This window comes from Petromyzon marinus, chromosome 58 (assembly GCF_048934315.1).
Source record: "Petromyzon marinus isolate PM22_M1 ecotype Great Lakes invasive population chromosome 58, UKy_Petmar_22M1.pri1.0, whole genome shotgun sequence".
Classification (NCBI taxonomy): domain Eukaryota; kingdom Metazoa; phylum Chordata; class Hyperoartia; order Petromyzontiformes; family Petromyzontidae; genus Petromyzon; species Petromyzon marinus.
Window position 1 is genome coordinate 89,748 of NC_133724.1, and position 144,179 is coordinate 233,926.

The following is a 144,179-nucleotide window of genomic DNA, read 5'->3' on the forward strand; positions in this document are numbered from 1 at the left end:
CTGCTTTCACTACAGCAGTGCATACTGACTGTGGTGGTACCTGCTATGATTACAGCAGAGCATACTGTGGTGGTAGCTGCTCTCACTACAGCAGTGCATACTGTGGTGTAACCTGCTATGATTACAGCAGTGCATAGCGACAGTGGTGGTACCTGCTATGTTTACAGCAGTGCATACTGACTGTGGTGGAACGTGCTATCACAACATTAGTCCATGCTGACTCTATAGTAGTATATATCGACTTTATAGCACAAACCACGAACCTGACAGAGTGGTATGGTGAAGCCTCGTCCCGTGCAGAGCCGCCTGCCTTGCCTAGATTGCCCAGCCGGCAGGCTGGGGGCTGGGCCACTACCCCCCCCCCCCACCATCCCCCCGGCGGCGCAACAAAAATACTAAGCGCTATATTGATATGTACGGATTCTAGAGTAGTAACTGTACGTATCGGGGTGGGGGTGGGGGGGGAGAGGACATCACGCAGTGAAGAATGTACCTCAGTTGAAATTGTCTGTGTTTATATATCTGGATGGCTTCATGGACAAATCTTTGATGGTAGCCCGAAGGTTTGCAGAGTACCTTGGTCTCGGAAAAAACAATATCGTGTGAGCCCACTGCGTTATAACAATGATCAGCCACGGCAGAGGTATTGGTTCTGCCGTGTTATTTTTGACTCTATGAATTACATCACCTTGTTAAATGTCTTTACATTAACAGATTAAAGTCTCACTAACATAGCCACTGCTGCTCCCGTTTGCCACGATGTAACGGTAGCTCTCGCTGTTTAATAGGCTGTACGTCTCACTGGGCACGGCCACCATTACGGTGGTTCTCTTGCGTTGATACGTTGGCCTTTTACTGTGCAGCAGCCAATGCTGCAGCTTGTGTTGCCCATGAGGTGGGACTATGCCCGGTCCCCTGATACAGACATGCTATCTTCCCATTAAACTCGCTTACATTGACATGCCAATCTCTCCCTTTAACGCAGCTGTTGTGCGTGCGTGCAGCGACGGGACTCCTTTCCATCTCTGACCCCGCCTAATTACCCTTGAGTGACACCCACCTCAAACCTATATATAACCTCTTGTTGCAGAAGCCCTTTCTTGTTCAGCAGTTCTACTGCTGTATCTTTCCACCTGATGACGATTGCTTGTGTTGCTATTGAAACGTCGTGATTTATTATACATTTTTCTACCTACGTGACTTTACCGAAAGAACCAAAGAGTATGGATCATGTGTGCATTAACCACAATACTTGTGGTCAGAATGAAAAAAAAACATACTCTGATAGTATATGCATTGTCTTTGCAACTGAAAAAGAGGAAAACCTATTGTAATATTTTGGTACTGACAAAGGAGGTCCCACGATGACCCACCAGTTCAGTTTAGTTCCAGCTGCCTAAGTGGATACATATCTGAATTTTTCTGAGATGGCATCAAAAGGCTGCAAGCATCTGGCAGACGTATTTTGCTATGTCTGTGGCCAATTTATCAAGACAGGAGCGAAACAGTACTCTGTGGAAGCATTTGTTAGGATGTGTGAGGCCTACAAGGCATATTTTGGCATGCCTGTCGGAGATAAAGACAAACCCTGGGCACCTCATTTCACCTGCGAGCAATGCAGAAAAAACTCTGGAAGGTAGGATGGACAATTGTTGCTCGGAATTTGATGTTATAAAATTTGTAAAAAAAAAAGAAAAATTGTAAAAGTTTTTTTTTTACAATTTTAAATGTTATTGAAAATATATATATATCATACATGAAAAATATTGTGAGAATCTCCTACACATTAATGATGGGTGAAATAATCTATTTTTGTAGGATGGTACAGAGGGGAAAAGAGAGCCATGAAGTTCGCTATCCCAAGAATTTGGCGGCAACCCACTGACCACTCAAGCAACTGCTACTTCCGCATGGTGGACCCTTCCAAACGTCGGACTGGCAAGAATGCACCTGCTATCACAACCTACCTTCAACCATCGCCCTGATGCCACACTCCCATGAGCTCCCCATACCCACTCCTCCGGAGAAAGAGCAGCCGTCTTTAGAAGTCAAAGAGCGAGGAAGACATTGTAGATCCAGATGACAATTTCAAATGTGGAGCTGAGGAGAGAAACCCATATTACCCCAACCAAAAAGACCTCAACGACTTTATCAGAGATATTGGTCTCACAAAGTCCAATGCCGAGCTTTTGACATCTAGGCTCAAGCAGTGGAACTTGTTGGATGAAAGTGTGCAAGTCGCAGATCACAGGAAGCATTACCAACCTTTTTGCAGCTTCTTCACCCGTCAAGATGGGCTCTGCTTCTGCCACAATGTGACCCTTCTATTCGAGGCAATCGGAATCGCCTGTAACCAGAATGACTGGCGCCTCTTCATTGGCAGCTCATCCAGGAGACTCAAAGCCGTGCTGCTCCATAATGGTAACAAGTACCCGTCTCTTCCCCTGGCTCACTCGGTGCACCTCAAAGAGGATTGGAACAGCATTAAGACCTTTCTGGACACCTTGAAGTATGATGAGTATGGCTGGGAGGTCATCGGAGACTTCAAAATGGTGGCATTCCTGATGGGTTTCCAAGGCGGTTTTCCCAAGTTTCCCTGCTATTTTTGCCTTTGGGACAGCAGGGACACCAAGGCGCACAGCAACAGGTGGGACTGGCCATAGCGGACCGAGTTCTCTGTGGGGAGGAACAATGTCAAGTGGGAGCCACTGGTGGACCCCCGGAAGGTGCTGATGTCACCACTGCACATCAAATTGGGCCTTATGAAACAATTTGAGAGCTGTAGATAAGAAGTCGGCAGCCTTCAAGTACCTTCAAGACTTCTTCCCTATGCTGTCTGAGGCAAAGGTCAAATCCGGTGTCTTCATCGGACCACAGATTAAGATCATGGAGTGCAATGAATTCCCCAACAAGCTCACTCGTAAGGAGAAAGCGGCTTGGAACAGCTTTGTCGCAGTGGTTCGTGGCTTCCTGGACAATCACAAGGTCGAAAACTATGTGGAGCTGGTTGAGACTGGTGAAGAACTACGACACAATGGGCTGTAGGATGTCCTTCAAAGTCCATATCCTTGATGCTCATCTTGATAAATTCAAGAACATGGGAGCGTACTCGGAGGAGCAAAGAGAGCACTTTTACCAGGATATACTGGCCTTTGAATGCCGCTACCAAGGACAGTATAACGAGAACATGATGGGAGACTACATTTGGGGGCTGATTCGTGAAAGTGATTTACAGTATACAGTAAAACCTTGGATTGCGAGCATAATTCGTTCCGGAAACGTGTTTGTAATCCAAAGCACTCGTATTTCAAAGCACACGTATATCAGTTGTGATCACATGGCGCTCGGCAGATAAAGCGTATACGTACTACTCGTATAGCAAGACCTCGCTCGTTTATCAATTTCATATTTATTTAAAAAATTTCCTCGTCTCGCAAAACACTCGCAGACTAAGTTACTTGCAATCCAAGGTTTTACTGTAATTGTAAATCTCGAAAAGATACTCACTTCTAAATCTTTTGCAGTATTTTTGTATTATTTTAGTATAAATACATGTTACTTTTGAGTCATATGTTGTTTTTTTCTGACTTTATGTGGAAAATAGGTAAATTTCAAAATATCACTGTCCTGTTCACAGAAGCAAAGTTTGTGGGGAATAGCCATTTCTACACTTTTTAGGCATAAGCAGTTACGAAATAACACTTACTACCCAGGAACAAAATTGTGTTACATAGTGTTATCTCACAATTGTGCTGTCGGTGCTGTTTTGTGAGAAACGTTTAATCAAGGTGGTTTTAAAATTGGGTTACAACCCGACTGGGTTTGACACGGACAGCCAGGGAGTTGGCATCCGTGTCTGGGGGGCAGGAATTGATGAGTTGTACCAAGATCTGATACAGGTGTAATGAGAGAGCGCCATCTATTAGTTGCTAAAGGGTAACTCGGTACAGGCACCATTATGTAACACCATCCGATCCTAAGAGGGAACAGTATCTGGGCCTAAGGTGATGGGTGGAGTCGGGAGAGATCCTTCGGGAACCATCGAGAAGATTCCATGAGAGGGCATGGCCAGAGGCGGAGCCTAGCTGCGCCCGGGGGAATACAAGCAGGGACCGGAAGACTCGAGGTTGGTGTGGGGAGCCTTGGGTCTGAACTACGTCGCTGCTCCTCGTCTTTGTGGTGCCACCACGGCGAAGTAGCTCCGTCGGGGACCGTGCCGAACGCCGCGACCCCACCCCCGGGGGGTGACAAAACGCCGACGCGGTGCACTGCGCCGCACCCCCCTCCCCACCCGCACGAACGCACACACACCCCACGTAGAGCCGGAAGGGGAGATCACCTGGCCGATAGGTTTTTTTCCAGAAGCCCCTAATGGGATTAAGTTTCATGGTTTCCTACGGCCGGGAATTTGGGCGATCTCCCCCCGTAGCTGACACGAACCGCGGCGCCGTGACCTGATATTAAAATCACGTAGTCGCGGCGGAGGCCGTAAAGCCACCACGGACGAAATTACACACGCGGCACGGGGCGTGTGAACCACGAGATGCCTGTTGTTATAGATGGAATTAGGAACTGAATGCCCCTGATTATAGGTGAGCTCACGGATCCAAATAACAACAGGATAGGAGCATTCAGGCGTTTGAATGAGCAGGGCGACGCGGGGCGGAAGCATAGATAAGGTCACAGGATGGAATGCCTTTGTTAGGGTCAGGGATCTAGATAACAAAGGGGTAAGAATATCCAACATCTGAATGAACAGGGCCATCTGGGGTGTGAGAACCACAGTGCGCCTTTATTATGAATGGGATCAGGGACTCGATGACAATGAGATAAAAATAACGCGACCTCCGATTGGGCCGAGCAGCATAGGTGCGAAAGCATCCGAGTGCCTTTTGTTATAGGTAAGCTAATAGACTCGAATATGAAAAGGCACAGGTGATGATGTGTCGGGTCCGTGCAATATGTTTGGTGATAGGTAGGATAAAATGGAGGTGAGGGGGACAGTAGGGAGGTCTTCTTCTGCAAAATCATCGCGGTCCAGGGAGCAGGAGGGTCAGCCGTTCGAGACGTCCATGCGACGAGCCCAGCGCAGCTAGACTCAACCCTCTCCGGAGACGACTCACAGTATCGCCTTTCTACAGCGTTCAGCGCAGCAGAGTGGAAGCAATCGTAAGTAGAGGAGAGGTAAGTTTGGGCTATTGAATCGAGGGTAGAAATCAGAGTGATAGGCCGAGGAAATAGAGTCTAGGATCCCAAGGGGAATAGGCTGACATCCACGGACCCATACAATTACGCGTAGCTTAACGGGTCGCTCACGGTAAATAAAATATCGGGTAGGGGAATAAACTCTGTCGTGTGGTCCTTTGGAGGGTGAAGAGGAGGGTGGAGAGTGTTTTTGTTCGCGCGCATACGCGGCTGTTTGCGTACCTGCGCAATCGCCTACAGTAGCGCTTAGCGCTCACGTGCCTTTGTGACAGGGTGGAGGTCGCGCACCCGCGCGATTGTCTAATAGCGAATTAAGCGCCTGGCGTGCGCGAAAACGCAGCTGTGTAAACAGCCCGTTAAATCGGAGCAAAGTAATCGTGGCGTGTTTGTTTTTGCTTAAGCGTGTGGAGCGTGGCTGGGAGGGAATCCCACGGGGGCGCGCCATGCCTGTTTATTCCCGTGCAGGACGGGGTTTTACTTTGCGAGTGCGCTCACTGTGGCACGCCGCCGTTGAACAGTGTAGCGCATCGCAAGCACAAAGCGTACGAGCCGCTAATTAAGCTACGCAAACGCGGTCGACATCCCAGGCAGAGGTACAGGGGGGCGAGACATTAGGGGTCGGTAGTCTGGACCTGACAGAGCAGCCGGGGGGTAGCGGTATGAATGGAACGGGGGAGTCGGTGGGCAACGGCCCCGACAATTCAGTGATGGCGGGGGACGGTAGCCCCCACATCTTCTCTTCGCCGCCCGACCACGTGGCAGATCCCTAGCGGAGCTCGCCTTTCCCCTCCGGCATGCCGCCAGTCAGCGGCGAGGCCGAGAGAGCAGGGCGGACTCTGCCAGTGTATCGGAGATACGCATTGTCTAAGGGCATTGTCATCCGGGAGAATATTCAGAGAGGCAAGGAGCGGGGCCTGTGCTGTACTGCAGTTGGGAAATAAATAAAGCACCCTCTACACGAATCGTCTTGGAAGGCGTTCATTACATTGGCGTCATTAGTCATTCTTCAAATGAAGAAAACATTACAAGTTACAGACGATGTCTAAACATCTCAAGAAGCGGAACCCACCTGTAGCGTCTTCCGACGACGATGCGGGGACCCAGGACCTGCCGACCCCGGGATCCGTGGTCCCGGTTACAGGATCCACGGCGGGTGAGGTTGCTGCGCCGGAGGCGGTCGGCGCGGAAACAACATCTCTGCCCCAGCGGGCCGAAGACGGCTGGAAGAGGGTGGAGGAGCAGCTAGAATCCTTGTGGGTGGTGCTCCTTCAGTTGGTTTCGCTAGTCACGATGTCTACGGTGGTGGAGCGTTCACCTGATGCATTGCCGGGAGGTAGCGACAAAGTTTCAAGGCCGGAATTGCAGCGAGTTCTCCCGCAGCTGCGACGACCTCCATTCCACGTGCTGAGGAGGGCGCGTGGCCGGACGCCGCCATTTCAGACGGCGTGGCAAGGGCGTAGTCGGAGCCCGCCATTTAGGATGAGCCGCATGGTGCGCAAAGTGCGGGGGCCGCCGCCGAAGTCGGACGAAGCGGAGCCGATCGCACCCGATGACTCCCACAAGTTAAAGAATTCGTTGCAGCGACTGGAGCGCCTTCACTTGGAGATTTGAGGCAGCGTTCCGTTCGGTACACTGGACGGAGGATGAAGTACTGGTCGCTCTGCCGACTGTTCTTAACGACGACGCTCTGGCTATTTTCAGGTCCATCCCTCCGGAGAAGAAGTCCACGCTGCAGGGTGCGTATGCCGATATGGCAGGGGTATACAAGCCACCTTCCGACACGCGACGAAAGTTTATGCAATGTAGGCGAGGGAGTTCTGAAACACCTCTCGCATACCATAGTGCGCTGATGGCATTGGCTGCGGCCGCTTACCCTGATGTGAATCCAGAGGTCCTCGACTCACCTGTCATGGAACGCATGCTAGGCCGCCCGATGTCTTCACGCTCACGAAAGCCTGCAGCGATGGTCACAGATGGCGGCGTGAACGGGAGACCCCAGTCGGGACGGGGACCCGAAGGGAAGTCGTCATGATTCTCGTGGATGCCACAGTCGAGATCCCGCCAGGATCCCAAATGCTTGTGCCGTTGCGTTATCGTAGGGACATTGGAAGTGTCGATTCGACGGCTGGGGTCCTTCTGACCCCGTCAAACACAGCGACCCGGGGTCTCGCGCTCGTCGGCGCACAGACGATCCTTCGCTCCGAGCAGGCCCCGTTCTTGCAGGTGCTCAACGGGGGCCCAGATGCCGTTGTAGTTCCCACCATATCGGTGTTGGCTTATGCCACCACCGCGTTTTCGGACCGCAACAAGGTTGAACCGCGACATGTTGTGGGGGCGGCTCATCCTTGTGATATTGCGGATGACCGGTGGGCCGTCGCTTTGTGCGGGGAGAATTTGTTCTTGTCTTCCGAGCAACGGAACAAATTGCATTCACTTCTGTGCGAGTTTTTGATGTCTTCAGTAAGAGTGAATTTGATCTTGGTCGTACATCCCTGTTGTCTCACCGCATTGACACGGGTGAGGCCGGCCCTATTCGTCAAAACTCGTACCGGTTGAGCCCTGTTGAAAAGGAACATGTGCAATGGGCGGTCAACAACCTGCTGACCGCCGATATTATTTCCCCGTCGAATAGCCCTTGGGGAGCACCCGTCATGCTTGTCAAAAAGAAAGACGGTGGTCTCAGATTTTGTGTTAACTTCCGTAAGTTAAACAAAGTTTCGGTGGCCGACGCATATCCGCTCCTGCGCATGGACGACTCCATGGATGCTTTGTCCCGGGCGCGGTATTTTTCCACTCTCGATCTGTCTTTGGGGTTTTGGCAACTACCCCTTGACGACCCGTCCAAACCAAAAACCACGTTCCGCACACCCCAGGGACTCTTTCAGTTCAATTGCCTTCCGATGGGCTTGAATTCGGCACCGGCCAGCTTTCAGCGTTTGATGGAGCTCGTCTTGACCGGCCTGCAGTGGGACACTTGTCTCATTTAGACGATGTCATCGTATTTAGCCGCACTTTTGACGAACATCTCCGGCGTCTGCGTACTGTCTTCGATAGAATACGCTCTGCTAATTTGAAGTTTAAAGCGGCTAAATGTCACTTACTACAGAATTCGGTAACTTGGGTCACATTGTCAGCGCCGAGGGCATCGCCACGGATCCGGAGAAAATGGCCTGTGTTCGCAATTGGCCGACCGCCGCATGTGTGGGTGATGTGCGCAGTTTCGTCGGATTTGCGTCATATTACCGAAGGTTCGTGCCGCATTTTGCAATGGTCGCTAAACCCTTGCATGCGTTGACTGCTAAAAACCAGAGATTCAAATGGGGTAAGGAGGAAGAGGCTGCATTTAGCCCTCCGCGAACAGCTGTCTGACGCGCCCACGCTCGAGTATCCCGATTTCTCCCTGCCATTCATCCTTGACACCGACGCTAGTGACACGGGCATCGGCGCCGTCTTATCTCAAGTTAAAAACGGGGTTGAGGTGGTCGTGTACGGCAGCCATGTCCTTTCTCCTGTGAAACCTCGTTATTGTGTCACCCAAAGGGAACTTTTGGCCATTGTTTATTTCATTCAGCAATACAGGCCTTACCTCGATGGCAGACAATTTGTTGTCCATACTGATCATGCGGCCCTCCAATATTCCTTGAAGGTCGAACAGCCGGCTGGCCAACTTTCTCGTTGGCTTGAAATCTTGCAGGAGTTCTCGTTCCATGTGGTGTATCATAAGGGTACTCGACATTGCAACGCGGATGCTGTCGCGATTATCAGTCGCCTCGTTGTCCATGTTTGTCTGGGATGAGCCGTTGTGGGCCCTCTGTGTCGCAGACACGTACCATCATGTCTGTGATAGCCAGTTCGAGACCTGCTGGCACAATTGTGTCATTTGACAGTGTAATGCAGCTTCCGCGCTGTGTGGGTGCGCGAGCAGCTGCTGCATTACTCCTTAGGAACTTTGCAGCGTCATGCAGAGCACGCGCAGGCAGCTTCCGCCTCAAGTGAAGGTGGCCGATTGATTCTCCATGACGGCCTTTTGATGTCGAGGATTTTTCGCTGGCGGATTTTTGTTCCCATTGCCCTCCGTAATTACTTGGTTCGTACACTGCACGAGAAGTTGTTGCACCTCGACGTCCAAAAATCCTTGACATTGCAGCATGATTATTGGCCAGGGATGACAGCCGATGGGTCCAAGGATGTACGGAATGTGCGCGAAGGAAACCGCCGTAGCGGAAATGTCACCCGCCACTGCAATCTATTTCGGTTTCGCGTATTAACGAACTGGTGGCGCTCGATGTCCTTGGCCCTTTTCCGTTCACTCCTAGGGATATCAAATTCCTTTTGGTGTGAGTGGAATATTTTTATCGATGGCCTATGGCTTGGCCGCTTCCTGATCAGTCGGCGGCCTCCATTGCTGACGCATTTTTGAACATTTACGTAATGGACAAAGGTGCTCTCGAGCAGCTGCTTACGGACCAAGGTCGGAAATTTCTTCTCTAAGTTGTTACGTGAGGTCTGTGGCGCATTGGGCACTAAGAAAATCAGAACGTCGCCGCACCATCCACAGATGGATGGGATGGTCGAACGTCTGAACAGGACTTTGTCCGCCATGCTGTCAGACGGTGGATGCCAAACAAGCTGATTGGGATTTGCATGCTTGCCGCATACAGGATAGCCCCGCACGCTTCCACGAGATTTTCGCCATTTTTCCTTATGTATAGGAGGGAAAATGTGCCCCCTATAAAAGCCCAATTGGAATCGCCACTGGATAACGTTAAATCTAAACTGCGTTTATTACACAGGTATTGTGTTGAAATGTATCACAATGAACTGCAGAGTTTGATATAGATAGTAGGCTGACTGAGACATTTGTCCTAGTTTGGTCTAAAATGGAAAAGGTGGAAGCACTATTCGATTAAGATAACTACTTGTAATTTACTTATTTATCCAGGACAGCCACATTCAGGTAAATAACTCTTTTTCCAGGAGGGTCTTGGGACATTGGATTTGTCTTTTCAGGTGTTTAAAGACAATTAAGACAAAGTTTACAATACGCGTGGGCGCGAGCATCCAGAAAAAACTCACGCCTTGCTCAAGGGAGCAACACTTTATCACAATACAGATTAGTCCACATGCTGTACTGCCTTCTCCAGACCAGCCAGTGTATAGCACCTTCTCGATGTCCACGGGAAGGGAGTTTCACAACATGTGTGTGATCCACCAACCCTTGCCTCCACAATGCTGGATTAGACGCAATGTGCATATCCACCACCGCCCCGGTATGCAAAGGAGAAATACAATTCAAAACGGCCTTCCACTGTAAATTATATACACAGATTAATATTTATTTATATATAACGCCTTTTTCAATAGGACGGAATAAGTAATCTAAAAGCTATATATAACAATTATAGTGAAACAAACTATCAGAGAGAGTGAACGTATGATGATTACTTCTCATTAAAAACATTGTGCGTTTAAGCAAATTTGTGATCTTAAAATACACAGTAACTTTAAACACAGGAACAGCAACAGCTAAAGGCAATATGCAATAAGATGACAAGACCTGAACATCAAAGAAAGTCAGAGGTCGCGTGTAAAACTTAAGATAAATAGTCAAAGATTATGCATTATCTTCAAGTGTGAAAGCAGACTTGTGAATGAAATCTACGAAACCTGGAGACGGCGATTCACAACAGCGAATTGTTATAGCTTTGGGGCTCCCAAGCTGAATGCTCTGCCACCAGAATAATTCTCTGCCAGTGGCACACTTAGCAAACCTGCATTTGACTGGTATGTCCTTGTCTGTCTACACTTTCGTCTTATAGTCAATTTTGCACACAGGGATTTTATTAACATTAATTTATGTTTGCATAATATTTTATCATGTTATAAGTTATGTTGATCTGATTTCCATTTGTTTCATTGCTTTACTTTATATTTGTTTTGCGTTTGTCAGTTTGCTAAGCCAGGTGAATCACTCTTGCAAATGAGATTATCCTGGTCTCTTGCCTTCTCATCTGTTTAAACAAATAAACGCGACTTGGCTTAATGCTGTGACTTTATTGAGCGACTTTGTGCATATTGGGTCAATACATTACACAGGTAATATGGATCAAAGGCTATTTCGCGCTTTTTAAGTCAAAATAACTTTAAAGTGAACCCGGGGACAGCACAGGAAGCCTATGTAAGAACGCTAGTAAAGGAGGGATGTGGTCAGCGGTCTGCACTCTTGTTAGAACTCTGGCAGCAGAATTTTGCATGAGTTGTCACCGAGATGTTAATCCCAGAGAATACATATACAATGTAACAAAAGCGTAATAATCTTGGTTTTCTACAGTGCAATTTGCATAAGCCCTCAAAGTACTTTACATACAGCTTTAGTTGTGGAGAAAGCCTACAGTACAAACAGGCGAGTTTTAAGACGAGATTTAAAAAATGTAAAAGACTCAGATTTCCAAATTGACCGAGGAAGGGAATTCTACTATCACGGAGCCTGGCTGCAAATAGTTCGGTCTCCGATAGAGCAGTCTGGTCTTTGGGATGAGTTCAGACCAGAATCAGCAGATCGCGTATGAGTTTTTCAGCACCTGCCAGCGAAGGAATACATTGGCAGTACTGCATATCCTAAGTGGAAAAATTATGGAATTTAGCTACATTTTTGACGTGAGGCTCGAGTGACTGATGCCCACCCAGTTCTCATCTAGGTCCACGAATCATGAGGCAAACAACCTGAGAGGAATTCAGAAGGGTTCGTAGCAATTCACTCGTTCCAAGCTAACAACATAAACACCTGTTTCTTCCGAGTTTAATATTCAGCCATGTCATCCATAGTGCTGAGAAGAATGTTGTAAACCCCAATCATAATGATGGAAATTCCAGTTTTACCATGATAGTTTCTGGAATCAAAACCGGTATTTTCTTAAATATCCAATAGGATTAATATGAACAAATTCCATGTCTTTTGAAACGAAATGATGTATGAATTAAACATTTCTAGATTTAAAGCTTTCGTGACTGCAAGGATCCATACTCTTTGGTTCTATTCGGTAAAGTCACGTAGCGTGGCTGTGTTTCACTCCAGCGCTGTCCTCGACTACAACCTGGTCCCTTCACCTGATGAAGGCTGCTTGTGCTGTGGCCGAAACGTCGTGATTTTTGTTGTTTTATTTTTTTACCTACGTGACTTTACCGAATAGAACCAAAGAGTATGAATTAAACAATTAGTAATTAAGGTTCAGGGTGTGTGAAAAAGTAAGTGAACCCCTTAATTCATTAGGTGAATTAAGGGAATAATTAGAAACACGTGTACAAATAATTTAGTTTTCGATTTAAAGCTTTCGTGACTGCAGGGATTCATCATCTTGGTTCTTTCGGTAAAGTCACGTAGAAGGGAAATAATACAATAAAAATAAAACAAAATAAAAATTCTTACGTTTCGGCCACAACACAAGTAGCCTTCCTCAGGTGAAGAAACAGAATTGTCGGAAAAACAGCGTCGGAAAGACGGTGCTCATTGGAGCGCCGTCTTTCCGACAGTTGTTTCTTCACCTGAGGAAGGCTACTTGTGTTGTGGCCGAAACGTCGTGAGAATTTTGTTTTATTTTTATTATTTCCCTTCTACGTGACTTTACCGAAAGAACAAAGATGATGAATTTAAATAATGTTTAAATGGATCTTCAGGGGGTGAGTTTGGGAGGCTTCACCCTATATAAAGATCTTCACCATACAGGTGTGTGGAAACAAGTCATGGCACGAGCAAAATAAATATCTTGAGGATCTCAGAAAAATAGTTATTGATGCTTATCATTCTGGAATTAGTTACAAGACAATTTCTAAGGATTTGGGGCTCCACCAATGCACTGTGAGACAGATATTCTACAATTGGAGAAAGTTCAAGGCCACAGTCACGATACCCAGGAGCGGTCGTCCTACCAAAAAATCACAAAGCACCCCAAAGAAACATTCAAGGATCTGCAAGTTACTCTCGCCTTGGCAAATTGGAGTGTTCATGACTCAGCAATCAGAAGACTGAAAATGAAGGTTCATATACTTTTTCACACGTGGTTATTGAATGTAGAATCATTTGAGGATAAGTACATGGTGAAAGAGCATCATTGTTGTGTAATTTGTTTAATCAGATTATCTTTATTATGACTTGGATTAAAATCTAATAACATTTCAGGTTTCAAATATGTAATTTGTGAAAATCCTAAGGGGTTCACAAACTTTTTCTCAGCACTGTATCCTGTCAGCAAGACACGCAGTCAATGTATGATTGAGGTGTCACCAGACTTCTTGGCTAAGTATTTAGTTAGGCTAGGGTAAGAAGCCTTTTTTGTCCTAGTGCAGTAAATCAACAGCAATAATAAATTTGGGTGCAGTTTGGTGGCTTATTGAACATTACTCTCAGTAGCAAGATGCATTCAACTGTAATATCCTTGTATGTTTACATTTCCAAACAATAGTCACCCAACATGTTTAATGTTCATTTAACTTAATTGGCAATTATACTATCAGGCCAAAAAAATACATTTGTTTGTGCAACATTTTAAATACGAGTTAGTTTTGTTCTCCTTTCTATTTGCTTCATTGCCTGTATTGTTTTTCCTTGATCACATTGGTGACCCAGGTCAGTCTTGCAAATGAAATTCATCCTGGTCACTGGAATCCTCACCTAATTTTAACAAAATAAACTTGAGTTTGAAACTCAGGTGGGGAAGTGCTGTCCCCGACTATGTGAAGTAGAGGCCACTTGCAGGGATTTCGAAAGTAGCTATGTGATATACGTTCTACGTGCCCTTTTCTAATACTCAAGGGCTGGACTCTTAATAATGTCAACATGTAACGTGCACTTAAACACTCATTCCTCGAGAATGACTCAAGGTGCGAGGAGAAACCAGACAAGCAGGAAAGCCGCCACGTGGTGAGCCAACACTAACTATTGCCCAAGCTCTGTAGTTCTCTATACATTAAGGTGTTATCAGCCAAATTAATAAGAGCTTACACATGCACGTTGCACATCCGCGAGTACCAAATGGATTTCTCTCGTGAAAGATGTCGATAGCACAATCCAGATAAAATATGGGCAAATATATTTTTAAAAAAAGAGCCGATATACGCAGTCTGTTCGAGTTTACTTTTAATTTCAAGCAATGTGTAGAATAACACGACACGCGTGATGGTACGAGCCGCTCGTCAAGGAAGCCACGCAGCGCGGTTTGGGGGCGAGCAGACAAGGACCACAAATAAGCCTGGTGGATGACGGCCGTCTCAGCCCTGTGGCACCAACAAGCACACGCCCTGCTTATCACATAACTGGCAGGTGGTTGGGTCACAATACCACCATGGACTTCTTGTTCACCAACCTCCTAAGTTAGATGTTAAGTTCATGTTGGGATGGTGTTGGTGGTGATGTTGATTTGACATTGGTGCTGGGTTAATGTTGTGCTACTACTTAGTGATGCAGGATGTATGTTGAGTTGATGTGTAGCTGATGTTGAGTTGATGTCGAGTCTCGTGCTGGGGGTGCTCCAGGGGGTCGGCTGCTGCGTTTAGTAGATCGGGTGCGCAGGCTCCAGCACCTCCTTAAACTTTTTCTTCTCTGTAGCAAAAAGAACCACGGCACAGCTTGGTCATTTTGCCCACTCAGCCTGATAAGCGTGCGCGCGGGTTCATTTGTGCGAGTTTGTTTGCGCGTGCTTGCTTACGTATGTGCGTGTGGTGACGCAGTGATTAGTGCACTGCGCTGCGAACCCAGTGACCCGAGGTCAATTCCCGCTCATGATAATTTGAACCAGTCCTGGCCATCACGGAGGTTGACTCAGGCTAAACTGAGTACCTGGAGGGATGCGTAAACATCGCCACTGGGGAGGCAAAGGCAGCTGGGTGTGGTGCTGACAACCAGCGTATGTAATGGCCCACTTTTTAGAATAAACCCAATTCATTCGTCAATCCATAAGAGGTTTTTTTGGGTTAGATCGTTTAAATTAATATCCTTTGGTGTTCTTTTAGTCTCATGCTGATCATACTGCCAAACAGCTGTCGACTGTGGCAGAACACGTGTGCCAACAAGTGCAGTCAGTTGGTTTTTGATAATGTTGAGGTTTGTGCAAAAATTTGTTACAAGACTTATAAGAGAATCTTTGAAATTAAGAGGAAAAACAAATAATTGTAACCGTTCAGATAGCGACAGGCTTAGTGCAGATTGGAAGCGTATTATCAATTAATACACCATTTAACTGTATGCATACATAATGTGCATGCATAGTATGTGCATTGCGCATGCACGTAATGTATGCACATTATATATGTTGATTGATTGCGAATAACCCAATCGGTAATAGATTTCCATTTTAATTTATATGAATACAGGCAGTCTTTGGGTTATGGAAGACCCTTCTTACGGAAATCCGACTTTACAGAAATGCTCCCATGAATCATGTAAAAAATAAATAAATACTGTATGCGTAAATGTTTGCATTAGTTACGTTAGCGCAAATAGTGAAGCACGGTGAGGTTGTGGATGAATACAGCGGAGCGTGGCGTAAGGTGCTGGGGCCACATTTAGCACAGTTTCTGTTCAATTAGTTTAATTATGGGTAGTGTTAGGGTAGATATTCGATTAAATCAAAGACTCATAGGAAGTACGGGATTTTGTCTTGATTTTGGGGGAAAATTGTTCAGTTTCCGACATATGGAAAAATCGGGTTACGGATATTTCTTGGGAACCTAACCCTTCCGTAACCCGGGAACTGCCTGTACATTAAACCGCCCACCCCCTCTCGTCTTCGCACCCAATTGGCTCACAAGTGACGACATAACATTTATTCCTCTATTTCAGACCAAAACTGGAGGATTTCTCCACAAGCTGCCGCCTGATCAGGCTGGTTGTAATTACCGGCGAAACGTCGTACTCGAATTGGAAATGTTGTGGGTTTACTCTCCAACACACCGGTGTGCTGAACTAGTAACAAAATAGCGTGTTTTGTTTACGTGACAAGCATTACTAATTGGCTGTGTCGGGTGGTGGCGGGTTTAACGATGTATTTATATTTACGTGATCTAACCCAAAACATCTATGGAAAATATTGGTTGCTAAAGCCTATGTGTTAAACTGACATTCGTCAATACCACTGCACACAGTGTACTGAAGTGCCACCTATTGTATATATTTTGTTCACTTAAGGCCACTGTTATTAACGAACGTGTTGAGTGAGAATAGGTTTTCCCCTTTTTTCTGGCAACAAAACAGGTGTTAAGATGTTAAAACACCAAACTGAAACCTTTTACAAGGAATCATGTCTGCATTAACCACAACACTTGTGGTCAGAATGCAAACAAAAAACATTCTCTGATAATATATGCATTGTCTTTGAAACTGATTGGTCCACACCAGAGACAGCTTTCTTTTGAGCCTAGTCTCAAACAGTGTTAGACGAGAGGACGACAAAAGGCCAGAAAAAAAGTAGAAAACCTATTCTCATATTTTGGTACTGGCAAAGGAGGTCCCATGATGAACGTATTGAGTGTTTTTATTATCTGTGCCACTGTCAAAGCAGTAGCAAGCAGCAGAATGATGTTCACTGGATGTTTAACATCCACTGCAATTCAGACGACATGTCATTTTATGGTTCGTACACCTGCAGCCATATGATGTCAACGTGTAATGCGCTGCTGCACAGTATTCACGCACTCTCGATGAGAGAAAACAATTCAAGCGGCGCGAGGAGGAACCACAGAACCAGCGATCACATGGTGTCAACGATCTGTAATCTACTACATATTCGGGTATTATTGGCCAATTAACGAGTGTTTACATGTGCGAGGAAACCGAAGTAACACCCTATCCAATAGGGACACAACCGATGGACCCCAAATCTTTGCTGTATAGCATTCTCATGGGAAAGCACGGGAATAGCACCACCTGGACGCCCACGAGAAGGGCGTTTTACGACATTGGTATGATCCACCATCCTCGCCTCTACAGTGATGGATTACAGGCCACCGCCTGCCAGGCTAAAGGAGTTAATGGCTAAAGAGGTTCATGGGAAAGGACTTTCCATGTTAGATATGGGTCTTAGTTCGACGCTGAGCTACATTATACAAAACACGAAATTATTATCATGGAAGTTTTACGATCCAGCAACCATTTCGGCTGCCTCAACAGCGCTGAATCACAGGCAGCAGCTGCGTGGAACTGCAAACCTCGCCAACGGTTCGGCCGCCCCTGGGCTCGTGCGCGTGTCTCACCCTCCGGCTTGAAGTCTTGTGGGTGCTGCGCCACGTACAGAGCCACGTCGCGGTTGGCCCTGGCCTGCATGTAGTTTGCGCGCTTCTGCAGGTAGTAGCCGGCCACCCAGCACGCGGTGAACATGAACGCCTGCCGATGAAGGCCTGCCGCGCCACATAATTGACATCATCCATTGCTGGATGAAGGCCTCCTACGGCCGTTAACCATCTTTCTCTCTCACACGCAATGCTGGCGATGTTAACTATAGATCTGTAGCTCTTGGACACGCACTGTCATCGGGGACGTCAGCAAGGACACGTTCTCTGCGTTGGATGCCACTCCTTCGTTAGTCTTGACCAACGTACGTCATTCCTTCTAGCAGTAACACGTCCTGCCCAGGCCCACTCACTTTGCTTGACAATATTGCGTCTTTAATTGCCCATACTGTATTCCCCAATACTATACATGTTTTAGCGTCCTGTCTCTTGATGCACAGTAATTTCAAAAATGCAGATCGCTATGCTTCTTAGCTTACTTTTCAACTTGTATCCCATTCGCTTTGTTAATGTTCATGCAGATCCATGTCACAGCAGGCGATTTGTACCGATTGCAAACGTTCTGCTTGAGGCATTGTGTCAGTCACGGCTTTTTTTTTCTCCACCCCCGCCAATGTAAAATTAAGAAATCGGCATATTGGCATCACCAGACGAAGAAATTTCCATTTGGAGGTTTTAGACAACAAAGCACCACCATGTACACCTTGAGCATGGCCTCGAAATGTCACTGATCGATGCTTCTCTCTCTACACTGGACGAACACCTACTACATGCCCTACAAGGAGTGTTTATCACATGTCCGTCACCCACAAGAGTTTACAACATGGCTACGTGAAAACGCAGCATTAAGAATGTATTCGTGCAGCTTGGTGAATGGACCGAGACTATCAACTTGGGGGCCATCCATTTAGTACGTACGCATGGAGGGGGGGTTAACCCAAATGCGCACGCTTTCGTATGGGGGGTCTACTGACAATGTACATACGCATATGAAACGGGGGAGGGGGTGGTGTGATGCCTCGATAATAATTTGTCTACATTGGCCTCCAAATGAGCCACAGTTCAGTTTCTTCTGCTGTCAGACAAGTACTACTGGGAGAAGTAGGACTGTGGGAGAGGTGTCACTTGTATGCCACCGTACCCCTGACTGTTAGCTATAATGCAGCTCAGCAGTGAGTCGGACACAGTCTGGCGGCCTGCCTGACTGTCACTGGCTCAAGATTTTAGCTGCCGCAGTGCTCTGTTCGTGCTGCTGCTGCTGCTCGGACTTCAGTACTAACACTGGTCTGTACATCGGTCTACTGTTACATGAGATTTTCAGCTGACGCACTTTATATAGAGACTATTTCAACGAGTTTTTGTGTTTTAAGATCCTAACAGACGTGTTTTTGAATAACCAGTCAGGATGGATAACACGGTCAAGTATGAATCTTGACTTAATGTGAGAAATTAGCATGTTAATGTGAGAGATTAGCATGTTAATGGCAGATCGCAGAGCAGCAACGTTGAGCTCGGCGAGCGAGGTGGCTGTTAGTGTGGGAAATTTAACCTGTTAATGTAAAATCAGAGAGCCGAAAATAATAACTAACATCGGAAGGTGGTAGGATGGGAACATCACAGCCAGTTATGACTTAAAACTGGTTGATAACTTCATTCCAATGACTGCTCAGTTTATACCCATCTCTAAGACGAAGGTACTTTGTAAACCCACTGGCTATCAACAAAGATTCGTTCACGAAGCCATCCACATATAGACGCAACTTCAATCGAGGGCATGCTAATCTCTCACATTAACATAGCCACCTCAGTGGCCTCGTCGTGCTCGCCCTGCAATCTCACATTAACATCACCAGCCCTGCCCACTTCGTGTATGACCCTTGGGCTACACCCATTTTAAACCTTAAAACAGTCTGCCTCGGCAGCTTTCCCCCTTTTTTCACCCTGATGACGTACGCTTGTGTTGCAATCGAAACGTCGTAGTTTTTAAAAGTGTTTTTTTTCTGTGTTATTTTCTTTGAACCGATCTACGTGACTTTACCGAAAGACTCAAAGAATACGGTCAAGTATAACCGTACAAAGCTGTGTAAAGCTCGGCCTCAAGCTAGTAAACAGGAAAAAATAAACGAATCGGTTGAGAAAATAAAGCGGGATGAAATTCCTATACGCGTAACCTGTTCGACTGGGTTCAGTCGGCGTTTGAACCGAGCGGACACTAGACAAACTTTTTTAAAGGTACGCAACTTAATTATTTAATGCAGCCGGTGGTGGACTATCTGTTCAGAGGGGGGGGGGAGGGGTCAGGTTTTGACAGATTTTTGCGTAAGTACTAAATGGATGGCCCCTTGCCAAACACGAGAAGCTGGTTTAACCACGCGCGGCTGAAGGCCAAATATTCAACCTCGACTCTTGACTAAGCAGTGCCGTACTTCATATTCTTAGTTTATTCGTTAAAGTCACGTTGAAGAGAAACAACAAAAATTTTGTTATTTTGTTGTTTCTTTTCAACGTGACTTTACCGAAAAAACTAAGAATATGAATTACTGCAGTCACGAAAGCTTTAAATCAAAAATTCAGTGCCGTACTCTTTGGTTCTATTGGGTAAAGTCAAGCACCTACGTGACTTTATCCAATAGAACCAAAGAGTATGGATCCTTGCAGTCACGAACGCTTTAAATCTAGAATTAAGCAGTGCCGGCCCAAGTGGTCTCAGGCCTGAACCACCCAGCCACCTGAACCTGGACTTGAACAGGGCATTGAGGCAGCGAGGATGGCTCGGGTTAGAGAGTCCCACACAGCCCTCTCTCCATCAAGCACTTGCAAAATCAGTGGCTAGTTAGCTAATGGCTACGCAGGAATCTAGTCTCACCACATTCACGAGTGAATTGGTGAAAATGTTAGCAGCAAGTTCACCCGAGCTCCATGCGGGCCGGTGCTGGGCCGCGTTGGCCGCCAGCGCTGAGGCCCATCCCGTGAGGCCCAGCACCAGGCTGCTCACGTTCAGCAGCGACGGCGGCTGCAGCGACTTCGCCTCGTCCGGTATCACGATCATCGCGGTATGGCGGAGGTGGCGGTGATGTTAGTGTATCGTGATGATAGTGTATGGTGGAGGTGACAATGATGTTGATGTTTCTCGCCGGGTACGCGCTCAGAGGCCACCCTGCAAGTCTCCTCAATCTGGGAAGGTCAATTTCGATTCCGAGCGTCTCACTTACGGTCACCGCGTAACGGGAATCGATTCCTTGTCAAGCTCGGCCTCACTGTCCCGATCTTACCGGACATGACGATGGTTTAGTCTAGAATCGTGATTAAAATAAATAGAATCGATCATAGATTCGTATTGTTTATTTGCACCTGTTCGCAATGTCTAACTTATGACATCGCTACTACCAGTACAGTGTACTCTGCGCATTCTGTTCCGTGCCGTGCCGCCCAAGTGAATACAATTTGACGAAGCGACGCGCGCGCGTGCGAATCGTGAGCATTGAAATCGATGCACACGAATCGACATCGCACGTCGCCGGCTCCCTGCCTGTCGCTTGACGTCACGGGGGCCTAGCTTGGAGCGGCGCGGGCCTCGGCTAAAGTTTCTCTGGGAAAACCACTCAAGTGATCCTAATAATAATAACTACGATCATTATTCTCAACAGATGTTATAACAGTCGTTAGAGACACATCGGTTACACAGCAGCCATGCCGAAGAAGAAGACGGGAGCGCGGAAGAAACTGGAGAGCCGCAAGCAGCGGCAGAAGGCGCAAGAACTTGACAAGGGCCGCGTGGACGTGGCGAGGCACCCTTGCAACGCGCCCATGGTAAGTCACCCACCCCATAGTCACCACCCCCTAGTCACCCACTCCCTAGTCACCCACCCCATAGTCACCCACCCCCTCGTCACCCAGCTCCCTAGTCACCCACTCCCTAGTCACCCACCCCATAGTCACCCACCCCATAGTCACCACCCCATAGTCACCACCCCCTAGTCACCCACTCCCTAGTCACCACCCCCTAGTCACCCACTCCCTAGTCACCACCCCCTAGTCACCCACTCCCTAGTCACCCACCCCATAGTCACCCAGCTCCCTAGTCACCCACCCCCATCGTCACCCACCGCTTAGTCACCCACCCCATAGTCACCACCCCCTAGTCACCCACTCCCTAGTCACCCACCCCCTAGTCACCCACCCCATAGTCACCCACCCCCTAGTCACCCACCCCCTAGTCACCCACCCCCTAGTCACCACCCCCTAGTCACCCACTCCCTAGTCACCCACCCCTTAGTCACCCACTCCCTAGTCACCCACTCCCTAGTCACCCACCCCATAGTCACCCACCCCCTAGTCACCCAGCTCCCTAGTCACCCACCCCCTAGTCACCCACCCCATAGTCACCCACCCCCTAGTCACCCACCCCCTAGTCACCCAGCTCCATCGTCACCCAGCTCCATCGTCACCCACCCCCTAGTCACCCAGCTCCATCGTCACCCACCCCCTAGTCACCCACCCCCTAGTCACCCATCCCATAGTCACCCACCCCCATCGTCACCCACCGCTTAGTCACCCACCCCCTAGTCACCCACCCCCTAGTCACCCACTCCCTAGTCACCCACCCCCTAGTCACCCACCCCATAGTCACCCACCCCCTATGCACCCACCCCAAAGTCACCCACCCCACAGTCGCCCATCCCGTTGTCATCCACCCCCTTGTCACCCATCTAAACACCCACCTAGTCACCCACCCCCTAGTAACTCTCCCAGCCACCGACCTAGTCACCCACCCAGTCATCCATCTAATTACTCTCCCAGTCATTCACATAGTCATCCACCTAGTCACCACCCCCCAGTTACCCATTTAGTCACCACCCTCCAGTCACCCACCTAGTCGCCTATTTTGTCACCAACCTAGTCACCCTAGTCACTACCTAGTCACCTATCTCGTCATCCACTCAGTTACCTTGTCACCCACTCATCCATCCACCTAGTCACCCACTTATTCGCCCACCCCATAGCCGTCACCCACCCAGTCGCCCACCCAGTCACCCACCTAGTCACCCACCCAGTGACCCACCCAGTCATTCACTGAGTCACTCACTTTTCTACTCACTCGCACACTCGTTCATGAACGAATACCCTCACCCGCACCATGGTGATGCATTCACTCACTTTGTGACTATATCAGGAGTGGTTTGTAAAGGACCTCAAGCCACACGGGGTCGATTCTGAGGCTTGTAGAGGAGGAGGTGCTTGGGGGTGAGGTGTAATCTTTGCAACAAGCGCCCGGGTCTGGAATAAGCAAGGAAGTGATCGCGACCTCCTGGTTGCATTGACCACGGTGACCTCCAGACTGACTAACATAACATTTATTTTCTCCTGCAGGAATGCGACAAGTGCCAAAGGTAGGATTCAGACGCACGGCCACAAACACTCAAGAGTTGTGTCAATGTCAACATGTCAATTACACGGCTGGGTGAGGATAGACAGCATTGATGTGGGAGCAAAGAAAGTGCAGTATAACAATTATTGTGGTGGTCAGGGTACACGCTGAATGCTTTTGACGGCACTCGCATCCGCAGCGACCTGTGTAGAAGGATATGTTGTACCTCACTGCTATGCTCCAACATCTATGCTCCGTACCTGCCAACCCAGCGTGAGGAATGGTCAAATGGTCCGCATGGTATTGGGAGGCCTTCATCTATCAGTGAGTTGAAAAAGGGTTGTACATGTGCACGATCTACACACACCACTCAACAGGTCTGCACACACCACTCACACCTCACCTATATACCGCATAATAAAGGTGTTGTGGGTTAGATTGCGTACATATCAATGTGACGTTAACCGGCCACCACCCGACAACCAATTAGGAAGGTTTGTCACGTAAACAAAACCTGCCAATTAGTTACTACTTCAGCACACCCGTGTGTTGGAGAGTAAACCCACAACATTTACAATTTGAGTACGACGTTTCGCTGGTGGTTACAACTAGCTTCATCATCGTTGCCCATCGCATCGCGCCGTACATCACACACGTACCCTGGTAATCAGGGAAGGGTATAACAATGCGTGAATCAAAATCCATATTAAGCAATGCGATGAATACATCCATAGAATCGTGCATGAGAATCTGTTTTAGTCCAATAGGACAAACACGCGTGCATTATTGCAGCGGCTCATGTCTCGTCATTGAGTTGTGAGGGGGCGGTAGTCGTGCTGTTATAAGGGTTATGTTCGATTTACTCTCCCGAAGGAAACGCCCACGTTGCTTAAGATTCATGTTGCTTTCATAACGAAATGAAACGGCAACATTCAAGTGATTTTGTCCACTCGTCCCTTCCTCCTAACGCAGCTGCGGTGGTGAGACTTGTGTTGCACGTTACCCGTGACTACGCATGTTGCCTGAGTGTCGCTCTGCTTTCCCTCGAAGGCGACAGAAGAACAGAGCCTTCTGCTACTTCTGCAGCTCGGTGCAGAAGCTGCCCATGTGCGGCCAGTGTGGTAGGTGACTCACCGCCACTCCGCTACACCTAAGCTTTATATTGCTGCAACGACATAATCTCCCCAATGTCAGTTGTCACGCTGTCAGAGAACTAAAACGATTCAACTATTTTTTTTATTTTACCAGGTAAGGCCCACTGAGCTATGTAGCTCTTTTTAAAACGCGACCTGGCTGCAAAAATGATAGCTCAACGAAGTGGCTTTTCGCGTGGAAATGTATAACATTGTCTCTGTGTCGCTCAGGAAAGACCAAGTGCATGCAGAAGAGCTCGGACTGTGTAGTGCGGCACCCTGGCGTGTTCAGCACGGGCCTCGCCATGGTGGTGAGTGCCTGGCCCGGGTTCTCGCAGACTCACAACACCGAGCGCTGCGACGTGGGTGTGTATCTGTGTGTGTATAAATGCCTGTGTGTATAATGTGAATGTGGAGAGCAGTGGTGAAATATTTAGCGTACTGCGCCAAGAACCCTGTGACCCGAGTTTTAATATCTTAACTGGCACTGGACTTCTCCTAGGTCGACTCAGCCTCAAATTAGTACTTGGTGCAATGTGTAAACATCACCACTTTGGAGACAAAGGCGGCCGGACGTGGTGCTAGCCACCAACCTTCTCATGTGCTATGCCGGCCTTCATAGATGTTCGCGAAAAGCACTTTCCTCAACAGTCCATTAAGGCTATACGGGGGATCTTTGTATTTGTAACTGCATGCCTGGGTATATTGTATCATGGAACACTCCACCCCTCAACTCCTCATGAGTGATGGGGCAGTTTTGGAGAGCGTGCAAAGATTACATACTTGGGCAATGTGCTTATGAGCAGCTCGGGTTTGGCAGCAGAGCACTCCGAATCAGTTGGGCAGCATTATCTTCATCAGTTGCGTAATGCTCTGTGAAAGCTACCTGGCGTGCCAATCCACACGAAGCTTCAGGTGTTCTTGGCCAAAGTTATGCCCTGACCTCCCTTCTGTATACTTGCGAAACATGAACTCCTCTAATGGAACATCTGCGCCAGTTATAAACATGCGTACAATCCATTTTTGGTTTAACCAGGCTGTAGCTCATAAATCCTTGAAAGACACGGACACAGTTCCGTTGGTGAGCTCCTCCAACAGTCAAGGCTACTTGGCTGGGTCATGTATCCTGCATGCCCAGTTACGGCATGCCCAAACAGTTTCTGTTTGACCGGGTTCATGGGGCTAAACTGGCGGGATACGAGCCAAAGAGGAGATGGCCTGGTGCAGTACAGGAGGATATGGAGTTGAGTGGACTCACCATAGATTGGTAACAGCGGTGTCAAAATCGGCCTCTATGGAGGAGGCTCATGAAAGATGCTAATGGGCAGTTGGAGGCAGTCGCCCTTCCAACAACAGCGGAGGGCAGACGAACAACACAACAACAAGTGGTGCACTGGGCGGATAAAACGCAGCGAGTTGGCAGTGAGGATAACTGGTGGTGCCTCTGCCAGTCAACCCATGTCACCTATGGTCAGTCCCGTGACCCCCTGCCAGCGAGCCTTTGACATTTCACGTGGGCTCAGTGTACCTAGCCTGGCACAAGCGTCGTGGTGACGTCACCGCCACTTAGTGGCGAATGGCGGTTGTTGTTGTTGTTGTAATGCGTGTGCCCCCACTTCTGCATGCAGGGTGCCGTGTGCGACTTCTGCGAAGCGTGGATTTGCCACGGGAGGAAGTGCTTGAGCGTCCACTCGTGCCCGTGTCCTCTGGCTGATGCCGAGTGTGTGGAGTGCGAACGTGGCCTCTGGGACCACGGTGAAACTCGCCCACGCGCACATGCGCACACGCGCATATACGTACATAACAACAATAACAGCCACCATTCACTACTAAGTGGTGGTGGCATTACCACAGCACATGTACCAGGCTAGGTGCACTTAGAGGTTACGAGAAGTGTCGAAGTCTCTTCCTGCTGACACGAGGTCACGGTACAGACCCAGGTGTCATGCGTTGACTGACCGACTGACAAATACAGCACCTTTACTCCTTACTGCCACCTTGCCGCATTTTAGTTGCCCCGGCACTCCGCTCATTGTGAGCATCACTCTTTCGGCCTCTTCACATGTTCGTGCACTGTATGCACACACACATACACTCACGTGTAGCCTACAATGCACTTTTAGCAGACATCTATTAACCCGGGGCCCAGCACAGTAGATGTTAGCATGGCCAACACCATTCTGGCTACCTTTGTCTCCCCAGTGCCAATGTTTATACACTGCACCAGGTACTGATTTCAGGCCGAGTCGACCTTGGGGTAGGCCCTTAGACATACACGTACAGAGCTAACCTGGATGTTTGTCATTATCTAGGGATCCTGCTATAGCCTTGTCTACCATTCTGTCTCAATTGATTGTTTAAAGCCCCCATCGCCACCTACTGGCAGACTCATTCCCGCTGGCAAGTTGGTGCTGAAGTAACTAGTGCTGCACGTATGTATGTTGAACTTCTTTCGCACCGTACGTAGCCAACAGTGCTAATAGGAGGTGCGGGGGAAGGACAACAAACTAAATACAAAAAGCGTCTCTCAAGGAACGAGTTTTCAATCTAGATTTTAAAGTGCATAGCTCCAGTGGCTTCCTAATATCAAAAGGAAGAGGGGTGGCCGCTATCAGGGGGTCCCATAGGCTAAAGAAAAACTGTGCTCTAAAATGTTCCATTACTTTGTGCAAGTGTTGCTTTGGATGTTGTGGTTATCAGAATCTGTATTTAGACTGGAGGAATCCGATGAGCTATGAAGCTCTTTTTCACATGTCCAGGAGGGGCAGGTCAGCAAGTTATAACAATAAATATAAAAACTATAGAAGTGCAAAATATATAAATTCCTGGCAATTTTTTAATACGAAATGCAAGCTTGGGCAAGGCAGTGAAACAACAACAAAACAGTCTGAGACCACAACAAGACAACACAGTCCCGAAATAAAATTGCACATTAAATTTGAACTATCGATACTGCACGGGTAAGAAGCCAGTGAGTAAGCGTTCGTCTTGTCTCTCCCCCTGTGTTATACAGGAGGCCGCATTTTCCGCTGCTCATTCTGCAGCAACTTCCTTTGCGAGGACGATCAGTTTGAACACCAAGCAAGCTGCCAGGTGCTGGAGGCCGAGACCTACAAATGTGAGGCTGTTAAGCAATAATCACAATGATGATGAAGACTATGATTATAGTGGCGTCACTCATGCACATCGCATCTCAAAATACTTAAGAATTTGTAACGAACGGTTTTTACAGAGAGGCACGGAAAACCACAGATGAGCGCTTGCGAAGGCAGCCGTCAACTGGCGCCACCAATTGCACAAGCTCTGTGGTCCTATATTGGGATGTTGAGCAACTGTTAATGATTGTTTATACATGTGTGGTGGCCTCACGGGGGCCACCACGGTGCAGGGAGGGACAGTGCCGTGTGTGGGGTGGTACTGTAGGGGTGGAGGACGGGTGTCGCCGTGAAGGGGGTCGCACCAGGACGTGACCGCGAGGTGAACCCAGGGGGGACACGTGACCGGACGAGAGGGGGCAGGGGGGCCCCAGTCGGTAGTGAGAGGATCACGTGATGGGGATCCAGAGTCCCCACGAGGGTTCTGGAAGGGAGGCATGGCCAGGGGCGGAGCCAGCCAGGCCACGGGAGATATAAGCGAGGTCCCGGGATGGATCGGAGTTCAGCCCTGGGAATGAAGTCGCCGTCCTCGATTCACGGTCCTCGGTCTCCATGTGTGGACCAGGCAGCTCCTTGGCTGTCTGGGTCCAGTTATAGAATAGCACGCGGGTATTAGTGTAGTTAGCCGTGGTGGTCACCACCCTATGTTATTATCCTGTTAAGTGTTGCCTCCAAGTACAAGTCTGTATTTAATTAGCGCACTACACGTGTTAAAAAAGCGAGAGTACCCGGAGAAAACCCACGTGTGTGAAGGGGGTAACAGTACTGTACAGATTTAATCCACTTGCTGTACTGCCACCGTACCCTGGCAAGCCAGGAGATGGTAATCTCGATGCCCACAGGTAGAGAGGGAGTTTCACGAATGTGTTTGATCCACCAATTCTCGTCTCCGCCCTGCTGGACTACAGGCGTGCATAGCCACTAGTTTAACCACTTATATTCTTTTTTGGGTGAACTTTTTTAGGAAAATTAAAATTGCTTTTCCAAAGCTCAGATTACAAGCATGCAAGGCACCACTTAAGTCTCCACTCAGCGCATAACCACCACATGCCAGGCAGTTAGTTCAGTTCGATCCTGTGCTGCACAGTAATCACAGTAGCATTGGAGTGTGTGCTCCAGCACTGTCCTCTGAATTTAATGGCAGATGCATAATACTTGATTTAAAAAATAATTGTTTAAAACTCAGATCTATATGACGGAGGCCAAATCACGACGATACACTCCGCTGCTGACACAATCATCTGGCTGGACCACCTCAATGTAAATTGCAGTTCTTGCTCTACATCACCATCTGCCATACGGAGAAGTTCCCCGTGTTTATATTTATGTTATCGTGCTCATTGTATTAATTGCTAACAAGTCCCTGTACATTGCCCAGGTGTATCCTGCAATCGCCTCGGCCAGCACTCCTGCCTGAGATGCAAGGTATGATCACGATCGGCAGCCTTGTTTATCCACTGCGTTTTTATGTTTGTTTGTGGTGTGTATGTGCTTGTGCTGATGTTGTTGTTAAAGACTCAAGAACGTAAGAACACGTGGTGGCATAGAGGTTCGCCTACTGCGCCATGGGCACAACCACTTGAGATTTAATTTCTAGCCACAAATATCAGTGGCAAGTGATATCAGAACCGGCCCTGTGTCTTCCCTAGTAGCTGGTGTGAATGAGAACTCGGGAAACAGGTGGCTAAGCATGGTAGTAGGCATCACTCCATGGTGTTCCATACCAGCCTTAAAAGGTGCTCGCTAACAGCACTTGCTTCGACAGTTTTGATGGCTGTGCGGGGGATCTTTGTCTTGTCTTCGTGTGTGCTGGATTCAATGAATGTGTGAATATGTACATCTATAAGTGTATGTACATATGTTTTTGTCATGTGCATAATTTATTCGTGTGTTGTGCAGGCGTGCTACTGTGCGGATCACGTGCGGAGTAAAGTGTTCAAGCAAGAGAAGAACCACAATCCGCCCTGCCCCAAGTGTGGCCACGAGACCCAGCAGACAAAGGACCTCAGCATGTCCAGTATGTTTTTTGTGGACGACCCGCACACCATTTATCAAACTTGAACTGCGAGGCTGGCACACGATGGCATACTATTCTTAAAATTACATCACGGGGTTCTCCAACGCCTACTGGGAAGTAAATCGCACGTTATATTTTATGGTTTATATGTCCGTAGTATTAACCAGGATGGCCTGCCAGACCTGGAGAAAGTGGCAAACGCACTCCAGCTTAACCCCACCTGGGGACCCGGAGACTCACGTGCAGATTTGATTGCCCATCATCTCTGCACAGCAGTGGCTTTACATGCGGACGCTACGTCAGTCCACAACATGATGTGTTCGGTGATGTTCAGCGGTGGGCGGACCTCCGGTTGACACCTCCGTGTCGCCCCATCCTCCCTTGTTGTGTACCGCCTCACCCCCTCCCCAAAGCGCGGAGCGTGAAGTTTGGCCGCCAGTCGGGGGTGGGCGACGATGGCGGGGAGGACGACGACAGCTACGGCGGCTACGGCGGCTACGGTGGCTATGGGGCCACTGGTGCCTCTGGCTGGGGAGGCTGGGGCGGCGCCACCTCCTCCCGCTCCCCTGACGACGACGACGATGATGAAGATGACGACGACGACGATGACGACGAAGAGGAGGAGGAGGAAGAGGAAGAGGAGGGCAAAGCCGGTGACGGCAAGGTGGCCGACAAGGTGAAGGAGGCGATGCCCGCGGGAGGAGAGGAGGTGGAGAGTCCATTCGGAGCAATGAACCTGGGCCGCACATACGCCAGCGGCTATGCCCACTACGAGGAGGAGCAGCCCGAGTAGCAGTGATGACCGCCGCACCTGGGCTCTATTACAGTTGTAATTGTGTCGTTAATCGAATTGAACTGCAATCGCAGTGGCATTGCGGTCGTAATTTTAGCTCACATTGCCACTGTCATTGTAATGATAATTGACCCCTAGGTCTGATTGTGGTGGCGGTCGAGGTGGTGTTGGTGAAGGGGCTCGAGGTCATTCTACACGTAGCAATGTTTACAATGCGAGTCTTGCCCTCCAAGTGTGTGTGTGTGAGCGTGTCCTTGCTTGAATTCAGTGATTCTCCCATCACCAAATGGGAACCAGGCTACCCTGACCTAGGAATGGCACCAGGAACTGTGTTCTAGAGCCAGGTCCACATCTGAACGATCAGTTCTGGAACATGGTCACATCACGGAAATTAGGTCATCCTCACAGCAGCGGCTTTTGGCTAACCATCGAACAAAGGTGGTCACTGCATCACGCGCTTTCAGATGCGCTTCTGCGGCTATCTGGAACACTTCCAATTATAGGAAGCCACTGGAGCTATGCACTTTTAAATCTAAATTGAAAACTAATTTCTATAGAACTGCTTTTTGTGTTTAGTATCTTGTCCTTCCCCTGCACCTCCAATTAGCACAGTTAGCTACATATCGTCCGAAATAAATTCTACAACTAAATGTGGATGTCTATTTTGTTTAAAATTCTGAATGCTTTATTTTGATTTTCCTGCGCAATATTCAAGAGCGATCCTATTGCGCAAGTGTGCACCCAGCTTGAGACCCGCATCTCCACGTCTGGTGAATGGTGGGGCTCCCCTTGGCCTCAGCCCTTCTCCCTGTGCTCTACCCGGTCGTTTAATGGTGGTCAGGGAAACGTTTGTTAAAAAAACAAAGATTCTCACACGCTAATGTAGCTACAGACGAGGTCAGACCAAGATGCATTCAAATTATTTTCTGTTATTTTTTCCACCGTATATCTGAAACCTGTTAAAAGATTTATGGATAGGCATGCATTCTTTGAAATACACTTGATACAAAGAGGAAGTGTGGATCGGAGGGAAGAAACAAAAATTTGAGACAATATTGACCATTAATGAAAGTAAATGGGTATCGACAGGACATCACTGTAATGGATAATGACCAACGGACGAGACTGGCAATGGGAACGGCAGGCAAAGAGAATGTGCCTGAGAGACGGAGCAGCGAGGTCAGCAGCGCGAGATGGATTGTGGCATCACGAGCATGAGGGAGATTGCGATGGCATGGGGAGGTCCAGCAGTGGATAGACCATGGCTGCTCATAATATTAAGCATGTCGCTGAGTTGAACACCAGCATGTCTCTTCAGAGTTGAACTCGAGACATCACAGCTGAATTCAGGGTCGACTCGAGTCAGAGAGGTCGTGTGGTTATACATGTGGCCCTGCCTCTGTCTTTGGCAACCAGTAGGGATTGGTACATCCAGAGAAGTTGTTTTTGTTCAACAAACGGTTACTGAGCACAGGCCCATTATGTCAAGCGATCGTCGGTAACAACACGATTAACATAATTGTAATAGGTAAGAGTTCATATGATTCTTCAATTGGAAATACATGTTCTCTGGTCAAGCGCTGTTGTGGCACGGTTCCCCAGTTCTCTTGGAAATTAGACATCTCCAAGCCTGAATTTTGCCTGAAATGTTTTCGTGAAATGAAAGAAACGTTAAGCGGCGACAGAGAAATGAAATGTAGCCTGAAACCAAACTACCATTGAATACCATCACTTGCTTAACGTGACCCAACACCTCAAAGTTCCACTTCAAGTAAATTGGCATTAGTTCCCGTGATCTAAATTATCATGATGTCACTGTCAACTCTCAGTTATCCAGGGTAATGGGAGGGAGGGGTTGCCTGGATAAAACAATACGGATAATGCAAAACAAGAAAATTAGTTAAATATTTGTTCACCTACATATAATGGCGATGAGATAGGATGCCATCTATTTGTATCCAAGTCATCGGTTACTTGTTGACGTACTTACAGTTACGTGAGAACTTAATAATAAATCTGCGGGTTCATGTTTTTTTTCTGCAAGGTTAATCTGCAACCTGGATAAGTCACCCTCGGATATCGATAATGTACTATTTCCCATTGTATAATTCCTGTGAAGGCTCTACAGTGTGGAATGAGCACACGGTTGACGGCAGAGCATTGAGGCGGCCTCGACTAAAGTCATCACTGATCAATGACGGACACACCTCTGTTGCACTGCTGTTTGCAGATTGGCGCGCGATGTTATGCAGATGAACTCTTGGTGACGGTCGTTCTCTTACCATTCTGTAAAACCGCTCAGTGTGGTAATGAGCACGCGTCAAGTGATATTTTGGGCACGTTCAGTAAAACGCTCGCAATGAACTATTGGCCAGTGTAGTTATTTGAGCATGAAATGTGGATATGCTGAGTGTGTCGGCGGAGCAAACGAGGATTGTTTCACAAGATTGTAATTTTGCCCAGCACTACAATTACAAATAAACCCCACCTTGTGTGCAAATGCATGTGCTGCAGTTCATTAAAGTGAATAAAATGGACAGTCATATGTAGGTTGAAATCTATATTTAACCTGATTTAAATCATGCCACTGGCATCTTATGATAAGGCAGAAATCTGTTATGATGGCAGTGCACCACTTTGTGCCAGAACATAACTGGAAGATGTCAGAACTACTCGCGAATTAACTTCAATACTAATGGAAATATTAACGCAGGATGGCCTCCATCTTAACGCTTCAATTCAGGAGGGTTTTGAAATGCTTGGCAAATTCGATTTTTTTTATTTTTCTGAAGAAATCTGTAGAAATCCACTGATGCATACAAAGGAGAGCACTCAACCTGCACAGGTCCGAATCCCACCGACCCAGCAGGAGCGCGTTGACCAGCAATCGTGATTCTCCAAGCTTCCTCGGCCTCTTCCCACGTGTCACCATAACCCTCTCTTGCTTAACAAGAGCAGAATTGACTTTGTGTAGCTTGGACAGTTCGTTAATAAAGTCGATTAATACACAACAAATTGTAACGGTCTACTTATTTTGTAGCCGATTACTCGGGCCCCTTTACAAATGACGTGAATCGTGACCTCTGAAGGCAGGAACCCCTTTCAAATCTACACCTAGTGCGACGTGCTCATTTGGGTAGTGGGTACAGAGGAAGAGCGATACTTCTTGGAGGCACATGTTTTATTATAACAACTGCTGGCACAAGGGGTGGCTGCCCCTTTCACTCGGTAACTGGGAAGATGGTCCTTCCGGGCTAACTAGCCCTAACGCGACTGGGAGAAGGGAGCCGTCAAGCTGGACTCCGACTCGAGTCCTGGTCCTGACCCCGAGGCTTCTTTAGGAGGACGTCTTCATGACTTCAGGTCAGCAACAATCGCCGGACCCGTTCAGGGGTCCAGCTTATATCCCCAGTCCCGGGGCTTCCTCCGCCCCTAGGCACGCCTCCCTTCTCGACCCTTCCAGAGGCCGCTGGAACCGGTCCCGGGGTCCCCCAGCCCCGCTCTTTGGGGCCCCCACCCCCGGCACATCCGGTCACTAGCCCTCCGGGTTCATCCGGAGTGCCATGGCCCCCTGTCACCCCTGCGCAGCTCCTGGCGCTCTCGCCCCCTTGCCTCCAGGGCTGACAATGGAAATGGAGTGCACGTTGCACAACTGCCGTGCTGCAGGTGGTGTGAGCAGCAGGGCCCGTGCTCTACACACGGGCCGGCCTAACGTGGCAAGCAGTGGCATACTGCGATGCCACTACAATTGTACCGATAGTATCGCCAAGCCTAGTCCAGAAGCACATCTGTGAACAGTGGTCAGGCTTTTTCATCTCATACGATTGGTTGAGCAATTAAACTGCTAATCTGTAGAGTATAGATTACTTCAGTGATATGATTGCCCATCTCGACCTTTTAGACATGAATACACTGCATAACGTTGAAATTTGTCGGGTTGGGGATGGATGTGGAAGAACGGGTGGGATGATGCATAAATTAAGCCACTTATTGCCGCTTATTGCACAGGTTCATGGTTTGAATATAGCAGTGCGGCCTGGTTATTACATCGGATGTATTTACCATGAATACGTTTCTGCTTCACTGGACGTGAAAGATCACATGACTTGGCCCATTGTGTGTTGGCGTCATGGTCTGAATTTTCTCAACTAAAAAAGTAAATTTCTTCAAATAAATGTATTTAGGACAAAGTAAAAATGCAAATATACGTATTATTCTAAATGCTGTGATATATTTTCGAATGTGTATCCTCCTGTGTGTCATTGCACTCAAGCAGAGAATCTGGCAATGATAGAATTACCAAAAAGATTGGATTTGAATCGATGATCTCTCGATCTGTAGTCAAATGCTCTTACCTTTGAGCTACACCCCCATAGCATGCAGCTCATTTTGACGCAAGTTTTAATCTCTATTTTTAGCTGTTTTCAAAATCTAATGATCGACTTCACAGGTGCACAATGACAACAACAAAGCCTTTTGAGGACATAATTGGGCCTCAAATAATTTCGTATGATTGGGATTAATTACATATAACGCCGACACGTAGTTTATTAGGAGCATTTATTCGGACTCAGCACTATCTAGGCCTAGGTTTGGATATTGGTGCTTTAACTCCGTCTTCTCTCCAACGTGCTCTCCCCTTGTGCTTGTCCCATTTTATACCCCACGAGTCCCCTCTCTGGAAGCTTCGCCCACCCCACCACTCCTTTCGGCCAATCCTTGGCCTCCTCCACCAATGGTTGTCAACCGTCACCTCTGCAGTCACCCTCGCTTCCCGCTTTTTATGTTTTGAATCTCCACTTCAATCTCTTTGAACCTTTCCTCCCAACAATCAAGCTGGAGGCCTCTCTGCATCAATTGGAGGCCTTAGCCCACTTTCTGACTGTCCATCTGCCCGTACGCTTGTTTTAGGCAAGTGGTCTGTTGCCTTGGTCATTACACATAAAAGATACATAATTGAGTCGCAGACGTCATTTCTTAGAGGCAACACATTTATTGTAACACGTATATACAAAGGGTTAACTGCCCCTTTACCAGATACAGCGTAGGGTGGTGGCAACCCAGATAGCTACACTATACGTAAGAGTTACAGCTACAAAGGGTCGGACCCTCATTCGGGTCCCGGCCACGTGTTGATGCCTTGTAGGACATAGAGCTTCCAGCTTGTCGACGTGGAGCTTCCAGTTTGTAGAACGAAGAGACCCCGGTCCCTCTCAGTGACCCACTTTATATCCCTACACATGCGTAAAGTTAGATTGTTTGGTAAAGCATTTATTGGACGGAAAAATAAATTTTAAATCCTAAAGAACCTGAAGACTTATGCGAGGGGGGTCTCTAAAACACACGTGCCTTTGGGCAAAGTTCAAATTCACATTTTGTTGAGCAAATTCACCAGATGTCAAATGCTCCATTTGACCTGCATTCCCACAAGAAACAGGCCTTTTTAGAATGTATGGACCTTTTACCTACGTCAACAATTCAGTCCCATCACTTTCAATGTTTTTCTGCTGGTCTCAATGGGGCCACCACGGTGCAGAGACAGTGCCGTGTGCGGGTGGTACTGTAGGGGCGGAGCACGGGTGTCGCTGTGAAGGGGGTCGCACCAGGACGTGACCTGGAGGTGAACCCGGGGGGACACGTGACCGGACGAGAGGGGGCAGGGGGGCCCCAGTCGGGGGTGAGAGAATCACGTGGTGGGGATTCAGAGTCCCCACGAGGGTTCTGGAACGGAGGCGTGGCCAGTAGCGGAGCCAGCCAGGCCAGGGGAGATATAAGCGAGGTCCCGGGAGGGACCAGGGTTCTTCAGCCTAGGAATGAAGTCGCCATCCTCGATCCTCGGTCCTTGGTTTTCATGTGTGGACGAGGCAGCCCGTTGGCTGTCCGAGACCGGTTATAGAATAGCCACGAGTATTAGTGTAGTTAGCCGTGGTGGTCACCACTCTATGTTATTATCCTGTTAAGAGTTACCCGTTGTGTTAAATAAAAGTGTTAAATACAAGTACAAGTCTGCGTCCAATTTGCGCACTACATTTTATGAAACGGAAACAATATGACAATTTATTTTAGGGATTTTTAAGTTTTCATGTAAAAAAGCCAAGTATTCTCAGATGGACATTATATGATGGGCAGGCATCTATCATGTCCCTTAGAAACAGCTGCAATGTCTCCCCAGCTCAAAAATCATTGGCCTTGCTCATCTCCTTTTCACTGCCGCAAGTAGTTGTTGACTTCCAGGCCTGCAGAGCCTCCACGCGTGAAGGCTTCCTCCAATATCGCTCCATTTCGCTCCTCGGGTCCACTGGTGTTCGACCAGATGACGCCAAAAGGCGTGGACCAATCAAATTCAAGGACAGTGCATATTATTATCAGAGTTGTCTCTTTTGTTTGCATTTTCACTGCTTGTGTTGTGGTTATTGCAAACATGATGCCTTCAATAAAGGTGTCGGTTTTTGTGCCAGTTAAAAAGGTAAAACCTAATACTATATCTTGTTCCTGGCAAAGGAGGTCTCATATTGTAAATGCTCACCCCGAGCCCTCAATACTCTGATTGTGCCCTGTTTTTTAGTTGTACGCCTTTTGGCGTCATCTGGTCGAACATCAGTGGAAAATAGGCTCTAAGAAAAGCCGTCTCGGGTGTGGACCAATCAAATTCAAGGACAGTGCATATTATTATTATCAGAGTTGTCTCTTTTGTTTGCATTTTGACTGCTTGTGTTGTGGTTATTGCAAACATGATGCCTTGATTAAAGGTGTCGGTTTTTGTGCCAGTTAAAAGGGTAAAACCTTTTACTATATCTTGTGCCTGGCAAAGGAGGTCTCATATTGTAAAAGCTCACTCCGAGCCCCCAATACTCTGATTGCGCGGTGTTTTTGCGTTGTACGCCTTTTGGCGTCATCTGGTCGAACACCAGTGGAGAATAGGCTCTAAGAAAAGCCGTCTCCGATGTGGACCAATCAAATTCAAGGACAGTGCATATTATTATCAGAGTTGTCTCTTTTGTTTGCATTTTGACTGCTTGTGTTGTGGTTATTGCAAACATGATGCCTTGAATAAAGGTGTCGGTTTTTGTGCCAGTTAAAAGGGTAAAACCTAATACTATAACTGCTAATCTGGATTTGAAGCTTTCGTGACTGCAGGAATCCATACTCTTTGGTTCTTTCGGTAAAGTCATGTTAGTTATATATATTTTTTCATACCTACATGACTTTACCGAAATAACCAAAGAGTATTATCAGTCAATGACACTTCATAAATGTCTAAGTAGGTGCTTGTAAATCAGCCAACAACTTCAACATGGTTAGCACTGCCAATATATAGGTGACCCCCGCACCTACGACCTAATTGGTTCCTGGACAATGGTCGCAAGTCGAGCTGTCGTAAGTCGAATCCTTATTTCCCATGGGCGCAATGTTATAAATTGGGGTTCCGTTCCTGGAAGCCCATTATGTACCATACAAATACCAAAATTGACCACGAAAATAAATTAAAATAACCCAAACAAACAATCATTGTAACTTAACATAACTTTTAAACATGTATTAAGTAAAAATAAACACAATGTCTTTCTGCACATGGTTCACATTTCCTCTTCCCAGACATAGCGAAAGGTTTAAACATTTTTAAGAAAAGTGACAAAAAAGTCAAGAGCGTTGCGAAAGAGACGCCGCTGCGTTTGCTCTCGATGAAGCTGTAGAGTGTAGACTGTCGGGCTGGACTGTCCACACGCGTATGGCAGAAGAGCAAAGCAGCGCCAACTGGCGACTCGTCTGCGGGTGTTATGCGCAGACTCGTCGCCTCATGGCGCTGAGTCTACGCATGACATCCGCAGACGAGTCGCCAATCAACTCGGTGTCGGTCGCACGTTCGGCGGTTGTAGATACGAGTTTTTGTCGTTACTGTGGGGGACTTACTATAAGAAAGGTCGTAAAAGCGGGGGATCATAAGTTGAGCCATCGTAAGTCAGGGGTCACCTGTACAATGTAAGGGGTCGTCTATAAATGACGTCACGCAATTTTCACCGATTTTTGACCCTCGTCACACGGCGTCACAAAAAGTCAGACCCCCGCTCAAATATGACGTCACAAAGCTCTGCCCCCACCCCCAAACCATATTTCCATTTTTAAAATAAAACATGCTTCAAATCACTTTAAACTATTGTCATTGCAGTTCGTATTTAATGTGGCACTGCACTCTGATGTTGTAGGAGAGAACACGTATGAAAAAGGAGGCGTTAAAAAGCTGAAATTTAGCATAAAATTCAGTTGAAAATATTCAACGTCAAACTAAAACTGAAGATGTCCAGAATATTACATTGAAATTCTCTTATAATTATAAAATATTAAAAGTAATAACTATAAACAAAAATGCTTTAAACTTTGTAGAACGAAGCAAAATGGAGAGTACAATTACAACAATCACATATTCATTCCACAGAATAAAAAGCCCTGGTAGAATCATTAAAATCAAAATGTTTAATAACAATCATTACAATTTTTGACAAAATTTATGCTTCTCCATTCTCCCATGGAGAAGCAAAATGCTCCTTCATGGAATAAATGAAAGGTGACCTTAGTAAATTTAAATAATCAAATAGTTTTGATTTAAAGCTTTCGTGACTGCAGTAATTCATATTCTTAGTTTTTTCGGTAAAGTCACGTTGAAGAGAAACAACAAAATAATAAAAAATATATAAAACAATACAAAATTCTCACGACGTTTCGACCATAACTCAAACGGTCATCTTCAGGTGACCGTTTGAGTTATGGTCGAAACGTCGTGAGAATGTTTTTATTGTTTTATATATATTTTATTATTTTGTTGTTTCTCTTCAACGTGACTTTACCGAAAAAACTAAGAATGTAAATAATCAAATAGTTAATAATGAAAATGAATCAAAATTTGTGTTGTTATAACAATTATATTGTTTATATTTATTTAAGGTTGCGCATTTTTACGTGACGTCACATTTCTCAACCCCCCTCTCCCCCCTCGTCAAACATCGCCACAAATGTCTGACCCCCCTCCCCCCCTAGGTATGTGACGTCATTTATGGACGGCCCCTAAGCAAGAATGCATTCTACTGGCAGATTTCATAAACATAGAAGGCATCTGGCCCAAAGCCAAGTTTGGCTGGCCATGTAGTCAAGAGCTCTAGCCTTGAGCTATGTTTCACAGAGGAAGAGCTAGTATTTGAGGACATTTTTAGTCGTTCTTGCTAGTTTAATTTGGGCTATACTATGAATGTGTAAACAATTTTGTAAAGTGGTCTACTTTACAAGGCATTAACCGCTTAGATCGTGAGTTTTGTATCCGGATCTCAATTGCTTGTGGATTGGCCAGCTTCTCAAGTGTATAAAATCTATGATTCGTGGGACACAAATGAGGAGATGCATTGTTTGGCCCATAAAGGAACACCAGCGGTATATTCACAAGCCAGTTTGACGACTCCTTTATTGCCCTATCACTCTCGCAAAACAGTAACGTGATCAAAGCTCGTGTCTTGTTTAGCTGATCATTGATGTATGGTGCACAGCATGGATCATTTACCGATTATCTGTGGCAAGCTTCTCATACGCAAAAACATTCTTTTGTGTGTGTGGCAGGAAACCAGATTACCGAGAGATATCCATGCATGATATACAAAGCTGATAATGCATCATGTTTAACCTGCACCACAATCCCCAAACTTCCGCTCTCCTTCCCCCAACTCCACTGCCTCTCAGTCTGCTATCGCTGCCTGTTCACATTTCTCACTCTCGTCTTTAAATTCTCCCACGGTCTTGTCGCACCCTAGATTTCTTCTCTCGGATCTCACGACTCTATCCCATCCCGCCCTCTACGCTCACAGTCTCTACCGTCCCTCTCTGTGCCTCTCTGGCCCTGCACCCCGTCTCGCTCTCCCTTTCCTGCTCCCTTCTCACTCCCCTTCACTGGAACCAACTCCCACTGCAGCACACAGAGCAACCATCTACACTATATCAACAACCTGCAGCTTCCGTTCCTCCCTTAAACAACCCATCTTTCTCTCATAGCCCAGCATCATCCTGCTACTGCTACCCCCTGCCCCCAGCATACCACTACCCCTATCACTACCCCCATCACTACCCCTATCATTAACCCTACCACTACCCCTATCACTACTAACAACAACCGCCATTCGCAACTAAGTGCTGGTGATGTCACCACGACGCTTGTGCCAGACTATGTGCACGTTGAGGCCACGTGAGGTGTCGAATGCCCGATGGCAGGAGGTCACGGGGCAGACCCAGATGCCACGGGTCGACTGACTGAGAGTATCACTACCCCTATCACTACCTCTATCATTACCCCTATCATTACCCCTACCACTACCCCAACCCCTATCACTACTTCTATCATTACCCCTATCACTACCCCTACCACTACCACAGCCCCTTTGAATACCCCTATCACTCCTCCAACCCCTATCACTACCCCTATCACTACCCCTATCACTACCCCTATCACTTCCCCTATCACTTCCCCTACCACTACCAAATCCCTATCACTACCACGATAACTACCCCAACCCCTATAACTATCCCTATCAATACCCTAACCCCTACCCCAACCTCTATCACTACCCCTATCACTACCCCTACTCATACCACTACCCCTATCACTACCACTATCACTACCCTAACCCCTATAACTACCCCTATCAACACCCTAACTCAACCCCTATCACTACTCCTATCGCTACCCCAACTCCTATCACTACCCCTATCACTAACCCTATCACTAACCCTATCACTACCCCTATGATTACCCCAACCCCTATCACTACCCCTATCACTCATCCAACCCCTTTCACTACCACTACCCTTATCACTACCCCGACCCCAATCACTACCATTACCCATATCATTACACCCTTTTACTACCGCAACTCCTATCACTACACCCTATCACGACCCCTACCACGACCCCTATCACTACCCCTATCACTATCCCAACCGCTATCACTACCCCTATCACGACCCCTATCACTACTCCTATCACGATCCCTATCACTACCCCTATCACTACCCCTGCTTAACTTCTCCCGCCTGTTCTCCTGTCACCACAACTACACCACTTTTAATAACCCCAATATTTATCTCAACCACTATCACCTTTATACAATTCTAAGTGTATAAGATAAGATAACACACTAGCAAACCGAGTACACCTCGTTATTTTGATGACACTCATCAACTCCTGTCTACCTTAAGATCTCCACGTACACCAACATTATTTCTTCACCAAACTAATCGCTTGCAGATGTTCTTTAACACACGCCCAAGGTGGTTCTAAGTCACTCATGCAAATGTTGACTTTCCTCGTCTCGTGAGTTCTCACCTCGTCAAACAAAAGATACTTGAAAACAGAACGACTGACTGTAAGAATAAAATGATGAACGGGAAGGAAGGAATATACGCGTGCATACTTACAGATGTTCCATATCCCACGCGACCTTTGTCTCCCCATACAGCTTCAGTACGCTCGTGCCAAGGCAAGGCCACTCAAAAAATCAACATAACTCATAAACGCACACACACAACACATGCAGCGGTGCCAAAGTCCACGAGGTGGAGTCCACCACCTTAGCCACTGCCGTCACACCGTAGAGGCACAGCCAATTCGAATTCCTTCCCGTGACTTAGTAGCTGTATGTGTGTGTGTGTTGAACTCCTTCCCATGATTTTGTAGCTGCGTGAGTGAGTTGAACTTCGTCCTATGACCTAGTAGCTGTACGTGTGTGTATGTTGAACTTCGTCCTATGACTTAGTAGCTGTATGTGTGTGTGTGGTGAACTTCTTCCCATGACTGAGTAGCTGTATGTGTGTGTTGAACTTCTTCCCATCACTTAATAGCTGAGTGTGTGTATGTTTAACTCATTCCTATGACTTCGTAGCTGCATGTGTGTATGTTTAACTCATTCCTATGACTTCGTAGCTGCATGTGTGTATGTTGAACTCCTTCCCATGACTTAATAGCTGTGTGTGTGTATGTTGAACTTATTCCCATTAATTAGTAGCTGCGTGTGTGTGTATGTTGAACTTCTGCCAGTTATCTCAGTCAGTCAACCCATGGCATCTGGGTCTATCCCGTAAGCTCCTGCGAGCAAGCCTTTGACACTTCAAAGTGCACCTAGCCTGGAACAAGCGGTGTGGTGACGTCACCGCCACTTATTGACGAATGGCGGTTGTTGTTGTCGTACATGAACCGGGTTCCCCGCGTTCACATTTCTCTCCCTCGATCGCTCACTGTCGACTCCCAGCGCTCCACCATGAAATCTTCTGCCACCCGCGCCTCTGCCCCCCTGCCTTGGTCCCCCCCTCCTTGGTCCCTCTTCCCCTGGTCCCTCCCTCCATTGTTCCCCCCTCCCTTGGTCTCCCCTTCCATGGTCCCCCCTTCTCTGGCCCCCGTTCCCTCCCCCCCCCGTTCCCTGGCCCCCCTTCCCTTTTGCCCCCCTACCCTGGTCCCTCCCTCCCCTGGTCACCCCTTCCCTCCCCCCCCTTCCCTTATGCTCCCCCTTCTCTGGTCCTCCCTCCCCTGGTCCCCTCCTTCCCTTCTGCATCCCTGTGGTGACGTCAGCCTGGCCCCCCCTCCTCTAGTCGAAAGGGACCGCGCTCTCTTAGTGCCACCAGCCACAGCGCCTTCTTCCTTTGGGCCCTCGCTGCAGCGCCTTCCCCCATCCACTGGCCACTCTCACCCTGCGCGTCTCTTGCTAGACCCTTGCCAATGAAGCCTCTACTCCCTCTCTTCTGTTCGCTCTGTTTGCTCATACAGTATTCATAAAGAATTCATCCCGAGCGTAACTCTGCAGCATTGATTGCATTACGTCCGTCTAACGTTGTCTGTCGTCCCACGGTCTTTTTGGTGGGATGATGAATTAAAGAGATAAAGGAGAACAATTTAGAGGAGTGTTTTGAAAATCTGAACTTGATCATGAAAAGCAACTTATCAACGTTCCGAGAGAATTAATATAATTTTGTAATCGGCGCGTAACACCTTCTGCTATGGCAACACATGATGATTCAGAAACATGGTCATTGAGAAATGTAGCAAGATTAACATTAAGCACAGAACAATAGAAAAAAGCGTGCTTAGAATGAGACTGAGAACCAAAGAGAGCAACGCATGGATTAAAAAAACATTTGCAAACTAAGAGTCAACATACCGACTGTGTGATGATAGGCTGCGTGACATACTAAGAGTCACGATTTAAAGCTTTCGTGACTGCAAGGATTCATCTTCTTTGGTTCTTTCGGTAAAGTCACGTAGAATGAGAATAAAATAATAAATTGATAAAATAAAATAACACAATAATATTCTCACGACGTTTCGGCCACAACACAAGCGGCCTTCATCAGGTGAAGGGACGAGACTGTCTGGAGGACAGCGCTGGAGTGAGAAGGCCGCTTGTGTTGTGGCCGAAACGTCGTGAGAATATTATTGTGTAATTTTATTTTATCAATTTATTATTTTATTCTCATTCTACGTGACTTTACCGAAAGAACCAAAGAAGATACTAAGAGTCATCATACCGACTGTGCGATGATAGGCTGCGTGACATACTAAGAGTCATCATACCGACTGTGTGATGATAGGCTGCGTGACATACTAAGAGTCATCATACCGACTGTGTGATGATAGGCTGCGTGACATACTAAGAGTCATCATACCGACTGTGTGATGATAGGCTGCGGGACATACTAAGAGTCATCATACCGACTGTGTGATGATAGGCTACGTGACATACTAAGAGTCATCATACCGACTGTGTGATGATAGGCTGCGGGACATACTAAGAGTCATCATACCGACTGTGTGATGATAGGCTGCGTGACATACTAAGAGTCATCATACCGACTGTGTGATGATAGGCTGCGGGACATACTAAGAGTCATCATACCGACTGTGTGATGATAGGCTGCGTGATATACGATGCACTCCCCACGCACTGGGCTGAGAATACGATCGCTACCCTTTGACCTCGACAATGTGTGCTCCTCGGTAAACAAAAACTTAGAAAAACCTCAGCAAGAGTCCAAGAATCCTCCTGTAATCATTTACCCGGTGGGTTCTGAGACGGGGCAGCCAGTCTCCGCGCTGCGACGCGCCTTGATAAGACCGCAGAAGTTAGCACAGGGCCAGCGGCGGCAGCAGCAGCCGCAGCAGCCGCAGCCGATCCTCGACTCCACCACGCTGAGCGTGCGGGATGGACGGCCACGCCGCGCTGCTTCTCTCCCTGCTCCTCGCCCTCTTACAAGGTGAGTGCTGCTGCCGCGTCTCACACGCGCATCACACATGTCCACGTGATAAGCCACATTGTTGAGCTATCATTTGTGGCGTTACCTGGTAAGATCCAACTGTTGTTTAGTTTTATTTGTGTAGATATTTGAAACGACGTATTGACCTTGCCTGTATTCTGCACTCCTATCGTGTTTGTATTGTTTGTTGTTGTAACGTTCTGATCCGCCCCGAATGGACATCTGTGAAAAAGAGTTTTATAGCTCGTTGGATTCCTCCATTATAAATGAATAATAATGGAGGAATCCGATGATTTTGGTAAGACGCACTTCCGTCTCCTCCAGCTCATCTCCGCTGTATTTTGTTATCAGAACAAAGTTGGGGGTGCGTCTTATAATGCGGTAGGTGAGTGGGTGGGGGGGAGTGGAGGGCAGAGGAGCGACCCTCACAAGAATAAGCATAGCGTCGAGCGACTAAAACGTAGCAAGGTGACACAGGTCATGCAACTGCCATATCAGTCAGTCAACCCAAAGCACCTGGGTTAAGCCCGTAACTTCCTACCAGCATCATGCCTTCGACACTTCACGTGGCCTCAAAGTGCACCTAGCCTGGCACAATAGCTGTGGTAGACGTCACCGCCACTTCGTTGCCAATGTCGGTTGTTACTGTTGTCGTGAGGAGCGGTAGCGCACTGCGCTACGCTACGAAGCCAGCGAACCGAGTTCGATTCCCGCTCACGGCCAACGCCAGTGACGATTATCTGAACTGACCCTGGGTTTCCCCTAGGTCGACTCAGCCGCAAATAAGTACCTTGTGCGATGTGTAAACATCGCCACTATGAAGGGAAACGCGGCCGGGCGTGGTGTTGGCCGGTTCGGTTTTTCAGAGGTGCGTCCGAACAGCACTTGTCCCAAAGGTATCTTAAGACTATACGAAGGATATTTATTTTCGTGATACGATCTGCATAACTTAATCAACAACGGGCATACTATCAGGGGTGCGTCTTATAATCCAGGTAATCCGGTATATACATATTCTGTATTTGATTGGGAAATACTTGGAAAGATTATATTTTATGCTGAGAACTGTCAAATCTTCATCTTCGTTTCACAGTGCGCTCCACGTCACCTAGGCTGCACGTCCCAATTACAACATTCAAATCGCATTCAATTCAAAGCATTTCCCTTTCCGTTCCTAATCAATGCACTTATATCAATCCACTGCTAACAACTATAAGCCGTGCGGGTTATAGGGGTTAGCAGAGGATTGGTTGACCGTACCTCACCGCGTCATCAAGGCGGGGGAGTATGGGTGCAGGAAGACAGAAGAACAGCAAAGCATCATCGGATTTTTTTCTACAATTAATTTCTGCTGTCCACTACGTGGCCACCCGAACCTTGATGGTTCCCTCTTTGTGCATTGTGGTCACCCTTCCAAGCACTTTCCAGGCTCAACCCGGAGACTGACGAGATTGAACGATTGCTGTTGCGTCACTTTGATCGCAGATATAGCCACGTTCACTTATTTGAAGGCCCCCTGTTGCCATTGTCTTTGTTTACAAATAATACGACTCGTCATGTTCATCATTAACGCTGACAATAATGCAACACATCCTCTGGATTGGTGATGTCTGCAGCCTTTTGTCAAAATTAATATTTCAACTTTATTCGGGTGCGACTGAGTGTGGTCTACAAAGACCGGGTGCAAGGAAGGCGACTTATATAACAACTGGTTATTATTGTTTATCATGATGCTCATTTACCCAGGAAAGCTTCACTCAGTTTCAAGACTCGTTTTGAGGAGGGTGGCAGTTGGGAGCGATGCTGCTGCTGCTGTGTGTCATCCCAATTGATTGATTTGCAGATGATTTATTTCAGCATTGGGATGTTTTGGCCAATACCAGTTACATTTAATGGGATTTTATTTTTTCTATAGTAGGAAACTCATGCAGAGCAGGGAGAGAGAATAGCAACTCCACAAAGAAAAGCGCCCGATTCTGAAAATTTTCTGTGAGCCAAAATAATTAAAACTGTGCCACATGCAGCCACACGCGAATAAAGTTGGATCAGAATAATACCGCTCGGCATTCCAGGACGCACTTTCTGTGCTGTATTTTAAAGCAAAGCTCGACGCGCGTCTCACAATGTGGTCGATGTGTGTGCTTGGTTATCCCACTGTGCTCACGAACACATTGATGACAAATATATGAACCTGTCTTGAGTCTCCCCTAAGTCGACTTTGCCTTAAATGAGTACCTGGTGTGATGTGTAAGCATCAGCATTGGGGGGACAAAGGCGGCCTGGCGTATGTCGCGCCGGCATTAACAGGTGCTTACAAACAGCACTTGCCACAACAATCTGTTAAATATTCATAATAAAGGTTTTTGGGTTAGATCGCGTTTATTTATAAATGTGTCGTAACCCTCCACCACCCGACACGGCCAATCAGCAAAAAAAGTGTCACGTTGACAAAAGACAAATAATTCACTACTTCAGCCCACCGGTGTGTTGAAGAGTTAATCCACATTTACAGTTTGAGTACGACGTTTCGCTGGTAAATACTTCCAGCATCATCGGGCAATTCGCCCGATGATGCTGGAAGTATTTACCAGCGAAACGTCGTACTCAAACTGTAAATGTGGATTAACTCTTCAACACACCGGTGGGCTGAAGTAGTGAATTATTTGTCTTTTGTCAACGTGACACTTTTTTTGCTGATTGGCCGTGTCGGGTGGTGGAGGGTTACGACACATTTATAAATAAACGCGATCTAACCCAAAAACCTTTATTATGAATAATATTGGTCGCGAAAGCCTACGTGTTAAACTAATCTGTTAAATACTATATTGGAGAATATGTGTATGTGTCTTTGAATGTGTAGATCTGTCGGAGTGTGGGTATGTGACCAGATTCGTAAAACTGTATGGTCAACGAACTCACGTTTAGGGTTCGTCTTACTTTCTGGGGATTCATCTTCTTGGTTCTTTCGGTAAAGTCACGTAGAATGGAAATAAAATAATAAAAATAAAACATAATACAAATTTTCTGGGGATTCTCATAGTCTAGAGAATGCAGTAATCGGCCGAGGTTTCTGGTAACGACTCTTCGGAACAATTGTAATACAATTGTTTGTATTGCAATTGTAATACTATTGTTTGTATTGCAATTATAATACTATTGGGTTGGAAAGCAGAGTAGAGACCCTAAACCAGAGCACGTGTCATGTCCATGGATGACTCGGACAAGATGATTGCCTCAAGCAACTCTGACGTCTTCCTGGCCATAGCCGTGGGTCACCACTGGCTTGCTGACCAGAATCCGAAATTAAACGTCCACGATGCCATGCGGTCAGCTGCGTCAATTCCTGCCTGCAAAGCAGTTATCATTGTCACGCACGTGACAATTATGCAACCTACGTCAGCTCGGCTGATGAGTGGTAGGAACAACGACACCTTGCCACTTTGGTTAGGTAGCACACTTGACACTTAAATAATTATCACCTTCAAGACGCCTTGATGGAAATGTTGATAATTATTCTGTCCGTAGTTTAGCAATTAGTTGCTTTAAAATATAGTCTGTGCATGTGTGCGGCTCGTGATAGTTAGTTGACCATACAGTACTAGACCTCGGGGCTCATCGAGCATAAATGTTGGAGCATAGTAGAGTGCAACAACGGATGTTGCTCCACAGGCATGCGCAACCCACCACGTAGTCTTAACAACGAGTGTGGGGCATTTATTGTGTCAGCCATTCAAGCGCGATGCAGCCCCTAGCCAGCTAAACTTGCGACATCTGACAAAACCGGACTCGCATTCTGGTTGATTTGTTTATAGGCGTATGGCCTTATTCAATACGTTCAACATCTTATGCGGCAGGTTATAGATGCGCTCCCAGAAGATTGTGTGACCGATGGGATGTGTAAAACTTACTTTATGTGAAGACACAATTATGGGAACGAGGCGTTATTCATTTAGTGACAAAATAAATAAACAGACAATTCTCCTACTTCCCCTAGTTGTCCCTCCACAGGAAATATTTTTTTACACATCCCATTGCCCTCACGGCCCTTTGGGAGTGATTGTTTTTTTTATGAGCATTTCTTTAATACAGTACAGGCAACTCTCTGGGCAAGTCTCGAAATTCAAGTGCCTCATCAGCCGAGCCAGACTTGCTTGAACCAATGTTGGTAAACTGTCAAGTGTCCACTGCCAAAGACCCTCTCGCTGTTCGATATGGTTGCTAGTTCCAGGCAAGGATCTGTATTACACAACGCAAATCACTGAACCACATCAATTCCATACACCCAGCCATCAAATTCACCGTGGAGGTAGAAAAGGATGGCATGCTACCTTTCTTGGATGTCCTAATCAAAAAGAGACCAGATTGCTCAATGAGCAATTCTGTCTACAGGAAAACAACCCATACTGTTGTCTACCTAAAACCTGACTCCCGCCACCAAACATCCCAGAATAATTCCCTCATGAAAACTTTACACCATAGAGATTAATGTATCTCTGACCATGAACACCTAACCAGTGAACTCAAACACATACACCAAGCTCTCAAGGCGAATGGATATTATGACCACACAATCCGCAAAGCCATCACTCCAACCGTGAGGAAGGAGCCATCTGAGGATTCAATAAAAACCATCACCTTGCCATATATAGCAGAGGTAACCAAAAATATTTACAAAATCATGAACAAACACAAGATCCAGGTCCGATTTAGCACAGTACATAAAATTTGTGATCTGATCCCATCTGTGAAGGACAAGATCTCTGACATGCAATATTCCGGCGTCTACAAACTAAGCTGTATCTGCGGCAGCAGTTAGATTGGGGAAAGGCAGATTTGAAACACGGTAGGACCAATACTTCTGCCGTGGCTGATCATTATTTAAAATGCGGCTGGCTCACACGAAATTGATTTCTCTAAGACGATGGTACTTTGCAAACCCACTGGCTATCAACAAAGATTCGTTAATGAAGCCATCCATATATACTGACACAGACGCAATTTTATCCGAGAGGATTGGTACAATCTCAGCAATCATTGGAAATATGTCATCAACCACTTAGGGTCATGACTTGATTTGTATTTTCTTATTCTTAGTTTTTTCGGTAAAGTCACGTTGAAGAGAAACAACAAAATAACAAAATATATATAAAACAATAAAAAATTCTCACGACGTTTCGACCATAACTCAAACGGTCATCATCAGGTGTGTCGGTTTGCATACATTTATTTTGAAAACGGCATATTTATTTATTTATTTATTATAAATAACGTTTGCGTCACGCGCAACAATTGGCAGTTTGCCAGGACTAGTCCATCTATTTTTTGAAAAGAGGAGGGGGGAGACGAAATTTGTTTTTATGTATGCTGTCTGAAAGCCACTGTACGCGTGAACAATCAATCAAGAACTGAAATGATTTATCAAATCTTTCCAATGATTGCTAAGATAAAATCCATCTTCTCGGTTGAAATTGTCTCTGTGCTTGTATATGTGGATAGCCTCATGAACGAATCTCTCATGGAAGCCAGATGGCTTACAAAGAACCTCCGTCTTGGAAAAGTCAATGGCATGTGAGCCTACTGAATTAGAACAATGATCTGCTACGGCCGAGGTGTTGGTCCTACCGTGTTTAAGGTCTGCTTTATGTTCACGAATGCGGTCCGAGATATGGCGTTTGGTTTCTCCAATGTAACTACTACCACAGAGGCAACTTAGTTTGTAGACACCAGGGTATTGTATGTCCGGAATCACATCTTTTACAGACGGAACCAGATCACGGATTTTATGTAATGTGTTGAAACGGACCTGGATCTTGTGTTTATTCAAGATTTTGGAGATCTTTTTTGTGATCCCAGCAATGTAGGGTAAAGTGATGGTTTTGAAAGGCTCCTCAAGAGGGTTCTTCTTCATAGTTTGAGTGATAGCTTTGCGGATTGTATAGTCGGAGTAACCATTAGCCCTAAGAGCTTGGTGTACGTGCTTGAGTTCACTGCTTATGTGTTCCTGGTCGGATATGCATTGGGCTCTATGATACAGAGTCTTGATGAGAGAATTCTTCTGTGATGGATGGTGGTGGGAATCCGGTTTCAGATAAGCATCCGTATGGGTAGCTTTCCTGTAGACAGAGTGGCTCATTGAACCATCAGGTCTCTTTTTAATTAGGACATCCAAAAAAGGTATCTTGCCATCTATTTCGACTTCCATGGTAAATCTGATGGCTGGGTGTATGGAATTGATGTGGTCGAAGAATTGGTCTAGAGCAGGCCGGCCATGTGGCCAGATGCCTAGAGCAGGCCGGCCATGTGGCCAGATGCCACATGGCCGGCCTGCTCTAGACCAATTCTTCGACCACATCAATTCCATACACCCAGCCATCAGATTTACCATGGAAGTCGAAATAGATGGCAAGATACCTTTTTTGGATGTCCTAATTAAAAAGAGACCTGATGGTTCAATGAGCCACTCTGTCTACAGGAAAGCTACCCATACGGATGCTTATCTGAAACCGGATTCCCACCACCATCCATCACAGAAGAATTCTCTCATCAAGACTCTGTATCATAGAGCCCAATGCATATCCGACCAGGAACACATAAGCAGTGAACTCAAGCACGTACACCAAGCTCTTAGGGCTAATGGTTACTCCGACTATACAATCCGCAAAGCTATCACTCAAACCATGAAGAAGAACCCTCTTGAGGAGCCTTTCAAAACCATCACTTTACCCTACATTGCTGGGATCACAAAAAAGATCTCCAAAATCTTGAATAAACACAAGATCCAGGTCCGTTTCAACACATTACATAAAATCCGTGATCTGGTTCCGTCTGTAAAAGATGTGATTCCGGACATACAATACCCTGGTGTCTACAAACTAAGTTGCCTCTGTGGTAGTAGTTACATTGGAGAAACCAAACGCCATATCTCGGACCGCATTCGTGAACATAAAGCAGACCTTAAACACGGTAGGACCAACACCTCGGCCGTAGCAGATCATTGTTCTAATTCAGTAGGCTCACATGCCATTGACTTTTCCAAGACGGAGGTTCTTTGTAAGCCATCTGGCTTCCATGAGAGATTCGTTCATGAGGCTATCCACATATACAAGCACAGAGACAATTTCAACCGAGAAGATGGATTTTATCTTAGCAATCATTGGAAAGATTTGATAAATCATTTCAGTTCTTGATTGATTGTTCACGCTTACAGTGGCTTTCAGACAGCATACATAAAAACAAATTTCGTCTCCCCCCTCCTCTTTTCAAAAAATAGATGGACTAGTCCTGGCAAACTGCCAATTGTTGCGTGTGACGCAAACGTTATTTTTTATATATATAAATAAATAAATATGCCGTTTTCAAAATAAATTTATGCAAACCGACACACCTGATGATGACCGTTTGAGTTATGGTCGAAACGTCGTGAGAATTTTTTATTGTTTTATATATATTTTGTTATTTTGTTGTTTCTCTTCAACGTGACTTTACCAAAAAAACTAAGAATATGAATTACTGCAGTCACGAAAGCTTTAAATCAAAATTTGTATTTTCTTGTCAAGGGAGCACAGGTCAAGCCATGACTTGATTTGTGTTTTCTTGTTACCTTACCCCAGGGCACATATGCCCCACCCACTTCGTTCCGCCGCTGGAGCGCTTGTGCCACACCCATTTTTGAAACCTTTAAAAACGGTTGTCTTCGGTGACCTTCCCCCTCTTTCCTCCTGAAGACGATCGCTTGTGCTGTGATCGAAACGTCGTGGCTTTTATTATTTTTTTATTTGTATTCACTTTATTATTATTTTCATATCTATGTGACTTTACCGAAAGAAACAAAGCATATCACTCTGACCATTGAACAAAGACAGTCACTGCTTCGTGTGATTTTCAGATGCACTTCTGCGGCTGTCTGGAATGCTCTTCCGATATTGTGAAGCCACTGATGCTAAATCTACAATGAAAACTACTTTTTTTAGAACTGCTTTTTTGTGTTAAGTTTGTTGTCCTTCCCCCGCACCTCCAATTAGCGCCGTTGGCTATGTATGGTGTGAAAAAAGTTCAACATACACATACATACATACACTCAGTCACGTGTGAGCTCACCGTGCTGTGGTGTTCCCACTCACAGCCCTCTTGGGGGACGCGTCTCTGCTGCTGAGACAGCACAGGGCCAACGAGCAAGTGCAGGCTGTTGCTGCTGCACCCAGAGACGAACAAGACGTGCGGGACTGCACCGTCAGCCCGCCAGTGAGTGAACAGTGGTGGCTCTTAACCCATCAGTGTTACAGCGGACCCCAGTCAAGACCACATGTACCCCACCTCTCTCCTTTCCCCACCTCCCGTGAGGTCACCGAGGTCATAATACACAGAGAGATCACATGTCCATGTTGCATATAAGTGTGTTTTGTCGTTGGAACATGGCGCTGACGATCACCTTTAACATTCGAAATTTGCAATGCACGGTATCCATATCGCAGCCTGTCCCCCCCCCCCCTCCAGCCCTTAAGAAGGCAGCACGCTTTGAGAAGCACTGGTGTAGAGTGAGGCTATTCGTTCGGTAACCAGAAGCCAATGCAGCCCGGCGAGCACTGGATGGACATGGTCGCATCTTGCAGTATCCGTCACGACACGTGCCAAAAAATTTTGTTTACACGCTGCAGTTTGGTAATGTTTTTGGCAAACGTCCAGTAGAGGAGTGAGTTGCCATAATCGAGCTTTGTCAATACTATGCTATGTGCCACTGTGTCGGCTATGTCACGACTCAAAAGTGGTCGAATGTGTCGTAGAGCCCTGATATGAAAATTGCAGGACCTGACTATATTTTGCACGTAGTCATCGAACGAAATATTCTGGTTGAGTTTGATGCCGAGGCTCTTTATATTAGTCAAAAACTGAATCCTGGAGTCTGCGACCGCCATACCCAATAATCTCACAAATGTTTCCGCCTGAGCCCAAGTGACAACCAGCAGGACCACCGATTAAAAAATAAATCGGTGTTGTAAGCACTGGTGTGAAGAGCCATAACATCCAACCTCTCCTGTGGGAACATTCTATTAGGCTCTGTTCCACGGCCAATGAGGCCAGGTGGGACATCTGGGAAAGCACAATGTGTAAATGCGGTCAGGTGTAGACTGTGACTCTATTCAGGAGGAGGTCGTGGAGGAGTAGAAGCAAGGAAGTTGATCTCCAAAGATATCAGTTTAACACAAAAGAGCTTTCGCGAATATATCTATAATAAAAGTTTTCTTGGGTGAGATCGCATAAATATAAATGTGTTGTTAAACCACCTGACACAGCCAATTCGTAAGGTTTGTCACGTAAACAAAACGTGATAATTAGTTACTCTCTAACACATCGGTGTGTTGCAGTAGTAACTAATTGGCACGTTTTGTTTACGTGACAAACTTTATTAATTGGCTGTCTACAAAGAGATGTCACAGATTGGCTTTAGAAATGCCTCCTATCCATACGAGGGGGCAGCAGTTTCCCACCCACCTTGCCACAGAAAAAAATGTTCGTCACGTGAGAGTCAGACCGATTCTCTTGAAGCCTCAAAGCTGGAATTTAGCCAAATTAAGTCCAAATTTGAATTTTAAGTTACGTTTTTGTTGTTCTTGTTGTTGTGCAGTCATCGGTGAGATTGTCCCTCCACTGAAGAATCCGATCTTATCCAATTCAATGTTTATTTGTCACGTGGAAAATCCTGTTTAGCCAGTTACCCAGACGTGCAATTGTAACCTGGATTCACGACCAGCATCGCAGCGGTTCTATCCAAGTGCTGTGACCTCTGAACCACCTGGCTGTGTCTCAGAAACTTCTCTGACATTGTGAAAATTCTTTCCACGTAATATATTTCTTGTTTGGGTTAGACGAAATAACTCCCGTGGTCTGGCTGTGGACATTACTGACGTTATCTCTGTAGGACGCTGAACGCAGGGAAATGTTTCCACTAAGAAGGAGAAGTGAACAACACAGGAGTTATTGCTCTTGGCATGAGACGATTCCCAGACCCCGGCGCTGCTTGTAACTGCAGCTGATTCCAGAAATTAAAACAATCATTATAAAGAGTTGGCTGTGAGATTCAGTGGCCAGTGCACATCTGAGATCCGGTTTTGAAATTCAGGTTCTAGCCGCACGTGATTGAAGCTTCCAATCTGGGCTGGTAATGCGGAGTCGACTTGTTTGTTGATTATCTTGTGTAAAAATAATAATCATTTATTTATAGTTTTGTGTCAAACTCTGATATTTTTATATAACAGAAAGGGTCGCTGTCTATAATACAACTGGCAGTTAATCAGCATTGATTCAAGCAAAGCTGACTGTTGATAAGACCCTGAATGCCAACATCTATCCAGTAGTAGTGTATTAATGATTGCATCCTGTCACATGGCACTAATAAGTGTAAAGGCAGAACACAATGGAGGGTGGGGTCCACCTGTAATAGGGAAAGCCGGCTGATGAAAATGGGAGACACCTGCAACAAACAGTGTCAATCACCATTAGTGCGGCCGGATTCCTATAAATGGGGACTAACCCCCACCCCCCCCTCCTCACCAAATAGCGGAAGGTGGATGGAGGAAGACCCCAGCTATATCTGCTCGCGAGCTCCAGCCAGCAGCGAACAGAAGCGGTCCCCGAAAACGGTGGGGGAGCAGGGACGGACAAAGAAGAGCAGGGAAGCTACCTCTGATGCTGGCCTATTGTGGAGAGGAGCCAGCAGGCGCCTGATCTCTTCCTCCTCGGACCACGGTGGCAGGCCAGGGTTGACCCATGGCGAGCGACGTCGAGCGTCACCGGGAAGATTGCCTTCTGGTGAATGTAGCACAACAGTGGGTGATAAACGCTAGCTAAGGCTAAACGTGCCTTTTTAAAGGTGTGTTTGGGAATGCGTAGCCTCAGGTGTGTGTGGAGGCAAAGTGTTCGTCCTGGGGTATAGTGTAAGCACACTGCGGTGCAGAGATCCTATGGTGTGAAAGCAGGCAGTGGAATCTTGTCTAAAAAATTATAGACGAACCAACCCTCTGCCCGCCTCAGTTGTGATATCCATTACTCTCATTAGACTCGAGCCACACTGCACGAGCGTGACTTGGCTGACCCAAAAATATAATAGTGGTGGCATTAAAGGCGACCCTTGAACTAAAAATGCCACACTCTAGTCATCAATGACTATACACATGTAATAATGGGGAATTTTTAAAAAATAAAATTAAACTTATTCATGATCCAAGAATGATTAACAATTGGCTTTATTGCCGTTATACAAATGCACTTTGCAGGCAATACGACAAGGTGCACTGATTAGTGGAAACAATTCAGAAGCCAGTGGCTGCATAAAGCCATGATGTAACATTCAGATTGTCGCTTAAGTTTTCTTACTCCACACATGTAATGACATGAAACCTGCTGGCGGGAAAAGGGAAGCGTGGGTATGGGCACCGCGAAAGTCACATCTGATCTGGAAGGGAGAGGTATCTGGGGCAAAGGTAATAGGCAGGGTTGGCTGAGATGCTCCGGGAACCTGCTCGAAGGTTCCACGATAGGACGTGGCCGGAGGCGGAGCCTAGCCACTCCTGGAGAGATATAAGTGAGGGTGGACCAGGGCTCGGGGTTCGTGTGTGGATTCTTGGGTCCAGACTGTGTCGCTGCTCGCCGTCATCTCTCCGTCGTCTGGCCACGTGGAAGATCTCCTGTGGGCTTCCATCGCCATCCTCGTCATGCCGCCAGCCAGCGGCGTAGCTGAGTGAGGGTGGTGGAACCGCGCCAAGTGATCGGCCATGTGTGTAGCCAGTAGAGACATAATCATCTCGGTGTGTACTCAGAGTGAGAAGGATCAGGTTGGCCTGTGTTGTGCCCGTGTCAGAATAAAGAAGTACCATCTACACGACGTGTCGCCGAAGTAGCTCATTACATTGGAGTCTGAAGTGGTTGAAAAAATAGAAGATTAAACAGAAGAACTTGTGTTAAAAAGTGAAGATTTCATTATGTCCAAACATCATAAGAAATTGAAGCCACCTGTGGCGTCTTTCGACGATGATGAAAATGCGACCCATGACCTCCTACCGACCCTGGGATCCGTGGTCCCGGTTATTTAAACCACGGTGGGGGAGTTGGCTGCGCCAGAGGCGGTCGACCTAGATGCAGCATCTCTGCACCAGTAGCCCGAAGACGGCTGGAGGAAGGTGTCGGAGGAGCTGGACTTGTTGTGGGCGGTGGTTGTACAGCTGGTGTCGCTCATCGCGGAGATGACGGTGGTGGGGCGCTCAACGCTGACATCGCCGGGGAGAAACGACCAAGAGTCCGGGGTCGACGTCCTGGCGGTAGCATTCACAAGCCCGACGGCCATCATTACACGTGGCGAGGAGGACGTGCAGCCGGACGCTGCCATTTCAGGTGGCACGGGGGAGGCGCAGATGGAGTCTGCCATTTTACGAAGTCAACGTGGTACGCAAGACGCGGCACCCGCCGCTAGGAACGTGGTGAATGGAAGCGATCGTACTCGCAGATTACCTCAGATTGAATAATTCGTCGTGGCAGGAAGCAATTGGAGCGCCTTCACTTGGCGATTTGAAGCGGCTTTCCGATCAGTACATTGGACGGAAGAGGAGGCGCTGATTGCTCTGCCGACTGTTTTGGATGACGACGCTCTTGCTGTCTTCAGAGCTATTCCTGAAAAAAAGGCTACACTTCAAGGTGCTTATGCTGAGATGGTGGATGTGTATGAGCCGCCTTCCAACTGGTGCAGGACATTTCTTCAGTGTAGGCGAGACCGAGATGCCTACCGCAGTGCGTTGTTGGCGTTGGCAGGTACAGCTTGCCCTGGGGTGAATCCGGAGGCCCTCGACTTGCTCGTCATGGAAAGAATGTTGGGGCTGGCTAAAGAAATTGGTGTGGTCTCTCACCTGTGTGTGACGAAGACATATAGACATCCCGGTGGGCCGCCAGGTGTCTTAAAGCCCACGAGAATCTGCAGCGATGGGCTCAAGTGGCGGCGTGGACAGGGGACCCCAGCCAAGACGTGGAACCGAAGGGATGGTTGCCACGGAAAGTCGTAGTGATTCCACTTGACGATACGACTTCGGAGGAAGACGTCACTGCTGCGCTCCCGGCGTGGAACCGGAGAAGAGGGGACACTGCACGCTGTCAGTGGAGCGAGGGATTGTGTCAGCAGGAGGATTAGGTGGCGCGGAGGCCATCTCTCGCCTGCTTTCGCTGTGGTCAACCGGGGCACTTCGCGCAAGAATGCCAGAACTGTCCTCGGACACCGACCATGGCTCCGACACCTGCTGCTCCTCTAACAGATCAACCTCAACCCCAACAGGTGAGTTGAAACACGTCAGACACCCCCGGCCCATCTTGCCATCTCAGACATCTAATGATTTTAGGGTTCATCTGCACTCAGCATGACACACATTGACACCGGTCAACGTAATCCGGTTGCGCAATGGTATGTGGGCGGAAACGATGTGTCGGGAGAATTCGCAGTTGTCTTCGAAGCAGCGAAGTGATTTGCTTTCGCTCCTATGCGAGTTCTCCGACGTGTTCAGCGAAAGTGAATTTGATATTGGTCGTACCTCCCTGTTGCAACATAGTATCGACACGGGGGAGGCCAGCCCTATTCGTCAGAACTCATATCGATTAAGTCCAGTAGAAAAGGAACGTGTGCAATGGGCGGTCGACGACATGTTGGCCACCGATATTATTTCTCCATCTACTAGCCCTTGGGGTGCTCCCGTCATGCTTGTTAAGAAAAGGATGGCAGTCTTGGGTTTTGTGTTGACTTCCGTATGTTGAACAAGGTTTCCGCGGCCGACGCATACCCGCTTCCATGCATGAACGACTCTCTGGATGCTTTGTCCGGTGTGCGTTTTTTCTCTACTCTCGACTTGTCATCAGGATTTTGGCAGCTTCCGCTTAAAGAGTCGTCAAAGCCAAAAAACACGTTTTACACACCCCAGGGTCTCTTCCAGTTTAATTGCCTTCTGATGGGCCTGAATTCAGCTCCGGCCACCTTTCAGCGTCTCATGGGACTTGTCTTGACTGGCCTGCAGTGGGACTCGTCTCATTTATTTGGACGATGTATTATGTTCAGCCGCACTTTGATGAACATCTCCAGTGGCTGCGATCTGTTTTCGCTAGGATGCGATCGGCCAATTTGAAATTTAAACTGGCAAAATGTCATTTGCTACAAAATTCAGTGCGTTATTTGGGTCATGTCATTAGCGCTGAGGGCATAGCCATGGATCCAGAGAAGACGGCTTGTGTTCGTGATTGGCTGACCCCCAAATCCGTGGGTGATGTGCACAGTTTTGTTGGATTTGCGTCGTACTACCGCAAGTTTGTATTGCAATTTGCCACGTTCGCTAAGCCCTTGCATGCCTTGATGGCTAAAAACCAGAGGTTCCATTGGGGGACGGAGGAAGAGGCTGCATTCTTAACCCTTCGTGAGCGGTTGTCCGACGCGCCCACCCTCGAGTACCCCGATTTCTCCCTGCCATTTATGTTTGACACAGACGCTAGTGATACGGGCATAAGCACCGTCCTATCCCAAGTTAAGAACGGAATTGAGAAAGTGGTCGCATACCGCATCCGCGTCCTGTCCTTCACGGAACGGTGTTATTGTGTCACTCGTAGGGAACTACTGGCCATGGTGTATTTCATTCAACAATGCAGGCCTTACCTCCTGTGGCAGGGAGTTCGTTGTTCGCATGGATGACGCGGCCCTTCAGTACTCCTTGAAGGTTGAACAACCTTCTGGCGGATTTTTGCGTTGGCTCGAAATTCGACAGGAATTCTCGTTTCGAGTGGTATATCAGAAAGGTGTTCGGTAATGCAATGCCGCGGACGCTTTGTCCCATTTTCCTCAATCGTCTTGCATGCTTGTCTGGTGCGGGCCGTTGTAGACCCTCGATGGCGAAGTCTGTTACCGCCATGGCTGTGTTCAATGACACGTAGCCCGCTTGGGGCGGTTGCATCTGCTGATAGCGTTTTGCACCTTACACGCTCTGCATGGGTTCGCGAGCAGTCCAATGATGTTTCCCTGAGTGTCTTGCGGCGTTGCGTGGAATTGGAACAAAAAACTCCTGCACCTGTTGATGGGCCACGATTGGTTTTTCATGATGACCTATTGATGTGGAGGGAGGACATGTTGGACCGTTGTCGTATTGTCGTCCCCACTGCTCTTAGAGGTTAATTGATTCGTGTGGTGCACGAGGATACATTGTTACATGTCGGTGTTCGAAAGACCTTGCTGACACTGCAGCGTGATTATTATTGGCCGAGTATGAGCGGTGATGTGTAAAAATTGGTCCAAGTGTGTACAGAATGTGCGTGGAGGAAACTGCCGCAGTGCAAGTCCCAGCCTCCACTGCAATCCATTTCGGTTTCACGGATCAACGAATTGGTGGCACTCGATATCCTTGGGCCCTTCCCTGCCACTCCACGAGGGAATACTTTTCTCTTAGTGGGGGTTGAGTAAATCTCCCGTTGGCCTATGGCTTGGCCGCTCCCTGAGCAGTTGGCGGCTTCAATTGCTGAGGCATTTTTGTACGGTTACGTAATGGACAAGGGGGCCCCTGAACAGTTACTCACTGACCAGGGCATAATTTATCGTCAAAGCTGCTGCGCGAGGTTTGCGATGCTTTGGGCTCTAAGAAAATTAGAACGTCGCCATACCCTACCCCCAGACAGATGGAATGGTGGAGTATCTGAATAGAACTCTGACCTCCATGCTTTGTCAGGCAGTTGACACAGTGCAAATGGATTGGGATTTGCATGTTCTGAATGTACTAGCTGCGCATAGGATACAAGTTGCCTGAGCACATTAAAATTACCCTGGAATGCATTTCGACGGCTCGGGAGGTGGCCAGAGTTAACGCTGCCAAAGCACAGGCGACCAAATGAGCACAATGCGGGGAAACGGGAGCAAGTGCTACCATGGTCCATTGGTGACGGGGCATGGTTGCATTGCCCACAAGTGCCGGTAGGTACGTCTCCTAAGCTGCATAAGCCCTGGCAAGGTCCTGTGGAAGTAGTCGAGGTCAATGGCCGCAGTGTGTTTGTATACTGGTGGGCCGTTGCCATTGGTTTGTCCATCCATCTTGGTTGAAGCCATTTGTTCTTCCGCAGGTTGCCTCTCCATCTACAAAAATTGGTCTGCCGGTGTCTGGTGTGTCCGACGAGCCAGGGATCGCATGGTCGGAGGGCGTGCGTCAGAAGGATTGTGTCGTGCCGCCAACAGCATCCGAGCCCTGTGACCGTGGACGGACCACGAAGCCTCGCCGGAAGCGAGGAGGTGCCTGCTGCCGCCGAGCCTACTGCACCTGTGCCACCTGTGTTGCGACCTGCTTCTCCAGGGGTTCCGGTGGTGTGCACATCGCCCGAGCAAGAGAGGAAGACTGTCCCCATCGACGGACCGGCATCGCGAACTCGGTCGAAAAGCTTGCGATTCCGTTGATTTCATTGTTCTGCGTATGCTCGGAAACGGCGGAGTGGTTGTAATTGGTTGTCGTGTTGTGTTCTCTTTCCTCTGTCTTGTTCCTTTGCACAGTTCGTTCTCTCTTTGTTCCCTCCTAATTAGGTGTTTTAATTGTTCTGCGGATTGTTCTGCCTTGATAACTCTTTTTTGTCGTACTTAACCTATGCATGGGTGCACTTACCTGTTATCTTAGTATTAGCCGGAACGGCAATTTTTATTATTATTATTATTATTATGGGGGGGAGGGGGGGTGATGTAATGACATGATGACACCTGCTGGTGGGAAAAGGGAAGCACGGGTACAGGCACTGCTAAAGTCAACATCCTATCTGGAAGGGAGAGGTATCTGGGGCAAAGGTAATAGGCAGGGTTGGCCGAGATGCTTCGGGAACCTGCACGAAGGTTCCACGATAGGACGTGGCTGGAGCCGGAGCCTAGCCACTCCTGGAGAGATATAAGCAGGGGCAGACCAGGGCTCGGGGTTCGTGTGTGGATTCTTGGGTCCGGACTGTGTTGCTGCTTGCCGTCATCTCTCTGTCGTCTGACCACGTTGAACATCTCCTGCGGGCTTCCATTGCCATCCTCGTCACTCCGCCAGACAGCGGCGTAGCCGAGGTAAGGGTGGTGGAACCGGGACGAGTGGTCGGCCATGTGTGTAGCCAGTAGACATAATACCTCAGTGTGTACTTGGAGTGAGAAGGATCAGGTTGGCCCGTGTTGTGCCTGTGTCAGAATAAAGAAGTACCCTCTACTTGACGTGTCGCAGAAGTCGCTCACTACACATACAAGTGAATTGCCTGTGTTTGATGTGTGTGCCGAAAGCTCTGTGCAGGGCGCAATTAAAGTTGTCCATAATAAATTTCGTTTTAAAGCTTTCGTGACAGCAGGGATTCATATTAATGGTTCTTTCGGTAAAGTCACGTAGAAGGGAAATAATAAAATAAAAATAAAATTATCATGACGTTTCAATTGCAACACAAGCAATCATCATCAGGTGTGAAAACCACAGCAAGAGAATTTGAAAAAGTAGCGTTTTTTTAACGGTAGCACCACGGACAGCAACTAGCGGTTGTTCAGACGGACGAGTCCATCTAAGCTCGGCACGGAAGAGCGGGGAGAGAGGAAGAATTTAATGCGGTCGGAAATACACCGTAAACGTGAACACAATCAATTAAGACTCGAAATGGTTTATCACATCTTTCCAATGATTGCTAAGCCAGAATCCATATTCTCGGTTGAAATTGTCTGTTTGTATTTGTGGATAGCCTCATGAACGAATATCTCATGGTAGCCAGATGGCTTGCAGAGAACCTCTGTCAAGGAGAAGTCAATGTCATGTGAGCCCACTGAATTATAACAGTGGTCTGCTACGGTTGAGTTCCGAGACATGTCGTTTGGTTTCTCCAATGTAACTGCTACCACAGAGGCAACTTAGTTTGTAGACGCCAGGGTACTGTATGTCTGGAATCTCATCTTTTACAGACGGGACCAGATCACGGATTTTATGTACTGTGTTGAATCGGACCTGGATCTTGTGTTTATTGAATAATTTGGAGATTTTTATTTTTATTTTATTTTTGTATAGCTGCTATCGTTGAATCGTTCTTGAATTTTATATTCTATTTTATCCATGATGACAGTGGCATTGCCCTTGTCGGCTGAGAGGATGACGATGTCATTCCTCTATTTTTAATTGATATAATTCAAAACGCTCCTCTTTGCTGAGGTTGCTAGCTGGCATCATAGCGTTTTTGAGGGTTGCAGCGTTTTCAGATCTTGCTACGTCTGTAGCGATGTGACCCAGGCCCTTGATAGCCACGTCTACTTGGGCAATGAAGAGATGCCACGACTCGGGTAATACCAATCGCATTTACACTGACTTCTGCTGCTGTAACGTCTTCTAATGCGAAACGAATTCTGTCAAGAACTAACTGAGCTCTTATCTCAGAGATAATCATACTTATACGCATCGAACTAGATCAGTTAGACAAGACACTACAAATCACGCTTATCATTGATGGCAACAATGTCCACATCGGATTGGGAACATGTAGACAATATGACTGCCTCTTCAGATGCCACTATGTCGACCAAATGTAAGGACAACTTGATTTCCAAATTTAATCTCCTCCAACAAAAGACCGGACCCACACACCAAAAGCTAGACATTAACAAAGTCGTAATTAATCGCAGTAACAGTTCGAATTTCCGATGGTCTGAAATCAGTTTTAGCTAAAGGGCTAAACTTTGCAGTCACACCTAGACACATTCCAGTTAATGATATCATTGCCCAAGTAGACGTGGCTCTCAAGGGCCTGGGTCACATCGATGCAGACGTAGCAAGATCTGAAATAGCTGCAACCCTCAAAAACGCTAAGATGCCAGCTAGCAACCTCAGCAAAGAGGAGCGTTTTGAATTATATAAATTAAAAATAGAGGGATGACATTGTCATCCTCTCAGCCGACAAGAGCAATGCCACTGTCATTATGGATAAAATAGAATATAACAACACAATTCAAGAACTACTCAACGATGGCAGCTATACAAAAATAAAAGAGACCCCACCAACAGTCTCGTCATACAAACCAACAAAATCATTTCTGATTCAACCGCATTAATTGATCAAACCAAACAGTTCTCGTTGAAACCTTCTGCTGCCATGCCACCAAGATTATATGGCTTACCAAAGATGCGTAAAAAGATACACCCCTACGTGCCATCGTCTCTACTATCAACTCCCCCACCTACAAACTGGCTCGTCTTTTGTTTGAAATCCTGCGGCCTTTCACTGGAAAAACCACCTCTGCGGTACTAAACGCTACTCACCTGGTATTGACAATCAAGGGTATTTCCCTGTCCCCAGACAACCTGCTTGTTAGTTTTGATGTGGTTTCCTTATTCACCAAAGTTCCTGTACCTGACACAATCGCAATCATTGAAGACTTGGTTCATCAAGGACTAAACACTGAGGTACCCTCCCCCCCCCCCCCCCCCCGGGTGAGACGGTGCTTAACCAATACATACTTCACCTGGAATGTAACTTTCTACAAACAAACTGAGGGCACCCCAATGGGCTCCCCTCTATCTACGGTTGTAGCCAACGTTTTAATGTAGAAATTTGAGACTGACGCCATCCAGACTGCCACTCTACGCCCGACTTTATGGAAGAGGTACGTGGATGACACTTTTGTCTCCTGGCCACATAGCCGGCCTGCTCTAGACCAATTCCTCGACCACTTCTATTCCATACACCCAGCCATCAGATTTACCATGGAAGTCGAAAAAGATGGCAAGCTACCTTTTTGGATGTCCTAATAAAAAAGAGACCCCTGATGGCTCAATAAGCCACTCTGTCTATAGGAAAGCTTACCTAAAACCTGATTCCCACCACCATCCATCCCTGAAGAATTCCCTCATCAAGACTCTACACCATAGAGCCCAATGCATCTCCGACCAGGAACACATTGCCAGTGAACTCAAGCTCGTACACAAAGCTCTCAAGGCTAATGGTTACTCCGACTACACAATCCGCAAAGCCATCACTCCAACCATGAAGAAGGACCCTCTTGAGGAGCCGTTCAAAACCATCACCTTAACCTACATTGCGGGGGTCACAAAAAAGACCTCCAAAATCCTGAATAAACACAAGATCCAGGTTCGTTTCAACACAGTACATAAAATCCGTGATCTGGTCCCGTCTGTAAAAGATGTGATTCCAGACATACAGTACCCTGGCGTCTACAAACTAAGTTGCCTCTGTGGTAGCAGTTACATTGTAGAAACCAAACGACATGTCTCGGACCGCAAACGTGAACACAAAGCAGACCTAAAACACGGTAGGACCAACACCTCAACAGTAGCAGACCACTGTTATAATTCAGTGGGCTCGCATGACATTGACTTCTCCAAGACAGAGGTTATCTGCAAGACATCTGGCTACCACGAGAGATTCGTTCATGAGGCTATCCACATATACAAACACAAAGACAATTTCAACCGAGAAGATGGATTCTGGCTTAGCAATCATTGGAAAGATGTGATAAACCATTTCGAGTCTTAATTGATTGTGTTCACGTTTACGGTGTATTTCCGACCGCATTAAATTCTTCCTCTCTCCCCGCTCTTCCGTGCCGAGCTTAGATGGACTCGTCCGTCTGAACAACCGCTAGTTGCTATCAGTGGTGCTACTGTTAGGGAAAAAACGCCACTTTCTTCAAATTTTCTTGCTGTGGTTTTCACACCTGATGATGATTGCTTGTGTTGCAATCGAAATGTTGTGAGAATCACAGGATGCAGTTAAACGGCACAGTAGCACAGTCCAGCAGACATGCGATGTGCGTCTGGGTGATGTGTGCCTTTCTCCGAGTTGCATGTGGGGAGCTGTGACGGTGTGGTTAGCACACTGCGCTACAAACCCGGCGAACCGAGTGCGATTCCCGCTCGCAGCCAATACCATTGATGATTATCTGAACCGGTCCTGGGCCTCCCCTAGGTAGACTCAGCCTCAAATGAGTACTGGTGCGGTGAGTTAAAGGTGGCCAGGCGTGGTGCTGGGCACCCACCTCCTCGTGTGCCATGCTAGCCTTCATAGGCACTACCCGCACCTCCGATTAGCATGCTTGGCTACGTACGGTGGGAAAGAAGTTCAACTTGCATACAGATCTTTGCCTCAACATTCTTAAGGCTATGCGGGGTGTCGTGTCTTTGTGCGAGTGATGATGCCTGCTCTTCCCCCTGCCTGTACCGCGCAGTTCCTGCCCCCGACCGTTACCGTCACCCAGCAGCGCCTCCTAGGTCTGCGTCAGCTGATGAACAATGTCTCCTACAACCTGGACGTCTACATCATCCCAGCCTCCGACTCTCACATGGTGCCAACGCTCGCGGTGTTAACCACACACACACGCGTTCTCGTACACACACACGGGTACACATACATACACACGGGTACACATGCACACCACGCCAGGTACTAATTTCAGGCTGAGTCGATCTAGGGGAGGCCTAGGACCAGTTCGGATGATTGTCACTAGTGTTGGTGATCGCGAACGGGAATGGAACTCGGTTCGCCGGGTTTATAGCGCAGCGAGTTAACCGCTACATTGCCACTGCCCATGCACTTTCACACTCACTTTCTCACACACACACTGTCACACACACACATGCAGTTTAACAGACAGGCTCACTTTCATACACACGCTCACTTTCACACACACACTCTTTCACACACAAAGATGTGCAAGCGCATGCATGTACACACACAAACACTCCCAGCGGAAGGCTGACTCATTACATTTCGCAAAGGATCTCTCCGTTGAACAAAATAGTTTCGAGGTTGGCTTAGCATTTTAATTCTATGTTAAGTAGAAATATTATTTCGTGGAAGCTGGTTCCGAAATGCGGGTGTTCGTAAATCGCGTGTTCGTAAGTCGATGACTGCATGTAATTAATCTTTGATTTTTTCGGTAAAGTCAATTAGAAATAAAATAAATAATAGAATTCGACGTTTCGATTGCAACACAAGCAGTCGTCATCAGGTAGAACTCAATTTGAGAGATAGACAAAACACAGATATGGAGACACACAGACAGACACACAAGCAGAGAGAGACACACAGAGCTACACAGAGAGAAACACACAACATAGACACAGAGTGTGTTGTCCCTCTCTCTGCTTGTGTATCTGTCTGTGTGTGTCTCCGTGTCTGTGTTTTGTCTCTCTCTCAAATTTAGTTCTACCTGATGACTGCTTGTGTTGCAATCGAAACGTCGTATTCTATTATTTAATTTATTTTCTTTCTACGTGACGTTACGGAAAGAACCAAAGAGTAATTCCTGCAGTCACGAAAGCTTCAAATCAAGTTTGCATGTAATTAATTGAATACGTAACAGCACTGTTCTTAACAGCACGTGATCACCGCCACGATAGGCATCACCCCCTAGAGATGTCATGCGCAGCCCCAGGGGTACAACCGACCAAATGATGCGGGCCGCTGAACTAGAGTGTAGGAGACAGCAGCGTGTGTGCGTGTACATGGGCGCACGGGCAGTGAATAGCCCACATGGCATGCGTGTGCGGGCGTGTGCTAGAGGGAGTGGTGACACAGCGGTTAGCGCGTTGCACTGCAAAAACACCCAGCAAAGACCCGAGTTCGATTCCCGCTCATGGCCAACACCAGTAACGATTATGTTAATCGGTGCTGGGCCTTCCCTAAGGTCCGACCATAAATGAAGTCACGCGATTTTGGACGATTTTTGACCCCCACCCTCCCTCGTCACACGGCGTCACAAAAAGTTAGATCCCCCCTCAAATATGACGTCACAAAGCTCTGCGTCCCCCCCCCCCCAAAAAAAATATATAAAACATGCTTCAAATCGCTTTAAACTAGTGTCATTGTAGTGCGTATTTAATGTGCCTCTGCGCTCTGATGTTGTAGGAGAAAACATTTATTAAAAAGTCGATTTAATTAAGTAGAACGTGTTGTCTATATTTATTTAAAGTTGCGCATTTTGATGTGACGTCACATTTCTCAAACCCCCTCCCTCATCACACATCGTCACAAATGTCTGACCCCCCCGCCCCCCTAGGTGCGTGACGTCATTTATGGACGGCTCCTAAGTCGACTTACCCTAAAATGAGTAACTGGTGTGATGTGTAGACATCAGCACTGGGCAGACAAAGGCGGCCGGGCGCAGTGACAGCCTTCATAGGTGCTACTCGCTAACAGCACTTGCCTCAGCCTGTTAAAAGCTACATGGGGGATCTTTGTGTTTATCTTTGACAGAGTGAATACATCGCTCCCCGTGACGCACGCATGGCGTGGATTACTGGGTTCACTGGCTCCTCGGGTGAGTTTAGAACATTCACCGATGCAGCAAAGAGCTTCAATGCCACTTCTGGCACAATCCTAAACACAATTGACAATCGGCGATACATTTTTCTCCATCGATATTTTGCAGGACACCACATCCAGCTCACCGAGAGAGACTCGATATGAACCCCTCGTGCGTTTAATCCCTGTGATGTATCATGGGACCACTGGAGCACAGATGGCCGTGTTGGCCTTGTGTTATTTAATTATGTTCTCCATGGTAGTCTGCCACATACCAGAGGTCTCTCCCGAAACACGATTCAACTTTCACAGCAATCTGGCTCGCCTACACAGGAACTTTTCAAGCTATAACACACTAGCACTGGCCGCGCATTTGCGTGGGATATAACCTAAGTGAGCTTCAGTTTAAATCGGCCTAGAAATGTAAAGTTCTTAGCGTTGCTATTGTTCGAGAAATATAATTTGGTGCGAATTTTTTCACCAGAAGTATTCGCTCTCAAATACTGTATTGAGTGCACGCTACTTGGCTGGACATGGCTTTAATTCGGGGATTTACTTAATTCGGTGAACCATTATTGTTTTTTGTCCTTGAAGAAGATTTGCAATGTAAAATCGTTCATAGCAAATGTTACACGTCATACGATCTGAATCGGAAAATCTAAAAATAGAAGGAATTCATACATTTGACACATTCTCTATTATTGCAACTTAAATACAAATACATTGCTCCAAGGCAAATAAAATCTGACATTCTGCACAGGAATATGAAATGTGAAATCGAAGCTGTTGGTCCGTTTACCAGTGATGCTCGCTGGCCTCAGACTTGCAAAGCACCCACGAGTGATTCCATCCGGTTTCAGAGATGTACCGCAAGGTGCGCTCCAAGTGATATCATCGTTTATCCGCACAACTTTGATCTGCTAAGAAAACCGCGGTGGCTGCATGAGCCGCTTCACGACGGCGCCTGCACGGTCACTGGGCAGGCCACGAGCCGGACATTGAATGACGACTCACGGCGCGGTGACCGCGGCCACCCGCACCCACACAATGGAGCGGATCGCAAACAACCGCATTGTACGCCCGCTCTGGCAGACTGGACAGTACTCATTGTTTTTTTCGGTAAAGTCACGTATGTAGAAATACAATAAAATAATATTAAAACAAAAAACAATCACGACGTTTCGATCACAACGCAAGCGATCTTCATCAGGTGTCAAGAACAAATCACGGAGGTAAATACAACAAAAAGATGAGAGACGAGAATTCAACAAACCTGAAAAAACATTATGTGAAGCACATCCAGTCAGGCCAACAACACAGTTAGACACTTCCTGGCGGACCACGAATTTCTTGACACCTGATGAAGATCGCTTGCGTTGTGATCGAAACGTCGTGATTCTTTTTTGTTTTAATATAATTTATTGTATTTCTACATACGTGACTTTACCTAAAAAAACAATGAATAATTTTATGCAGTCACGAAGCTTTAATACTTTATTATCAGACTGGACAGTGTTGGTTACGCTACTCCCTAAGCTATCGCATGGCTCTCAAACTATTAAAGCTTGATGTAAATATAAACATACACACACTTGCTGTGCGTCAGAAGAAGAGGGGGCCTCTTGGATGGTCCGAGGTGGTGGGGTTTTTTCTTCAAAATGTCAGGGGTCAAAAGCTGGAAGTTTGAAAAGTTGACATTTTGTGACACCAAGCTACTGGCAAAGGAGGCACAATCAACAATATTCCAAAACGTTATACTATCAACTTTGGAAAAACTTTTGCCTCCCAAATTTACAGAGCCCAACGATCAAAAACTTAGATGTAAATGTTTTCCTATGTGGAAGCAAAGATGTGGCTTTACCTGAAACAAATGTCAGCAATTTGGCTAAGCTAAAACATCCCGATCAGTCAGTCCACCATGACTGGCTATATCTGGCACTAGGCAAACATCTCAATGCTGAAACATCTCAATGCTGAAACATTAACTGGAAATTACTTAATTAGGATTATACACACGCATCAGCACCACCTCCTGCTGCTAAAATGTAGCAGGACCCTCCTGAAAAAGTCTTGAGACTCAATGAGGCTTGCCTGGGTAAACGAGCAATACACTGCAGGAACTGATGATCCCTGTTGACTCTCCAACGAGGTCCTTGAAATCTTCAGATTGCCTTCTAAGAACTCCGAGGTCAAGGCTCCGTTCCTGGGCCGATCACGATTCTGCCACTGTGCAGCTCCTGAAATTTGGAACAACGCTTTGCCTTTGCTAATAAGGCAATCAGAGTTGCTCAATAAATATTTTTCGGTCGTAAAAACTCACCTTTTAAAATTGGCATTTAGCCCGCACCTCGTTCTGACCATTTACCCTGCTTCTGTTTATTTCCTGCGTTCTATAGACGCCACATTGGGGTCAATAGATAAAATGCGCCTTACAAATGTAAATCATTATTAAGCGTAGTAATAAAAAAATATATCAAGAGCATTTATGCCCATAATGATGCAGCGATAAACGCATTTTCCATTTAACCGAGTGAGCGCGGTGCTGTCTCTGCTTCCTCCCTAATTCCTCGAGCAGGGATAGCGGTGGTGGCCAAGACAAAAGCCGGACTGTGGACCGACAGCCGGTACTGGATTCAAGCCGAGAGGCAGATGGACTGTAACTGGGAACTGCACAAAGGTAGAACAACAACAGCAACAACAAAACAACAACAATAGTAATGAAAAGTTTGTGTCAGATCACTGCTGGATGGAAACCTCCTCATGCCTAATTGTCAGTTATGGCCGTTGCTTGTGCATGCTTCACTATGCTGGTCTGTGCGGTTTGGTGAAGGCACAAAGCGTTCATGTGGAGGCAGTGGAGTAGACGAGAGCAATATGCACTGCCCTCTACTGAACACCACTGAGCCCCACATCCCTTTGGTAGCTTGTTTTGTAGTAGTATGGTGGTGATGCTGAAATGCAACACCTCTTGCAAGACATCAAAAGGTGTCTAGCGAGCAATCGCACCAATCTCTACCCTAACCCTGGGTCAGGTCACGCAACCTCATTCGAGAGACATTCATTTTGTCAAGGATTTTTTGTGTGTGCATATTTTTGATGCGCTGCTCAACATGGTCCTGATTTCGATTCTCGATTTATACACAACATTACGATCACATATATTTCGATTAATCCTATTGTTGCTGGGTGCACAATGGTAACCACCGGGGAGGCACACCATAGCCCCGCACCTCCGATTAGCATGGTTGGCTTATTTTATTACATGTATATCCTTATTAGAATATAGAATTACCCCGAAAACCGCAATCCAATTCTGGAACGCACAATACATTGGTGCAGTAGGTACTGTTCAGCACAATACATTTCTGCAGCAGGTACTGTTCAGTACAATAAATTGGTGCAACAAGTACTGTTCAACACAATACATTGGTGCAGTCGGTCCTGTTTAGTACAATGCATTGTGCAGTGTTTGGCGTTTTTGGTCCTTTGGGGCTGTATTCAGCTATATATGATGGTTGCAAGCAACTAAACAAATGCGAGGCTGTGAGGGAGCAGGTGGGAGCACATCTGCGCACTCTCTTGAATTTCAGGTGGAACCTCTGATGTCGTGAAGTGGATCCTCGAGTTGACAACGAAGGGAGGCCGTGTGGGAGTGGACCCCTTCGTCCTCTCCATCAGTGAGTCGCGCTGCGTAGAGGGTCCATCCTCAAGAGCTCACTGGGGCTGCTGCCGGGTGTGGTGACCTCGCTGCTGTGTCCCGCCAGCAGTCGAGTGGACATGAAGCACCCCCCCCCCTCCTCCTTAATCTCATTCCATTCCTCTCGTGAAGCATCACCTCTTCTCTACTGCCCATTCCTTTCCCCTTCCCTTGCCCCTCCACTCCTTACCGTCCCTCCCCTACCCTTGCATGATCCCTAACTACCCTCTTTCGCTCTCACTCATTCCTCAGTTCTTGTAGTATGCCCCTGCTATATAAACCAATCTATTGTTCTCTCACCGTTTTCTAAGCTATGTCATCCACCTTGAGTGAAGGTGCTCTGTAATTATAGTTTACATTAGATAGTAAACCACTGCAGTCTGCGCTCCTTCAATGGAGGAGGACAAACAGCAACACAACACGAACTCTCGCTCTGCTGCGGCAGCTCTCATAATGGCTAGCAGCAGCAAACCTCGACATTGGCATCATCGAGCTGCTGAACATAATGCTGCTGCCATCATCATACGCAATATCAGAATAAAAACCAGTAGATTTTACAACATACATAGGTGTGTAGCATCGCATTATTATTATAAACACCACAGTGCAATGGGGGCCCCTGGCTTATCCCCATCCCGTGACTTCATAGCCTGGCTCCTGAGCCGCTCTGGACAACACCACCCCGTCATTACCCTGGATAATTGAGAGGAGCCAGTTGGTTATATTGTTATATTCTCTACGACGACGCTTATTATGATTGCGGTGTCTATAATATAATAAAGTTATGTGAACCAAGATCCACATCTAACAGAGAGGGTTCTTGCCAATAAACATCTTCCAGATTAGAGAAGCCCACCTCCGCTGATGAGAGATTGCATGTCGAAACCCGGTGCAGAGTTTTCTTGTACTCAACCAGGAGTCGCCAACCTGCAGCTCTGTACGCGCATGCGGCGGCTTTTTCAGGACTGCTTCGTGGCGTTATTTATTAAGGACCACCGTCTTGTATTCACATGCATTGCGGCTCTTGAAATATTGTGGGGTTTTTGTTACCGAATTCGAAAAAAAAGGCTCTTCTGGCTATTTTGGTTGCCGACCCTAGTACTAAAACAATGCTGCTCAATAAATGCACTGCCAGATGGCCGTCATGCTGATGGAATGTGTAAACAAATATTTGTACTTCTTCTAATGGAGAGACTGATATAGGAAGGCGTTTGTGTTGTTTGCTTATTTTTATCTCTTACTCGAGTCACTTGACCTCGCTCTATGAGGTCGGCCCCACGGAGCAATGGCAGATATCTCTCACAACACGAGGATTCGTGCAGGCCAGAACATTGCGGTTTCCCACGCTGAACGTGGTCGATGTGATTCCAAAAAAGGGGCGCACAAAGCGAAATTGCATAAAACGAACCCAGACACCCACCCACAATGCACCACACGAGAACTGCCTGCTGAGTAACGCACACAGCACATGGTTTTCACGCACAGTTCACGCACAGTCTACGCACAATACAAGCACTGTACACGCACAGCACACGTGTGCACAGTACACGCGCACACATGCAATGTTGTCCCTCGTCCGACCGCATAGCCGCATGTAGAGTGATTTGAAACCGCATAGTAGAGCGAATTTTGGGTGGAAATAGGTTAGCCGCATATACACCATGATATCGCACAAACTGAACCCGAATAAAGCGATAGAAACCTGTTATTTCATTTGATAACAGTGATGTGTACTGCATGAAGAAAAGCTCTCAGTCTTGCCCACACCACCAGCATTAGAACTGAATGTGTGACCACAGACCAGTGGAACAGCTTCTACACTCCGCTGTCTGAAGCCGGCCGACTGCTCATCCCTGTGGACACCAACCTGGTGGACGTGGTGTGGGGCGCCGAGCGGCCAGCAACATCCAGCACCTTCATCTACTACCTACCTGACAAGTTCACTGGTAAAGCTACCTCGTGACCCTTTTTGAGGTGAAGTCAATGGGACGCTTTATAGTTCTGCCACCCCAAAGCTGTATTCCAATTGTGCTCTGTGTGGTGACAGGGACGCAATGTATCCACTGCCATCTCTCACAGAGCCTTACAATCCTTTGTGTTAGAGAACGGCCGGCAGTAGAGGGCATTGAAGAACTACTTCTAAGATCTCGTAACGTGAGCTCCGTTCTGCACAGCATGGGGCAGCACTTCCCCACATTCCCTGCCACTGAGAGTCAAGCGGCTGAACCGATGTTGACAATCAAACCGATATCTCAGAATATTTGTAATTTAAGAAATGTATTTAACTCTAAACAAAACCCCATAGAGGCAGCAGATGCAGCTGTTTATATGATAAGTGAAAACTTGAGGTTTTACATTTTAAAGATTGTGTGTATGTTGAACTTATGTCGCACTGTACGTAGTCAACTGTGCTAAGCAAAGATGCCGGGAAAGGACAACAAACTAAACACAAAAAGCAGTTCTAAACAAAACATCAGATTTGTGGTGGCTATACGGGATTTGGCCACCTAAGTGGTCATTTCACATTTATTTTAGACGGTCCCCTAAGCCCATCCTTTTTCAGCAGCCTTTACTCATAAAAAAAAAACTTCTTTAAACTTCTGTTTGTCCTAAACTGGTCACGGACTGCTATTATTCTTCTTCCTCGACTCGGCCTAGTGATGCCGCACTAAATCCTGTCAAGCCAAGAATGTTGTGCAAACTGTACCGTGTTTTAACTCTCGCCTCTTAGAGCCATGAATTCTGCCCAAATAGGAGCCTGCCCAGGCCCAGATGTAAATCGTAAACATAAACACACTTAGTCTATCTTCTTTGGTTCTTTCGGTAAAGTCACGTAGAATGAGAATGAAATCATAAAATAAAATAAGACTTAAAATTCTCACGACGTTTCGGCCACAACACAAGTGGCCTTCTTCAGGTGAAAGAACAGAACTGTCGGGACGACGGAGCTTCAATTAACGCTGCTAAGATTCGCAGCATCTTTTAAGCTGCGAATCTTAGCAGCTTAAAGCTTAAAAGACGCTGCGAATCTTAAAGCGTTAATTGATGCTCCGTCGTCGCGACAGTTCTGTTCTTTCACCTGAAGAAGGCCACTTGTGTTGTGGCCGAAACGTCGTGAGAATTTTATTGTCTTATTTTATTTTATTATTTTATTCTCATTCTACGTGACTTTACCGAAAGAACCAAATAAGATGAATCCTTGCAGTCACGACAGCTTTAAATCGAAATTTACACTTAGTCTATTTGTAATGAGATAGTGAGATCTACTGGTTGGTAAAGGGAAGCACGGGTACAGGCACCATTATAAACATTATCCAATCCCCAAAGGGGAAGGTATCTAGGCCAAAGGTGAAGGGCAGGGCCAGCCGAGAAACTCCGAGAACCGGCTAGAAAGTTCCACGAGAGGGTGTGGCTGGAGGCGCAGCCTAGCCGCACCTGCGGCAATATAAGCGGAGGCGGAGGACTCGGGGCTGGTGTGTGAAGTCTTGGATCCGGACTGCGTCGTTGCTCGCCGTCATCTCTCTCTGTCGTTCGGCCACGTGGCGGATCTCCGGCGGAGCTCCACCGCCCACCTCGGCACGTCGTCAGCCAGTGGCGAGACCGGAAGCGGACGGGCAGAACCCGCCATGTGATCGGCCGTGTGTGTAGTCTGTAGAACGTAATATCTAAGTGTGTACTTGGAGAGGAAGCCCATAACGTTGGCCTGTGCCGTGCTGTACACAGAATAAAGAAGAGTACCCTCTACACGACACATTGTGGAAGTCGCTCGTTACAAATGTATAATGATTGAGTCGCTGCCAAACATGGTTGTAAAAACAGAGACATTCATGCACACACAGAGACACGGCATGGACACATACACAAATGCAGACAGACGCACTATTATCATAGATTGTTATGACTATAATAGTTGTTTTATGATAACGAATGCTATGGTGATGATTATTATGATTACGATTGTTATGATGACAATAATTCATGTGATGATGAATGTAGTGGTAAACATGGGGATGGTGGTGATCGTGGTTGTGATGGTGATGACCGGCGCGTGTAGGCAGCACGTGGGTGCAGAAGGTGGAGAAGACGCGCTCACTAATGCGGGAGCACTCGCTCAAGCCCACAGCTCTCATCCTGTCCGCACTAGATGAGTGTGCCTGTGAGTGACGCACCATCATTATCATCATCATCATGAATAGCACAATCATAATTAGCATCATCAATAACACAATCACCATCATCGCTAACTAAAAATGTACACAATTATCAGCATCACTGTCATCACCATTACCACTATAATTATATTATCATCATAACCAACACAATCATCAACATAATTTGCATCATCATATCATGGTAATTAATGTAATATTTTTTCACAAAACTCATAACCATTGTTCACACAAAACAAATATTGATTGTCGATGCAACCAAGCCATTGTCAAATTACCAAAGCAAGAACTCCAGCAGTAATGGTATGGGATGATCTCCAACAAGAACCTTCTTATCACGGAACAAAATACCAATTGATTTCCAATGGTAGAGTACTGGTACATCATACCCGTGACATGTTTGTCAGATGCCACTCTCATAGCCTGGACGTTTCCTTGACCAGACCCTTTTTTCTTGAGCGCCTGCCATTTGTTTGTGCCGCGAGCCTGAACAGCTTTAGGCTTGTGTGGAGGGCACAGGGTGATCCGGCAGTAACCACCTAGAGCTATCCACGGACATCTCCACCAGCTCGGGAAACCTGGGCTTCCTGCCCCAGCAGAGGGGTCATCAGGATCACGCGTGCCCAGTCCAAGCGGATCTTGTCCAGGACCCTGAGATCAAAGGGAAGTGAGGAGGGGGGAAGAATTGCCCAGGAGATATTGGCTCCAGGAGGGTGCTGAAGTGTACTTCCTCCACCTACTGGTTTTCGAACCTGGCCTAGGAGTTGGTCAGCTGCATCACAAACAGGTCACTCGTGGACATCACAAACCTCTCCACAACCCGGGTTAAACATCCCCGGCAAACATTATTGGTGATTATCTGAATCAGTCATAGGCCTTCGCTAGGTTGACTTAGCCTTAACTGAGTACCCGGTGTTGTATGTAAACATCAGCATAGGGGAAACAAATGTGGTTAGGCATGGTACTGGCTACACTACCTATGCCTTGTCATCCTTTATAACTGCTCGCCAACAAAAGTGTGTGCGTGTGTGTGTGTGTGCTTATCATTTCCACAAGCAGGGCTGTTCAACCTCCGTTGCAATGACATCCCCTACAATCCGTTCTTCTTCGCTTACGCCTTCCTCACGCTCAACGAAACCAGGTAGCCACACGCCGTCCTCGGTCATGATCTATCCACTGCTGGATGAAGCCCTCGCAAAGCCATGTGTTGCTATTCACTATGAGGGGTGCAACAAACAATGCAAACCGATTTCATGGCTTCATCTCTGCGGTGGACGAGCTCTTGGTCGCGTTCCCTCCTTTGGCTGCTGCTCTGTCATTAGTCTCCAACGCCGACCATCGTCCCTTCTGGCTGTGCACGTCCAGCCCAACCCCAATCAATATATCAGTGATGAGCACTAGTTCGTAAACACTACATAATCGTATTTACGTAGTGACTATGTGGGTAAAGATAGGAAGTGCCTGATCTCATGTGCTTGTACATATTGTACGTTGAACTTCTTTCGAACCATACGTAGCCAACCACGCGAATCGGAGGTGCGGAGGAAGGGCAACAAACTAAACGATTTCCGTGTCAAAATCGCAGCCTTCTCCCCGAGTACGAAGGCAGTCGTAAGCTTGAGCCTAGAAGTCACCCCAACAGTGCCACCAGTCCTGGCTTATTTTGATCGCAGTGACTCACCTCGCGTCTCCTCCTTCTGCCCCCCCCCCCCCGCTCCCTCCAGGCTGTACCTGAACCTCCACAAGGTGGGCGACGAGCTGCATGCGATCTTCAACGTCACGGAGTCTCCCGTGGGGCCGCTGAGCCTGCGGGACTACGGCGCGGTGCGCTCGGACCTGCTCACCTACGGCAAGGGCGACGTGCGCGTGTGGGCCGGAGAGGAGTTCACTACTTACGGCATCTACCGCCTGCTGCCCAAGGTGAGAGCCCACGTCGGCGTCGGGAGCGTCCAACGATCGCAGCGCTCTTCGGTCCGCTAAATGAAAACACTACCGTTCCTCTCCCCCGGAGTAAAGGTCCCACACAGGTGGAGCGGTCTCCCAGGCAAAGTCAAGAAGTTTCCAATCTTAGCTAATTTATATACTGCATTGAAAATCACTTGCACAAAATTTGCAACTTTTCGGGCTATGGTGCTTTATACAAAAGCAGGCAGTGTGTGCAATAAAATAAAAAAAGTATTATTATTTTTTTGTTAGGTGCAATATTAATTATGAAAGCTGCAGAGTTAACGTGTTTACATGTGTCATTATGTGTTTGCTATGTGTATCAGTCTGTCAACCTGGTTCTGTCCCGTGAACTCCTGTCAAAGAGCGATTGACACTTCACATGGCCTAAATGTGCACCTAGCCTTAGTGGTGAACTCACAAAATCTGGGACTTTTAATTATATTTTTGCATATGAGGCAATCTTTCGGAACTAAATGCCATTGTCAAGGTCTGCTAGACATGATGAGAGGGCTTCAGCAGAGAGTTTGTGGACAGTGTTGATATTCATCTGCTGGAGGAGTGCAGACTTCACTAGTTTACTCTGCAATCCAGGGACTTGTAACGTCCTGCAGAGACTTACAGGTTTCCCATGAGCAGCTGCCTCCTCAACAAGAGGCCAATTCTGGCAAATATAGGACTAGCTGGGAACCCACACACGTGCACAACGCTGCAGGGAGACCGTCGGGGCGGGCCCTGCTGGTGATTGTGGCGTGTGCGCTGAGTCCGCCATCTCCCGTCCCTCTGGCCGTGGCACTACAGGAGAAGCTGGTGATGGAGCAGTTCTCCCCCGTACAGCTCACCAAGGCCGTCAAAAACCCGCACGAGCAGGAGGCTCTCAAGTCATCGCATGTGAGTAGCGGCGCCGCACAGCCGCACGCGGCGGGGTCGATGGCACCTGCAGTTGACAACACGACGTCCAAGTGACGGAGGCCCTGCTTACATGAGCATTGAAACAGTGGCCATCTCTCCCGTTCACAACCCTAAGCCGGCGGTGGAAATTCCACTTTCCTATGCCTGGGGCGAGTCTCTCCATAGAACAACCACTGTTGGCTCCCTCACCAAGTGGTACTTATTTTATCGTTCCGAGATGGACGATGGCACTGAATCAACCCCTGAATCAACGACCTCCCAATTGCGAGCCACTCGCTCTACCGCTCATTCATATGGCTGTATTTTATTAAGCCTCTCAGAGGCCAACGCCATCGACAGCAGAGTAGGGGGACGTTGGGTAATCTGTCGTTTACTTCACAATCATGGCAGCATCATCATCATCATCAGCCATGATTTGACCACTGCTGGATGAAGGCCTCACCAAGCTGTCGCCATCTCTCACTGTTTCGAACTGGTCGCTCAATCTCCACGGTGGACATCCTTCTGAGTGTGTGCCCTCCTTTGGCTGCTGCTCCATCACTAGTCTCGACCACCAACCATCATGCCCTCGAGTGATGTCTTCTACCCACTCTCTTTTCTTTACAGTCAAGATAATGTGTTCGCATTTGGATTTGTTCTCTGATCCACATGGTTTCTTCTGTCTCCATTATTCTTTATGTCCATACTGCCATGTGTATTAATTGTCGTCTTTAATTAGCTTGGCACGATATCTCAAGTGTCATATTCAGTAATGGTTATGTTACCGATGTGGCTAAAATGGCATCAACGCATTGGTCTAACTCTAGGAAATGGGCAATTATCACTGCTGTACAAAACAAATTAGATTGAGTCATATCTGGGGTAGATTATCCAGTTCCTACCTCCCTGCAGTCATGCTGATTGATGATCCAACACTCACTGACTCGCTAAACTCACTCGCTCACTGGTGGACGGCCATATCCTTATCACTCTTCTATTGCTACTACAATGGTTAATGACTCAGTCTAGCAGACTCTGTTTCATCTGAGCCATCCTAAAGCACATGAACATGTATGCGTGTGTGCACGTGCGTGTTACAGATACATGGGGAGCGGTTGTGTAGTGGTTATTGCCTTGTGCTACAAACCCGGCAGTCTGAGTGTGATTGCCATTCATGGCCACCAACACTAGTGACGAATATCTGAAACAATCGTCAGCCTCCCTAGGTCGACTCGACCTCAAATGAGTTCCTGGTGCTGTGTGCAAATGTCACTTAAAACACGATGGCAGCAGGGCGTGGTGCTGCCCACCCACCGCCTCATGTTCCGTACCGGCCTCAATAGGTGCTCACTAAGAGCACTTGCCATAGCAGTCTGTTGAAGGCGATGGGGGGGATCTTTGTCTGTGTTACAGATACGCGATGCTGTGGCGGTGATCCAGTACATGGTGTGGCTGGAGGAAAACGTGCCCAAGGGGACGGTGACGGAGCTGTCGGGGAAGCTACACCTGGACCTCCTGCGCGGGTCCAGGCTCCTCCTGCACCATCCAGACCCCATCCCCTCCCACCATCGCCACCCCCTCCACTAGCTTCTGATACGATCCCGTATCCTTAGCACTGCCAGGGTGGCCTCATATTCTTACTCGGTGGGATCCAGAACGCTGCTTGGCTTGGAGTAGGGATGGTCAGCATAAGGCACTACCACAAGAATACACGGAATGCCTCATCCATTATAGTCCTGTATTATTGTATCAATATTTAGGCTGATGTGGGCTGCATTAACAGCAAAGGGCAAGGAAACACGATCCTATGCACAGGTTTATACAGATGAGATGCTTGGACGCACCGCTGTCATCAGTATGGCTTTAGTTCACGATATCTAAAATGAGTGAGGCGAGACGGAATCAGAATCAACAAAATCCCTGGCACAGGGGTCTCAACTATTCCAGATTAAAACGAAGTCCAGTCACTAGAGAACCACACCCATTACCCATCAGCCACGGCCACACCCCCTCATGCAGTCTCCTCACACGCACCCACTCACGATGAGCCAATATTGTTCAAGTGATGGAAGCCACGCAGTGCACTTCTGTCAAACCAATGGTGGACAAGGACCTCTCCGGAGTACCCACACTTTACCTCACCACGCGCCAAATGCCACTCGTAGACTAACTGTGGTGTACCAATGTACACTGCTGGGTGGACATCGGTGCAGAAGAGGGGGAGGGGAATATAATAATTTTAAAAACTTGAACCGGAATTTCAACTGCCAGGAGATGGAATCGAACTGGCGAACTCTGGGTTGCAAGTCCGGTGTGCTGATCATTACATCACGCCAGCCTCCCGGCAACATTCTTCATGTAACTGCTGGGTTGAACGCTGCCTCTCTTCCTGGCCCGTGGACATCTGTGAGAGGCAGGGGGCCCGAGGTAGCACGTTCGGGTATCTTTAGTTGATGGTAAATGCTTCTTGTGCCAGATTTCCATTCTTGTGTATTGAACTCAACGTGGAACCTCTAAAGACACGTCGTCAATCGCAGTTCCAGCAGAAAGGTCGTCATGACCACCAGGGGACCCGTTCACAACAACCACGTGGCCTGTCGCCAGCCCTCGGATGGCTACAGATATCCGCCCTTTAAGCAAAGCCTGAGTTGAACTTGGGAATACGGCAAATACAAGTGGCGATGTTTTTCATACCGCAGTAAGTACTCATTTGAGGCTGAGTCAAGCTAGGGGAGGCCCAGGACTGGTTAAGATAACCGTTACTGGTGTTGGTCTTAGGTCACTGCTGCACAGTAACCACAGAGGGACACAATCTCAATGTGGAGTTCCATGAGGAAGAGAACGCCGTGTTAGGCTAACCGACATGTGTTGCCATTTTGTTTCAGGAATCAAGCGTTTTCCGAGGGTCCCAGTTTTGAGACCATTTCTGCAAGTGGACTCAACGGCGCGCTGGCGCACTACAGGTGCCATTAAGGGCCAATGCTGTGCACTGAATCACCTATGGAATGGGTCACAATAGACACGTGCAGGTAGGGAGAGTGCAGTAGGCTGCGCAGAAACACACCATGAGCGACAGGAGCACCACCGTGCAGCTAAAGTCGCAAGGTGGCATAGCCAGGTCTATGCGATGTTAATGATTGCATAGGGCTCTGGCTGACGCCAGTGCAGAGGCAGGCGGTGAGCACTGCATGTCGGGGAAATCAGTGAGGCCCACACCAGGGTAGGCTTCGGCAAGGTAAGGTAATTTACCCTTTTTACCGGGTTAAAGGGTAAAGGTGTCGACATGCCAAGGGGTAAGGTAAAGAGTAGGGTAAAGGTAGCGCGGAAGAATTACCCGGCAGGGTAAAGGTAGCGCCAAGTATTACCCGGTAAATACTGTGTTTACTGCTCACTAAAAGCTCTGTGGCGCAGTCCGTGGCCTCCATTTAAAATTGGAATAATCGAGAGTATTCTATGTGAATGAAGCACTCTATCTAGCATTTACCTGTTATAAACCTTTTTCATGTGTAGTAGTACCCCAGTAATTACCCTGTAATCGGGTAATTTGTATGGCGTAAGGGTAAAAGGTAGGCTCGTTGCATTTGACCTTTTACCTTACCTTGCCGAGGCCTACGCGAGGGCCAAGAAGAGGGCGAGTTGGAGGAGGCTTCAAGGGCCAGGGTCTAACCAGAGACGTGCACAGGGGGAGAGTGGCAATGGATTGGGACAGACGCTGAAGCAGGGACGGGGAAGGGGAGAGCCTTGGGGCTGGTGGCGCTAGGCGGGTCCGGTCCCTTCCGAGTTGGAGAGGTGGGGGGAGAGGGGGCCAGGATGGGGGTAGACCAGAAGGGGGGGGGGGGGCACGGGGAGCAGAGAGCCCTAATAAAATGAAACGGGTCAACTGTTGTGTATACTATTGCTGTTGTCAGTCGGGTACATTCGCTCAACTCTTTTGATGGTGACTTAAGAGGAGATGAGCCACAGTGCAGTTCTTCAGGAGCTCTGTGCATCCATCGGTCTATAACAGGGAGTAGAGACGATTCAATATGAAGCAGCTCTCGGCCTCTTGAGAACTGGTCACATCGATCAAAGCATTTTCTCAATTCTTGGACGTGCAGAGCACAGTACATAGGACCATATGTAATTATTCCTTGACAGCTGTCGGAGTTCACACCACGAATGAAATACTTACGAATATACGCATGTTGTACAGCGATACATCATTCTTGTGGGTGGCATGGTGGCAGCCGCGTAGTGGTAATAGTTTCACGTCACAGTGCGAAAGGTGCCTGAGTTCGATTCCTGTCTGGGGCACCTCCGTGTGGAGTTCGTTCTGCCACCGTTTGACACGGGGTCCCTATGGCTTCTCAAAGCTCAGCATCACGCAAGGTCACTTGTGTCGGCAAAACAAATATCGCAATGATGAAAAATCAAATTTTGATTTAAAGCTTTCGTGACTGCAGTAATTCATATTCTTAGCTCTTTCGGTAAAGTCACGTTGAAGGGAAACAATAAAATAATAAAATATATATAAAACAATAAAACATTCTCACGAAAGAGCTAAGAAGATGAAAACTCACTTTGTAAAATGACTCAATTGGGATCACAGTAGCAACAGTAGCAGAAACATTGCCTCCTACTGCGAACGCTTGGCAGTACCGTCCTGCAAGCGAGTCCTGAGACTGAGCGAGGCGTTTTTCAGGTAAACAAACGTCGTGCTGGTCACAGTGGTGGTGGTGGGGTACAGTCGTGTCGCGGTTTTTCAGCGGGGAGCGGTAGTATAGCAGTTAGCACGCTGCGCTATGAACCTGGTGACCCGAGTTTAATTCCCGTTCATGGCCAACACCAGTGACGATTATTTGAACCGGTCCTGGGCCTCCCCTAGGTTAACTCAGCCTAAAATGAGTACCTTCTACGGTGCGTAAAACATCGCCACTGGTGAGACAAAGGCGGCTGGGCGTGGTGCTGGCCACCCAACCCCCTTATGTGTAGTTCCGACCTTCATAAGTGCTCGCTAACAGCACTTGCCCCGACTGTCTGTAAAGGCTTTACGTGGGATCTTTGTTGTTTGGTGGGGTGCACGAGTTGCCGTGACTTGTTCCAGTGATCAATACCACACGCCGTTTCATTTCAGTGCCAGCAATGAGACGAACCGGAAACTGACCACCAACGAGATGTACCTGTTCGACTCTGGAGGTCAATACCGGTGGGTTGTCACTAGTGGCGTCGCTAGGCATATGCAAACCTCAGGGGCCCCAAGCAGCCCAAGGGGTCCCAGGATTCATGAGAAATATATAAGTGAACTAAACGTAAGCTTGAATAAAAATTCTAATCAACACAACAAACAGATGTATCTCTCTCGTGGCTATCTTGACTATTTTCTCTCATCACTTAATCTGTCCCTTGTCGACATCTCTCATCGCACCGCATCATATTTCGTCGACATTCCTCACTCTCGTGTATTTATTCCCGTCTGTCATCTCACTAGGAGTTTATACATCAAAAATATAATAATTTGGTTTATCCCAGCAGCACCACTGGCTAAATGGTCAGAGTAGCCGCCTGAACACAAGCGAGTTTGGGTGACCAGGAGAGATGCCATAAGAACGTGGAAATTCCACCACTGGCTCAGAGTTGTAAGACAGGAGATATGCGCCACGCTCACTGTTCAATGGGAAAAACGGGTCCCACGCTGTGGCTAGCTATTCAACCACAGCTCTGACAAGCCGCCCCACCGTCTTACTACTGGCGGCCCAAAGGCTCGAGTTCTCATGTGCCCTGTGCCGCGCGTGTATCCCGCAAACTCCCCTGCAGAGATGGAACAACGGACATCACTCGCACCCTGCACTGGGGAGTCCCAACGGACTTCATGAAGGTGGGTGCTGCCATCACCTAGTAATCCCAAGCAGCCACTCAAGCCCTAAGCTCCTACTCAAGCACTCACCAGGCACAACCGTGACAATGTAAATACAAAATATCTTATCAGGGGGAGGGATGAATGTATCCCACTTGAAGATAAAAACTAAAAATGCAGTCTCAGAGATAATATAAAATTAAAATCAGAGCCAGGGAAATCCCCCAATAAAATCAAACCTTGCTTGTTAGATATACAGCCAAATCCATATCGAGATGTAGGTACTGCCTGCGACCATGTCCACACGGTTTCTGTCTTAACGGTCGTGGCACTCCACCCCGGCACAGGAAGCGTACACGCGAGTGCTGATGGGGAGCATCGACCTCAGCCAGGCCATCTTTCCCGACAACACGTTCGGTGAGTCGCCCCTTCCACACTCGTGGCCCGTCCCACTGCCGCATTCGAGCCAGCACGAGGCCCATCTCGGCACGGGTGTATTCTCCACTGGGGCTTTTTTCCCATGCCAAGCCAGCACCAAGCCGTGCAGCGCTGTTGGCCTCACAAGAAGTCTGAATCTGGCTCGGGGCTCGTGCTCACAGCCACAGGGGAAGAAGCCACCACACAACTCATTCAGCACGAGCCACTCACTCCACCTGTTGTTTCCCCCGGCAACGTATTCAGAGATTTTTATTCAACTCGAGTTGCCCACAAATTTATTTTTAGAGCCAGAATCCATCAAGGGTTGGCAGGTGCCATCTGCCTCTGTATATCTGTCTCTGTATATATGTGTCTGTATCTGTGTGTGCCTGTCTGTGTCTCTGTGCCCCAGGGGCCCGGTTGGACACGTTGGCGAGGCATGCACTGTGGGAGGCTGGACTCAACTATGGCCACGGCACCGGCCATGGCATCGGCAACTTCCTCAGCGTGCACGAGTGTAAGAGTGTGTGTACGAGAGTATGAGTGTGTGTGTGTGTCTATTCAAACTCACAGTGGCCTGGTATCAGCTAGCTGATGAAAGTTGCTAGCGAGAATTCCATCATCACTTACAACTCCTCCTGATGCCGAGGGTAAATGTGCGAGATTTAGGACTGTGCTCATGCAGCTGCAATGGCTGCTTTGGGTACACGGTCCAGACCTCCCCAGAGACCCTGGCTGACAGAGGAGGTGTTCAGATTGGCTGAGATAAGCGACAGGCCCACTCCCACCGTCTACAGCATCCCATATCAGCCTTCGCTCGGAGGTTCGGAGAGCCGTGAGGTGCTGCAAGGATGGGTGGTGGTCGCGGGTTGCTGAGGAGATGGGGTCTGCCTCAGTAGCCCGTGATCACAAATCACTCTTTAACTCCATCAAAAAAGTGACTTGCAGCGCCACACCTATCACAATCATTAGGGGAAAGAAAGGTGATCCGATCTCTGGCCCCAAGGAGCAGGTTTGCAGATTTGGTGAGCATTTTTGGGAGGTCTTGAGGAGGGGAAATCCATCAGCCTGGAAAACATCATCGGGCAAAGTGGGCATGACCCTGGTGAGGCTGTCGTGCCTCAAATATTGGAAGAAAAAGTCACCCCCTGTGAATGGCTGGCTGAGGTGCTCTCTGTTGAGGAAGTACAGAAGGCGATCCATAGTCTGAGACCAGGTTAAGCACCAGGCAGAGATGATCTCCCAAGCGAAGGGCTGAGGGAGGGTGGCATTTGAGCGCAGACTACCTTACATGACATCATAATAAGTCTGGACCACTGGATGGGTTCTGCAGGATTGGAAGGATGCCCTCGTGGGTCCCCCTCCTTTAAGAAGGGGGACCGCACAGACTGTAACAACTACAGGAGCATCTCCCTCCTCAGTGTGCCGGGGAAGGTCCTGGCAGGGATCATTCAACATCGCCTTGCCAGGCACGCTAAGAAAAGGCTTGCGGAGCCCCAATGTGGTTTCAGGAAAGGGCAGTCCTGGACCGATGCCATATTTTCTGTCCATCTGCTACAACAGAGGTTTAGGGAATTCCAACAAGAACTACATCTTTACTTTATTGACCTGGTCAAGGCCTATAATAACATCAGTAGGCCTGGGCTCTGGGTTGTTCTTCGTGCTTACGAGCCCCTGACTCTCTGCTCACAATCATTAAGGACCTTCATGATGGTGAGCAGGCCCAGGTAAAACTACATGGCCGGGAGTTAGAGCAATTCCCTTTTCACCTTGGGGTGCGACAGGGATGTCCTCTGGCTCCCACATTATTTTGCATCTCTTTTGACCACGTTGTTCGTGAAGCCTTCGATGGCTGTATTGGAAGGAATTACCATTCGGTGCAGATACAATGGGAGGCTAATTGATGCCCGGGGTGCGGTCAAGGGATGGCTCCTTATTGGTCATGTATGCCGATGATCTGGTGATTTCTGCTCACTCAGAGGAGGAGTTGAAGGTGCTGCTGCTCAATTTTTGGAGCATGCCACTAAGTGGTGGGCCTTACCATCAGCCCAATCAAAACTAATCACCTGCCTGGGTATATTGTACCATTAGTCACTCCACCCCACAACTCCCAATTGGTGATGGGGCAGTTGTGGAGAGTTTTCCATACCTGGACAGTACTCATGACAGCAGAGGTCTTACTCCGAATCAGTCGAGCAGCATTATTTTTTCATCGGCTGCGTAACGCGGTGTGGAAACTACCTTGTCTGTTGCTCCACATGAAGCTTTGGGTCTTCTCGGCCACGGTCATGCTCTCCCTTCTCTACGCTTGCAAAACGTGGACCCCCCTAATGGCACGACTTAGCTGATTAGAAACATTTAGGCTGGCCTACCTACGATCCATCCTGGGTTTTACCAGGCTGTATTGTGTGAGGAACCCACAAATACTTGAAATATCTGGACAAAGTCCCATCGGTGAGCTCCTCCGGCAGGCAAGGCTGCGTTGGCTGGGTCATGTAACCTGCATGCCCAGCCATCGCATGCCTAAACAGCTTTTGTTTGGCCAGATAGAAGGGGCTAAACGGGAGCAGCACGGGCTAGAGAAGAGATGGAGTGATGTAGTACAGGAGGACGTGGGGCTGAGTGGACTTGCCGATGACTGGTACCAGCAGTGTCAAGATCAGCCTCTGTGGAGGACGCTGCTGCTACTGGACAGTTGGAGGCAGTCGCCTTCCAATAACAACGGAAGGCAGAGGAGCAACGCTTACAACAACGAGCAGAACGACGGATTGGTTAAAACACAGCAAGTTGGCACAGTAGGGGGCACAGGTGGTGCATCGGCCAGTCATCTCAGTCAGTCGACCCATGGCACCTGGGTCTGTCCCGTGACCTCTTACCAGCGAGCGTTCGACAATTCACGTGGCCTTAACATGCACATAGCCTGGCACAAGCGCCGTGGTGATGTCACCGCCACTTAGTGGCGAATTGCGGTTGTTGTAAGAGAGTGAGTGCATGTGTGTGTGTGTACGAGTGTGTGGGAGCGGTAGTGTAGCGGTTAGAGTGCTGCAGTCAAAATCCGGTAACCTGGGCTCGATTCCTGCTCACAGTCGACACCAGCGACGATTACCTGAACTAATGTTTTGCCTCCCCAATGTCAACTCGGCCTCAAATTAGTACTTGGTGCAGTGTATTAACATGATCACGGGGGAGACAAATGCAGCCGGGCGTGGTGATGGCCACCCATTCCATCATGTGCTCTGCTGGCCTTTCGTAGGTGCTCGCCCAACAGCACTTGCACGAACAGTCTGTTAAGATTAATACGGAGATCTTCATCTCTGTGTGCACAGACACAGACACGAGTGTGGGTGAGAGCTTGAGAGAGCAGAACTGCTCTGCAGTTGGGCCATCACCATACAAAGTGATTTCCTGCTGAAATTAGATGGTGCTTATCTCATGGTTACAGCCTGGAGCCAGTGATGGAAATTCCACATTCCTACTATGGCAGGGAAAGTATATCTATAAAACAAACACTGTTAACTCCCCCATAAATGGGTAGCTGTTTTATGAACCCTTGGGAGGGATGATGGGCTGAAGCAACACCTCGAACAGGATTTGAACTCTCGACCTTCCAATTGGGTGCCGCTCACTTAATTGCTGAGCCACCTAAAATGGTGGGAATAATGTTGTTGTTGTTGTTTGTCTTAGGCCAGGGCTCTTGAGGAATGTATCCTATATTATTTTGCTATTTGTCTTTGTGCAAGACTCCGAGGGCAGCGTCTCAATGTAGTTGGTATTGTTGTTGCTCCGTTGAGGCTGTGCCGGTGGATGTCCCCACTCGCGAGTGCGAGTGGTGTGCGACTGTCGGATGTTCGGCGCTCTTTCCACACAGGGCCTGTGGGAATCGGGACATCCTACGACATTGGTCTGCACGAAGGGATGTTCACCTCCATAGGTAAGAATCACAGCGTAATTTCTTTCAAGATATTGCCTGGAACGCCACTGTAGGCTAGCTTGGCACACGGTACTACCCAATACACAGCAGATAGGTGATTATTAATGTTGACACTGCTCCATGTGCGTTTGTGTTCCATGACCAGAACCTGGCTACTACCAGGACAACGAGTTTGGAATTCGTCTGGAGAACATTGTGATGGTCGTAAAAGCAGAGACAGCGGTGTGTATGCGTGCCACTCCACATGTGTGTGTGTGTGTCACCGTGTCTTTGTGCTTGTGGTGCGGTCGTGCGGCGGTGATCGGACTGCGCTGCGAACACCAAAACCAAATACAATTCCCTCTCATGGCCAATACCCGTGAATCATTCCTCACGCCTCTGAACAGATACTGCTTGTGTTACAAGTCTAAATGATGCATTATGACAAAAACAACATCAATTATGCACGCTAACATCGATATCGCACCGCTAATGGTAATGGTGTGGTGGCATTGTCGTGTGGGTCCCCCACCAGTCTCCCTCTGGATGCTCGGATGAGAACCAAAAGGTTTCAACCGTGTCCAAATAGGATAACAAAGTTATTGGTAATAATTGCATGCATGTTATGAAATATTCTTTGGGTCTTTCGGTAAAGTCACGTAGATAGGTTGAAAGAAAAGAACAAAAAAACTACGACGTTTTGATCACAACACAAGCAATCGTGATCAGGAGGAGAACAGAGGAAACCTGCTGAGGCAGACTGTCTTAAAGGTTTCAAATGGGTGTAGCCCAATGGTCATAAACGAAGTGGGCGGGGCTAGTGATGTTAATGTAAGAAATTAGCATGTTAATGTAAGATCAGGGGGCGACCTCCACGATGAGGGCGCACAAGTGGCTATGTCAGTGTGAGAGATTAGCATGTTAATGTAAGATCGGCGTGACTTGCGATAGGTGCAAAAACAGGTTTCCTGCGAGGAAAATTAAACAGCTGCTCATTTGGAAAGGTAATCATGTATTATTTTACTTCTGTTGGTGTAACACATAAAATGACACCATTGAAGTGTTGCCACCTTGCGTGGTACCGATATCTGGTCTGGCCCAAGGACTAACTCTCCCCCACACTCCTCCAGCATCTCGATTGTTTAATTATTTTTTCTGTAAAGCATCTTGATAATTTTCCGATTGCATGTGTATGTATGTTTAACTTCTTTCGCACCATACGTATCCAACCTTGCTAATCGGAGGTGCAGGGGAAGGAGAACAAACGAAACACAAAAATAATTTCTAAAGAAATGAGTTTTCAATCTAGATTGAGGGTTGATGGATCACCGCACGAACATCGTGAAACCCCCTTCTTCCCGTCGGCATTCAGGAGGAGCCCGTACCCTATCTTGCTAAGAGAAAGCGGTACAGAAAATGTGGACTTCACAACTGTTCCGTCTGTATGGGATTGAGTGTTTCCCCCTCTCATGCGTTGGTTTTCTCCCACGTGTAAACACTCATTAATTTACCAATAACACTTTATATAGGACCGCAGAGCTTGGGAAATTGCAGACAGTGAGCAAACATTGTGCGGCAATGGCGTTGCAAGTTGAAATTCTTATTCTATTAAAAAGTCGTATTTGTGAAAATCCATATAAAACGACAGCGAAACCGTGCGAAAATACCGGACAAGGCTGGGGTGGTTCATTGGTTTACAGCAAACGCGATACCCCGCATTGTCCCGTTGTTTTGATGACCTCTTGATCAACCTCGTGTGTGTGCGCCGACTGACCGCTGCAGTACACGTTTGGAGTGAAGCCCTACCTGACCTTCGAGACTGTGACCCTTGTTCCGTACGAGAAGAAGCTGATCAAGTTGTCACTGCTGTCCGATAAGCAGGTAGGGGGTACGGGGAGTCCACGCGTCTCCTCCCTCTTGACCACGAAGGAACGATCGTATTACAGCGACATTTGTTACACGTGTCTTCTTCTCGACCCCTGGACTTTTGAGCTGTTGGGACTTGACCATTTCTGTCGCTGAGATCTTCTCGTCGTGGTCACTTCTCTTCTCTCTGTTTTTTCAACTCGGACGGTTTCCATCCTGTCCCGTGCTCGATGTCTAACGTTCATTCAGAACGTGGACCGACTCTTCCACAGCACCTTCTCGTCGTCCTTCCATCATCACCGCCCTCTGCATCCAGGTCAAGTGTATGAAATATTTAGTTTACTATACAACGTTGTGTGAAAGTCAACAGCACTTGCACTATTGACAGACTTGCCCCTGGCATAGGAATGTGGCATTTCCACAACTGGCTCAGAGCTAGAAATAGGTTTTACCCTTGTAACTGGCACAAAAACTGACACCTTTATTCAAGGCATCATGTTTACAATAACCACAACACAAGCAGTCAAAATGCAAACAAAAGAGACAACTCTGATAATAATATGCACTGTCCTTGAATTTTATTGGTCCACACCCGAGACGGCTTTTCTTAGAGCCTAGTCTCAACTGGTGTTGGGCCAGAAGATGCCAAAAGTCGTACATCTCAAAAACAGCGCACTATCAGAGTTTTGAGGGCTCGGGGTGAGCATTTACCCGCGCACTATCAGAGTATTGAGGGCTCGGGGTGAGCATTTACCCCGAGCCCTCAATACTCTGATAGTGCGGTGTTTTTGAGTTGTACGCCTTTTGGCGTCTTCTGGTCCAACACCAGTGGAGACTAGGCTCTAAGAAAAGCCGTCTCGGGTGTGGACCAATCAAATGCAAGGACAGTGCATATTATTATCAGAGTTGTCTCTTTTGTTTGCATTTTGACTGCTTGTGTTGTGGTTATTGCAAACATGATGCCTTGAATAAAGGTGTCAGTTTTGTGCCAGTTAAAAGGGTAAAACCTATTTCTATATCTTGGTACTGGCAAAGGAGGTCTCATAATGTAAATGCTCACCCCGAGCCCTCAATACTCTGATAGTGCGCTGTTTTTTGAGTTGTACGTCTTTTGGCGTCTTCTGGTCCAACACCAGTGGAGACTAGGCTCTAAGAAAAGCGGTCTCGGGTGTGGGCCAATCAAATTCAAGGACAGTGCATATTATTATCAGAGTTGTCTCTTTTGTTTGCATTTTGACTGCTTGTGTTGTGGTTATTGCAGACATGATGCCCTGAATAAAGGTGTCAGTTTTTGTGCCAGTTAAAAGGGTTAAACCTATTTCTATATCTTGGTACTGGCAAAGGAGGTCTCATAATGGCTCAGAGCTGTAAACAAGACATGATCTCTGCCTCAATGTTAATTATTTCAGCAGGAAATCACCTTGACATTTTTAGTTGATTTGATGCGATTATTTGTTTTGTCTTTCAAGGAGTTGATTGTACTTCACATTTTATAAGTACATTTAACAAAAAATGCATGTGTGGCATCGTTTTACGAGTATTAACGCGGATTTAAAAGTATGCATCTATTCCTTAGTGCAGTAATAATTGCACAATCAGGTGGAAGCTGCCTTGACGGTGGGATGGGAGTATTACCCTGAGAGCCCACAGCACACGCCCAGGGTAACCGAGCGAGATTTGGTAACGCACTATCGTAGGTTTGCCCAGAAATGCAACTGACAGGTGATGCCAATCCTTCCTGCCCTAGCATTTTGAGATTTTACAGATGTTATATATTTTTTTTCTCTCGCCCATTCATTTTAAAATTCCACTAATGGTGTCACGGCACGGTAGTTGCGTAGTGAGCAGTTTGAATTCACATCGTGGCAGAAAATCTCCCCAGAAGATGACGTCAATGGACTACCAGCTCCAGCCCACATCCCGGAATTTTATTCCGCCTTAGACTCCACTGAGGTCCACCGCTCGTGCCCTCCTCCTCGCTCTAACCGTGCTCCAGGCTTCGGAGCCGGGCTGACCAATGGGCTCTGGAGTTCCTTGCCCCTGGAAGTAGTCGGCAACTTGCAGTTGATGGAGACTTCTAAGTCCCGGCTGAAGACCACGCCAACTGTTTAACCCGGCTTTGTCTCTCTCTCTCTCTAGTTCTCTATCTGCCTCTTGAGACTTTCTCTCCCCGGTTATAGTAATACCTCGATATATGAACTAGATGCGTTCCTGGAGCTTCATCCACGTGGCATTGACAGGGACCGCCAGCATTAAGAAGCCATGCCAGGCATTTGATGGAATTTTTATTTTTCGTGACGCTCTCAAAGTGTGCTGTTGTCTATTTATAAATTCAGTTAAAGCGAACTCACTACACACGAGTGGGTGGCTTCAAACCAAATTCGAATCCAGGACATCAGCTGCGCTGGCCCCGGTGCTCCGGCATGGCCACCAGCCGACTTGGCCCGCCAGGCCTTCTCGGCGAACTCCACCGTCACGATTTCTGTTTTTATCTGCGACGGGTCCCACCGATTGCCGTGCGTGGCGCGTTGCATTCCCCAGGTGAAGTGGCTGAACCAGTACAACGCTGCCATATATCGCGAGGTGGGTGCCGAGCTGATGAAGCAGAACCTGAGGAAGGAGCACGACTGGCTGCTCAGAGCGACCGAGCCGTTCGGCGGCGAGGGAGACCGAGGAGCGGCTGCAGTGGGGGCGTTGGGGGCCTCGGCGCCCCTCGCTCTGCTCGCCGCACTCTGCACCGCGCTCCTTGTGCCTCGCGCCCTCCACTAAGCTGGGGGGGGTGCACAGGGGGAGGGGGGCTCGGGTTCGCGGCAGTGGCCCGTGCCTCCAGTTCTGCGTTATCTCTTTCTCATTGCTTAACGGAGGTGCAACCGCTGTTCGTCTTCGTAAGTAAATTCATAGATACTTAGATGATTTAGCGATTCTTTTTCTATATTTGCGTCGTCGTTCATGCAGATTGCATCTAGCAATCGTCGCTGAGTAGGCATGAGCTGGAAGGCAGCAGCAGCAGGCAGTCGGTCAGCTGGCGCTGCCAACAATTGTTCTGACATTCTCTATATTAAGATGTTTTCAGCAAATTAGTAAGTGTGTATTATACATGTGGGAGGAAATCGGACCACCCATAGAAAACCCACCCGTGCGAGGGGGCAACATTCTATCCCATACAGAAGAGAAAGATTATATGAGTCCACACTTTTTTCTGTCCTGCGTTCTGCTGGCGAGCCAAGGTGTTGCACATCAATGCCCACGGAAAGGGAGCCTCGCAAATTTTTGTAATTTGGCAGATCCACCGACCCTCGCTGCCTGCCTCACTGTCTGGATTACAAGCCACGTGCTTGGCCGGCGCCACCACCACGCGGCTGGTCCACAGTTTGGGTTGCATGGCCACAGTCGCACTCCTGTGGCTTGTCGTTAAATAAAGGAGATGTGCGCATCGGCCTGTTGACGTTCTCATGCGATTAATGGTTACACCACCGGTGTCTTCGAGGTAGAATGCCAAAAGGTGGTGCAATGCTTGCGTTTCGAATGAGGTGTTTATTCTAGATGTCTGCGTTGTTCCACTGCAGACTACAACATCAGTAAATTAAGTCCACAACAGTCATCAAGCTAAGATAGACACTCAACTTGGTTTAGATGTGGCCAAGAGACACCCATACATTTTTTACAAACGTGGATATTTTTTCTCCCCTCAACCTTATGTGACACAGACGCTGATTATGCTGATGACATGCCTTTACATATGCACGAGCACATTTTATAATTTCCCTCCACTGCCATCTTCTGGCCACGTCGCAGCCCGGCATGATTGGGGAGTTTCACACAAAGCTGCGTGATTCACCAACTCTGCCTCTGGCGCGTTGGATCACATCCAGATAATGATTAGTGTCGTTAGCCAGGCAAAGATGCATCGAATCGTTCATCCAAAGCTATGCCTATGCTCACGATGCATCCGTCCAATTGTGGATGTGAGAATCAATCGCGCACATTGTATGATAATCGAATGATACACTCGTGTACTGTGGGCACGTGGAATGAACAAAGTGCAACAAACCGAGACCAAGAAAGTATGAAGCAGGGTAAATGAGACGGCAAAACCGAACCCTAACAATGACGGATTCTTGAATTGAATTACGATCCTAAGTCGTGAAGGTGCTGTGGCGTTCCACGTGCAAACACAACTCACAAAGCAATCGGTTTAATGTTTCACGGCAGGACCCTGCTGAAAAAGAGTGGAGACTGAATCTCATCGGCCTTACTGTCTTACAATCCCATATAACACAGCAGGGCCGTATGCCACTCTGTGGAAGGACCTCCCAGTTCTACGTGAACTCTGGACCTGATGTCCTCCTGGAGTAACCGAGGCGGTGCGTGTGAGCAGTCCAGCTGATTGAATTATTCACCCCCTGTTTGTAAGTCGCACATATCGTAATCTCACCGTCAACTGTGAAAACAATACTTTCTTCTACTGCTCATGCCTTTTCCTGATTGTCTAAAGCCAAAGGCAATTTCTCTTTGGATTCTCACGATGTGATCATTCTGGCAATCAACAAGAATTACTGTCTTAAGTAACATTTTGGAAACCGTCCCTTCATCAACCAAAGGAGCGACATTACCATCGTATTCTCTTGATAAGACATTTCCCCCCACATATTTAAAGCTAAAGTTTGGTGTGCATCTGATAACCAATTAGGTGTGTGTGGCCAGATTTGCCTAACGATATGTAAAATTAAATCTTATCCCTATATATTGACACTGGACATATTGTCCATAATCTAGTTTTTTGGGTTAGATCGCGTAAATATATGTATCGTTAAACCCGCCACCACCCAACACACAATTAGTAAGGTTTGTCACGTAAACAGAACATTTCGTTACTAATACAGCACACCTGTGTGTTGGAGAAAACCTCTTATGGACAATATTGGTCGCGAAAGCCTACGTGTTAAACTGACTGGACACATTGTCCTGGTGCGTTCCACTTTAGTAATAATCCAGAGGATAGTCACGGAAATTCCGTGCAAGTCGTCGGTTGGTGTGATGTTCATGGGACGTTAATTGTGAATGCGAAAATATATATAAAAGGACACGTGCTAATCTTAGGGTAATGCAAATTTTAAGCCTGTGGAGAGTAAAATTCCACGACAGATGTTTGACACCTCCAGAGCTAAAGTTACTTAAGCTCTAGACACTCTTCTGTTATTCAATCTGTACTTGTAACATCGTTAACTTTACTTTTGTTTATCATATTAAACTCTTTAAATTACATCTTATGATATATTATGTTACCTCATTGAATTATTAAAATGATACAAGAACATTGGATGTCGTTAAATGGGTGATTTGTGTGATGTAATGTTTACGTGTGGATCGTTTGAAAGAATAACATTGTGTCCCTAGTAAATTAATTCAGGGACATCGTTGAATCGTGCAACTTTACGTAGAGATAGGCGTCGATAAAACGAGATATCACCACGTACTCTCTAGACATCTAAAACAATTCTCTGAACGCCAGGCAGGCTCATCGTGACATCGCATCAACATGAGACACAATGTACGGAGCTGCATTCAATTCAAGGCTTTGTATACCTGGTCACACTTTACTGCATGGCCGAGAGGGGACGTTTCCACGCTCAGGTGCGTTATGCTCTTTGCACAGGGGGATAACGGCCGCATTTTGTCAAAATAAAAACTCCCAGAGCAAGGCATTTGCGAAGTTCGTTTACGTCAATTCCATAAACCAATGTTTGCACAGGTTGACATGAGTGCATTCTTTTCATGACTTGTGAATGACCAGGATTAGAGTTCAGGTGAACATTTAAGTGCCCAAGTGCTTAGGTGAGCAAGGGAACTCGACCTTAGTGCTGGGAATTCCACATTCTTATCACGAGTACTCACTAAAAAATACAATAAGCGGAGGTTGTCCCAGTTATCAAATATTAAACTGATAAGAACAGAAACGAAGGTAGTGCAGTGGTTAGCGCGCTGGTGCGGAGTGAAACATCACCACTGGGAAGACAAAGGCGGCGGGGTCTGGCGCTGGCCAGCCACGCCTGCATGTGCCGTGCCGGCCTTCATAGGTGCTACTCGTTAACAGCACTTCCCCCTCAGATAAGGGAAGGCAAAGCTTTGGATTGTGATTCTGACTATGCATCAACATGTTAGTTGGACGCTGCTGTTGTTCATTCCACAGACAGGAATGTCAAGCTTCGTTCCAGAGGATAAATAATGTTTGTAAAAAAAGAGAAACAAACGTTACAGGTAATCTTTACACAATAAACATGTAAAATATAGACGACACTTTAATAGCTGGACTGTCAGGTCATCTCGTGTGGCAACTGGAGCTCGACAGTTCACGTCTACAATTATAGATCATATGTCAGAAAGGATGTGGGCAATTATTGGTGTCTATATTACTACCGTTTGTGTCAAGTGCAAAGAAAACTTCAGTTTCACTCAGTCGATTATGAGAAGCAAACGTGATTTAACAGATACCTTTACATAACAAACAATTGCCCAGGGGTACTTCTTATGAGCGATGGTTCTGGAGTTCTTTGATGGTTGATATCTATCTGCACTTTAAGAATGATCATTATCAATGTCATATGCTTGTGGAGGATGATGTCTTAGGAAACCAATTCTGAGGTTATTTGTGATGCAGTGAGAAAGCGCAGCGGGTGGTGAGTTGAGATAAGGGTCGGGAGCTGAGTTACGTGGCTCAGCATTTCCAAACACTGGGGCCTGCGTATCTGACATTCTCATTATTTCCCTCCACTGCCATCTACTGGGCACCTCGCAGCCCGGCCAGTTTCACAAAAATCTGCGTGATCCACCAACCCTTGCCTCTCGCGCGTTGGATCACAGGCGAACGTCATCATTCCATGCGAATGTTTAGTGTTGTTGCATGGTCAGGTGATCTCCACACTAAAGTTCAGTGTTGTTGCATGGTCAGATGATCTCAACTCTAAACTAACGTTCAGTGTTGTTGCATTGTTAGGTGATCTCAACTCTAAACTGACGTTCAGTGTTGTTGCATGGTCAGGTGATCTCAACTCTAAACTGACGTTCAGTGTTGTTGCATTGTTAGGTGATCTCAACTCTAAACTGACGTTCAGTGTTGTTGCATGGTCAGGTGATCTCAACTCTAAACTGACGTTCAGTGTTGCTGCATGGTCAGGTGATCTCAACACTAAGATAATGTTCAGTGTTGTTGCATGGTCATATGATCTCAACAGTAAGCTAATGTTCAGTATTGTTGCATTGTCAGGGGATCTAGCCAGGCAAAGATGCATCGAATCCTCCACCCAATCCTATGCCTATGCTCACGATATGTGAAGTTATGTTGCTAAAGAGCGATGACGCCATCTTAATGTATTGAAATACTCCCATTAGGTATTAATTGTTTGCTTAGTTACGAACGTCACCGTCAAAACAGTATTTACATTGCATCTCGATTTCTATTTGCTAAAAGGCTATGAATCCACTCCCCCCAGTATTTTGTCAGCAATAAATAGGGCGTGCAGAGACACAACATCTCATAGCTTGGTTACACACCGGTCCAGTCGCACGCATCACAGTGCGTGTGCTGGTGGCTATCACAATCTGCCTGCAAGCTCTCGTCCAGGGGCGGCAGAGGTGAGAAACCCATCGCATTGAACAAAATGTTTCTGGGATATCGTTGGTATTGGTGTCGGTAAAGGCATGGCCGTCCGTAGGAAGGGTGCGGGGCCCCCGACGCCTTCAAACTAAAGCCGAATATTTCCTGACACCGTGACATCTAAACACGGGTCTCCCAAAGCGCGGGCCCGGGGCGGGCGCTCCGATTCGCCGTAACCCTAGGGACGGCTCTAGGTAGACGTAAAGGCGCTGCAATTGCCTGCTCACGTCACTGCTTGGAACACGAACGCTGAAGGGAGCGCTAAAGAAACTCTCGTGTGGGTGTTTTGGCCGACTCTTCCTCGTTGGCATGATGTCTTTCATGGAAGTGAGAGTAGCCACACTTTACCCCACCACACGCGACCTTTCGGTCGATGATCGAGTACCCATTATATATATGCTGCTCTGTGCATAGAGGCGGTGGGGATTTGATAAATTTCCTCCCATCGTCTCAACTGTGAGATGGAATCATACCGGCGTCTTCTGGATCGCAAGTCCAATGTGATAACCATCACACCGCGGTGGACAGTGAAGCACGCGCTAAATAACGTTATCTACTAGAATGTGTTATCCTGACCTCATGCGTTCCGTTGGATGTACCATACAGGACCGACCATTGTGACCTCTACGTAAAATCCAATCTCACATCAGTTAATGCAAGTATAAGTCTACATCTGGCCATGTTCATCTATAAAATCCTGATTGGCAAATTTGCGCTATACTTATCTGATTCTATAACTCCATTGTCAAACCAAAGAAACCCGAGACGTACATCTAATTGTCTTTTAATTATGCCTAGAACACGAATTGGAATAGGTGACAACGACTTTGCCGCTGCTGCACCAAAGTTTTGGAGCAACCTTGTTTCCTCGCTTAACATCGTAAGTCTTTCTTCAAAGAATATTCTGAACCAGAAGATTAGTGCCAGATACAGCAACATTTGTCACTTTGAACCTGAGCCGTGTATCCGAGTTTGATTTCAATATGCACTGTAATTGAGGGGCTGTGGTTGTTGTTTTTCTGCCTTGTCCAAACTTGCATTTAGTGTTGACAAATCTGGAGGAATGTATGTGCCTGTTAAATTTGTACTTTACTCGCATTTATTTATTTTAGTGACTTGCTTCCCTTTTCTCTATCGTGCACTCATGTCGTCGTTTGCGTTGTTTGTTGATGTAACTCGCTGACCCCGCACCCCTACTGGACATCTATGAAAAAGAGCTTTATAGCTCATCGGATTCCTACTCCGGTCTAAATAGAGATTCCGGTTCTGAATAGCATAGCGGACAGTATTCACTTTTAGATGTCGTGTTTTGTTGTCCCTATGTCTTGCATTATTCTCCACCATAAGCGCATGTGCTCCCCTGTAGCTGTGACCAGAACACTTTATAATGGAGCTCGCTTGTCATGCCACGTCTCTATCAATTCCACATCACGTTTCAAGCAGGTGGAGGTGCGCGACCAGCGCTGTGGACATGAAGCAGGGCACGATTCTCCTGTGGGCCACGGCTATGGGGAGTGGCATCTTGGTGCCCTTTCTCTTCCTGGACGTCCACCCACTCCAAGTTGGTATGAGAGCTCTTGCGAGCCACAGTGCGTGGATGCTGGTGTTGGAGGAAGCTGTGTAAGCAAACTTTAAACACATTCGAACTCTCAAGTGCGTGTTCAGGTTGTACCGCGTGCTGTTTTGCAATGACGAAGGTTGGCCCAGGCAATGCGCAAGAGCCCCGACATCGAAGTAGCCAGCTGCGGTGAGCGAGTGGCTGCCAAATATGCCACCTGCTGGGTTGGTGCGGAGATAGATCCGTACAGAATCTAACCATGTGCAGCGCTGAAGAGAGAGAGATCAACTCCCATGTGAATTTCTGAGGGACGGTGGCGATTGTGTGTATACTGCCTTGCATGACTGCTTGAATAGCACATCGTGGATAAGCACTCGTATTTAAGCTGGATACAGTTCCCCAAAGAAGGCACTACGAATGCCTCACTCGTACTTAAAATAAATAAACTGTTGAATATAATTGTTCGTATTTGATGTATCTCTATAAAATGCATCGGTTTTCAGAAAATAGTATCTTCCTCGATAAAATGATACAGTATATGTCAAGATGGATCACACATTGTTGAATCCGCTACTGAGCCATCACAAGTGCTTCGTGTCGCATTCACGACAACTGCTCGCCCATTGCTTTTGCCTTATTCCTGATTGGTGCCATTCTTTTCATGTGACCAGACCATGCCTCTCCTTCATCTTCCACGTGTTGGTCCAACTCACGTGGGGTCCGCTGTCCTTGCCAACCTTCCCCATGCTGCCCTGTCCTGCGCCATCTCTCTTTCCGCTCCTCGGACCAGACCAGACCTATCTGAATCTATTGTTGTTGTTGTTCATTCTCGCTTCAAGTTATTTCCATTGTCTTCATTCATGATGCTATCTAACCTTACTACTCTAAAACATGGAAGTTATGTTATTGCCATCATTTAGGGCACCACAGGACAGTTGCCCTTCATCTGTTCAGCAGATTAAATGTTTCTGCCATGAGGTAGCCGTTTAAGCATCACATCACAGTTGCTCTTCATTCATTTTGGATGTGTGCATATGCGCGGCTGAAATCCGGAAAACACCCTCAGCGCTGAAACTGAAGGCGACGGTCTTGCAAGAATCACAGCAGCAGAGGCTCGCGACTCTAAGGAAAGTGTGCAGGCAACACGAGGCGAGCCACAAGACGAGGTTGCCACCATTGTACACAGACCTGCACGCAAACACGCTGAACCGCATGTACGTGGATGACCGCTTCTCGCTGCTCTATTGCGAAGTGCCCAAGGTCGGCTGCACCAATTGGAAGAGGATTATCCTGGCACTGTCGCGAGGGGACAACCAATCAATGACGATACCGGCGAGTCAGGTGCACGAGATCCAGAACTACACCAAGCTGCACAAGTTCGACGCGGCTGGTCGGCGCTCGCGGCTGGGTGGCTACACAACGGCGCTGTTTGTGAGGGAGCCCATGGAGCGACTCGTGTCTGCCTACCGGGACAAGTTTCTGCTTACAAGCGGCTACTACCAGGTCGGTGTTACGGTGGAACAGTATTTTCGCGACAGAAATTGACCCAGAGTTGTTCAGGTTTTATTATGTAAGTGTCCATTGCTGTGTTTATGAGCATACAGGAACTGATTTTACAATTTTTTCGAACTTGTCAGAAAATGTATAAGCAGCAGATCATGACAATATGATGATAGCAGGTGATCAAGAGCGAATGTCAATGCACTACCAGGGCACACTGGCAGAGAGACGGACCACGTCCTCCCCACTAATGGGCTCATTATTGTCATCAGGGATTCGTTTCTCCGAAAATATTTTTCGCAGCCCCCAAAACAACTATTTCGCCTTGAACGCACCTTTCTTGAACGCCCCTCGCTCTCTCTTGAAAGCGCCTCTCTCTTGAACGCGCCTCTCTCTCTCTTGAACGCGCCTCTCTTGAACGCCTCTCTCTCTCTCTTGAACGCCCCTCTCTTGAACGCGCCTCTCTTGAAGGCCCCTCTTTCCCTTCCCACAGTGAGGAGGGGGAGTGAGCTCTGCTCTGTTGTTGTATATATAGGTGTTATGAAAATTGATGAAAATAATGAAAATTAAATTAAATTTGAAATTTGCATAATTTATCCGAAATTATGTTAATCAGTGTAATTATGCACATAAATTATGCTGATTCGAGAGATACTCGTATTAATGTATGCGAGTGGGCGTGGTTAGGATAATGCAGGTCGTTATGGATTATCAGGTCGAGCCTCGGTGTCTAGGATTGTGTTATGAATTGGAATGACGCAATTAATAGTATGCAGTGACGCAGGCGTTGTGAGCGTGAATGAGAGAGAGTCGATTCGACTCTGCTCTTTAATTCCGTATTATCGATAAGGATACGATTACTCTCGATTGAACATTACGAATTATGTGTGTTATGGATTATGTGTGGTGATAGTGTGCTTATGATAGGTCCCCAGGATTCAGATCCCATACGCAGAACAATATTATGCAGAATTTCAGGAAGAATCACACACAACCTTTATGCTTTAATCAATTTTATTCTCTAGCTAACTTTAATTTTTGGATAATATGAAAACTCAATCTCGGGATGTTGGAATTTCAACACAGCGTTAACATGATACCATCACGATTGCGTTGTTTCACCTCGATAGCGGCACCTGTGGTTAATTCCCAACGCGTAACGCAATCGATCGGTTGTTAAGAGAGAGATTAAAAACATGCGAACTATTATATTCTTAGTTTTTTCGGTAAAGTCACGTTGAAGAGAAACAACAAAATAACAAAATATATATAAAACAATAAAAAATTCTCACGACGTTTCGACCATAACTCAAACGGTCATCATCAGGTGTGTCGGTTTGCATAAATTTATTTTTTAAAACGGCACATTTATTTATTTATAGAAAAAACGTTGGCGTCACGCGCAGCGATTGGCAGTTTGCCCAGGACTAGTCCATCTATTTTTTTGAAAAGAGGAGGGGGGAGACGAAATTTTGTATAATGTATGCTGTCTGAAAGCCACTGTAAGCGTGAACAATCAATCAAGAACTGAAATGATTTATCAAATCTTTCCAATGATTGCTAAGATAGAATCCATCTTCTCGGTTGAAATTGTCTCTGTGCTTGTATATGTGGATAGCCTCATGAACGAATCTCTCATGGAAGCCAGATGGTTTACAAAGAACCTCCGTCTTGGAAAAGTCAATGGCATGTGAGCCTACTGAATTAGAACAATGATCTGCTACGGCCGAGGTGTTGGTCCTACCGTGTTTAAGGTCTGCTTTATGTTCACGAATGCGGTCCGAGACATGGCGTTTGGTTTTTCCAATGTAACTACTACCACAGAGGCAACTTAGTTTGTAGACACCAGGGTATTGTATGTCCGGAATCACATCTTTCACAGACGGAACCAGATCACGGATTTTATGTAATGTGTTGAAACGGACCCGGATCTTGTGTTTATTCAAGATTTTGGAGATCTTTTTTGTGATCCCAACAAGCACAGAGACAATTTCAACCGAGAAGATGGATTATATCTTAGCAATCATTGGAAAGATTTGATAAATCATTTCAGTTCTTGATTGATTGTTCACGCTTACAGTGGCTTTCAGACAGCATACATTATAAAAAATTTCGTCTCCCCCCTCCTCTTTTCAAAAAAATAGATGGACTAGTCCTGGGCAAACTGCCAATCGCTGCGCGTGACGCCAACGTTTTTTTTTATAAATAAATAAATGTGCCGTTTTAAAAATAAATGTATGCAAACCGACACACCTGATGATGACCGTTTGAGTTATGGTCGAAACGTCGTGAGAATTTTTTATTGTTTTATATATATTTTGTTATTTTGTTGTTTCTCTTCAACGTGACTTTACCGAAAAAACTAAGAATATGAATTACTGTAGTCACGAAAGCTTTAAATCAAAATTTAATGCGAACTATTCTATCAAAACCTTAACCTTATAATATGCAAACTCGTATTCTTGAATGATTACACAACACGGCACTCGGTCTTTGATTCGTATCCAATCCTTAACACATTCTGATATGCGAAATTATTATGCTTGAAATCGTCAGCACAGTACCACGGCGATGTTCGATCATTGATTCATCAACGATTATGCAATTAAAGCGTTCGACTGAAAGAATTCTGATTGCCTCATCAACGTAACTCAATGGGTGGCGATGTTTTTCGTTATCAGCTAATAGTTGACGCAGTTATCATGAGTCTTGTATGTTTAATGGGAGCGTTGTTGATTTCTGCGTTGAGCAAACGCCTAGGTTGATTTCCTTGTCAAAACAATGTTTGTTCGTTGTGTAGCGGTGGGGGAGTGAGGAGGGGGGGGAGAGTGTGGGGGGCATACGAACGACTGCCAGTTTCTGTCCACCGCTGGCTGGATGAGTCAGCACGACGCTCGCCGTCGTCGCGCCGATGGGTGTTGAGTGCGGGGCCGCTTCCCTCTCAGCCCTGGTGACGCGAAGTTGCGCGCTGTAGCACGCTGGTGGCACGCTGGTGGCGCGCTGTTGCTGGTGTTGGTGGCACGCTGGTGGCGCGCGCTCCCTCTCCTTGAAGATGCGCGAACGCGCCCGTGCTGGTTCGCTGATAGCAGTTTCTCTCCACTGTTGGCTGAGCTGTTGCACGCTCTTGCTTGTTGAGGTTGTTGGCGGCTCTCTGACAGCAGGTTTCCTCCACTGCTGTATGACTCAAGTCGCACGCGCTTGGTCACTGGTTTGCTGAAGTTGTTGGGGGCTGCTCGTGCTTTTCCGCTGCTGGTTGAGCCACGTTGCACGTGCTCGAGCGCTCTCAGCTCTGATTCGCTGATACTTTGTTGGCGGCTGGCCAAGCTTTTTCTTCAGTTGAGTGAGTTGAGTCGCACGTGCTCTCTCTGTTGAAGTGCGCGAACGCGCCCGTGCTGGTTCGCTGACAGCAGGTTTCCTCCACTGCTGTATGACTCACTTTTGTTGATACATCGCGACTCAGCGATCCTCGCTACTCAGCGAGGCTCGGAGCCAGCCGCTCCATGCGACTGCTTGTCCTGTGGACGTCTTGACTCGCTGATCTGTCTTGACTCTTGACTTAACTTCACTGACTTTTGAAAATGCGGCTGACCGTTATATTCAAAGACAATTCTCTCTGCGCAGTGGAAAAAGGGGGGGGGCGGGGTCTGTGTGTGTGAGTTCGTGTGTGTGTGTGTACAGATGGCTCCTGCGATAACGATCTGTTTGCCCTGGGGTAAAATTCCTCTCTCGCGCTCTTCGGGAGAGACAAAGGTGATCGGGAGCACCTATCTCTTTATACTTTCGACTTATATTTCTCAAATACCATTTGGTCCCATGTTCGCCACGACTCGTGTTTGTAACTACGCCCTCCCGACACCTCTCGGTTTACCGAGGTTCGAATTGTTATGATGGAATTATTAAAAAGAAAAATAATTTTCATCCTGAGTTTAAGAGGTCCGTTTCCAGATTGTTGGAATCCATATCCCTTGGTTCTGTAAGGTTCTATAATGGAATATCGTTTAAGGTTAACACGTTATTATTAATGTTATATTGCAATTTCTTTAAAACCTGTTTGTCTGGTTGCCGTGTGTGGAGTGGGGTGTGTCTCCTCATCAAACCCGGCTGGCTTTTCCAGATGGCCCCTTGTCATAAGGTGTAATTCCTGCTTCTCCGCGCTGTGAGAGAGACAAAGGTGGTCGGGGTTGCTTGGGATATTGTTTAAACTCTTTCGTAAGTTTGCCCGTTCGCCTCATTCCTTCTCGATAACCTTTGATGTGACTCGGTATTTTGTCTCCAAGCTTTGTTTTAACAGTAAAAGTATTAAAGGTGAAAATCATTTGATAGCGAATTAATTATTGGATAATAATTCACTGATGTATCTGGTGGCCTGGTCTTGATTGGAGTGAGCTGCGAGGACTGCTAACTTTAGCTTATTCTTGTTATTGCATTTTAAATTTGAACCGTTGTTTAAAAAAAATAGTTTAACCCGTGGGCGTCCTCATTTCTGGCTTGTGGAGGGCTTCCCTCTGCGTGACCTCCCTTAGGGCACATCAAACTCTTGTTCATCTGGAGATCTTCGCAGATAGCTGCTAACATCCTCGCCTCGAGAGTTTTATTATTTCTTTACTTATTAATGACCTGTTTATGACCGACACCTGGTTTTTCGTGTGCCTGGCTTACGGGGTTTATTAATTATTTTTTTCGTTTGTTAAAAAAATATATTATATATAACGGCAAATATTATTGTTAATATCAATTTTGGAAAAGGCTCATATACAACACTGTTTACACTTCGGACAAAATAGACTGCGCTAAATCAATCTCCAAAAAGTGCCACATTACATACTCTTTGGTTCTATTCGGTAAAGTCACGTGGGTAAAAAATATAAAACAACAAAAATCACGACGTTTCGGCCACAACACAAGCAGCCTTCATATCAGGTGAAGGGACCAGCCTGTTTCGAAGACTGCGCTGGAGTGAAACAGAGCCAAGCTCAGACTGCGACCTTTAAGCTGTGTGAGAGGGATTAAGGTTCCTCGACAAAGGAATTAGCATACAAAATTAGCATTTGATTGGCGGACTTAGCATGATGAAAGGTGTAGCATGCGGCAGTGCACCTTTAAGCTGTGTGAGAGGGATTAAGGTGCCTTGACAAAGGAATTAGCGTAAAAATTAGCATTTGATTGGCGGACTTGTCATGATGAAAGGTGTAGCACAGTGATCGGCACCGGCAGTGCACCAGCCTGTGCTGAGAAAGTTTGGGGTACCACTACTTGAAAAAATATACTGTACCAATGAAAATTAGTTTAATGTTTAGTTCGATTTAGAACATCTATCCAATGGTTGCTTAATTTGAAACCATCTTCTCGGTTGAAATTGTGTCTGTGTTTGTAGATCTGAATTGCCTCGTGAACAAATCTCCGATAAAAACCCGTGGGTTTGCAAAGAACCTTGGTATCGGAGAAAATTATATCGTGATCACCCACAGCGTTGTAACAGTGATCAGCCACGACAGAAGAATTCGTTCTGCCGTGTTTCAAATCTGATTTGTGCTCGCGAATTCGGTCAGAGACATGTCGCTTCGTCTCCCTGATATAGCAATCACCGCAGGTACAACTCAATTTGTAAACCCCGGGGTACTGTAAGTCAGGAATGACATCCTTCACGGATGGGATCAGATCACGAATTTGTATGTACTGTATTGAACCGGACCTGGATCTTGTGTTTGTTTAGAATTTTGGAAATCTTTTTAGTAACGCCTGCTATATATGGTAGTGTGATGGTTTTGACCGGAGTATCAAGTGGTTGTTTCTGTATGGAGGGAGAAACAGCTTGGCGGATGGTACGGTCAGAGTATCCATTCCTTTTGAGGGTCAGGTGTACATGTTTTAATTCACTGGTCAGGTGGTGTTGGTCCGAAATGCAATGAGCCCTATGGTATAAAGTTTTGATGAGATAATTATTTTGGGCTGGGTGGTGGTGGGAATCAGGCTTCAAGTAGGATTCTGTGTGGGTGGGTTTCCTGCAGACAGAATGCCCCAATGAGCCATCAGGTCTCCTCTCAAACAGAACATCCAAGAATGGTAGCTTGCCATTTTTCTCCACTTCCATGGTGAATTTGATGGCGGGATGTCTGGAATTGATGTGGTGTAGGAAAATGTTCAGAGCTGGGAGGCCATGTGGCCAAATGACGAAAGTGTCATCCACATATCTCTTCCACAGGGAAGGTCTGAGGGTGGAAGTCTGGATGGCGTCCGATTCAAATTTCTCCATGAAAACATTGGCTATCACTGGTGACAAGGGGGAACCCATGGGAGTACCCTCATTTTGCTTGTAGAAGGAACCATTCCAAGTGAAGTAGGTGTTGGTGAGGCAGTGCCTGACCAGCGTAGGTACCTCGGGGTTTAGTCCATGTTGTACCAAATTTTCAATTATATCAATGGTATCAGGTACCGGGACCTTGGTGAACAAGGAGACCACATCGAAGCTGACAAGGATATCGTCAGGGGACAGTACAACGTCTTTGACCATAGAAACCAATTGGGCTGAGTTAAGTACTGCTGAGGAGGTCTTGCCAGTTAAAGGTAGCAAGGTATCCAACAGAAAACGTGCTAGCTTATAGGTAGGGGAGTTGATCGTGGATAAGATGGGTCGTAGTGGAGTGCCTTCTTTATGAATCTTTGGAAGACCATAGAATCTAGGGGGTCTTGCAGCAGAAGGTTTTAGGGAGGGACGTTTAGTTGGTTCAATTAGGGAGGTCGAACTTGTGATGATCTGGTTGGTTTTTATAGTTAGGCTATTAGTAGGGTCATTTTTAATTTTTGAGTAACTATCATCATTGAGAAGGTCCTGATTTTTATTGTTGTATGAGTTTTTATCCATAATTACAGTGGCATTGCCCTTGTCGGCTGAGAGGATGACTATATCATGTCTCTCTTTTAATTTCGCGAGTTCAGAGCGTTCATCTTTGCTGATGTTGCTAACGGGTGTCTTAGCATTCTTAAGAATAGTAGCTATTTCAGCTCTCGCGACGTCTGCTTGGATGTGTCCTATACCTTTGAGGGCTACATCGACCTGAGAAATGATATCATATATCGGTATATGTTTTGGGGTGACAGCGAAATGTAGTCCTTCAGCCAATACTGTTTTTAGATTGTCCGAAATCGGGGTGCTACTCTGAGTGATAACAATTTTGTTAACGTCTAGTTTTGTGATCTGTGGAACCGGGTTTTTCTTTGATAGGTGGTTGAATTTAGCAATTAGGTTAGCTTTGCATTTGATTGAAAGTGAATCGGCAGAAGAAGCAGTCATGTTGTCTACGTGGTTCCAATCAGAAGGTGACATTTTTTGTGTTAACGTTAAATGAGCTTGTAGGAGAGTCCTGTCTAAAGTATCGAGTTCAAAACGGAGCAGTCTTATCCTCTCTGAGATTAAAGAGAGGCTGGCCTTAACCAGAATCTGTTTAGAGTTCGGTGAGGACACAGCAGCAGAAGTGAGTGTGAAGGCGATGGGTATTACCTTGTGGTCGCGGCATCTTTTGAGGAAGATGGCCGAAACGTCGTGATTTTTGTTGTTTTATTTTTTTACCTACGTGACTTTACCGAATAGAACCAAAGAGTATGGATCCTTGCAGTCACGAAATGTGTGTTATTGTGATTATATGCTACGTTAGTAATCCGTTAATTAGTATGCGTTTCCCCTAACAGAGCACTGAATGCCAAATCACGATCGCAAAGCAACACTGCTGAAAGCGATCAGATTGTTACAAAATTAAAATTCCATATATCTCAGGAGTAACTGACAAATTAGCCCGTGTTTTGAAAAAGCAAAACATTACAGTAAGATTTGGTACAGTACACAAAATTAAAAACCTAGTATCTTGCACTAAAGACGAATTACCTAAATTATCAACAGAAGGTGTATATCGGATTAACCGTTTTTCTGTGGCAGATGCTATATTGGACAGACGGGACGTAACAACAGCATAAGACTAAAAGAACACCCAAGAAATATTAAATCATCTCAAACACAACTGTCGGCAGTGGCAGAACATGCTTGTCAACAAGGACACGCAATGATTTTGATGACGTTGAAGTGTTGTGTAAAACGAATTATTACTGGCAAAGACTAATTAGAGAATCCATTGAAATTGAGAGAAAAAGAAATAACTTTAATCGCTCTTACAGCTACAGGCTTAGTGCGGCTTGGAAGCGTATTATTAAATAATACATACTACAATTCCTTATAGGGGAAACGCATACTAATTAACGGATTACTAACGTAGCATATAATCACAATAACACACATTGCAACTGTTAACTAATCTACAACTCATTACTAATAATAACCATTGACTGATTACTAATCGATTATATAATTACAATACCCCCCCTCCGCCTAAAATCGCTGCACCTGAATGAGTTAAATGATGACGTCACCCTGCTGCTCTATTTAAGACCGGGAGCAAGTGAGGGCTTTACCATTCTGGCGAATTGCCCGATGATGCTGGATGTATTTACCAGCGAAACGTCGTACTCAAACTGTAAATGCTGTGGATTCACTCTTCAACACACCGGTGGGCTAAGGTAGTGAGTGAACTATTTGTCCTTTGTAAACGTGACACATTTTTTACTGTTTGGCCGTGTCGGGTGGTGGAGGGTTACGACACATTTATAAATAACGCGATCTAACCCAAAAAACTTTATTATGAATTGTGTATGTATGTTGAACTTGTGTATGTATGTTGTACTTGTGTATGTATGTTGAACTTGTGTGTGTATGTTGAACTTGTGTATGTATGTTGTACTTGATGAGATCTGGCGCAATTCCGGTTAATTGATCTTAGGCGCAAACGAGATAATTAGACCAATTATAAATGGGTCTTCGTGATCTTGTGCTACAGCACAGTCGTGCATCACTGACGCAAGTCTGCCTTTTCATCGCTAAAAATTGCTCCCGCCCCTCCCATTCCTCCACGTGTGTGTGAAAGCAGAAAGTTTACGGACGGTACATCATTGCCCACTACCGGACAAACCCGAGCAGAGAGTCTCTGCTTCAGGGCCACGACGTCACCTTTTCCGAGTTTGTGAGCTTCATTCTGGACCCTCGTTGGGCACTCTACCAGGACGTGCACTGGCTGCCCGTCCACAAACTGTGCCAGCCCTGCCTGCTGCCCTTCAACTTCATCGGCAAGCTGGAGACCATGCAGCGCGATGCGGCCGCCTTGCTGGCCAAGATAGGAGCACCCAGCTGGATGTCTTACTCCGACCCAAAAAACAAGCGCTCTTCGGCCAGCATGACTCGCAGCTACCTGGCACAGCTCAGCCCTGAAGCGAAGTGGAAGCTGTATCGGTTTTATTACGAAGACTACAGGCTCTTCAACTATTCTCCGCCCCATGGCATCAACATCAAGCAACGTGCATAGTCATATTTGTTTCCCAGCTTGTCAGTTGGATGTCACTCTCCGTCCCTCCAGCAAACCGGCCAGTCAAACGTTGTTCTAATATATTGTAGTATGATACACAGAGATGCTTTCAGATATATATGGATATCCAGAATTACGCATGAAAAAAGAGACAAAGACCCCCTCCCCTATTTAGAATTTAATCATTTACGTTGGGTTTCTTCGTGAGATGACCACAGTGAGCCGATCAAAACTTTAGTAGAAGCCCTTTGTACCATCTGACACAGCGAATAAAGTTGTCACGTGGTGTACACAAATTTAACACACCAATTATTATTGATTCAGATCACTCACCAATAAGTTGAAGAATAAATTTCACAGCTTAATTTAATAGATTCGACGTTTCCCTTGAGACTACGTCAAGTACCTTCAGGACAAGATGTAGAAGGTCAAAACAATTATCCAGAATGTTTGAGTCACTCAATGGATGTCATTATCTCACGTAAACAACTAACAGATTTAACTTGATGATTACCGTTACAAATGTATAATTTCAAATGTTGTTATAATTTAGCACGGTTGGCTACATACCGTGCGAAAGAAATTCAACAGACATAGTGTATATATTCATTTATAACTCTTCGCGAATGTACTAGCTCATTGCAGGATAGCATTATGTTGGCTGAAGCTTAAACCTGTACAGAAATGTTATAATGTTTGATTGTTGAATATAACACCCACGTTCTAGAAATATCTCCAAGTCTCAATGAATGTATGGCTATCAGCCTATCGCGACAGCTTGCCCCATCGTGTGGCTAAGGAGGTGCTTAACAATCTGCAGCATGTTCAGAATGCGGCTGCTCGGATTACAACAAGAACACCTCCTTCAGATCGCCTTACGCCCATGTTGGCCACTCTGCACTGGCTTGCAGTGTAGTAGCGGATTCAGTTTAACATCCTATTATTTTCATTTTTCGATTTAAAGCTTTCGTGACTGCAAGGATTCATCTTCTTTGGTTCTTTCTGTAAGGTCACGTAGAATGAATTAAAGCTCTGTCGTCCCGACAGGTCTGTACCTTTCACCTGAAGACGGCCGCTTGCGTTGTGGCCGAAACGTCGTGAGAATTTTATTGTGTTATTTTATTATTTTATTCTCATTCTACGTAACCTTACCGAAAGAACCAAAGAAGATGAATCCTATTACTTACTAAGCTCTGAACCACCTTGCCCCAGCTTACGTCAGAGACACAATGCGCCCATACGCCCCCGGAAGGCTTCTTAATTTTCCACTTGTGCATCAGGTATCTGCATCTACTGCCATGGTTTGTGCAGTGGATGCGATTTAGGGTGGACCATGAGCTTCGTGGAAGATCAAACCCCCGGGATCTTCGGCTCCATGACAACGCCCACAACAACAAACGCACGAGCCCACAACAGCCACCAGGGGACAGCAGAACATAACAAATGTAGATTATAGTGACAGGACAGAGATGAACACCGCCAAACAGAACGACAACACGCTCAGGGCAAACCTGACTCAAACCTGACACTCATCCGGCCCAAGGAGCGGGGCACATCACGACTGCATAGATCCTGCAGGCTTCGGGATAGCAGTCTACATGAGCTTTTGATCTAATCGTCCTTAACGTGAATGAAAACACGACAATAATTGTCCAAACAATTAGCACGGTTGGCTACGTATGGTGCGAAATAAGTTATCCATATATACTAACAAGTAAAGTCTGTTAACAAACTATAAATCTCCTGATCAATGCAATCCTTATGGGAGAACGCCACACATGTTTAAAGAAGATCTTGGAATTAAACATTTGGCCTTAATAGTGAAATTATCCCTAAAAGTAACATAGATTTGTTAATATTAAAATACAGCAAACCCTTCCTTCTCGCATGTTTAGCGATCACAGATTCTGCGGTTTCACGCCAAATTCATTGAGGCCCAGTTCGCTGATTGCGCCCCATGTGGCTCGGTTGACCGCGAGATTCCCGTACGCATCGTAACTGTACTGCTCGCGATGCTGCTGCTGCGGCCGTGGAAGACGGCACGTGGCGCCCTCTCGGCTCCATCTCGCCTCACAAACGGCCCATCGCGGGTCCCAGGTCACGCGGTGCTCCCAGCCTCCGGTGAGGAGGCAGTGAGGTTCAGCCACACACGTTATCTCCCATTATCATGTGTTTCGTTCCGAACATTCACCGTACAAGTTGTATTTAACACTAGAAAATATTAATCAAATTTTACATTCAAAACACTTCCTGCTAAATTATTGGGTTGATGTAGGGTAACATTTTGCAAAAGGACGGTTGGGTGTTATATTACAAACTGTGAATCAAACTCGAGTTTTCCCATTTGCTTTTGAGCGGATCGTGGATTTGCCGATTGCGGCTATTTATATTTTCTAGAACGTAACCCCCGCGATGGGCAAGGGTTTGCTCAGGGCCACAGCGACCTGCTTCAGCGGAGGGGGGGGGGGCGGTCGGCTATGCAAGATCGGACTGTGGGCCCCCCTCCTTTCTCCCGACACACTTTTACTGAAACAGCTCCAGATGTTTTTGCCCGGAAACAGTAATATCTTAGGCTATAACTATATGGACATTATTGTAGTTGCACCGTGTATTGGGTTTAGAGGAAGAAAGTCTCACAGTGACAGCAGTAGTAATACAAAGATTTTTAAGGTACAATACATACAATGAAGATATCGTGCGTCTTGTTTTCATGCGAATGTCAGCAAAAACTCCTGGTGTTCAGTAACACACCAGCTGTCGTGCTACCATATTTCACGCGAGGTATTTTTCGAAATATATTTTTTTCATTTGTAGCAATGATTTTTGGCATTTATGTTTAATTGTTGGAATAGTTTTTCGAATAATTTTTCTTAACATTTTTGCTACTTCTTCTTGGTCCTTTCGGTAAAGTCACGTAAAATGAGAATCAAATAATAAAAAATAAAACATAATTAAATAAAATTCTCACGACGTTTCGGCCACAACACAAGTAGCCTTCTTCAGGTGAAGAGACAGGACTGTCCAGAAGACAGCGCTCGAGTGAGCACTGCCAAGCTTGGACGGCGCCTTTTAAGCTGTGTGGGAGGAATTAACATATTAATTAGCATGTTAATATGAGACACGTGACTCGGAACGGAGGAGGGGTGGGGGGGTTTATAGCATGTTGTATAATAATAAACAGTATAACATTGTAATGTTTACCATAATTCGTAAGGCAATATATAGTATCGTAATTGTATAGTGAATATACAGCAGTGTGGTATACAGTAGGGTTGGTAGAATAATACATAGTGTAATATAACACGTCTAATATTTTACAGTCTAAAGTAGAGGGTAGTGTATATGAACGCATTGTATAATTCGAAGGTGGAATTTGTTTATGGATATGATAGTATACCAAGGTATAATATTATATCGTATAGTAGTCCAGTTAATAGCATAGTTATAAAGCAACACAGGACAGAGCAGCGCACCATGGTGCTCTTTTTATTTTTCAAAACCCCCCCACCCCTCCTCCGTTCCGAGTCACGTGTCTCATATTAACATGCTAATTCATTTGTTAATTCCTCCCACACAGCTTAAAAGGCGCCGTCCAAGCTTGGCAGTGCTCACTCGAGCGCTGTCTTCTGGACAGTCCTGTCTCTTCACCTGAAGAAGGCTACTTGTGTTGTGGCCGAAACGTCGTGAGAATTTTATTTTATGTTTTATTTTTATTATGTTATTCTCATTTTACGTGACTTTACCGAAAGAACCAAGAAGATGAATCCCAACAGTCACGAAAGCTTTAAATCGAATTTTTTGCTACTTGTTTATCCGTTAATTCGGGGCTCCCCACGTGGCCGACTCGGCCCCGATGCGTCGCACACCGCTGCCACGTCACACCCCCAACCACAGGTGCGCTCCTGGGTTTGCTGTAGAATGTACAAAAATCACAGGGCAATGAAGAATCCAGCGTGCATGTACATCAAATGGTGTCAGTGGCACAGTGTGAAGATGTGGACATTGAGGGCAAAGTGAGCTTCCCATCATCTCCCCTTATGGCTCTGTTGCTTCGCGAAGAGCATTTCGTGGAATTTGAGCTCAGGCATCAACAGTCGGAGGCACTGCTCCCGTGTGTCTTGATCTAATCCCTCCTTTATTCTGTAGCCCAGGATTTTTACTACCCCGGGCATGTATGGCTTCAGCATTTTCTCGTTTATCTTACTCGCTTCCACCTCATCCTCCACACACAGCTCTCGCCAGATATTACACATCTTTTTCAGGGTATCCACTTCACTGCGCATGCGCTCCTTGCCAAAGGCATCTACGTGGCGTTGAAAGCGATTGTAAAAGTGATCGTATAGGGCGACATCTAATGCGTTCCAACGCCTTATTAATTTGGATAACGTGGGGTGAGTCCCCTGGAGTGTGCTGTTGCCAGTTTTACTGGATACTTGTCGCTTGTTTAAGGACAAGTAGACGATATCGTCCATATCCCAATGCAACATCTCCTTCGCTAAAATGACCGACTCATCGAATCGATCAGCGATCATCACGAGATGGAAAATGGCGTCCACTCGTTCTAACTCCGCGCGGAATGTGTCACTTGACACATCAGCGTTCGAGTCCAATCCGAAATCAAATGCAATAGGATTCTTCACATAGGCTGCGGACTGCTTTGATGGAACATAAAACCTCTCAGGATTCTCAAGAAAAGTCCTCAATGGGTCTTTTCCCTTGCTCTTTTTTGCTGCTGCTCTGAAAGCTTTCGCATAGTTCTGGAAGTAGTAGAACCCGGACTCAAAGCTTTTCTCTGGTTGACGTACAATTGACAGGTACATAGCGTTCGGTTTAACGACGCTTGCCACCTCTTCCACCAGAAAGCGCATGTGGTTGCAGACTATGTCATAGCAAACATGATTTCCGTGGAGGTGCTGGGCCACAAATGTGCGTTTGAAGAGTTGTGGGTAGTTGAACTGATTTCCCCGGGTGGGGAAGGCGAACGTTAGGTTGTGCTTCTCGCCAAAGCGGTAGATGATGTTCTGGAAAGTGGAACTTGCAGTCTTGTGCGTCTTGAGGAAGACCACTGTCTTCTGGGCTGGCTGGGGCATCCACACTTCTGTGGTGGTGCATGGTGGTGAGGTGGGGGTTGAAGCCAGTGCCACTGACTCTGGTTTGGTCGCCATGAACCACAAGATGTAGGATCTCTGGAATGTCCAGCGACGCCATCCTGAGCTGTTTATGGGCAAAGGAGGCAGTGAAAGTGAAAATGAAGATTATTGAACACAAGGGGACATTGCTTAAATCTAAGGTTTGTTTTCTTCAAGATTATATCAAAGTAAATTGTAATCTTATCTTATATTGTAATGCAGTGTATTTGGTAGGGATAATACAATGTGTGTATATTGGACTTATTTTGCACCGCACATTGCGAACTCTGCTAATCGGAGGTGCCCCATTATATTACACTACACCTTGTGTGAAGGCATTTCTTTATAAATATGTTTTGTGCTTAGTTTGTTGTACTTTACCTACACCTCCGATTATCACGGCTGGCAACATACAGTGTGAAATAAGTTGAACATATATACAGACATCTCGTGGCTCGAGTAATGCTTATTGAACAAAATTCTGCTGCAGAAAAGTTTTATAGCAATTCCTGTCTACACTGCGATAAATTTAGCCTCACTACATCGGCTTCCAGATCTCTTTGTGAGCTTCCAAACGTCCTGAATTAACCGAGGCCGTCTCGATTTCAGAAAGACTGTCTCCAATTTCCAAAGCTTTTGTGTAAATCGGATATATTGTTACCATTGTATATTTTTTTGCCTTTTGCTCGACTCAGGACAAGGGCTATACCCCAGCAGTCGACACGGTTGTTGGCTCGAAGACCATCAGTTGGCGATTCATTGAAATTAATCAATTGTTCCACATCCGCTGAGTTCAATCTGAAACGCAGTGAAAGGCATACGATAATAATATATTTTGTACGAACGATGATTTTACAAATATATAATAAAATACAGCAGTGTGTTTTTATTGAACAAGTAAATCAAAATACAAAGCAAATTAAAGGTGTGATTCGATACAAGCATTGATTAATTATAATAGCGGCCACTAACGGCTGCAGTTGTTGTCACATGAGCCTCTTACAGCCACTATATCTTATTCGGAAAAGGCATACAAATCAGTACCGGATTATCCTCGTAGCACATGTGTAGTAGCTACTACACACATAGTAGCTACTACACATGTAGCTCTGTCAGAGCTCTGTCGTCCCGACAGGTTTGTTCCTTTCACCTGAAGAAGGCCACTTGTGTTGTGGCCGAAACGTCGTGAGAATTTTATTGTGTTATTTTATTATTTTATTCTCATTCTACATGACTTTACCGAAATAATCATATAAGATACTATAGTACTATACTGTCTTCAACTTTTTTGAACGACTAGGTGTTTAAGGTTAGCGATTTGTCGTATTATCTGGCTGTATAGCAAATGAAAAAACACAATTATTTTACTATGCAAGTTAAAAAATGTTTTTTAATATTCGTGTTTTTTTTGGACCCCTTCATAACATATGCTACAGGCCCCGCACTCGCTTAATCTGGCACTGATACAAATTGCAGATTATTACACACGTGATTCGATGCATGTAGCATGAGCTTAATACTAATATAAAATGATTGATATAATTTATCTGGAGTAAAGCGATGGCTCAGTGATAAGCATCAGTGACGAGTTCCATCTCAAAACGACCCTGTACCCTACGCTGACTCGCGTGGTGCAGTATGGCCAAACAACCATCGTGGGCGACACACGGCATGGCGGAGTCCTTCGTCCAGCAGTTGCTTGACAGTGGACTTTAAAGGCGTCCTAAATAACAATGCATCTGATTACGATAACAGACTCGGTGACACTTCAACTCATCACTCCGATCGGTTTGCGTGCGCGTCAACCACTTGTGGCGTTGAACACACGGCCCTGCTGCGTGTCCATGCGGCTGCAGCAAAGCGCGGCTCACTGACCTTGCCAACTCTTGGTACACCAAAATGGTGAATGCGCAAACCACCAAGAGAGCCGTGAAGAACAAAACGATGGTGCGAGGGTTGCCCATGGTGAGCGCCGTGAATCCCAACCCCGCTCACGAGAGAGAGCACCGCGGAGTCAATGGTGGGTGACTGGCATGGCCGTGCATTTATCTGGATGCTCGTTTATTGCACCTGAGCCAATACCTATACGATGGAGCCAGAGCCATAACGTCAATATTGTAGTTTCAAAGTTTATTTATTGCAGTCATCGTTGCGCTCAGCGGGCTGAGACCATTATTCAGCAACACCTAAGAACCGGGTTTAATCGCAGGCGATGGAAACCAGGATTCGTACCCAGGCTATCAACGGTGTCGAGTCCAACAATGAACTCTGAACCACTTGGTCACTTCAAGAACCAGTATATTTTAAAATCGTACGTGTTATTTATAGTTGGTTCGCATGACATACTTTGGCCGCACCTCCGATTAGCACGGTTGGCTACGTACGGTATGAAAGAAGTTCAACATACATACACGGCTGGGAAAACGAATGTGCCCCATCAAGCAACTCACAGATAACATGTAGCACAGTGCTACGAACCCAACAACCTGAGTTCAATTCGTGGCCACCGTCAACATCAGTGGCGAGCGATATCTGCTGCATCGGCAGTGGTACACAAACAACACAAACAGCACCAATAGCGAACCACAACACGTTTGTCAATAACGCCTTCAAAAGGCAACAAAAATCGGCAAAGTTTTTGAGCACTGGTTTATGTATATGAATTATGCACGTATATGTTATATGTAATACGCTTTGCATATATTTGTTATCATTTGTTCCCCAATGCACAACATTCACTTTTGGTAGGTTATGTGATCAGCAGATTGCTTTTCGCCATAATCTCGGTAATTGTATCAGACCATCAATGAGTTCCTCGGGCAACGAATCACTGGCGTTCTTCGTAGCCATCACGAGCGTTTCTACATTAGTCCGAAGAGGTTTGTGGAACTCCGTTTGGTTCCCGGGGCGCGTGTTTGATGTCCTGGTCTATTTATAGTCGTGGGTCGGCCGTGATTTGATTGCCATCTCAGATAACAGCGGAATCTCACCTCATGTTGGATGGCATTATGTTGGTAACATTGGTAGCCATTGTCGAGGTGTGGACTTAAGTGAGTTGTCATTGCGGCCCTGATCTGTCATTGAGCCTCATATAAATATGCATGGACTGTAACACCCTAATTAGCACACCCTAATAGAATTATCGATACACGGGTAAGCTATATATATTGATGGTTACACCCAGACGTGAGAGCAGCGTTCATCTGCTAAGAGAACCAGCGCTTGGACAGTTTTTAAACAGCTGAAAGTCACTGGGTGTCCGGGTTTGGAGAAAGTTGGGATGAGGGAGTTTTCTCTGAGAAGCATTCACTCGCAATGCTTCATTCACTCGCATTCACTCGCTTTGAGTGTGTACAGGAGCATTTCCATGCAGAATTAAAACAGAGTATGGCTCCACTCTTTCCACGGAGATTATAAAATTCGTTATCTTTGTGAATGGTATGTCTTTTATAATATAGTGTTTTTTGGGTTAGATCGCGTAAATATAAATGTGTAGTTAAACCAGCCACCTCCCGACACACACAATTAGTAAGGTTTGTCATGTAAACAGAACATGCCAATTCGTTACGAAAATCCACAGCATTTACAATCTGAGTACGACGTTTGGCCAGTAATTACAACTAGCATCAGGCGACAAATATTTACGCGGTCCAACCCAACAACCTCTATTACGGATGATATTGGTCGCGAAAGCCTCCATGTTAAACTTTCTTATTTTCATCGTTGATCTTCCTGCAATACCTAAAACATAAACCGCGAATAAATCTCGAATGGGGACGATACACTCACACAATGAAATATCTCTGGTGATTTCGTCTTACACTGCACTACCCTCGTAAACATCTAGCAAACACCGAACTCATCCAATAGGTGCCTTGGCCAATAAATGTCACAACTGACGTTGCCACAATTACAACAACAAACATGGTTATCTGTAAATGTTACTCATGTTTTGGTGCAGCGTGATATCTGTGCTCTCTGTCCTTTGGTCTTTTATGTATTTAGAGCTGTATCAGCCCTTTATTTCAGGTTCGTTTCTCGCTCGTGGAAATTCTCTGCTCGAAGCTATTCACGCGGCTCGCCACTCCGGTCAATGTGGGATTTTACAAACGCCAAATTGTGGCTGTAAAGTGAATGGCACGCACGAAGAGTCTGCTGTGGCGTCACTCGTTTGCCAGTTCAGGTTTATTGCCTTTCAGAGGAGAGCCGCATGCTGTTCACAGCGCCATCAAACTCAGCTCGTGTGGCGATTACCTCGGCATAAACAATTCGTGCGCATAGACAGCTCTTTTAATCCGCTGCTGGATGAGGGCCTCCCTATGCAGTGCTGTGGTTCACGGGATTGTTTTGTTGTTAACATACTTTGCTATGCTGGTGAGTGCGGGTTGGTGATGGCCAGGAGAAGAAACGTTGCAGCAGAGTTGAAGGGTTAACGGTCGAGGCACTAGAGACGCCTGTCGTCTAATAAGTCGTCGCCTACATCCCATGTCCTTTCATCTGCAGCCCGTAGAGCTTCCCTAGCAATTGCCCCCTCAAGTACCTTTGATCTTTATTTAACCCTTGTCCCTACCCTCGACGCCTGCGTCTCCACGCCACGCCACCCAATGTCACGTTTGCCAGTCCGTGACCTCGAGTTGCACGGCCAAGAAGCCACGGGGGTTGTCGTCTTTTTACTTTAGTAATGGTTGATTACTGAGCGCACAGACTGTGAGGCGTGCCGTACACCACGTGTGCGCAATAGATGCCGAAAAGACATTGTCAAGATTTTGTATTCGTCTTGCAGCGTCTGCTGCTAACCTTGGAGACTCACAGCCTCAAAGTGCTGCTGTGGGTGATGGCAGCAGTTCGCAGTAAGTAGACAAGTGCGTCTTGAGCGATTACATCGTTCTGTCGAAGTCATATACAATTTCGCTAGGAGTGCACGTGTTGCAATTTCTGGTCTCACTTTCACTTTGGTGTCTGGTGGACCAGTCCGTCTTCTGCAATGACGGCGCTCCAGGGACACTTGAAGTGTTACACACACGCCCAAGAGACACTTGAAGTGTTACACACACCCCAGAGACACTTGAAGTGTTACACACTCGCACCATGAAACACTTGAAGTGTTACACACACGCCCCAGAGACACTAGAAGTTTTACAGACACGCCCCAGAGACACATGAAGTGTTACACACACGCCCCAGATACACTTGAAGTGTTACACACACGCCCCAGAGACACTTGAAGTGTTACACACACGCCCCAGAGACACATGAAGTGTTACACACACGCCCCAGAGACACTTGAAGTGTTACACACTCGCCCCAGAGACACTTGAAGTGTTACACACTCGCCCCAGAGACACTTGAAGTGTTACACACACGCCCAAGAGACACTTGAAGTGTTACATACACGCCCCAGATACAATATAAGTGTTACACACTCGCCCCAGAGACACTTGAAGTGTTACACACACGCCCCAGAGACACTTGAAGTGTTACACAAACGCCCCAGAGACACTAGAAGTATTACATACTCGCCCCAGAGACACTTGAAGTGTTAGACACTCGCCCCAGAGACACTTGAAGTGTTACACACGCCCCAGAGACACTTGAAGTGTTACACACTCGCCCCAGAGACACTTGAAGTGTTACACACACGCCCCAGAGACACTTGAAGTGTTACACACTCGCCCCAGATACACTTTAAGTGTTACACACACGCCCCAGAGACACTAGAAGTTTTACACACTCGCCCCAGAGACACTTGAAGTGTTACACACACACCCCAGAGACACTTGGAGTGTTACACACTCGCCCCAGAGACTCGTGAAGTGTTACACACACACCCCAGAGACACTTGAAATGTTACACACACGCCCCAGAGACACTTGAAGTGTTACACACTCGCCCCATAGACACGTGAAGTGTTACACACTCGCCCCATAGACACTTGAAGTGTTACACACTCGCCCCAGAGACACTTGAAGTGTTACACACTCGCCCCAGAGACACTTGAAGTGTTACACACACACACACCCCAGAGACACTTGAAGGGTTACACACTCGCCCCAGAGACACTTGAAGTGTTACACACACGCCCTAGAGACACTTGGAGTGTTACACACACACCCCAGAGCACTTGAAAGGTTACACACACGCCCCAGAGACACTTGAAGTGTTACACACACGCTCCAGAGACACTAGAAGTGTTACACACTCGCCCCATAGACACGTGAGGTGTTACACACTCGCCCCATAGACACTTGAAGTGTTACACACTCGCCCCAGAGACACTTGAAGTGTTACATACTCGCCCCAGAGACACTTGAAGTGTTACACACACACACACCCCAGAGACACTTGAAGGGTTACACACTCGCCCCAGAGACACTTGAAGTGTTACACACACACCCCACAGACACTTGAAGTGTTACACACACGCCCCAGAGACACTTGAAGTGTTACACACACGCCCTAGAGACACTTGGAGTGTTACACACACACCCCAGAGCACTTGAAAGGTTACACACACGCCCCAGAGACACTTGAAGTGTTACACACACGCCCCAGAGACACTAGAAGTGTTACATACTCGCTCCAGAGACACTTGAAGTGTTACACACACGCCTTAGAGACACTTGAAGTGTTACATCTCGCCCCAGAGACACTTGAAGTGTTACACACTTGCCCCAGAGACACTTGAAGTGTTACACACACACCCCAGAGACACTTGAAGTGTTACACACACGCCCTAGAGACATTTGAAGTGTTACACACACACCCCAGAGACACTTGAAGTGTTACACACACGCCCCAGATACACTTGAAGTGTGACACACACGCCTCAGAGACACTTGAAGTGTTACACACACGCCCCAGATACACTTGAAGTGTTACATACTCGCCCTAGAGACACTTGAAGTGTTACACACTTGCCCCAGAGACACTTGAAGTGTTACACACACACCCCAGAGACACTTGAAGTGTTACACACACGCCCTAGAGACATTTGAAGTGTTACACACACACCCCAGAGACACTTGAAGTGTTACACACACGCCCCAGATACACTTGAAGTGTGACACACACGCCCCAGAGACACTTGAAGTGTTGCACACACGCCCCAGATACACTTGAAGTGTTACACACTCGCCCCAGATACACTTTAAGTGTTGCACACACCCCAGAGACACTTGAAGTGTTACACACACGCCCCAGATACACTTGAAGTGTTACATACTCGCCCTAGAGACACTTGAAGTGTTACACACTTGCCCCAGAGACACTTGAAGTGTTACACACACACCCCAGAGACACTTGAAGTGTTACACACACGCCCTAGAGACATTTGAAGTGTTACACACACACCCCAGAGACACTTGAAGTGTTACACACACGCCCCAGATACACTTGAAGTGTGACACACACGCCCCAGAGACACTTGAAGTGTTGCACACACGCCCCAGATACACTTGAAGTGTTACACACTCGCCCCAGATACACTTTAAGTGTTGCACACACCCCAGAGACACTTGAAGTGTTACACACACACCCCAGAGACACTTTAAGTGTTACACACACACTCCAGAGACACTAGAAGTGTTACACACACACCCCACAGACACTTGAAGTGTTACACACACGCCCCAGAGACACTTGAAGTGTTACACACTCGCCCCAGAGACACTTGAAGTGTTACACACTCGCCCCAGAGACACTTGAAGTGTTACACACACGCCCAAGAGACACTTGAAGTGTTACATACACGCCCCAGATACAATATAAGTGTTACACACTCGCCCCAGAGACACTTGAAGTGTTACACACACGCCCCAGAGACACTTGAAGTGTTACACAAACGCCCCAGAGACACTAGAAGTATTACATACTCGCCCCAGAGACACTTGAAGTGTTAGACACTCGCCCCAGAGACACTTGAAGTGTTACACACGCCCCAGAGACACTTGAAGTGTTACACACTCGCCCCAGAGACACTTGAAGTGTTACACACACGCCCCAGAGACACTTGAAGTGTTACACACTCGCCCCAGATACACTTTAAGTGTTACACACACGCCCCAGAGACACTAGAAGTTTTACACACTCGCCCCAGAGACACTTGAAGTGTTACACACACACCCCAGAGACACTTGGAGTGTTACACACTCGCCCCAGAGACTCGTGAAGTGTTACACACACACCCCAGAGACACTTGAAATGTTACACACACGCCCCAGAGACACTTGAAGTGTTACACACTCGCCCCATAGACACGTGAAGTGTTACACACTCGCCCCATAGACACTTGAAGTGTTACACACTCGCCCCAGAGACACTTGAAGTGTTACACACTCGCCCCAGAGACACTTGAAGTGTTACACACACACACACCCCAGAGACACTTGAAGGGTTACACACTCGCCCCAGAGACACTTGAAGTGTTACACACACGCCCTAGAGACACTTGGAGTGTTACACACACACCCCAGAGCACTTGAAAGGTTACACACACGCCCCAGAGACACTTGAAGTGTTACACACACGCCCCAGAGACACTAGAAGTGTTACACACTCGCCCCATAGACACGTGAGGTGTTACACACTCGCCCCATAGACACTTGAAGTGTTACACACTCGCCCCAGAGACACTTGAAGTGTTACATACTCGCCCCAGAGACACTTGAAGTGTTACACACACACACACACCCCAGAGACACTTGAAGGGTTACACACTCGCCCCAGAGACACTTGAAGTGTTACACACACACCCCACAGACACTTGAAGTGTTACACACACGCCCCAGAGACACTTGAAGTGTTACACACACGCCCTAGAGACACTTGGAGTGTTACACACACACCCCAGAGCACTTGAAAGGTTACACACACGCCCCAGAGACACTTGAAGTGTTACACACACGCCCCAGAGACACTAGAAGTGTTACATACTCGCTCCAGAGACACTTGAAGTGTTACACACACGCCTTAGAGACACTTGAAGTGTTACATCTCGCCCCAGAGACACTTGAAGTGTTACACACTTGCCCCAGAGACACTTGAAGTGTTACACACACACCCCAGAGACACTTGAAGTGTTACACACACGCCCTAGAGACATTTGAAGTGTTACACACACACCCCAGAGACACTTGAAGTGTTACACACACGCCCCAGATACACTTGAAGTGTGACACACACGCCCCAGAGACACTTGAAGTGTTACACACACGCCCCAGATACACTTGAAGTGTTACATACTCGCCCTAGAGACACTTGAAGTGTTACACACTTGCCCCAGAGACACTTGAAGTGTTACACACACACCCCAGAGACACTTGAAGTGTTACACACACGCCCTAGAGACATTTGAAGTGTTACACACACACCCCAGAGACACTTGAAGTGTTACACACACGCCCCAGATACACTTGAAGTGTGACACACACGCCCCAGAGACACTTGAAGTGTTGCACACACGCCCCAGATACACTTGAAGTGTTACACACTCGCCCCAGATACACTTTAAGTGTTGCACACACCCCAGAGACACTTGAAGTGTTACACACACGCCCCAGATACACTTGAAGTGTTACATACTCGCCCTAGAGACACTTGAAGTGTTACACACTTGCCCCAGAGACACTTGAAGTGTTACACACACACCCCAGAGACACTTGAAGTGTTACACACACGCCCTAGAGACATTTGAAGTGTTACACACACACCCCAGAGACACTTGAAGTGTTACACACACGCCCCAGATACACTTGAAGTGTGACACACACGCCCCAGAGACACTTGAAGTGTTGCACACACGCCCCAGATACACTTGAAGTGTTACACACTCGCCCCAGATACACTTTAAGTGTTGCACACACCCCAGAGACACTTGAAGTGTTACACACACACCCCAGAGACACTTTAAGTGTTACACACACACTCCAGAGACACTAGAAGTGTTACACACACACCCCACAGACACTTGAAGTGTTACACACACGCCCCAGAGACACTTGAAGTGTTACACACACACACACCCCAGAGACACTTGAAGTGTTACACACACACCCCAGAGACACTAGAAGTGTTACACACAAACCCCACAGACACTTGAAGTGTTACACACACGCCCCAGAGACACTTGAAGTGTTACACACACACCCCAGAGACACTTGAAGTGTTACACACTCGCCCCAGAGACACTTGAAGTGTTACACACACACCCCAGAGACATTTGAAGTGTTACACACACACCCCAGATACACTTTAAGTGTTACACACACACCCCAGAGACACTAGAAGTGTTACACACACACCCCACAGACACTTGAAGTGTTACACACACACCCCAGAGACACTAAAAGTGTTACACACACACCCCAGAGACACTTGAAGTGTTACACACCCACCACGGAGACACTTGAAGTGTTACACACACACCCCACAGACACTTGAAGGGTTACACACACACCCCAGAGACACTTGAAGGGTTACATACACACCCCAGATACACTTAAAGGGTCTCAAATTAACTCCTTTCACACTGCACGAACCAGATGAGTGTTAAAAACGTCCCACGTGACGCGCTCAGCAATAAACGTGGTCCGCGTTACGTGGAACATGTGTACACGTACACTGAGATCTCAATGTGGATCGGCTTTATTAACGCAGACAGCGTTGATTGCTTAGCACGTCACGTGGGAAGTGTTACCAATCATCGGACGCGTGCAGCGTGAAACGAGTTCATTTGAATGGCGGGTAAATTTGTAAACATGGAAAGTCGTATCGTGGACAGGCGTCTGGGTTAACCTGCTCTAAACATATTCATCATCGACCATGGTCAATCCACTGCTGGATGAAGGCCTCCTCAAGCCACCGCCGCTTCTCACCATCCCGCAAATTTAATAATCCACCCGACACCTGCATCACATAAACTGATCCCATCGCTTCCATCTCCTTGGTGCACGTCCTCTCAGATACGTTCCATATGTAAAATTACTGAAAATATTTGTTTTAAAATGAAGTTTGATCAAGCCCTCTCCCCTCCCCATGCGTTAGTGAGCCCTCCCTCGCTCTCTGCCTCCTCCCTCCCCTCGCGTGTCGAGTTTAAGAAGAGTCCGGCTACAGCTGAAGCTGTAACATCCTCACGGTGATCTCTGTGAGTGAGGACGCGTGTGACCTTTGGGCCTGAGCGGGATGTTTATCGCTGGACTGCACCATGCGTCGGAAAAACACGAAAGATAAAAACAATTTAAATAAATGTATCTGAACGTTCCACCATTTTTTAGTTGAATACCGTGTGTATTACATGGGGTCCGTCGTTAAAACAAGTGGGTAGATTTTGTAACATACTGGTGAACCATTGAACATGTGATTTTTGTTCATAGCAACATCCATTTGTTTTACAGGGAAATAATATTCGGTGTTTAAGCCACAATTGCCTAAAAATGCAAGTCACATTGCTTGGAAATTACACTCGGAATGGCTGGAAATTCGGACAGTCTGCACGAAGTGTAACTCTATCATTAAGCAGCTGCCTACACGCCAGTGGGACAGTGATCAGCGCACTACACAACGGACCTGGCTACCTAAGTTCGATTCCCGGCAGGAGTTAATGATATTTAGGTCACCGTCCATCCCCCCCCTCCCCTCAACAATCCGCAAAGACCAGAGTGGTGAAGTATGGTCAAACAATTTTCCCTCACACGGTAGCACAATTGATCTTCATCCAGCAGTGGATTGAGAAAGGGCTACACATGTTTTATTGTCATCGTCAAGGATAAAAACAACAACCTCTTATCTATGGAATGTAGTATTGTGTCATATATAACGTACTTACAACGTACATTTGTTTATAGGGCTTGCATATGGCAGCTGACGCAGCTTGCTCTGTAGACGTGCTATATGAATAATTGTGACTCTGGATCTGGAACAGAATCAGTTGCAGAGTGTTCCTCAAGGAGCATTTGACCGACGTCACAGCCTAACGGTCTGCTCTCTCCCTGGCAATATCAACCTCGCACGGGTACGCCGCTGTGTTCCACGGCGATACTAAACGCGAGACGGGGGCTTGGATGGCACATCATAGCCAGGACTTTTCTCACTCGATATTTTCCGGAACTCGGCTGTAGCGGCTGGCTTGGAGAATGGATTGTCGGCGTAAGGCACTACCACTCAATATACGACTATCCATAATAATATATTATTGTATCCTATATTCTATCAAATGAATATATATATGTAGTACAAAAAAGAGATGCACATCATGCCACACATCACCGAGAAATGGATGTGGCTGGCTGCCAAAGGTTTGCAGTACAGCTTTCCGGACTATTCTGGCTGCAGTTAAGTATGTACAGTATGTTGAACTTTGTTCGCACCGTACGTAGCCAACCGTGATAATCGGAGGTGCGGAGGAAGGATAACCAACTAAAGACAAAAGCAGTTCTAAATAATTGAGTGTTCAATCTAGATGATGATTTAAAAGTATATAGCTCCAGTGGCTTCCTAATATCGGAAGCAAGAGCGTTCCAGACGGCCGCAGAAGCGCATTTTAAAGCGCTTGATGCGGTGCCCGTCTTTATTCGATGATGACCGGAGTTCGCGTGATGGTTTATGCACCTTGCCGTGATCACCAATGCATTGTGGTTTATTTGTGGCAGGCACTTTGTGTGTAATGAGCGCGAACGGAAGCCAATGCAGCTCGGCGAGCCACTGGACGAACGTGATTGGATCTTGCAGTACCCATCACGACACGTGCCAGAGAATGTTGTACACGCCGCAGCAAAGCACTGCGCATCGCGAAAGGTGGTGCCAGAGAAACGAAGAGACGAATCCTGGTGTCAGTTTCCCGTCATTCGTCCCGCTCGCTGTCTGTGCACAGGAGCAGGCCTCGGTCACGTGCGGGTCATGCGGGGATGTATTCCACTGCGCTGGTCAGTGAGGATTGGTGAAGGCAGAGAGCATGGAGGTGGGAACATGCAAGTGAAGTACAACAATTTATTTTCTCTACGGCAGCCTACAGCACCTGTTATGCATGGTAGTCGCCCATCCAAGTGGTATCCAGTCCTCTACCCTGCTGAGCGTCTGACATCTGACGAGGTGGTGTTGGCGGATTCCAGGTGATTGGGTCATAGGAATGTATTATGTATTTCAGTACTTAAAACATAAACAATGAATATAAATGCGTGTAAAATACCTGTATGCGCAGATATAATACATTTTCAATAGATGATTGTGTGCGTAAAGTATATTTGAAAAAATAATCATCCGCATCAAAATCGTCCCTTCAGTCTCGCGAAAAGAGCAGCAGTCGGTGAAGTGTTTCACAGCGCTTCCCGCGATGTCAGACGCCTTCACTCCGTGGGGCAGAGTGATCCCCGGCCATACGATCGTGGAATTGTCACGACTGCCTTATGATCGACTTGTGACTGTGACGCAGATGAGAAGAGACTCGACGCGAGTGTTGTGAGTGGGAGAGACGCCTGCTGGTTCCCGCTCAGGCCCAAGTTTCCCAGCTCAGTGAGGTGAGCGAACACTCCCACGGGTAGAGTCTGCAACTGGTTGTACTCCAGGGCTAGAATCACACGCGCCTGTTATATATATACGTATAGAGACATCTCACGTCTATATATACTACTTGTATATAAGAATGATTCACATACATCATTAATTTACGTTATCAAAACGTGTAAACATTTGCATGTAAATTGTGATATAGTTAGTCATATTCTATAATCATAATAAAACACATTTGTTTACAGAGGATAGCGTTAGACACAAGCCACATTAATTACGTGTGTATAGATACAAGCAATTCGCCCAGCCCCTGCCCATTGGATTGGAAAACCAATTGTTTGTCAACATTGTCGTGAGTGTAGCGGCCACGAGTGGCTGCAGGAGCCACGTAACCCTATTTATACGCAACATTAACAAAACGAAAAGTCTATCAGTGCTGCTCTGGATCAATGCTCTCGCCTGGTGTCCCAGGACAAAATATCTTCTGCTTCCGTCTCACTATGTCTCATCTGCAATGTGTGGCCACTTAAAGAATTAATGCACGGTAGCAACATTTGAAAGTGGACCACCACGGGTTATCAAATAATTCGGTAATCTTGACCTTTAAAAATAATCCCGTTTAATTTGATTATTTGTATCATCTTTTATTGCCCACAATTCTGTGCGCATCATTGTACGCCGAGGGTGGTAGGAATGTGTTGGCAGGATGGGCGAAGCGACTTGTAAAGTAACGTGACAACAAAGCGTCGTGTGGGTGTGTCTGATGCGGAAGAGAGGAGGTCGCAATGGATGGGACAGGTGTGCGCGATGGAGGAGAATAGGGCAATCAACTTGGAGGTTGGAGGAGGGCAGGTGACCCAGACAGACATTGGGGTGCCACCCAGAGATCGACGACCCAAAGAGAACAGAAGACCTCAAGCCAGACAGTCGTGGTGGTGATGGTGGTGATAAAGCAATAGCAGGTATTGGACGTGCAGTGTCAACCTCTCGCAGTTACCACGTGGTATACACCTCTTGACGATAACATTTACCCATTATTCTACTCGGCGGTGTATAAACTGTGTTGATCGTTCTGACGGTGTAGGCTGTAGGTGACACGACCAGCCACGTTGGTTCATGGGAGCGACTTCAGCTGATTCGTCCCAAGTGCCAGAGTCCCCAGCTCAGGGAAATGATCGAACACTCCAACCGAGAGAGTCTGCAGCTGGTTTCTGTCTCTGAAGGTCTGGTCGTTTTTTTTATTTGCGCTAAATAATCAGTACGCAATCATCGTTCCGAGAATGTAGATATCATCTTGTACACGAGTGCACACATGGGTGGTAACGTGGCCCAGCGGTAGCGCATTTGCCATTTGGTGCAGATGTTCACGGTTCGAATCAAGCAGCCGCCCTGATTATTATGATTATAGATCCCGTGACGTCATTGTATGGCGGCATCCAAATGTTTATAAATAAAATAAAAATTCTATTGGGATCTACACCTCATGAGAACTGGGCAGGGCCCTCCTGAAAAAGACTCGGTGACGTTTTGCTGGCTATCCAAGAGTGATAATCTCGCAATAATGATAACAGACTCCATTACCTTTATTTCATACAAACATACACACATACAATCCGTAATAATGTGTTCTGTTTTCAAAGAAAGTAATTTACAAAAATCTAATGATTGCATGCGATGAAAATGAATGATACGGCTTGTACTGGAGATGCACTTGAATTACAATCAGCTGCAGAGTATCCCCGAGGGCATATTCAACAAGCTCGCCAGCCTACAGACGCTGTACCTGAGTAACAATCAGCTACAGAGTGTTCCTGCTGGCGTGGCGACTCATGCAGCCACCAAGAGGCCTCGCATTCAAGGGTCACGCTACCAGGGCTGTAACAGTAATGTGGCGTGGCAGTGGAGCAGCATGGGCCCCTCTGCCTGCACACGGCCCACGCTGCAGTTGCACTTCCTACACACTGGACAGCTGCGCTACTGATGCATTTGATGGATTGATTTGCTGCCTCTCTTCTCGAGAGAGAGAGAGAAATGCATTTCGTGAGAAACGCGGAGAAGCATGCGCAGTGAGAGAACAGACATGGAGAGAGACGCGGGGAGATGCATAAAGACACGCGAGACGTGCATGGATCAGACGCAGACACGGAGACACACGCAGAGCGCTGCTACCGCGCCATTGTCTCTGAATTGAGCCAACAGATGCCAGAGGGTCCGTTTAAGGGGGCGGAGGGGTTCACCTTCGTTATCAATGTTAAAATATCAAACTCCTGTGAAACAAAATCTCTGCCTCGAGATTCCTGGCGGGTTGCTGGCTCGGCTCCTGTCCACCCCAAAGTCACTGTTGACTGCTGCGGGCTGTTGCCAGCGAAATCAGCTGGTTAGCTGGCTACACCGGATTTTTCTCGTAACAAATAAACATTGAAATGATTCGAATTGAAACGGCGGAAAAAATTCAGAGGACATAATAGCGACACTAAAGAGATGGGAGGAACAAATACAGAAGACTGACGCGGCTTTTTTAACATTGCTGTACTTTTCAAAGTGTATTCCAATAAATAAAATTATTTAGTCAGATGAGTATTTAAACCGAAGACATAAAAACTCACCATATATATTATCTTGGCATTGTATTGGTACATACAAAGCAAATTGCTCCGAGTGCAGGAGGATTATGTGAAGAGCTGCATATTTTGTTTTGCGGTGCAGAGCAACGGATGCTGGAGTCGTCTGGGTCGGAAAGGAAAGCGCGCGTCACGCCACGGGCAACGCCGCCACCACAGCCGTCTGTGAGGTTGTGAGGTCCGTTCTCCTTAGCGGGGCCTCTCCTTCAATACCTCCGAGCGTGGCTACTGATTAATTCTGTTGTGCGTGCAACACGAGGACACGGGCGATGTCACCTCTTGCTCGCACTGGCTATAGTCCAAGGCGTTCCCTTTGCCCGCGACGCTATCTTATCAGACAGCCCTAATGCCATGGTGAAGGATGGGACAACAACCTCCGTGACAGACCGACGCGGCTTCGGGAGGCGTTCATGTAAGCGTCTGTCTACTTTTGAAACAACTGCTGCAATATAAGATTAATTCAGAAGGTCCATAAGCTGATGAACGCACATGCTATATTAGTAAATTTGTATTGATTGTGAAACAGACGCGTGCATCTCTTTGTATTTATTTATACTGCGCTGTTGGGTAACGATAATTTTTATGAACTTAACCTAGACTACAACCAATTGCAGACACTATCGGCTGGTGTGTTCGATGATCTCACCGAGCTGGGAACTCTGGGCCTGGCCAATAACCAGCTCGCCTCTCTCCCACTTGGAGTGTTTGCTGATCTGGCCCCGACTGCCTCCGAGTGCATTGAGAGCCGAGCAGCAGCAGCCGAGCGAGTCGCGGCTGAGACGCGAGCGCACGAGGTTGCGAGATTCGTGTTCAGGCCTCTGTCGATCCTCTGACCAAGTCGTAGGTTCGGGATGGCGAGAGGTGGCGGCGGCTTGCAGAGGCTCATCTGGCAGTCGACTGACCGTGGTTGATGATGATAATGTTTAGAGTGCGTGAATAAAATGCACCCTACTGGAGGAATGTCAAATGTTCACGACTGACGAGTTGGATCGACATGGCACGGCGAGGAGGGCTGCATCCAGTCGTAGGCGAGTTGTTATCTCCCTCCCATGGTACATGACGATGTCTGTTCTACATTTGTTCTTTCTTTTCCCGTGGTGTTTGCGTGTTCTGTCCTCCGGGTTTTCCTCCCTCCATATTTAGAAAAAAGCGTGCTCTGTTGATATTATTTTTCTTATACTATAGATCCTTTGTGTGATGATGATGATTAAGCCACTTTGATAGGTATCATGTGGCCAGGTCGCCTGTGAACCAGAGATAATAGCTCAATGGACTTTACCTGCTTCGTTTAACCACCCGGAACTCGATAGATTCTTATTCTTAGCTCTTTCGGTAAAGTCACGTTGAAGGGAAACAATAAAATAATAAAATATATATAAAACAATAAAAATTCTCACGACGTTTCGACCATAACACAAACGGTCGTCATCAGGTGTGTCGGTTTGCATTAATTTATATATTTTCAAACGGTGTTTGTATTTATTTATTTATTTTTAAAGTCAGCGCCACGCGCAGCGATTTGGCAGTTTATTTAGAAGGACGAGTCCATCTATGTTCTGAAAAGAGGAGGGGGGAGACAAAAAATTAATGTATGCTGTCTGAAAGCCACTGTAAGCGTGAACAATCAATTAAGACCTGAAATAGTTAATCAAATCTTTCCAATGGATTGCTAAGCCAGAATCCATCTTCTCGGTTGAATTTATCTCTGTGCTTGTATATGTGGATAGCCTCATGAACGAATCTCTCATAGTAGCCAGATGGCTTACAAAGAACCTCTAAATAAATTAATGCAAACCGACACACCTGATGACGACCGTTTGTGTTATGGTCGAAACGTCGTGAGAATTTGTATTGTTTTATATATTTTATTATTTTATTGTTTCCCTTCAACGTGACTTTACCGAAAGAGCTAAGAATATGAATTACTGCAGTCACGAAAGCTTTAAATCGATAGATTCTATCAGATCCGTCAAGCTAAGCGCAGATGTGCCTGGATGGCGCGTAGATGGGTGACAGCCTATGCACGCCATGCTGCCACGTGCGGCTTCGGTGCCGTGCTGCTATCCGCTTGCTCGTCAGCATTGGGTAGTCCAATCAGGTCCCAATTTCATATCCCTGTTGGAGGATGTCTCAGCGAATATTCCATCCCTCCGGGGTCAATAAAATAGCTACAACTTTGTGGGGATATTGACAGCGGTTGTCCTATGGATATACTCGCTCCTGCCGTAGGAATGTGGAACATCCGCCACTGGCTTCGAGGTGTAACCTGGAGATCAGCACCGCTGCAGTATTCATTGGAGAAATAAATCACTTTGATCTGTATTGACGTTGAGGCTAATCGAGTGAACTAAATAACAAACTGGACATTAACAAAATAGAAATTGCCGTACAAAACATTCTGGTTCACATTGCCGCTATAACTCGTTACAATTAGTTACTGTTTGGAAGTAAATGTGTCAATTAAATGTTTGTATTGTAAAATAACGTGCACAACATAGATATCTCTGACAGCTCGAGTGCGTTCGATCCGAACCGGCCGTGTGCGCAGGTTAATTATTTACATCTGTAAATGGGTTTTGACCTGGTGTAATACTCAAGTGTATAAACGCATATTTTTGTACAAGTTATATAGTTAAAATCTTTGTCTTATTGCGCGTTTGCTACGTATGTGTGAATGCACATATGTGAGTGTATATGTGTGTGTGTGTCATTAAGTGTGTTATGTATGATTGTGAGTGTATGGGTGTACATTTATTTGTGAGTCCGTGTGCATATTTACAAGTGGGGAGCTGTAGTGCAGCGGTTCGCGCGCTGCGCTACGATCCTGTTGAGCCGGGTTCGATTCCCGCTTAAGAAGAACTGGTCCTGGGCCTCCCCTTGGTCGACTCAGCCTCAAACGAGTACCTGGTGCGGTGTTTAAACATCGCTACTAAGGAGACAAAGGCGGCCGGGGGTGGTGCTGGCAACCCACCCCCTCATGTGCCGTGCCGGCCTTCATGGGTGCTCGCTCACAGCATTTGTACTAAATGTCTGATATGTATGTATACGTGTCAAATCATATCAGTGTATATGTGTACGTGTGTCTGCACACGTGTTATGCATGTGTCAATTGTACAGCGGGGACACCTATACGGATGAGATGGTCCATCTCGAGGCATATTCCAGTGGAAGTATTTGAATTCACCAAACGGCACAGGCCACGCGCGTGGACCCGAGTGCTGAGGCTTTGCCCCAGAGCCGCGGCGTGGCGAATGCTGTGGAGGAGAAGCTTCTCAGCGCATTGCCCTCCAACACGAGGGTCCGAGTCTCCGCGGGAATCCCAGATGGCACGGGAACTCCACCTCTCGCATCACCGCGTCGTCTCTATGGTCATTCAAATAAACATTAATCATTTATAATGTACTATTATTATTGATACTGAATCAATGGCTAAATGTGTTAGCGCGCCCGCACTGTTCACTCATGTAGTACTAAACGGGCACAACCATAGACGATCGGCAAGTCACGCGTGGCGCCCAGCGTGGAAGAGAAGGCCAATTACCATCTGGAGGGGCTCGATAGAGCTCCTTTCCTCCAGCATTGGCGTGAGCGACCAATTTCAGGGCTGCGACTTTGCTTTATCCGTATCGCGGTGTTTATGGGTTACACCTGTGGTCCACACAGCCGGGATTCGCCGTAATCGGAAGCTGAGCAGGGATGAATCTGGATAGTGCTTGGATGCGAGACCATCATGCACGTGGTGATGAAGTATGGCTAAATAGATCCCAGTAGCCACTCATCTAGTAGTGCAGTGCTAATAGAGCTGCATGCACACGTTTTATTCTCTAAGAAGAAGGAATAAAATTGACTTTTCCGGCAATAGCTTTTCTTCAGAGCAAACAGAGATTAGATTGATTGCTTGGAACAAAGACGGGGGGAGAGGGTCTTTAACACAACTTGAAAATGTGATCGCAGGCATAAACAGACACGCACATGCAAGCATGCAGAAAAACACAAATACGTTCCGATGATCGTTAGAATTGTATTATTAAGCACTAATAACATACTAATTTAATTTTAGTTATTTATGAAGTGTACGTTTGAGATGTGTTGTGTTTCAACGGTCTACTCGCGATGCTATGATCCCGTCTGTACATTTACACAGAGATGGCAACATTGTAATACACAACACAGTCGTTACATTCGTTGCACAACGTTTAAAACGTCATGCATAATATTAAGAATGCTCTACAGTAATTTGAGGCTTGTGGGCTATACACTAAGATGCGTACGAGGTTAAGCTACACCTGTACAATAACCAGCTAAAGTCTCTCCCGCCCGGCGTGTTTGGCAGTCTGACTAAACTCCGCGCTTCTCGAGATGCATTACAGCCACGCACTGACGCTGCATGGGAAGGACTGCCGGTCAAATAGCCAGAGGCCCCCACGTCTCGGAGATGACAGGAGGTCGGCTCACCATCGTCGGAAGCGTCGTGCAGCGAAGGCGTTGAGAGTCGAGGGATCTTCATTCATCCGTTCAACGGAAGCCCGCTCGGAGCTACACGCGATTCAGCAATGTCAATACATCGCTAAATGAACACTCGTTCTTGCATTCGACCCAATAACGGGGAATTACCAATTTTGCATGGCCTCTAATTTGTTAATTATTAAGTACAAATTCACCATTGAATCAATAAGGTACCATCAGCGAATTATTAATAATGAATCAACAACAATCTACATTATATCAGCTACTCACCAATAACGACAAAGGCGGCCGGGCGTGGTACTGGCCACCCACCCCTTCCGTGTGCCGTTCCGACCTTCATAGGTGCTCGCTAACAGCACTTGTCCCAACAGTCTGTTAATGTGATACGGGGGATCTTTGTGTTTTGCTGTATTTTTGGGGTTAGATCGCGTAAATATAAATGTGTCGTTAAGTCACCACCACCCGATACAGCCAATTAGTAAGGGTTGTCACGTAAACAGAACCTGCTCATAAGTGGCTCCTTCAGCACACCGCTGTTCCATGGCAACATGTCTGGACAATATCTACCATTGCATCGAAGCGTAACAATGGAATGATTCTCAACGGCCTCTCTGCTGAACGGGGTGAATGATGTGCGATCGAATGGTGTTCTACTCGAACGCGTCCACGTGAAAGCAGCCTCTATACCACCCTCTTGGCAAGCCTCCAAGCGGGGAGAGATTGCAGCCGGTTCTCGCCGAGGTATAGCTCCTTCAACGCCACCAACTGGTCGAAGGCACCGCTGGGAAGCGACTCCAGTTGGTTTTTGTCGAGCTCCAAGCGCTGCAGTTGTTTAAGGTGCGCGAATGCTGTGGAGGAGATGGTTTTCAGCTGGTGCCAAACCTGTGAACAGTCACGACAACCACCACAACCACGACTACCACCCCATTCACCACCAACAACAACACAAACATGCATTAACACCGGGGGAATTCGCATACGCCCTTAAATGTGTCAAGCGCCCTTCTAGACTTTACACGCTAAGCCAAGGGTTGGGCCCTACCAGGGCCACGTGTGATAGGCCGCGGGCCGCGGGATGGCAATGCTGAGTGTCGCTCAATCGCGAGCGTAGCGAGCTTTCTCCGGGTTCTTCGTTTTTTAAACCACAAACCACAAACTCGTAGATGGCACCAACCAACCATCCCAATGCAGGACTCCCTTACAAAGAGATTTGAAACCCCAGCGAGGGGTTTCCTCATAATTAATTGACCACCCTTGATATACACCTTTGATCGTTATGACACGTCATCTCTCCCCTGTTGGATGAAGGTGGTCTCGGGGTGCCTCGATCCATCCTCCTCTTGCCCCTGAGCTGAAGTCATCAAATCCACAGTGGAGGTTCTTTCGGGTCCCCCTCCAGCTGCTCTCGTCCTTTCTGGAGATTTGTTTTCTCCGAGCCCATTTACTTTCCTTATCAGCCACTACGACGTATATGCGCGCGTTCCCATCTGCTCCTCTGTTTAAATGCACTCGTTACGTTATTTAGGGTATTAATTGCAGAACAACACCATCATATAGTATATAATGTATGTTAAATACGGTGGAATATCATAACCTAATGATGCTGGATGCAACCTCCAGCGAAACGCAGGATCCATTAAAATGTGAAATTATTCTCTTGGTTCACGTGACACCTTTCTGAATGGGCTGTGTCGGGTGGAGGAGAGTTTACGTCTAAATTTTTACACGACCTCAGGAAAATTATTACGAATTCATTTTTTTCATTCTGCTGCATACACCACATCCAAACTGATAATCACAGATTCTGTTGATGAGAAGCTTCCACATTGATTGAACACGCCCAATTATCTATCGTGAGCTAGAATAGTAAATATTAATCGATGATGAACAATTTATATCATTAGACCTCCTTTGCCAGTACCAAAATGTAATAATAGGGTTTTCCCCTTTTTTCTGGCAACAAAACTGAAACCTTTTTTTACAAGGATTCATGTCTGCATTAACCACAATACCTGTAGTCAAAATTCAAACAAAAAACATACTATGATAATATATGCATTGTCCTTGAAACTGATTGGTCCACACCAAGGGACGGCTTTCTTTTGAGCCTCGACCCAATTGGTGCTCGACCAGATCACGCCAAAAGGCGTCACACAGCTCAAAGACAATTGATTTGCTTGACCCTTTCCGGCAATAATACAGGAAGTGTTAAGATGTTCAAACAACAAAAAGAAGCATTGCAAGACATCAAGTCTGTTTGAACCACACATGCGGGTCGTAAAACATGCAAATTAAACATGCTTTGATAATGTATGCATTGTCCTTGACACTGATTGGCCTTCACCAGAGACAGCCTCTTTGATGGCCTTGTCTCACCAGGGTTAGACCAGAGAACGCCAAAAGGCGAACAGCACAAAGGCAATGCCAGTATCAAAGTTCGGTTGAGCAGGTATCGTCTGTTTGGTGTTTGAACATCTTACCGGTAAGAGTAAAGCCAACTTTTTTTCATCATTTGATACCGGAAAAAGGGTCCCACAGATATTAATGGATGAATGTATGGATCTTTACACTCCTGTCAACAAGCAACCAATGCATGTCTCTACAGCACTGCATCACAGGGCGTGAAAAACCCACATTGATGGCCAAGGCCGCCCCATTCCATGTGTCCAGCTCCCAGTGAGTAGAGCCCGAGGCCGCTGTTGTTGGCTGGGAGAGATTTGAGTTGGTTCCCCTGCAGGTAGAGCTGCTTCAGCTCCGCCAGTTGGTCGAACAGCCCCGCGGGCAGTGACTTGATCTGGTTATTGTCTAGCTCCAGCCTCTCCAACTTAGTCACTGTCGAGAAAAGTCTATCAGGGATTTCTTGCAGACGGTTGTACCGCAGGTTGTACAGGCGGCTGAGAGAGTTTGGACACTGTTTTAGATGTATATCTACTGGATCTCAGAATATCATATACAGAGTGCTTCAAATAAATGTTAACAATGATATGGGACTGTCTTGTAAAAATAATGGCTAATACACTGTAACATGCCAACAAATGCATGTTAATGGCTTCAACAAATCAAATAGTCTCCACTTGTTCGCCTTCATTGTCAACTCATGATTGGAATATTCTCCAGGTGGTCTATAGAGCCCGTAAGCACATTTCTTTTGGTGTTGTTGCAAATTCTCTGAAGTGTTAACATGTTTTTGAAGCACACAGTATACATAGTCCTTAACTTACGAACGGGGTACATTCCTTCAGACCCCTTTGTAAGTTGATTTGTTCATATCTCGGAAATTACTCAATATTAATTTTGCATAATGGTCAGAGCTGATGGGGGTCACAAAGATATAAAAAAGCATGCAATGATAGCACAGACAGCACACGATGTTACGTACAGAAAATGGCGCCAAACGATTCCCAATCATTGCGCATCATGCGCGATGCTGGGACTCATTTCATCTCGTGGAGGATTGCTCTGCCGAACAGAATAGTTACATGGCTCGGTTCATAACGTTCATATTTTGGGCACTCCCTGTCTACATATATATAAAAAATCAACACAAGCGATGAGATCACAGGGATCGCATTGCTGTCGAATGGGTGAATGTAATCGGCGACGATTTAAACTCTAACAGGCTGACGACACTCTCTGACACGGCGTTCCACGGGCTCCGCGAGCTCACGTGGCTCAACCTGGAGCAGTCGAACCCGCGAGGCAGTCCCCCTCCACACTCCGCCCGCCTCGAGGGACGACGGCTACGCACACGTGTCCCGTGTACCCAGAGCGTGCCCCGTGTACCCAAAGCATGCCCCGTGTACCCAGAGCGTGCCCCGTGTACCCAGAGCATGTCCCGTGTACCCAGAGCGTGCCCCGTGTACCCAAAGCATGCCCCGTGTACCCAGAGCGTGCCCCGTGTACCCAGAGCATGTCCCGTGTACCCAGAGCGTGCCCCGTGTACCCAGAGCGTGCCCCGTGTACCCAGAGCGTGCCCCGTGTACCTAGGGCGTGCTCCGTGTACCCAGAGCGTGCCCCGTGTACCCAGAGCGTGCCCCGTGTACCTAGGGCGTGCTCCGTGTACCCAAAGCATGCCCCGTGTACCCAGAGCGTGCCCCGTGTACCCAGAGCGTGCCCCGTGTACCCAGAGCGTGCCCCGTGTACCTAGGGCGTGCTCCGTGTACCTAGGGCGTGCTCCGTGTACCCAGAGCGTGCCCCGTGTACCCAGAGCGTGCCCCGTGTACCCAAAGCGTGCCCCGTGTACCCAGAGCGTGCCTCGTGTACCTAGGGCGTGCTCCGTGTACCCAGAGCGTGCCCCGTGTACCCAGAGCGTGCCCCGTGTACCTAGGGCGTGCTCCGTGTACCCAGAGCGTGCCCCGTGTACCCAGAGCGTGCCCCCGTGTACCTAGGGCGTGCTCCGTGTACCCAGCGCGGTGATGCCAATCTGCACTCGTCATTTGGTGTACATGCACTGTTAACAAAAATACTCAACAATACTGCCTTAAATATACGACGCTTCGGGTAATGGCCTTTCGACGACGCTTTGGTCAATCGCCCTTCTTCATGGCACATACATAAGAGCCGTTGCCTGAAACGTTGCCGATCATATATACGTTTTTCTTTTAAAACAGTGTTGTTGACAAGTGACTTTTTTCATAGTAAAGATTGTACATGCCAAAATTAGTCTTCATATGAAAGTATGGACATGTGCTTCCTACTCATGGTATCGACGTTATGAGTCATAATCTCTACTCATAGTATCGACGTTATGAGTCCTAATCTCTACTCATGGTATTGATGTTACCACGTGGGGAGCCGCACCCGCCAGAACACTCTGCAGCTGATTGGTGCTCAGACTCAGCGTGGTCAGTTTAGTCAGACTCATTCACAGTGACTGCGTGCAGCCAATCATCACTAATTGCTTTCTAATTTTAATTTGCAACATATCACACATGGCTGTTGTCTCGTTTACTCAGGAAAGCTTCGCCTGAGTTTCAGGAGGGTCCAGTCAAGTTTTCGCAGTAGCGGGGCAATTCTTGCTATGCGTGTACATCCCAGTTCAGTCATTTGCGGGTAATATTTCAAATTAGATGGCTCACTCTTGCCAATGACGTCAGGCATGGGATCTTTAACGTCCACTGTATGTTTACGGTTCATACCACACAACCACAGTAATAACCAGAGCAGTCCGTGGATTCGAACCGTGAACCTCTGCAACGAGCGGCGAACACGCTACCGCCGGGTTGCGTCACGGCTCCTGTTGATTCATCGTTTTGTTTAACCTCTCTGTTGATTCATCGTTTTGTTTAACCTCTCTGTTGATTCACTGTTTTGTTTAACCTCTCTGTTGATTCATCGTTTGTTTAACCTCTCTGTTGATTCACTGTTTTGTTTAACCTCTCTGTCGATTCACCGTTTTGTTTAACCTCTCTGTTGATTCACTGTTTTGTTTAACCTCTCTGTTGATTCACCGTTTTGTTTAACCTCTCTGTGATTCACTGTTTTGTTTAACCGCTCTGTTGATTCACGGTTTTGTTTAACCTCTCTGTTGATTCACTGTTTTGTTTAACCGCTCTGTTGATTCACCGTTTTGTTTAACCTCTCTGTTGATTCACCGTTTTGTTTAACCTCTCTGTTGATTCACCGTTTTGTTTAACCTCTCTGTTGATTCATCGTTTTGTTTAACCTCTCTGTTGATTCATCGTTTTGCTTAACCTCTCTGTTGATTCACCGTTTTGTTTTAACCTCTCTGTTGATTCACTGTTTTGTTTAACCTCTCTGTTGATTCATCATTTTGTTTAACCTCTCTGTTGATTCATCATTTGTTTAACCTCTCTGTTGATTCACTGTTTTGTTTAACCTCTCTGTCGATTCACCGTTTTGTTTAACCTCTCTGTTGATTCACGGTTTTGTTTAACCTCTCTGTTGATTCACTGTTTTGTTTAACCGCTCTGTTGATTCACCGTTTTGTTTAACCTCCCTGTTGATTCACCGTTTTGTTTAACCTCTCTGTTGATTCACCGTTTTGTTTAACCTCTCTGTTGATTCACCGTTTTGTTTAACCTCTCTGTTGATTCATCGTTTTGTTTAACCTCTCTGTTGATTCACTGTTTTGTTTAACCTCTCTGTTGATTCATCATTTTGTTTAACCTCTCTGTTGATTCATCGTTTTGTTTAACCACTCTGTTGATTCACCGTTTTGTTTTAACCTCTCTGTTGATTCACTGTTTTGTTTAACCTCTCTGTTGATTCACCGTTTTGTTTAACCTCTCTGTTGATTCACCGTTTTGTTTAACCTCTCTGTTGATTCACCGTTTTGTTTAACCTCTCTGTTGATTTACCGTTTTGTTTTAACCTCTCTGTTGATTCATCGTTTTGTTTAACCTCTCTGATGATTCACCATTTTTGTTTAACCTCTGTTGATTCACCGTTTTGTTTAACCTCTCTGTTGATTCATTGTTTTGTTTAACCTCTCTGTTGATTCACCGTTTTGCTTTAACCCTCTCTCCGCCATCATAGCGCCTAACCATGTAGCACGATGTTGCTTTACTGCACTGAACTACTCCCAGGAAGCCGCGCGGCTGATGGGATGTGTAAACATGTTTTAGAATTTACGTGACAGGAGGGTAGATGCGTGCCGAGGACGGATTATCTGCTAATTCATTCATCCACGACAACGCTGCTCATGCTTATGTTGTGTTATGGACAGTAACAGTGGGAGCAGTGGGCGAGCATTCGTGGTGGCAGCAGCAGCAATAGCAGCTGCCTGGCAGTGACACAGAAGCAACAGCAGCGGCATGAACAGGAATAGTCTATAACTGTAAAGCAGCAGGAGTATCAGCACCAGCGAATGGTATCGGTGGTTTTCGCTGTAATGATAAGTTGCATTTGAAGCAGAACCAGCTAAAATCTCTCCCACCAAATGTATTCGACCGCCTGACTAAACTCACGATGCTTCAACTGAATGACAATCAGCTGTAGAAAGTGCCCAGCAGGAGCGCAGAGGGAGGGAAACCAACGTGGCTTCAACACTCGGCTTTGTTGAGTGCTGAGTGCCAGATTCGGAAGGGATAAAGGCACGTGCCTGGCTTTATACATTTTCAGTAGAATGTTTTTGGAAATCACCCTTATTAAGAACACTCGCTATTGAGCACAGTGGTCGCATAATCTGCTGGATTGGGCAGTGTTGGTGGTGGCTACGCTGCTGCTGCACGTGGCTTCATATAATCCAGCGCTGTGGGGCAGCAGCGAGGATGGGTGGATCACACACAGATGTTATGAATCTCCCTTCCCGATGTTCGTCAGCTCTCGGAAGCTAAGCGTGGGTTGAGCCTGGATAGTACTTGGATGGAATACCATGTGTTGTAGCATTGGGCCGAGCCAGAAGATGACAGGCATTACAGCAATGGATTGTTGACCTTATATGTGTAGTGGCATAGCGCTGGCTGCTGGCGAAAAAGGGGATATGTGGCATACGGCGGTTCTGACGTCAGCAGGCCATGATATACACGAGAGGCGGTTCTAGGGGAAAGGTCACAGAAGAGGCCCATCGGGAAGCCTTGGGAACCCGCTGGTAGGTTCCAGAAAAGGGGCGTGGCCGGGGTGAAGCGAGGCCACGCTAGGAGTATAAGGGGGGCACCAGTGGGGGACCTCGTGGCTGTTGCTGGAAGTGGGATTATCCCCGTCGTGCTGCTCAAGTCCATCGCCACCGTTCTTCTCGTCGTCGTCTCCGTCTTCACCATCCCGGGGCGCCGCTATCAGACAGCCTACCAACTGTTCTAACTAAGTAGTGCCGTCGACAATATACGGCCTTAATAATCAGTGTGTTATACCGATGGTGCTTGTTAAATAAAGAAGTGCCTCCAAGTCTTACTGCCTCCGAGTTAGTCACTACATATGTATGGAGATTTGCATGTTACCCCGCTTGTATGTCTGGGCTTTCTCCGGGCACTCAGGATTCCATCCACACTCGTTTGTACACCGGTCAAACATCCCAACGTAGCAGGTTCCTCCTGCAAGTCAGGTTCCTCTAGTTGGTCAGGCTTCTCGGGGTAAATAAGAGCCATTATACTTGAGTGGGAAAAATAGAATCACAAATAAAACTAGTAGGCTTCA

At 46.8% G+C, this 144,179-nt stretch overlaps 5 protein-coding genes across 6 annotated transcripts; 3 read left to right on the forward strand and 2 right to left on the reverse strand.

Annotated features, from left to right (window-relative positions):
* Positions 1 to 14,321: 14,321 nt before the first annotated feature.
* Positions 14,322 to 20,672, reverse strand: NDUFC2 (NADH:ubiquinone oxidoreductase subunit C2). The gene is made up of 3 exons (XM_032976233.2): positions 20,395 to 20,672; positions 17,449 to 17,592; positions 14,322 to 14,800 (listed from the first exon to the last, which is right to left on the reverse strand). Exons 1-3 carry the CDS (start codon positions 20,531 to 20,533, stop codon positions 14,751 to 14,753), a joined length of 333 nt encoding a protein of 110 aa, XP_032832124.1. The 5' UTR covers positions 20,534 to 20,672; the 3' UTR covers positions 14,322 to 14,750.
* Positions 20,673 to 21,027: 355 nt separating this feature from the next.
* On the forward strand, positions 21,028 to 30,600 carry ZNF330 (zinc finger protein 330). Its single transcript, XM_032976232.2, has 9 exons — positions 21,028 to 21,294; positions 22,855 to 22,874; positions 23,903 to 23,973; positions 24,217 to 24,296; positions 25,614 to 25,740; positions 26,999 to 27,103; positions 28,519 to 28,565; positions 29,040 to 29,157; positions 29,571 to 30,600. The coding sequence occupies exons 1-9, from the start codon at positions 21,175 to 21,177 to the stop codon at positions 29,948 to 29,950; spliced, it is 1,068 nt and encodes a 355-aa protein (XP_032832123.1). The 5' UTR covers positions 21,028 to 21,174; the 3' UTR covers positions 29,951 to 30,600.
* A 13,150-nt stretch (positions 30,601 to 43,750) lies between these two features.
* XPNPEP2 (X-prolyl aminopeptidase 2) lies at positions 43,751 to 95,572 on the forward strand. 2 transcript variants are annotated; one of them, XM_032976171.2, is made up of 21 exons: positions 43,751 to 44,227; positions 52,350 to 52,468; positions 65,448 to 65,564; positions 67,478 to 67,541; positions 70,101 to 70,202; positions 71,116 to 71,202; positions 73,022 to 73,168; positions 75,277 to 75,378; positions 76,451 to 76,532; positions 77,116 to 77,311; positions 78,137 to 78,226; positions 79,640 to 79,749; positions 81,112 to 81,189; positions 83,340 to 83,411; positions 84,020 to 84,080; positions 84,407 to 84,476; positions 84,889 to 84,993; positions 88,345 to 88,407; positions 88,553 to 88,629; positions 90,169 to 90,267; positions 92,794 to 95,572. In XM_032976171.2, exons 1-21 carry the CDS (start codon positions 44,176 to 44,178, stop codon positions 93,019 to 93,021), a joined length of 2,121 nt encoding a protein of 706 aa, XP_032832062.1. In that variant the 5' UTR covers positions 43,751 to 44,175; the 3' UTR covers positions 93,022 to 95,572. The 2 variants fall into 2 exon arrangements, with proteins under 2 accessions (XP_032832062.1, XP_075908911.1); XM_076052796.1 differs by lacking the exons at positions 43,751 to 44,227; positions 52,350 to 52,468 and adding an exon at positions 54,711 to 55,033.
* A 114-nt stretch (positions 95,573 to 95,686) lies between these two features.
* LOC116955162 (carbohydrate sulfotransferase 9-like) lies at positions 95,687 to 111,499 on the forward strand. Its single transcript, XM_032976172.2, has 3 exons — positions 95,687 to 99,471; positions 100,531 to 100,967; positions 109,937 to 111,499. Exons 1-3 carry the CDS (start codon positions 99,294 to 99,296, stop codon positions 110,366 to 110,368), a joined length of 1,047 nt encoding a protein of 348 aa, XP_032832063.2. The 5' UTR covers positions 95,687 to 99,293; the 3' UTR covers positions 110,369 to 111,499.
* A 2,026-nt stretch (positions 111,500 to 113,525) lies between these two features.
* LOC116955206 (galactosylceramide sulfotransferase-like) lies at positions 113,526 to 115,567 on the reverse strand. Its single transcript, XM_032976220.2, has one exon. It carries the CDS (start codon positions 115,456 to 115,458, stop codon positions 114,394 to 114,396), a length of 1,065 nt encoding a protein of 354 aa, XP_032832111.1. The 5' UTR covers positions 115,459 to 115,567; the 3' UTR covers positions 113,526 to 114,393.
* Positions 115,568 to 144,179: the final 28,612 nt, after the last annotated feature.

Bases quoted from the DNA above. Each gene is read 5' to 3' on its own strand.
- NDUFC2 (XM_032976233.2), bottom strand. From the start codon at position 20,533: ATGATCGTGATACCGGACGAGGCGAAGTCGCTGCAGCCGCCGTCGCTG. The intron at 17,593-20,394 runs GTGAACTTGCTG...GTGGCGCGGCAG, and splicing joins CCGGCCCGCATGGAGCTCGG to GCCTTCATCGGCAGGCGTTC. The intron at 14,801-17,448 runs GTGAGACACGCG...TTTTTGCTACAG, and splicing joins ACAAGACTTCAAGCCGGAGG to AGAAGAAAAAGTTTAAGGAG.
- ZNF330 (XM_032976232.2), top strand. From the start codon at position 21,175: ATGCCGAAGAAGAAGACGGGAGCGCGGAAGAAACTGGAGAGCCGCAAG. The intron at 23,974-24,216 runs GTAGGTGACTCA...TGTGTCGCTCAG, and splicing joins GCCCATGTGCGGCCAGTGTG to GAAAGACCAAGTGCATGCAG. The intron at 29,158-29,570 runs GTATGTTTTTTG...CCCTCCCCAAAG, and splicing joins AAAGGACCTCAGCATGTCCA to CGCGGAGCGTGAAGTTTGGC.
- XPNPEP2 (XM_032976171.2), top strand. From the start codon at position 44,176: ATGGACGGCCACGCCGCGCTGCTTCTCTCCCTGCTCCTCGCCCTCTTA. The intron at 71,203-73,021 runs GTGAGTCGCGCT...GTGTGACCACAG, and splicing joins CCCCTTCGTCCTCTCCATCA to ACCAGTGGAACAGCTTCTAC. The intron at 90,268-92,793 runs GTAGGGGGTACG...TGCATTCCCCAG, and splicing joins CACTGCTGTCCGATAAGCAG to GTGAAGTGGCTGAACCAGTA.
- LOC116955162 (XM_032976172.2), top strand. From the start codon at position 99,294: ATGGAGCTCGCTTGTCATGCCACGTCTCTATCAATTCCACATCACGTT. The intron at 99,472-100,530 runs GTATGAGAGCTC...AAACACCCTCAG, and splicing joins CGTCCACCCACTCCAAGTTG to CGCTGAAACTGAAGGCGACG. The intron at 100,968-109,936 runs GTCGGTGTTACG...GTGTGAAAGCAG, and splicing joins TTACAAGCGGCTACTACCAG to AAAGTTTACGGACGGTACAT.
- LOC116955206 (XM_032976220.2), bottom strand. From the start codon at position 115,458: ATGCCCCAGCCAGCCCAGAAGACAGTGGTCTTCCTCAAGACGCACAAG.